Source organism: Rhinopithecus roxellana, chromosome 7 (assembly GCF_007565055.1).
Source record: "Rhinopithecus roxellana isolate Shanxi Qingling chromosome 7, ASM756505v1, whole genome shotgun sequence".
Classification (NCBI taxonomy): Eukaryota; Metazoa; Chordata; class Mammalia; order Primates; family Cercopithecidae; genus Rhinopithecus; species Rhinopithecus roxellana.
Window position 1 is genome coordinate 93,239,868 of NC_044555.1, and position 144,179 is coordinate 93,384,046.

At 46.6% G+C, this 144,179-nt stretch overlaps 2 protein-coding genes across 9 annotated transcripts in view; both read right to left on the reverse strand.

Annotated features, from left to right (window-relative positions):
* NKRF (NFKB repressing factor) overlaps positions 1-11,763 on the reverse strand; it is an 18,899-nt gene extending 7,136 nt beyond the window's left edge. Inside the window, exon 1 of the mRNA XM_010378040.2 lies at positions 10,588-11,763. Within this exon, the coding sequence (XP_010376342.2) occupies positions 10,588-10,853 (266 nt within the window). The 5' untranslated portion in view covers positions 10,854-11,763. The remainder of the gene's footprint in view (positions 1-10,587) is intronic.
* Positions 11,764-21,061: 9,298 nt separating this feature from the next.
* On the reverse strand, positions 21,062-100,990 carry SEPTIN6 (septin 6). 8 transcript variants are annotated; one of them, XM_030934757.1, is made up of 11 exons: positions 100,646-100,990; positions 82,708-82,822; positions 71,225-71,420; positions 60,391-60,577; positions 56,808-56,969; positions 47,511-47,607; positions 43,605-43,773; positions 39,627-39,759; positions 35,519-35,709; positions 31,497-31,541; positions 21,062-22,087 (listed from the first exon to the last, which is right to left on the reverse strand). In XM_030934757.1, the coding sequence occupies exons 1-10, from the start codon at positions 100,673-100,675 to the stop codon at positions 31,538-31,540; spliced, it is 1,284 nt and encodes a 427-aa protein (XP_030790617.1). In that variant the 5' UTR covers positions 100,676-100,990; the 3' UTR covers positions 21,062-22,087; positions 31,497-31,537. The 8 variants fall into 8 exon arrangements, with proteins under 8 accessions (XP_030790617.1, XP_010376346.1, XP_030790614.1 ...); XM_030934754.1 differs by having other exon boundaries at positions 21,065-24,247; XM_010378045.2 differs by having other exon boundaries at positions 21,065-25,529.
* Between the last annotated feature and the right edge of the window lie 43,189 nt (positions 100,991-144,179).

The following is a 144,179-nucleotide window of genomic DNA, read 5'->3' on the forward strand; positions in this document are numbered from 1 at the left end:
TCACCTGAGTTTGAGACCAGCCTGACCAACATGGAGAAACCCCGTCTCTACTAAAAAGACAAAATTAGTCAGGCTTGGTGGCACATGCCTGTAATCCCAGCTACTCGGGAGGCTGAGGCAGGAGAATCGCTTGAACCCAGGAGGCGAGCCAAGATCGCACCACTGCACCCCAGCCTGGGCAACAAGAATGAAACTCCGCCTCCAAAAAAAAAGAAAAAAAAAATCAGTTACCACTTGATCCAGCAATTGCAATTACACTCTTGGACATTTACTCCAGAGAAATGAGAACTTATGTTCACACAAAAACCTGCTTTATTTGTAACAGCCCAAAACTACAATCAACCCAGATGTCCTTCAACAGGTGAATAGTTAGATTCTGGTACATATACACTATGAAACACTACTTGAGACAAAAAGGAACTTTTTTTTTTTGAGACAGAGTCTCGCTCTGTCACCCATGCTGGAATGCAATGGCGTGATCTCGGCTCACCACAACCTCCGTCTCCTGGATTCAAGTGATTCTCCTGCCTCAGTCGCCCAAGTAGCTGGGACTATAAGCACGCATCACCATGCGGGGCTAATTTTTGTATTTTTAGTAAGACAAGGGTCTCATCATGTTGGCCAGGCTGGTGTCAACCTCCTGACCTCTCCACCAGCCTCAGCCTCCCAAAGTGCTGGGATTACAGGCATGAGCCACCGTGCCCGGCCATCTCTTTGTATTATTTCTTACAGTTGCATGTGAATCTATAATTATCTCAAGAAAAATTTCAGTTTAAAAAGCTGATCGGGGACTTTATCATCTTAATATCACTAAAAGTGGGACAACCAAACATGTACCCCACGATGTGATACAATAGAACATCACGGCACTATCTAGAAAGCATTATGGCTCTCCAGAGAATTAAACCTGAACCTAATCAAGTTCCTGACTCCCAGAAACATGTGAAACACCACAAGAATGGAACTATCCAACTCCAGAATGAGGGAACAGTATGTGACAGCCCAGTCTCCTCATCAAATAAATACTGTAGAATGAAAATAAAAGAGGGAGTGGCTATAGGTTAAAGGAGATGGATCAATCAAATACACTGTATAGACTTTGTATCATGAATGAATCAAACAAGCTGTAAAAAGACATTTGAGACAAATGAAGAAAATGACATGAAAGGCATTGGGTGATTTTTAAGAAATTACTGTTAATTTTGTTGAATATGAATAATGGTATGGTGACTCTATTTTTTAAAATTCTTATCTGATACAGATGTGTACTGAAGAATGTACAGGTGAAATATTGTCATGATTTTAAAAAATATACTCCAGACTAGTGCCCACAAAAAGCTAGGGCAGAATAGATGAAGGAAGAAGGGTAGTATGGCAGACTGCTGATGATTGCTGAGTGATGGGTACACGGGATTCATTAAACTCTTTTCTATTTTTGTGTGTTTGAAATTTTAAGACAAAGCTTTAAAATATGCAATAAAAAAAATGTCTCCTGGCTGAGCACAGTGGTTCATGCCTGTAATCCCAGCACATTGAGAGGTGGAGGTGGGCAGATCACTTGAAGCCAGGAATTCAAGACCACCCTGGACAACATGGCAAAACACCATCATTTCAAAAATAAAAAATAAAAAAACAAAAAACATAGCCAGGCATGGTGACCCATGCCTGGAGTCCCAGCTACTTGGGAGGCTGAGGTGGGAGGATCACTTCAGCAGGGAAGGTCAAGGCTGCAGTGAGCTGTGATAGCACCACTGCACTCCAGCCTGGGTGACAGAGTGAGACCCTGTCTCTCTCTCTCTCTGGTTTTTTTTTTTTTTTTTTTTTTTTTTTTTGAGAGGGAGCCTTGCTCTGTCTTCCAGGCTGGAGTGCAGTGACACAGTATCAGCTCACTGCAACCACCACTTCCTGGGTTCAAGCAATTCTCCTGCCTCAGCCTCCCAAGTAGCTGGGATTACAGGCATGCGCCACCACGCCTAGCTAATTTTTGTATTTTTCAGTAGAGACGGGGTTTTGCCAAGTTGGCCAGGCTGATCTTGAACTCCTGACCTCAGGTAATCCACCTGCCTCAACCTTCTCAAAGTACTAGGATTACAGCATGAGCAACTGCACCCGGCTCAGACCGACTCTTTTTAAAAAAAAAAAAAAAAAAAAAAAAAAAAAAAGGGCTCCTTATGAAGATTGGCTGCTTGATAGAATAACATTTTGCTACAGAGAAACAGAAACAGGAGCTCAAGTGAAGTGTTTGTTATCACGGTTACCTGTTCTCCCTCCCTACCTTCAGAGCCTTCCCCAGCCTAGGACCAAAAAAGAGATTTCTGGTAGCATTTGGGAAGAAAGTTCTGAAAATGAGTAACTATCACACCTTTACATGAATCGGTTCTAAACCAGAAGGAGGGTAACATTTTCCATTTTCAGCAGAACAGGTTGCACACCCATCACGTATCATTCCACCCAAAACAGAAGTCAAGGCACGGTGGCCTCCCCGACAGATTGCTGGAAGGTAGTTCAGTTGTAACCTGCACTTTCTATTGACAACTATTGCTGCTAAAGCTAGCACGAGTATTTAAATACCAAGAGTAATTTTATCTTCATTGACTCTTATCTGAACATCAGAAAGCACAGTCTAAAACACAATATGGCTGGGCAGGGTGGCTCACACCTGTAATCCCAACGCTTTGGGAGGCTGGGGTGGGCAGATCACCTGAGGTCAGGAGTTCAAGACCCGCTTGGCCAACATGGTGAAACCCCGTCTCTACTAAAAATACAAAAATTAGCCGGGCATAGTGGCAGGTGCCTGTAATCCCAGCTACTTGGGAGGCTGAGGCAGGAGAATCGCTTGAACCCGGGAGGCAGAGGTTGCAGTGAGCTGAGATGGCACCACTGCACTCCAGTCTGGACGACAAGAGCGAGACTCTGTCTCAAAAATAATAAAAATAAAATAAAATAAAATAAACACAATACATTCTACATATCACTTCCATTCAAATTGGGGAGTCCCATTTCCAAAATATGAGATAAAAACAAAAGCTGGGCGCATGTGGCTCACACCTGTAATCCCAACACTTTGGGAGGCCAAGGTAGGTGGATCACCTGAGGTCGGAAATTCGAGACCAGCCTGACCAACATAGACAAATCCTGTCTCTACTAAAAATACAAAAATTAGCCGGGTGTGATGGCGCATGCCTGTAATCCCAGCTACTTGGGAGGCTGAGACAGGAGAATCGCTTGAACCCGGGAGGCAGAGGTTGCAGTGAGCCGAGATCACGCCATTGCACTCCAGCCTGGGCAGCAAGAGTAAAACTCCATCTCAAAAAAAAAAAAAAAAAAAAACTATGAAAATGAGATGAGTCTATACATCTTAAACTACTAATCCCATGCCTGTTACCAAAAGTGGCCCTACAATCAGGCAACTTACCTTGAATTCCAGTCAATATTCTCCAGACCTTCAGTTAGAGCCTGATTCCAAGTACAGTGTACAACTGCGAATGGCATATATGTCTTACGGTGTGATGCACTTAGGGCTCACTCATTCATGCTCACTTTTCTCAGGTTTCTTCCAGCATTAGTAATTACTCTACCTACTTACTATACCCTATTCATTACATCTGCCACAAAATTCAACTTCACCCATAGGCCATAAAAATAAGTCTTTGCATAGGTTGCTGATACAGTTCTCTGTCCTTTGCTATGAAGTCATAATACTGAAGAAGCCCAGCCAGCTTGAACAATAATGAAAAAGACCATATAGTACCTAACAACACTTCACTATTCAAAGAACAATGTAAATATGAATCTGGAGTGTTTAGTAAGACCACGAGGCTTCCACAATTATTCAGAGTAGCTATCCAAAGATAAAGAAGTGGTGCCACATATTTAAAGTAAGCCAAGGCAGTAAAGCTTTTATTATTTAGTTTCTCCAGAGCCTATTTTTTAATAGTGTGTTTTAAAGTAACACATTTAACACCAGGAATTTTAGAAAATCCACCAAGAAAAGCACCTACATTCCCAACCACTGGCCGGGAGCGGTGGCTCACACCTGTAATCCTAACACTCTGGGAGACCAAGGCAAGAGGATCACTTAAGCCCAGGAGTTCGAGATCAGCCTGGGCAACATGGCAAGACCCTGTCTCTACAAAAGAAAAAAAAAAGCTGGACATGGTGGTGTACACCTGTAATCCCAACTACTCAAATCACTTGAGCCTAGGAAGTTGAGGCAGGCTACAGTGAGCTGTGATCACACCACTGCACTCCAGCCTGGGTGACAGAGTGAGAACCTAGCTCAAAAATAGTAATAATAACTCCAACTACTGATAACTTCATCAACATGTTGGGTTTTTTTTTTTAATTATTATTTTTTTTTTTGAGACTGAGTCTCACTCTATTGCCCAGGCAATGGCGCGATCTCGGCTCACTGCAGCCTCTGCCTCCTCGGTTCAAGTGATTCTCCTGTCTCAGCCTCCCAAGTAGCTGGGATTACAGGAGTGCACCGTCACACCCAGCTAATTTTTGTATTTTTAGTAGAGACTGGCTTTCACCATGTTGGCCATGCTGGTCTCAAACTCCTGACCTCATGATCTGCCTGCCTCGGCCTCCCAATTTGGTGCTGAGATTACAGGTGTGAGCCACTGCGTCCCGGCCATGTTGGGGCTTATTTTTTAATGTTTTTTTCTGTGTTTTCCATAACTCCCCATCAATATCAGGTCACCTATGTTGATTTGAAATCTAGTGGGGTTTTTTGTTAATTTACTGTACCATAAGCCTTTTCTCCACATCATTACCACATGAGTTTTAATGGCTATACAGTATTTGTATTATTGAATAAAATGTAAGATATCATTAAGGCAAGTCTAATATAGTAATTTTTTAAAGATGCACACGTACTATATTTTTAAGTCTGCTAAGTTACCCTTTAGATTATAAATGCTTAAAAAAGAAAACCAGGCCAGGCATGGTGGCTCACGCCTGTAATCCCAGCACTTTGGGAGGCCGAGGCAGGTAGATCACTTGAGGCCAGGAGTTCAAGACCAGCCTGGACAACATGGTGAAACCCTGTCTCTATTAAAAATACAAAAATTAGCCAGTCGTGGTGGCGTGCGCCTGTAGACCCAGCTACACAGGAGGCTGAGGCAGGAGAATCGCTTGAACCCGGGAGGCAGAGGTTGCAGTGAGCTGATATCACAGGCTGCACTCCAGCCTGGGTGACAGAGCAAGACTGTCTCAAAAGAAAAAGAAAGAATCCCAAAATTCTGAGGTCTATGGTTCTCAAAAGTAGCTGATATTATACCAAGCTTTTGGAAACCAGGATGTGACTCAACTATCCCATCACATCTAGCACATAAAAAGATGATTTCTAATGAACAAAAACATCTGTAAGTTTTACATCTCTGGACACAAAACAGGTGCATATATGTGCATACCTATGAATAACATAAACCACTATAATATACAATAGCATCTGAAATTTAATAAATATTCAGCAATAGATGCTTACAAACTTTTTTTTTTTTGAGACAGACTCTCGATCTGGCGCCCAAGCTGAAGTGCAGTGATGTTATCTCGGCTCATTGCAACCCCTGCCTCCCAGGTTCAAGTGATTCTCCCAACTCAGCCTCCCGAGTAGCTGGGACTACAAGCACCCATCATCACGCCCGATAGAGACAGAGTTTTACCACATTGGCCAGGCTGGTCTCAAACTCCTGACCTCACGTGATCTGCCCGCCTCAGGCTCCCAAAGTGCTGGGAGTACAGGCATGGGCCACCAGGCACAGCCTTTTTATAAAACTTTTAAAAAATATATTAAACTGTTCTACTAAGTTCAAAGAAAAAAGCTGAGATTTGAAAATTAAGCAAAGATTAAGGTTTCCAAGTATAAAATTGTTTATTCAAAACTATTCATAAGGAAAACTAATTAAAAAAAAAAAACCTATTCATAAGACTTGGGCTGGAGCCTGGCGGAATGGCTCATGCCTGTAATCCCAGCGCTTTGGAAGACCCAGGTGGGCGGATCACCTGAGGTCAGGACCAGCCTGGCCAACGTGGTGAAACCCTGTCTCTACTGAAAATACAAACAAAATTAGCTGGGTGTGGTGGTGCACGCCTGTAATCCCAGCTACTTGGAAGGTGGAGGCAGGAGAATGGCTTGAACTCAGGAGGCGGAGGCTGCACTGAGCTGAGATCACGCCATTACACTTCAGCCTGGGTGACAGAGCAAGGCTCTCTCAAAAAAAACAAAACAAAACAAAACAAAAGAAAACGCTGGCCACAGTGGCTCATGCCTGTAATCCCAGCACTTTGGGAGGCTGAGGTGGGCGATCACCTGAGGTCAGGAGTTCCAGACCAGCCTGACCAACATGGAGAAACCCTGTCTCCACTAAAAATACAAAATTAGTCAGGCGTGGTGGTGCACGCCTGTAATCCCAGCTACTAGGGAGGCTGAGGCAGAATTGCTTGAACTCAGGAGGCGGAGGTTGTGGTGAGCTGAGATTGCGCCATTGCACTCCAGCCTGGGAAACAAGCGAAATATTGTCACAAAAAAAAAAAAAAAAAAGAAAGAAAGAAAGAAAGAAAAGAGAAGAGAAAAGAAAAAGAAAAAAAGACTCGGGCCAGGCACTGTGGCTCACTCCTGTAATCCCAGCACTTTGGGAGGCCAAGGCGGGTGGATCACTTGAACTCAGGAGTTCAAGATCAGCCTGAGCCACACAGGGAAACCCCATCTCTATTAAAACAACAACAACAACAATTAATAAGACTCCTGACGTCATAAGTGAATAACATATACCCAGATTACTGATAATCTTTCAAAAGCTCCCATACCCATTTCATTAGTGATTGCTGCACTCTCCCTACTATGTGCACAGTTTTGCAACATGAGCCCAGCCAGCATCTACCTTCCAAACACAGTCTTGTATCAACCAGGAAGAGACAAATAAGGGAGCAAAGCTGGTTTCATTTTAAGGTATATTTTATCTATTAATTAATGTCTCATCAAAGGTAAATAGTAGGCCAGGATTCTCCTTCTAATCTTATTGATCAACGACTGGAAAACTAAATGCCCCAGTTAATCAAACTGCTTTATTAAATATAAAGACACTATCTACAATTTTAAGTAAAAATCACACAGTTCTTTAGGCATTCATATGTACGATTATTTAAGTGCTGCAGATGTAGTTGGTCAGAAAACTGAACTAATTTTTCACTAGCCACAAATCTTAGAAATTGCTTGCAGAAAAAACTCTTGGTTAAGTTGTTTACTTGAACAAAACAGACAAAACCGAAGTGAAACAATTCTAGCCATTTGAGCTTTCTGGTTGCCTGGACAATGAGGGAGAAAATGATTAAAAAACAGAATAGAAACATTTTTATTTTATCCTACAAAGCAGTGGTTCTGAGAGTGCTGTTCTCTGGATCAGCAACATCAGCATCACCTGGGAACTTGTCAAAAATACAAATTGTGAGGCCCCACCTCAGACTTACCCAGTCAGACACCCTGGGGCTGGGACCCAGCAATCTGTTTCAACAAGCCTAACAGGTGATTTTGATGTGTACTTAAGTTTGAAAACCCCAGTTCCAGAGTCAAGAAGATACTCAAATTTGTTCTGTGGAAATTGCCACCATCACCAAAAGGAATGAAATATGTTCTGTTTCCCTGCACATTTGAGTTCCTCCGGGCTTGGTCTTATGATGAAGGAATTTTCAAAGATTTATTTGACCTAGAAGTTTATTTCAGCCCCAAGTAAAATGGAACACAAAACATTTTGCCAGAGGGAAAAAAGAGCAAGGAAATTCCTCTTTGCTATTGGTTCACAGCCTGTTCCAAAAGTCAAGTGATAAACCTTGAGCAACAAATCAACAATTTAAGGCCAGGTGCAGTGACTCACTCCTGTAATCCCAGCACTTTGGGAAGCCAAGGCGGGCGGATCACTTGAGTCCAGGAGTTCGAGACCAGCCTGGCCAAAATGGCAAACCCCGTCTCTACCGAAATTACAAAAATGAGCCAGGTGTAGTGGTGCATGCCCGCAAATCCCAGCTACTCAGGAGACTGAGACATGAGAATAGATTGAACACAGGAGGTGGGGTTGCAGTGAGCCGAGATCATGCCACCGCGCTCTTGCCTGGGCGACAGAGCAAGACTGTCTCAAAAAAAAAAAAAAAAAAAAAGAATTAACAATTTAAGTTTAGAAAGCTATTTCACCATGTATTCTGCAGTTCACTTGAGAGAAGAGTATTCTGTCACAGAAAACAAGAACTCTGCCAACATCTACATTACATCAACAAGTATTGGAACACAAGTTTTACCCACCTGCAGATGAGAGGTAACATAAAGCCCATCTAAAGTGGAAGACTGCACTTGCACTTGGTCCCTAGCTTCCAAGATTCTTCATTGGCCCTTCCCTTTCTCCTATATGGAAACTATCAGATACAATGCAAACATTACTTTTCAGTTAAGCTATTTGATAATGTAATGGCAATTCTTGTATTAACTAAACTGACTTAGCTACAATGTAACATGGTGACTATAGCATACATAGTATCCACAGATGGACCTGTGTGCACACACAACAGCCTGCAATGGTTGAGCCTTTAACACCAACTACCATTGGCCTACTTTGTGTTTTTAATGCCCTGCTTATGTACAAGGGTGTTGTTCTTGGAATTAAATCCTGAGATATAGTGATGTGGCTTATGTCAGTTACTTGCTTTCACTCATGATCCATCCTTCCCAAATATGGCAGCTGTGATTCAGTGGAAAGAGCATCAGTCTGGGCATCAGAAGACCTGGGTCCTAGCCCCAGCTGTAAGACCTTGGACACATCACTTAACTTCTTGGCCTCCACTGATTTAGCAGTAAAAATGAGACGCCACCTGATCCCCAAGGTTGTAGGAAATGAAATAGTAAATATTTAAAATGTGTTATACATCATAAAGCTGTATACATCCATTCACTCCACACACATTTATTGAGCAGCTATTATTTAGCAGGCAATCTTCTAGGCACTGAGGATAAAGGTGTAAACAAGAAAGCAAAATCCCTATCCCTAAGGAAGCTTCCATTCTAGTGGGAAGATTTATTAACACAAAGGACGGTTACCCTCATTCAAGTTTTTGTTTTTATTTTATTTTAAGGATTCAGATTCCCAACAACCTTCTGTGATATGATGGAGACTTATGATTATAGGATAAAGGTAACTTTTGAACTCAAGAACATTGTTGGGCAAAGGTCAAGTAGATTTATCTGACTTGTTTAATAACTAAGGGTTCCTCAGTTGTAACCAGTTCCTCCTAATCATTATCTCTGGAGGCAGAAATTATTCTAACCTACAGAAGACAAAATAAATGTATGTGATGAGAGCAAAGTATATCACACTGAATGCCATGTTCAATAATTAAGGGCAGGAGTAGACAATCCTATTTTTCTGCATCTGTTACAGTCACTCCTGGAACTGAACTGGCCAAAATTGACATGATCATATTCCAGAATTTCTCATCCTTCCTGATAAAAAAAAAAAAAAAAAAAAAAAAAAAAAAAAAAAAAAAAAAAAAAAAAAACTATGATTGCAGGAATGTCGAAAGAAGTCGTCTCCCAGTCTATCAAAGGAATGACTAGTATAGGGCCAATTTAGGGGTTCTGAAGGACAGAGGTCCAAGCAGCCTGCTCAAAAAAAAAAAAAGAACTGCGTTGGAACCATACTGCAGTCTCCATTGAATGCAAAGAGCTTTCAAAGAGGCCTGTTCAAAACGTCACCAGGTTCTAGGAAAGGGGGGAAAAACAAACACACACACACACACACACCCCACCCCCACCACACACACACACACACACACACACACACACACCCCTAAAACCTCACTCAGAGCCAAATGTTAATCCTTCTGATCCCATTTAGGGTAAAAAGAGGGCAATCCATTTTTACAGTAGATATATCCATTTCTTTGTTTGAGTCCAGACACATTATGCGCAAATCTACAAGCAAGGCTGACGCTGCTGCGGCTCAGAGAGCTGATACGTACCGCCTCCCCAGGAGAAGACAGTAAGACCCTGCTAGGGGGCTGCAAGTAGAGGGGGGTGTTTTATTTAAGGGGAATGGAAAAAGAGAGTGGTCAGGAGGAGACTAGAACAGTGGGGTCCCCTCGCCCTTCCCCCACAACCCCAACTGTCGAATATATTCTCTGCGGATACTGCATGCTTGGAAGGCCCTACGCAGGTCCAAGATGCTGCTATCCATCATTTCCCACGTTCTCTAATACCGCCACCAACTACAACGACCATCTCTCAATAATCCTCTTCTAGGCGCTGCTTCAGAATCTCCATCCCTGGTCCTGGAGAGGCCGCTTCCGCGATCTCTGCGCCCTACTAGCTGTTATGTCATGCCCAGCCACCACAGTCGGCCACCCCACCCCCAGGGCAAGAGTGATCTCTCTAGTGCCCTCCAGCACCTCCAAATATCCAGCCTCCAAGCTATCCTACGCATCCCGCCCCCGTCCCTATCCCAACCACCATCATCGATCCCTCCACCGCAGTCCCTAACCCGATCCCCCATCACCGATCTCTCACCCCCGTCCCTAACCCGACACCCACACCTTACTCACCTGCAGCCCAGGAAGACGTGGTTGGTCCAGGCGGCGGAGAGGGCGAGGAGCTGGTCGAGGGCAGCCCCGGGATAGCTGTGCAGGTGCCGACAGATGAAGCTGCGCCGCAGAGCCCACTGCCAGTCACTTTCGTGGCTATAGCGCCACTGCTCCAGCACTGGCTCGGGCGGGGGCGGCGGGAGGGGCGGCAGCGGCGGCGGCGGGAGGGGGGGCAGCGGCGGCGGCGACAGGAAGTCGCCCCCCAACAGCAGACGTCCTCCAGCCATCTTCTCCGCCCCCAAGCAGGGACCCCAGGGACGAAGCCGACTACGGACCGCGAGCTAGGTAGCTAGCAAGCGGGCGGAAACGGGGGGCCGGTGGGAGGGGCCGGGTAAGGAGGGGCGCGCTGAGGGGCGAAGATCAACTCTCGGGGGGACTGGAGTGTGTGCGTGGGGGCCACCGTTAGGAGGAAAAGAGGAGCACGAGCTCGCGTCCCGACACCGGGGTGCACGTCCGCTATACTCCTCCAACTCGTGGAGGAGCAGAAGGGCTTCTGCCGCACTCACGCGCGACCTGGGGAGGCCGAGTGAGGTTCCACACCTCCACGGATCCGCAGACCCACGCACTGCGCGGAGAGCGATAAAAGACCCCAGCACGCTCTGCTCCCCTCCTCTAGGTTCTAGCCTACCTACCCGCGTGCCGTCCGGGGTTGTGAGGCCAGTGCGCTTGCGCCGCGGCTGTTCCCTAACTTCCAAATCCCGTCGCAGAATATCGCGCGACGTACTTTTTTTCCCTCCAGTGACGACTACGGGCCTTTGACGCACTACGGTGACAAGCAGAGGGCGGGGACTCTAGAAAGGGAATTTAGGAAGGTTCTCTGAGGTTCGAGAATATGGTTAGAAGGTGCCCTCAGGTAGCCGTTGTTAGCCCACGGCTCGTCTGACTCTTTTTCCTGGATTTCTAAGCGGCGCCACAGTGAAACCATGTTCCTTGTAAGGGCTTTAGGTCTGCAATGGACTTTACATTAAAACAAAACAAAACAGGCAGCTCCCCGAGGTGCCTTTTCTTCAGAGTAGCTTGAAATGCTCTGTGCATCATGCATTATTAGCTTTGTGTAGTAGCTTACTTTGAAAACGTACTAAACATGAAACACTTGCAAAGAAAATCATCCACAGCGCCACTTCTCAAGTTAGCCACTTTCAAGTCCCTACTGCATCCCAATTACGAACACAGACACTGTTTACACAGTTCTGATCACAACTGCAAGTAAGTGTATTTCATGTATACACTTAAGTGCAACAGATTACAAGATACAAAAGGGGCCCAGAGAAGAGGGGCCCGCTCAATCATTGTAGCCAAATGTATCACTCCAACCGGAGTCAGCTTCACTCAGTAACTTCAGTAGCTTCACAAAAGCAGTTAATGAGTGTTTGTCGGCGGGAATTTACACAGCACCTACTGTGTGCTCAATACAGCAAGAATACACAAAAGAAGGAAAGAAAGTGGGTTTTCTCTGTTGTCCTGGAATTGACTACAATCTTTGTGGGGAGAAACAGCCCTGCATAAAACTAAATGTTCCACCAGGAGCCGGACCATTGGATGGGGTGGCTTTGACGCACTACCATCTTTAACTCTCTAAAGTATTTCTAATTATATGACACTTTATGTGTAGGGGTGTATTAGACTGAAAGGAGCAGAAGATAACAGCACTTTACACACTTTCATAATGTATTTCCACGTCTTTCTGCATAGTGGGCATTCATGTTTATTGGGGTAACAATCAGACTGTTTTTAAAAAGTTCACAAGGTGATACATGCTGTGAAGAAAATAAAACAGGCCGGGTGCGGTGGCTCACGCCTGTAATCCCAGCACTTTGGGAGGCCAAGGCAGGAGGATTTACTTGAGGTCAGGAGTTCGAGACCAGCCTGGCCAACATGGTGAAACCCCCCCCCCCCCGTCTCCACTAAAAATACAAAAATTAGCCGGGTGTGGTGGCAGGTGCCTGTAATCCCAGCTAGTCGGGAGGCTGAGGCAGGAGAATCGCTTGAACCTGGGAGGCAGAGGGTGCAGTGAGCCAATATTGCACCACTACACTCCAGCCTGGGCAATAGAGTGAGACTCCGTTTCAAAAAAAAAAAAAAAGAAAGAAAGAGAAAGAAAAGAAAAAAGAGGGCAGTGCAAAGGCAAATGACTGGGGGAGCACTAGATGAGAGGAGTCAGGTGACCTAAATTCTCATCTCATCGTTGCCAACAACTATCTCTGCAACCTTCGGCAAGTCATTTCACCTCTGTGGCCTTGTTTTTCTCACTCATACAATCATTACTTGAATTTATTATCTCTAACCTTCCTTCGTAGTACTATATTCTTTGATTTGGTGGTTCAGAGACTAACATTACCTCAATAAACATGAATGCCCACCATAGAGAAAGACAGACATGGAAATAAAGAATTCTGAAACTGAAAAGTGCTGTTATCTTCTGCTCTTCTCAGTCCAATACACCCCTACGCATAAGGTGTCATGTAGTTAGAAATATGTCATTAGAGAGTTAAAGAGGGCACTGAGTCAAAGCCACCTCATCCGGTGGTCCTACTGCTGGTGGCACATTTAGTTTTATATAGGGCTATTTCTCCCCACCCAGCTTGTAATCAATTCCAGGACAACAGAGAAAAACCACTTTCTTTCCTTTTTATATTCTTGCTGTATTCCACTAGAATATCAGTTACATGAAAGCAGGGAACTCATCTGTCTTGCTCTTAGCACCTACACCTTGATCCTGTAGGCACTCTAGATATATTTGTTGAATTAAATACATAAATGAATGAAGCTCTTCCTTTTGTCCCAACTTAGTGAAAATCATTTCCTTGGAGCCTACATTTTAAGCTGATTTGTTATTTTATAATTAGATTAAATTCAGCCTGCTATGGTTTGAGTGTGTCCTCTTCAAAATTCAAGTGTTGAAACTTAATGGCTAATGTGATGGTATTAAAGGGTGGGGCCTTTGAGAGGTCATTAAACCATGAGAGCTCCTCCCTCAGGAATGGGATTAAGGCCCTGATGAAAGAGGCTTTACACAGTGTTTGGTCACTTGCCCTTTGCCTTCTGCCATGTGAGGATATAACACTCTTCTCCCCTTGTTGCTGGAAGATACAGCAACAAGGCACCATCTTGGAAGCAGAGAGCAGAGAGCTGCCCCCACCAGACAACTGAACCTTCTGGTGCCTTAATCTTGGATTTCCCAGGTTCTGGAACTCTGAGAAATAAATTCTTTATAAGTCTCAAGTCTCAGTATCTTGTTATAGCAGCATAAATGGACTAAGACACAGCCTAAGTTGCCAACTTTCACCAAAATCAGCACTGTAATAAACATACATCTTTCCTAGAAAACAATCTGTGAAAAGATAAATTACTTCCTCTCAGCCTGAATTAAAACTTTTCCATTATATAGAAACAAATAATTGTAATCTGACTTCTGAACTTGGATTACAAAATAAAAGGTGTTGGAACTGATGTAAGAGGCCATCTGCTCTGGAACAACCATAATAGGATTCCATTTGTAAATCCCACTAAGGAATAAGCAGTTTCATCCATGGAACACAAATTTCCAGGATTCTCCATGTCCTTCTCTCCCTGGTATCCTTCTGATTACAAAAAATCCATCAGCCAATCTATTTTAGCCCATTCCTTTCTCACAGCTACAGATGGTTTCTCAGTAAGCAGGAGTTAAAACCCCTGAGCAGAAATACATTAGTTGAAGAGAGGTGTAGGTGTAGATAATAAAGGTCACCATTACAATCCTAAACAAGCCAGAAGGCCGGGCATGGTGGCTCACGCCTGTAATCCCAGCACTTTAGGAGGCTGAGGCGGGCGGGTCACTTGAGGTCAAGAGTTTGAGACCAACCTGGCCAACATGGTGAAACCCCATCTCTACTAAAAATACAAAAATTATCCGGGCATGGTGGCATATGCCTGTAGTCCCAGCTACTCAGGAGGCTGAGGCAGGAGAATTGCTTGAACCTGGGAGGTGGAGGTTGCAGTGAGCTGAGATTGTGCCACTGCATTCCAGCCTGGGCAACAGAGCAAGACTCCATCTCAAAAAAGAAAACAAAAACAAAAATAATCCAGACATCTCCTGTAATCATCCATCCTCCTCTCCTCTATTGCAGGTGTCTGTCACTGCTTTTTTTTTTTTTTTTTTGAGGCGGAGTCTCGCTCTATTCCACGGTTGCCCAGGCTGGAGTGCAGTGGTTGGAATGCAGTGGCTGGAGTGCAGTGGTACGATCCCGACTCGCTACAACCTCCGCCTCCCGGGTTCAAGCAGTTCTCTGCCTCAGCCTCCCCGGTAGCTGGGATTACAGGCTCTCACCACCACGCCCTGCTAATTTTTGTATTTTTAGTAGAGACAGGGGTTTCACCATCTTGGCCAGGCTGGTCTTGAACTCCTGACCTCGTGATCCACTTGCCTTGGCCTCCCAAAGTGCTGGGATTACAGGTGTGAGCCACTGCGCCCAGCCCTATTACTGTTTTAAGACACATAAACCCCCGTTTTGACTGCTTTGAGCTTCCTTCCCTGCTTTTGCCTATAGGGGGAGTCAGTGCGTAATGGAAAGACAGAAACTTGAAACCTGATGCAGCACCACTCCCATAAACTATCCCAAAAATCAGATCACTAAAAGTTCTTGACCCGAGAATTCTGCACCACCATGTGCTCTTGAGGAATGTTTACTAACGGATTGAAAGCGTAACTAGGAGTTCTCATTGGCCAATTCTGAGTAATGTGAACACCAATATTATTAAAGACAGTAATGAATTATAAACCATTGAAAACTAGGGAGCCATAAGTCCACAGTGATACCAAATAGATAAATAAATGAGAGACAAGGGAGGGCCTTTGCAGGGAGGGGCTTTGCTTTCAGTCGAATACCATGTGCTGACTGGTAAATATGGAGGGAGTGCTGGAGTTGGAAAATCATCATTTTATATAGATTGGTCGAGGCAAACATTATCAATAGATGCTCAATCCAAGGATAAATTTTTGATGAGTAAGATATTTCCAGAAATTTAACAGTTTCTCTCCACAGATTGTTTATTAGTAGCAAAAAAAAAAAAAAAAAAAAAAAAAAAACAGCAATTATATCCTGGAGAAATTGGGCAACACCTTGACCCAAAATGAGAACATCCTATTTTTAAAATAGGACTTCAAAAATATCAATGTCATGAAAGACAAAGAAGGGCTATTCCAAATGAAAGGAGAGTAAAAAGACAGGGTACAATGCATAAACATAGACTAGATCCTGTACTGCAAGAAAAAAAATGGTATAAAGGATATTATTTGATAGATTAGTGTCAGAATGTGAAATTTACCAAAGTTGATAACTGTCTGTGGTTATGTAAGAAAATATTATCTGTATATATGGTGTAGATACGTATATATGGGGCACAAAAATGATAAAGCAATAGGCCAAAATGTTATCAACTGGTAAATTTGGGTCAAGAGTATGCGAGTATATGCTGCACTATTCTTTTTTTTTTTTTTTTTTTTTTTTTTTTTTTTTGAGACAATTTCACTCTTGATGCCCAGGCTGGAGTGCAATGGCGTGATCTCAGCTCACCGTAACCTCTGCCTCCCGGGTTCAAGCGATTCTCCTGCCTCAGCCTCCTGAGTAGCTGAGATTATAGGCATGCGCCACCACGCCTGGCTAATTTTGTATTTTTAGTAGAGGCAGGGTTTCTCCATGTTAGTCACGCTGATCTCGAACTCCTGACCTCAGGTGATCCTCCTGCCTCAGCCTCCTAAAGTGCTGGGATTACAGGCATGAGCTACCACGCCCAACCAGGTTGTACTATTCTTGTAACTTAATTTCAAAATGTATTGTTTGAAAAGTGGCAATAGTGGGCCAGGCGCGGTGGTTCACGCCTGAAATCCTAGCATTTTGGGAGGCCAAGGTGGGCAGATCACGAGGTCAAGAGACCAAGACCATCCTGGCCAACATGGTGAAACCTGTCTCTACTAAAAATACAAAAATTAGCTGGGTGTGTTGGTGCTTGCCTGTAGTCCTGGCTACTCGGGAAGCTGAGGCAGAAGAATCACTTGAACCTGAGAGGCGGAGGCTGCAGTGAGAGATAGTGCCACTGCACTCCATCCTGGGCAACACAGCGTGACTCCATCTCAAAAAAAAAAAAAAAAAAAAAAAAAAGTGCAATAGCTGCCGACATTGGTGAAGAATATAAATCTAGTGCAGTGGCACAATCTCGACTCACTGCAGCCTCTACCTCCTGGGTTCAAGCGATTCGCCTGCTTCAGCCTCCCAAGTAGCCGAGACTACAGGCGTGTGCCACCACACTTGGTGGATTTTTTGTGTTTTTAGCAGAGACGGGTTTTCACTGTGTTGGCCAGGCTGGTCTTGAACTTGTGACCTCAAGTGATCCGCCTGCCTCAGCTTCCCAAAGTGCTGGGACTACAGGTGTGAGCAACCACGCCCAGCCTCTAGCTACCTCTTAATCACTTATCTTGAAGTCGCACTTTACTGGGACCTCTGGAGAGCTTATAAATGATGCCCCTACTCTTATGAAGTTTAACATCTCTTGAGGAGGGAAGTCCCCCAATAAGAAGCAGAGAAGATTATGTAAATTCAACTAGGGGCCGGGCTTGGTGGCTCATGCCTATAATCTCAGCACCATGGGAAGCCAAGGTGGGCGGATCTCTTGAGCTCAGGAGTTGGAGACCAGCCTGTCAATTTGGCGAAATCTTGTCTCTACAAAAAAATATGAAACATAGCTGAGCGTGGTGGTGCGCACTTGTAGTCTTAGCTACTCAGGAGGTTGAGGTGGGAGGATAGCTTGAGCCCAGGAGGTAGTGGTGGCAGTGAGCCGTGATCATGCCACTGCATTCCAGCCTGGGCGATGGAGTGAGACAGTGTTTAAAAAAAAAAAAAAAAAAAAAGTTCAACTAAGAAGTTTGAAAATGGAGAAGAGATCAGGAATCAGGATAGGTGGATGAGATCAAGAAAGTCTTCAAAGTAGGACCTGAGCCTTGAAGGTAGGATTTAAATCAGTAGATGATATTTCAGACAGAGTCAACGAACAGTTTGTGTAACTCAGGGAGAGGTTTGTGCAGAGATGGAATAGACTGGACAGAGAACGAATATTGGGAAGTGTTGGAAAACATGGTTGAGTAGATACAAGGGGCCAGTCTGCAAGTTCCCCAAGAGCAGCATCTAACTAGATCTCATGAAAAAGATTTAATTAAGCCCGGGCGCAGTGGCTCACCCCTGTAATCCCAGCACTTTGGGAGGCCGAGGCGGGAGGATCATTTGAGGTCAGGGGTTAGAGACTAGCCTGGCCAACATGGCAAAATCCGTCTCTACTAATAATACATAATACAAAAATTAGCCGGGCGTGGTGGCGGGCCAGAGACTACAGGCCCGCGACACCAGGCTAGTTTTGGTTACGTTTCTTAATGGCTGGGAAAAAATTGCTGGGTGCCGTGGCTCACGACTGTAATCCCAGCACTTTGGGAGGCCGAGGTGGGTGAATCGCTTGAGCTCAAAAGTTCGAGACCAGCCTGGGCAACATGAGGAAACCTGTCTACAAAAGATACAAGAATTAGCGGGGCGTTGGGGCGCGCTCCTGTAGTCCCAGCTACTTGGGAGGCTGAGGCAAGAGGATTGCTTGTGCCCAGGAGCTCGAGGCTGCAATGAGCTATGACTATGCCACTGCACTCCAGCCTGGATGAAGAGTGAGACCCTGTCTCAAAAAACAAAATTAAATTAAATTAAATTAAAAAGAATAATCAGGATATGTGAAATTCAAATCATGCATCCATAAGTGAAGTTTTAGTGAGCACAGCCATGCTCAACCTCTTACATATTATCTATGGCTGCTTTTGTGCTACAGTAACACAAATAGTTGCACAGTTGAATAGTTGCAGAGATCATATGGCCTGCAAAACCTAAAACATTTATCAGCTGGCGTTTTACAGAAAAAGTTTGCAGCTGGGCGTGGTGGCTCACGCCTATAATCCCAGCTCTTTGGGGGGCCGAGGTGGAAGGATCACTTGAGCCCAGGAGTTTAAGACCAGACTGAGCAATAGCCAGACCCCAGTCTCTACTCACCCCCTCCAAAAAAAAAAATTAAAAATAATCTGGGCATGGTGGCACGAGCCTGTAGTCCCAGATACTCAGGAGGCTGAGGTGGGAGGATCGCCTGAGCTCAGGATTTCGAGGCTGCAGTAAGCTGTGATTGCACCACCACACTCCAGCCTGAGCAACACAGTGAGATCCAGTCTCAAGGAAAAAAAAAAAAAGTTTGCTCATTCCTGACCTAAAGCAATGGTTGTCCACATGGGGCAATTGTGCACAGGGAACATTTTGGCAATGCTTGGAAACATTTCTGGTTGTCACAACTGTGGAGGGTAGGGAGGGCATCCTACTGATTCTAGTTAGTAGAGGCCAGGGATGATGCTAAATAGTCTTTTTTTTTTTTTTTCGAGATGGAGTCTCGCTCTGTGGCCCACACTGGAGTACAGTGGCGTGATCTTGGCTCACTGCAACCTCCACTTCCTGGGGTCAAGCAATTCTCCTGCCTCAGCCTCCTGAGTAGCTGGAATTACAGGCACGTGCCACCACACCCAGCTAATTTTTGTATTTTTAGTAGAGACAGGGTTTCACCGTCTTGGTCAGGCTGGTCTCGAACTCCTGACCTGGTGATCCACCCACCTCAGCCTCCCAAAGTGCTGGGATTACAAGCATGAGCCACCGCGCCCAACCCTAAATATTCTTTAATGCACATGACAGCCCTCCAGATGTCTGGTCCCAAATGTCCATAGTACTGTGGTTGAGAAACTCTGGATTATAGGACTCTACTCTAAGGTGAGTACTTTTTTTTTTCTTTTTGAGACAGAGTTTTGCTCTGTTGCCCAGGTTGGAGTGCAATGGCGCGATCTCGGCTCACTGCAACCTCCGCCTTCCAGGTTCAAGCAATTCTCCTGCCCCAGCTTCCCCAGCAGCTGGGATTACAGGTACGTGCCAACAACCCCTGGCTAATTTTTGTATTTTTAGTGGAGACAGGGTTTCGCCATGTTGGCCAGGCTGGTCTCGAACTCCTGGCCTCAAGTGATCCACCCGCCTTGGCCTTCCAAAGCGCTGGGATTACAGGCGTGAGCCACCACGCCTGGCCAGGTGGGTACTTTCTAGTACAGGGAAAACTCAGTCCTTAACAAGGGAGCCCATTGACTGAACGCCCAGGTCTTTAACTTACATTAGCTCAGGTAGCCTTCACAATGACCATGGCAAGGCAATCACTCATGTCCTCCTTTTCTGGAGACGTTTTATTAATTTTTTATTTTATTTATTTATTTTTGAGACAGAGTCTCACTCTGTCGCCCAGGCTGGAGTGCAATGGCGCGATTTCAGCTCACGGCAACCTCCGCCTCCTGGGTTCAAGCGATTCTCCTGCCTCAGCCTCCAAAGTAGCTGGGATTACCGGCATGCATTCCGAAGTAGCTGGGATTACCGGCATGCACTACCACACCCAGCTAATTTTGTATTTTTAGTGGAGACGGGGGTTTCTCTAGGTCGGTCAGGCTGGTTTCGAACTCCTGACCTCAGGTGATCTGCCCATCTTGCCCACAGCTCGCAAGTCTGTAGGGCTCCAGGGCTTGTAATTTTCCATAACACCTCAGTGCCTGCCTCTGCTCAGTGACATCACAAATGTCACAGACGTATTGTCTCACTCGGTTGTCCCCTAGTGTGTGAGCTGCGCAGAGCCAGGCCTATATATGCAGAGCCAGGCCTATATACGTGGAATATACGTGGATAGTTTCTGAAGCCTCCAGGCCTCCGTAAGGAAAGGATGCGTGCCCTGATGTCCGCACCCTGGCCCTTAGGTAAACAAAGTTGAGTAAAGTTTGTTTTCCTAAGGGCCACCAGAGTTCTTCAAAGTGACGACTTTCTCTCTTGCCCACTTTAATGCTTGGGAGGATGGGAGGCTCAGCTCTCTAGTAGACCCAGGACACAAAATACTCCTTAGTATCTATAGAATGCTTTTTGAGTCATGAAGAATAGTCATATCCATGAATTTTGGGGGATGCTCACATCACAGGAGTAAATGAGAGAAGACACGTGGTGCAGAGTTCTTTTCCTGCCAGAATTAAAACTCACCTGAATCTTGTTCCGTAGGCTCTGGCACTCTACTTTCTCCATCTAATATACTAGATGATAATCAGCTCAACTTAGTTAAATCCATGCTAATAAAGAAAAAGTAGAGGACTTCCTGCCCGCCTCCAACCCAGGTGGTGGGAATTTCAGGCCCAGATGGAAGAAAGTTGGAGGGGGCGGGCACGGTGGATGGCAACCCACCTAGGAAGATTTCATAAGCTGATGGTGCCTCCCTGAGCCCTTCAAATCACCCATTCAGAAGGCAGCCACCCGCTCCTCCTCAGGCAAACCGTGGTGGGCCGCATCACCCAGTGACTTAAGATCAGACCACACAGCCATTCAGCATTTCTTTGAATTTTATTGAAAATTGACATGGACATTAGAAAGGTAGTAAGCTAAACAGTGCTGGTTCTGGGATGTTTCTCCTGGAGAATGAAAGCCCCAGAGGGGCAGTGACTGGTCACACCTTTGAGCAAAAAGAACAAAGGAGAAGAAAGGAAAAACACACACAGATTCTGAAAACATGCAAAGAGGCTCTCTCAAGAGACACTGAACAGCAGAATGGTGGTGATGGTGGTAGGGATATATGAGAATGAGCACACTCACATGGTATTTTGATGCAAGTTAAACCAGTGAATTCAAGGCAGATTTACCAACATCAAAGCTCTCCCTCCAGATCCCAGGTTGAGCAGAAACCTCTCTCAAAACCCCAACTGGTCTCAGAAGGTGGAATGGAGTAATTTTGCCCTCACTAAGCTTAAACCCCCTCCCTTCTCTCCCATCTCCACCTGAGTGTTAGATAGTGGACACATTTTTCCCCTTTGCTGGAATCTATAGAAGGTCTGTGAATGCTGAAGAAGATATAAATGTCACTTGACTTTCTCTTCCATATTCAGAAATGTTTAACAGTGGCCGTAGACAGTCAACTCATCGAACCAGAGAAATGTTTAAAAGAAAAACATAAAACGCAAACAAAACCTTGTGAACAGAACAGTACTTCCATACCCACAGCTGAAGTGTCCTGCCCCAGTCACTTACACTTGGGTGAGTGGTCCTGTAGTTGTTTCTCTGAGGTTACATTTGGTCCATTTTCCAGCTCTGATGGTTCTTTTCCTGCCTTGTTAGTTAGGACAAGACACTTCCATTTAAAATACCATGTGAGTCAGGAAGAGAGCTTCTTGCCTGGACACAGGGACACATGAACACTTGTTGGGTGGTGTGGCATATGTGTGTGTGCTTGCAGTTTGAGGGGAGAGGGAATTGGTTGATTTCTGATTTGAGACAATATGCAACCCTAACTCTTCTATAATGGCAGTCTTCTCCTTTAGACTTAGTGCAGCTGCTGAAGACAAGATTAAAAAAAGCTGGAGAGGGAGAGAGAAAGAGAAAGAAAACATGAAATTAGCCAAAGAAAGAGGACATTCAAAGTAAGACAGGGGGAGGGGAATGGGCAGTACTGAGGTAGCACAGATTATAGTTTGAGAAGACAGGTTAGAAAATGGGGGTCACTGTTGGGCCATCACCACGGGGAAATCTGCTGAGAAGGTTTTAAGAACACCACACACCAGTTTAAAGCTTCTTGTTTTAATTAAAAACAAGCACATTATTAACAGCCACATGTGAATGCCAAATGATTAAAACAAAAACAAAAACAAAAACAAGAGCCATCTACACTGCAGCTAGGGAAAGCAAACTTCTTGGCTTAGGAGAAGTGAGGGATGTGTGTGTGTGTGTGTGTGTGTGTGTGTATTTCAGAAAAGCCACTCCAGTCTGGGAAAATAAAAGCACAGACCATTGCTAATGACTGGTTTTGTTTCACCAGAAGTAAACAGAGTACTTAGGGTATTTTTTTTTAAATAGTAACAGTTGTACTAATTAAAACACCTTTTCATTGAAGAAGGAAAAAATCTTTCTGTCTACAGTGAATAAAGCCACTCAATGAAATACCCATTTTAATGGGCTTGATCAACTTTTTTGTCTTTTTTTTTTTTTCCTTTTTGTGGAGAACGGGGTCTCGCTGTATTACCCAGGCAGGTCTCGAACTCCTGGGCTCAAGCTATCCTCCTGCCTCTGCCTCCCTGAGAGCTGGGATTACAGGCGTGAGCCACCGCGCCCGGCGATCAACTTTTTAATTTATGTTCACTCATGGGTTTGATTTTTGTTTACCAAACTTCCCTGATTATAATGGTCACCTAGGGCACCTGTTACACACGGTCTCCTGGACCCCGTTCCAGCCTTGCAGCATCACTGGGTTAAGGGAGCTGGCCCGGCATGCCTTCATTTTGCCAGCCCTTACCCAATCCATCTTCAGATGTTTTTCTGTGGGAAAAAACCTCGACGGTCTTCTAATTCTAACTATTCAGTCACTCTGAACATCAAAAGACCTCGTATCCAGGAACGTATATAAACAGATTGAATCCCTTTGTGAAATGGATTGGGAGTCAGGAGGCATGAAAATTAGTCTGGCTTTCTGCCTGTTAACAGCAGTGGGACCTTGCTCAAGTCCCTTCCCTTCTCTGGGCCTTTATTTCCCCTTACGGAGTAACTAGGTTATATCGTCTTACTGACTAAAATGTCTCCCTTAATATAAAACTCCTCTTTAGTTTCTGAAGGTCTCTTCAAGGCTGTGTGGGTCTAATACTTTCGAAGTATTCACAGCTTCTCAAGCCTTAAGTAATCTGTACAGAAATGCAAATGAGGGCGCCTCCGGTTTGTAATGCAAATAATTACCGGGCGGCGAGGTAGGGGGTGGTGATTACTAGTCGGTTGTTTAAGCGTGAATTTCTGGGAAAGCAGCTCTGAAGCTGGACATAGAATCATCAAAGTTGCAAATACGAAGCCTTTCCCAAGGAGACCTGACAGGCCTAACTCAGCATCTCTCTGAGCTACTGGCTGAGTACCTGAGCAGATTTTTTTTTTGGTTGTTGGTTTGTTTCTACCTCCAAGCATATGGTCTTCAAAACAATACTCCACTGTAACTTGAATTTTCCCAAGAAACTGGCTTGTGCTTTGGCAGCATCACCTTCATACTTGCTCTGGTCACTCACCAATCAGTAGAGCACCAGACGGTACACAGCAAACCTACACTCTTGCTTTGCCAACAAGAAAAAAGGAAGTACGTGCATATGTTTGCTTTTCATTTTTTTCTTTTTGCTTCCTATTATGATCTATAATTGAAGCGAGAAATCCCCTTCCCCTTCTCAATACTTCAAAAAGGCCTGGAAATTTGGCATAACCTTGTTTCACTGTGTGCTTTGAAAGTAAGTGATCAAAAAAAGAAACTCTAAAAAAAAAAAAAAAGAAGGTGGTCATGGTCAGTGCCAGTGGGGCTGGGAGGCAGGAGCAAGTTGCGGAACTCAAAAAGAAGTGAGCTTGAAGTACATGGCAGGGTAGGGTGGGGGGCCTGGCTGCCTGGCACCCCAAAGGAAAGCTGTCAGTTAAAATAGAAACCTCGGCTTAAAAGGCTAAATGGAGTCCAGTCCAGCTGTAGCGGGGAATACTATTCAGTACACAGCCATGGATTACTGCAAAGGAAGGGCAGAGAGACGGCATGTTAGCCACAGATCATTGCCAGGTCAACTCCATCTCTCACACTGTCACTGGCCAAACACCAAAGGCCACTGTGCCTCATAACACTGACAAGGGAGGGCTCTCTACTTCACAGAGGTTCCCAAAGCCACTATCAGATGGGACCCATGATAAAAACTAGGGCTGGAATATTTTTAAACTCTCAAATCCTTACACTGGAAAGCAAGTTAAGGGCCTTCCAAGGTGTAACACCTCTTTTCTTCTCTCAAGCCGATAGTCTCATCTCTTCTTATTGAGGGATGCATGCAAAATGCATGTTAAAAATCATCATGACGTTCACCAAATGAACTACAAGACTCATCAGAGCAAAGCCCCAAACACTTGATTCTTTTGACAGCTCAGTTTTCCAGTCTACAAAGTGGGATTCATTATTCCTGCTGCTGGCCTCACCTTATTGGGACAGTATGGAGCCCTTCCGGAAATTACCCCTGAGATGCTGAAATACCTCACAAGAATTCAGTAAGGCTATCATTCAAGACTCTAGGCTGGTAATAATATGTAGGTTTATTCTCCCTTTTGCATCTGTGGGATACCCAGAGTTAGAGAGAGGGGAAACGTCTGCTATTTTCTCCAGCAGTTGTGTTTTATGGGAAGGGCTTGGTGTAAATAAATGCGTTATAGATTTTGAGCACAGCTTGAGTGCAGTTACTTCGAATGAATGAAAACTGGAAAGGGCTGGACTCAAAGGTTAGACGGAAAAGGCGCCAAAGGCTCTCCTTTTGAAACTCTCTAAGAAGTGGCTGCGGCTCCTGAGGATGAGGGTGGGGTGGGCCAGGGAAGACTAGTGACTGGGATACAGGAGACCAAGGGGGCAGCTGTGCTTATTGGTGCTTACCCAGCCATGGTGGATGCAAATACCTCAGGGAAAACTAACAGCAACCAGAACTGGAACAGGGGAGCTGCTGGGGAAGAGTAGCAGATGGGCCCCCTGACCATGTCACACCTCTGGCAAAGATGTGGGGGAAAACAGGGGGGATGGCTGGGGGTGCTGGGAGGGGGACTGGGATGCAGGATGCATCTGCCAGCCAAATGACTGTTGGCTTCTTGACCAGCGGCCAGACATCGCCCTCAGATTCTCAGGTTTCTATAAACCTTGGCAGGAAGAGAGGAGAGGGCCCGGGTTGGATTGTATGCCCCCCAGGCATGTTAAGGGGGAAGTTAGAGAAAGGGAGGCCCAGCTCTGTTGCGCAGGAAAAGGGTGTCTACAGGAAGCCCAAACTGAAAATGAAAAGAGAAGCTGAGTTAATGAATGGATAGATTAATGTACCAAAAAAAAAAAAAAAAAAAAGAAAAAAAAAGTCAGAAGAAAATTAAGTCATGAGGACTAATGGCTAAATTAGAATTTAGCTATGTTAGATGGTCTTAAGGTCTTATTGCATTGGCTCCGGGAAACATGTTTTCTCTCTCATACACTCCACACACACTCCCACATGATGGCAGCAGTGGCATTAGCCAGCAAAATAATGATCAACAACCACAAAAATACATTTTATCTCTTTTTTTTTTTTTTTTTTTGAGATGGAGTTTCAGTCTTTCACCCAGGCTGGAGTGCAGTGGCGTGATCTTGGCTCACTGCCACCTCCATCTTCCAATTTCAAGCGATTCTCCTGCCTCAGCCTCCCGAGTAGATGGGATTACAGGCACTTGCCACCATGCCCAGCTAATTTTTGTATTTTCAGTAGAGACGGGGTTTCACCATGTTGGCCAGGCTGGTCTCAAACTCCTGACCTCAAGTGATCCACCCGCCTCAGCCTCCCAAAGTGCTGGGATTACTGGTGTGAGGCACTGAGCCCGCCCTATCTCTTCTTAATGACTAGGTCCTGACTAATGTCTTCCCATCTCCCGCCCCCCAACACCACCACCTAATACCTTGTACAGGAATACCTTCTGCAAATCTCTAAGTGGCCTCAGGCCACGGGATAGAGCCCCAGGCTCTAGCCACTGCATTTCCTGTCCCATAGGGAAAGCAGAGGAGGCTGAGGTTTCACCGCAGGAGGCCCTCAGAGCTGTCCTAGTCAGCTAACTGGTACTCTGGGGCAAGACCTGTTTGCAGAGTGTATGAGGATGGTTGCTGGTTGCTGAACTCTGCTCTAGGGTCCAGACCACAGTTACCTGAAAACGTGAACTATGGAAACCCATCATTGGTTTGTGCTTAAATAATACTTTCACCTCTCTTCCATGTAAGTTTCATTCCTGTGACAAATATACGGCAAGTAGGACTGATCCCCATTATACATATGAGTAGACTGAGAAACACAGAGAAGTCAACAGACTTGCCTGTGGCCGCAAAAGAGTCACAGCTGGGCCCAGAGCTGGTGTGTGTGTGTGTGTGTGTGTGTGTGTGTGTGTGTGTGTGTGTATGTGTGTGTGTGTATGTGTGTGTGTGTATGTGTGTGTTTGTGTGTGTGTGTGTGTGTATGTGTGTGTGTGTATGTGTGTGTGTGTATGTGTGTGTTTATTTTTATTTCTTTTGGGACAGAGTCTTGCTCTGTCACCCAGGCTGGAGTGCAATGGTGCGATCTCGGTTCACTGCAACCTCCGCCTCCCAGGATCAAGCGATTCTCCTGCCTCAGCCTCCCAAGTAGCTGGGATTATAGGCACCCGCCACCATGCCCGTCTAATTTTGTATTTTTAGTAGAGACAGGGTTTCACCATGTTGGCCAGGCTGGTCTCGAACTCCTGACCTCGGGTGATCCCCCTGCCTCGGCCTTCCAAAGTGCTAGGATTACAGGCATGAGCCTCCGTGCCCGGCGCCAGAGCTGTTGTTTATTTAAGACTATCACATGCAATGTCCCTGAGAATTCCTTGGCTATGGATCTAAGCTCCTATTTATTACCCGAAGAATAAATTTATCCCATTAAATAAAGACTATTAGATATCTGTCAGGGATAGAAGTATGGGCATAAATGAGTATGTTTTACAGTCACTTCCTCAAAGGGAATATACTCCCATACATACACTTTGAACGTATACACACGCTGAGGTGAATGGTAATTTATATCAGAAATTAGGAGTTCTGCTACCAACTCACCGTGTGGTCCTTGGTAAATTCGTTAAATTCTCTGCTCCTCCATTTACTCTCTTTACTCTCTCTCTTTTTTTTTTTGAGATGGAGTCTTGCTCTGTTGCCCAGGCTGGAGTGCAATGGTGTGGTCTCAGCTCACTGCAGCCTCCACCTCCCGGGTTCAAGCGATTCTCCTGCCTCAGTCTCTAGAGTAACAGGCACCTGCCACCACGCCCAGCTAATTTTTATATTTTTAGTAGAGATGGGGTTTCACCATGTTGGCCAGGCTGGTCTCAAACTCCTGACCTCAGGTGATCTGCCCGCCTTGGCCTCCCAGAGTGCTGGGATTACAGGCGTGAGCCACCATGCCCCGCCAACTCTCTTTAAAACAAAACAAAACAAGGCCGGGCGCGGTGGCTCAAGCCTGGCCTGATCACGAGGTCAGGAGATTGAGACCATCCTGACTAACGCGGTGAAACCCCGTCTCTACTAAAAAAATACAAAAAATTAGCCGGGCGAGGTGGCGGGTGCCTGTAGTCCCAGCTACTCGGGAGGCTGAGGCAGGAGAATGGCGTAAACCCGGGAGGCGGAGCTTGCAGTGAGCTGAGATCCGGCCACTGCACTCCAGCCTGGGCGACAGAAATGGGCGACAGAGCGAGACTCCGTCTCAAATACAAAACAAAACAAAACAAAAAAAATAGAGACGGGGTTTCACCATGTTGCCCAGGCTGGTCTCCAACTCCTGGGCTCAAGTGATCCTCCCACCTCAGCCTCCCAAGAGTGAGCCACCTCACCCAGCCTCCATTTACTCATCTTGCAAACTGGGGATTATTCCTTCTCTACCTCACAGACCTATTGTAAGTACAAAATGAGATACCATACCAAAAAACCCCAAAAACCAAAAACAACAACAACAACAACAAAACCACTTTGGAAAGTAATAAAAGCTATACAAATGCTCATATCTTATTTTTATTCTTTGTCTACTTCCTAGGGAAAGAGTAACCTAAAAAACACTGCAATGGCCTATGTTCTAGGTTTCATGGGAAGGCTGATACATTTTGATGTGTGTATACTGTCCATATACTGTGCACTCCTAAGGACCAATAACGACTGAGATAGAGTATCTGCAACTATGTGGGGGGTCACAAATGAATCACTTTTACAAATGCAGAGAGCTGTAAGTACCTCCTCAAGCAATTTCAAACTGTGGAGGCACAGTAAGCCTCACTCTGCCTGCATTCTAGGTGGCCTTTGTGATCCACCCCTTGAATGAGGGCTTTGAGGAGGGGGCGGGTTGCCTTGCTGCTTTCAGATCCTGGGGGGCCAAAGCCTCCCCTGACCAAGCAGTTTGTCTGGAACTGCTCTCGTGGTCTGCCAGGGAGAAGCCTGCCAGGAAGAGCCAACCTACTTGGGGTTGGGGTTGGCTGTTCCAGCTGTTTACCAATTGCCTCTCACTTGTAAAGTGTAGCTTTAATTATAGTTTTGCCAGAATTCATTTTAGGAATGGCCACTAACAATGATTTACTTGGGGAAACCTGTATGCAATTGTGTCAAGCCATGTGCCGTGAAACCTGAATTAACTGAAATCTCATTAACTAGAATACATATTTCCTGCTCACCTCATTAAAAATGGGGGAACAAAGAACATAACACATGAACCAAGTTCCTATTACATGTCAGACACTTCGCTAGGGACTGGAACTACATACAGTGCAAGGAATGGACAGACATTCTAGGAACTGTCTTCCTAAATGGAAATCTGCTGTTTAATTCCAATCAACTAGCAGGGGCTCCAAGACTTGCTGTTAAGCCAGACAGTAAATCAAGTCATTGTTCTTTTAAGATTGTTTCCTTTGGCCCGGTTTCATGGGCCTTATGTTGCAGAAACCTCTATGGACTTCCTCTTCAGGATTTGCTTCCAAGCAGGATGTTTTGCCAGCTGCCCTGAGTCCCCAGTGCAATAGCTGCGGCAATCAGTTTGGTGACTAACAGCAGGTTCTCCATTTAAATCATAAACTACATGGGTGAGTGGGGAAAAGTCTTCTCTATATTTTATATTCCCCGATCCAAACAAACCAAATGTAAAAGGGCATTTATGAGACAACCGGGATGTTTCAAACACTGACTAGACATTTCATGTTAATGAATTATTGTTCATTTTGTAGGTGTGATAATGGTGGGGTTGTGGTTATGTTTTTTTAAAGAATCGTTATCTCTTGGAGATATATACTAAAGTATTCACAGATAAAAGGATATAGTTTTGCTTTATAATAATTCAGCAGGTCTGTGGTAATTGATGAAACAAGACTGGGCATATGTTTATGGTTGTTTGGGGGCTGGGCTCTGGGCTGAACTGTATTATTCTCTCTTATTTTGCTCATGTTTTAAAGTTTCCATGGTAAAGTTTTTAAAAAAAAAATAACCCTTAGTTGGGTGCAGTGGCTCACGCCTGTAATCTCAGCACTTTGGGAGGCCAAGGTAGGCAGATCACCTGAGGTCAGGAGTTTGAGACCAGCCTGGCCAACGTGGTAAAACCCGGTCTCTACTAAAAATACAAAAATTAGCCAGGAATGGTGGCACATGCCTATAATCCCAGCTACTTGGGAGGCTGAGGCATGAGAATTGCTTGAACCCAGGAGGCGGAGGTTGCAGGGAGCTAAGATTGTGCCACTGCACTCCAGCCTTGGCGACAGAGTGAGACTCCGTCTCAAAAAAAGAAACAAATGAAAATAACCCTAATTATGTTAAATTAAAAATGTTTGTATTTCCTTTCCATCCACTACCTGAGTCTAGTAGAGGAGATAGAAGGTCCTTAATCCCTGCTTTCAGTCTCCCTATAAACTATGTGATACTTTATAAACTTTTATTAATACAACATCTAGCACTCAGGAATCCTTACCTGCGGATCTCCTTATAAGAGGTTTTCATGAGGCCAGTACTTGTAGGATTAAATGTAAGGAATTCTCTGTAATTTCTAAGACCTCTTCATTTTCCTCCACTTTTATTATAGGTTTTTGTTTTGTTTTGTTTTTTTGAGACGGAGTTTCACTCTTGTTGCCCAGGCTGGAGTGCAATTGCGTGATCTAGGCTCACCGCAACCTCTGCCTCCCAGGTTCAAGCGATTCTCCTGCCTCAGCCTCCCGAGTAGCTGGGATTACAGGCATGCACCACCACGCCCGGCTAATTTTGTATTTTCCGTAGAGACGGTTTCTCCACGTTGGTCAGGCTGGTCTCGAACTCCCGACCTTAGGTGATCCACCCGCCTCGGCCTCCCAAAGTGCTAGGATTACAGGCATGAGCCACTGCTCTCAGCCTTATTATGGTTTTGAGGGGTACAGTCAAAGGAAATTTGAGAACTTGAACCCCTCAGATAAGAAACTGCCACCAGCGGGAAACAGAGAAGTGAGTTTCCATTGACTCTGGACATTCTCAAACCTGATGCAGGGAGATGGGAGAGGGCTGATGCTGACTGTGACATTGCAGGACAGGGCTTGTGAAACCCAAAGTTTCTCTCATCACTATGGTTTCATTAATTTTGAAAATGATGGTTATAGCTCCTTTCATTTTTGAGATGGAGTTTCACTCTTGTTGCCCAGGCTGGAGTACAATGGCGTGATCTCGGCTCACTGCAACCTCCGCCTCCCGGGTTCAAGTGATTCTCCTGTCTCGGCCTCCCAAGTAGCTGGAATTACAGGCCTGTGCCTCGACGCCCGGCTAATTTTTTTTTTTTGTATTTTTAGTAGAGATGGGGCTTTACCATGTTAGCCAGGATGGTCTCAATCTTCCGATCTCAGGTGATCTGCCCTCCTCGGCCTCCGAAAGTGCTGGGATTACGGGTCTGTGAGCCACAGTGCCCGGCCCGATTATGGCTCTTTAAGAAAAAAACTGCCCACACTGAAACCTCAAATACTGATCACAGGATCCACCTGTGTTACCCAGCTGTTCTAGCAGCAAAAGTCTGAAAACGACCCCTCATTTTAATCAGGCAGGCAGGCATTCCACATGTACACTTGAAACCACACTAGACTATTTCTGCATATTATAAGTCACGAGAGAAAACCAGCTAGACCAATGAAGCTGCTTCTTCTATGATTAGATGCTTGTGTTGGGGGTGTGGGATTGGGGGAGATATGTTCTAGAAGCCACTGCCAGTTCTATTTAGAGTTAATCAAGCTTACCAGGACCCTGGGTCTCATGCAGCATGCAGCAAACAGCAGAGTTAACTGTAAAACAGTAAGAGCTGATGAAGATGGAGTGAGCATGAGGAGAAATCAAATATTATGACTTGACACAAACAATGAAGGGTTAGAGGTCAAAGGTGATTAGGAGTAGCAGGAAGGGGAAGTGGGAAGGGTGGACTGGTAGGAACCCCTGAAACACTGATACTCTTCTTTTCTTTCTTTTTTTTTTTTTTTTAAAGTCATGGTCTCCCTCTGTTGCCCAGACTGGAGTGCAGTGGTGCAATCACGGCTCACTGCAGCCTCAACCTCCCAGGTTCAAGCAATTCTCCCACCTCAGCCTCCTGAGTAGCTGGGATGATAGGCAAGTGCCATCAGGCCCAGTTAATGTTTCGTTTTTTTTTTTTTTTTTGGTAGAGACAGGGGCCTCACTATGTTGCCCAGGCTGATCTCAAACTCCTAGACTCAAGCAATCCTTTGCGTTGGCCTCCCAAAGTATTGGGATTACAAGCGTGAGCCACCGTGGTTGGCCAATACTTTCTTAATCTCTTTAGGGGCAGCTAAAGGAAATTCTGAATATGTGACTCTTAGATCCAACTACCATCTCTCAAGAAGAAATACTACTACCACCATTTCTGCCCTCAAAACTCACTACCATGACTATGGGAGGAGGGTAGCACAGGTCTAACGGTGGCTCTTCCAGAAGTTAACCAATTGCTCATGAAATTACATAAGAAGCCAAAACCCAGGGCCACTTCTGCATCTGAAGTACGGAAGAAGACAGGTCATTCTGTCAGGCCCTTATTGCTAATATGAGGTGCCACATGCCAGCAGGGTTTTCACCCATTTCAGAATTGGAAAGGAGCACTGTCACCAGCCTCAACTATTCCTGGAGAGTAGAGAGGGGTATCTCCCTGTTGGGGTCTCCTGCCTGGGTTGGGAGAAGTCAGTCAGTAAGGGCAACAAGGGGAAAGCTTGATGTGAGAAGAACTTTTACTGAACATCTGAATAGGGAATATTTATAGTTTCAATGTAGCCTGAACAAACCAATTCCTAACTCCCACAAGCAGGCTATGAAACTGCCCCAGGTACTGAGTTAACAAATACCACAGGACTATGAAGGCAGCAGTTATAGCTGGATGACGAATTTAGATTTTTCTGATCTTAAAAATAGGAATTCATTTCTGCTGGTGCAACTAATACACCACGACAGATAAGTTAATACAGTACAGGGTGTGTCCAAAGAGACTTTTTTCTGGCTAGTTGAACTCTATCCATCAGGTAATACCAAAAAAGTTCATTCATCAGTGAATTTGACATATAGTATTAAGATTCAGTAAGAAAAATTTCTGGACTAATTGGTGAAGATGTTCTTTTTTTTTTTTCTTTCTTTTTTTAGACAAAGTCTCACTCTGTCACCCAGGCTGGAGTGCAGTGGCACGATCTTGGCTCTGCAACCTCCACCTCCCAGGCTCAAGTGATTCTCCTGCCTTAGCCTCCTCAGTAGCTGGGACTATAGGTGTGGGCCATCACGCCCAGCTAATTTTTGTATTTTTAGTAGAGACGGGGTTTCGCCATGTTGCCCAGGCTGGTCTCAGACTCCTGACCTCAGGTGATCTGCCTGCCTCAGCTTCCCAAAGTGCTGGGATTACAGGCGTGAGCCACTGTACCCGGCCAAGATGTTTAAATTACACATTTGAATAAAGAGTAATTGGATTGCAAAGCTGAGTGCCTTCAAATATAACATATTTTACTGCTAAGCAAAAGTTACCATGTTATTCCTAAGTGATAAGCCAGAGGAAAGGAAGGTGTTTCTTCCTTCTGGCAAAAATATCCCATAGTTAAGTCCAGGAACAAATGGCTGAAAACAGAAGGCAATGACCATGGACAACTTTTGGATCCTCAGTACCCTTTAGTAAAGACACTGCTCAACAGTCCACCTGGGAACACCTCAAGCCACACTGCACAAACAACTGCAGGGCACAAAGGCACCACAGGAGTTTTTCTAGATCCTGCTGAAATACTTTTCTCTGGTTCTAGGATGAGGAATTAATAACTTCAGCAAGCAGAGACTGGGGTTGGGTGAGGATTATTGACCCACATGGTATCCAGGAGTCACTGTTCTAATACCAGGGGAGATGAGAAGTCTTAAAATCATTCCACAGATTGAGGATGGGGCACATGCAGCATACACTGACATCTGAGGGCTCCCCTGTTAAGTTCTCAGCACCCCAGGCTGGGCAGAACTAAGCCAGCAGGGAGGGATCACAAAGAGGTGGGAAATCAGGGCTGGGCTGCAGCCTTCAGTGGCAGCAGTTAAATTCTGTTGGCTGCAGCAAGTAAGAACTGAGGCAGGGTGAGGGTGGGACTACGGACATGGAGAGGTGAGCAACCTCAGATATAGGGCAGGGGTGGAGAGAGAGTGCCCTGAGTTTCTGCTAAAGGCTCTCTCTTTCTTCCACTACCCTGTATCTGCACTTCTTTTTTTTTTTTTTCTTTTTGAGACAGAGTCTCAATCTGTTGCCCAGGCTAAAGTGCAGTGGTGCCATCTTAGCTCACTGCAACCTCCGCCTCCTCGGTTCAGGCAATTCTCCTGCACAGCCTCCCAAGTAGCTGGGATTACAGGTGCACGCCACCACGCCTGGCTAATTTTTTGTATTGTTAGTGGAGACAAAGTTTCATCATGTAGGCCAGGCTGGTCTCGAACTCCTGAACTCAAGTGATCCACCTGCCTTGGCCTCCCAAAGTGCTGGGATTACACCATATCTGCAGTTCTTTTTGTTCCTCTCTTTCTTTTCTTTTCTTTTTTTTTTTTTTCCAGATGGAGTCTCACTCCATTGCCCAGGCTGGAGTGCAGTGGTGTGATCTCGGCTCACTGTAACCTACACCTCCCGGGTTCAAGTGATCCTCCTGCCTCAGCCTCCTGAGTAGTTGGGACTATAGGTGTGCATCACCACACCCAGCTAATTTCTGTATTTTTATTATATTTTTTTTTAGATGGAGTCTCACTCTGTCGCCCAACCTGGAGGGCAGTGGTATGATCTCAACTCACTGCAACCTCCGCCTCCTGGGTTCAAGCGATTCTCCTGCCTCAGCCTCCTGAGTAGCTGGGATTACAAGCACGTGCCACCACGCCTGGCTAATTTTTGTATTTTTAGTAGAGACAGGGTTTCACCATGTTGTTCAGGCTGGTCTCTAACTCTTTTTTTTTATTTTTTATTTTTTGAGATGGAGTCTCGCTCTGTAGCTCAGGCTGGAGTGCAGTGGCACGATCTCGGCTCACTGCAAGCTCCACCTCCCGGGTTCATGCCATTCTCCTGCCTCAGCCTCCCAAGTAGCTGGGACTACAGGCACCCACCACCAAACCCAGCTAATTTTTTTGTATTTTTAGTAGAGACGGGGTTTCACCATGTTAACCAGGATTGTCTCGATCTCCTGACCTCGTGATCCACCCGCCTCAGCCTCCCAAAGTGCTGGGATTACAGGCATGAGCCACTGCGCCCAACCTATTATTATTTATTTTTTTTTTTTTAAGTAGAGACAGGGTCTTGCCATATAGGCCAGGCTGGTCTCGAGCTCCTGACCTCAAGTGTTCCTTCTGCCTTGGCCTCCCAAAGTGCTGGGATTACAGGCATGAGCCACCACACCCGGCCTTATTCCTCTCTTATATTGCTGCACCTCTAATTTTTTTCCTCCCTTCTGCTCTCTCACTCTCCCTTTGCTTTTCCTCTTTTCCCTTCCTCTCCCATGGACCTTGAGTTTGCAGGGCTTTCCTGAGCAAGCTGGACAGATGGGCTGGGCCTCTGGGACCAAACCCCTCCCCTACTCTCAACTCCCCAAGCTCAGGGAATCAAAAGGTCCCACAGGGACGCTGGAACCAGTTATAGGTACCTCAACCAGTCTGACAGCCCGCAGCTCACCTCTGGTCACCAGTCCTCAGCCCCTTCAGGTGCCACGTCCTGCCCCGGGAGGATGAGCAGCAGGAAAGAGAAGGCACCACCCCAGAGCAGACTGCTACTTACTTTTTCTTCTCTTTGTCTCTCTTCAGAGTCTGTGAGCCTCCAGCCTGGGAGCCCTGGGACTGGAGCAGCTCGGCTGCCGTCTTTCTTTGCTTGAAAGCATTCACTTCATCATCCAGGGATTTCTTCTTATCCTCCAGTTTCTTCTTCTCGTCCTGGTGCAGTTTCTTCAGACGGTCAAACTTCTCGTGCAGCTGGCAGGGAAGCACAGGGAGATTGGAGAGAGTCCCCTGTGAGCAGTCCCCAGCCTGGCCAAGCCCAGGTGGGTGGGGACCAGTAGGGCTGTGACCCTGCAGGACCCTGGAACCTCAGGGGGCATTTCTGTCAGGGATTGCCATGATGGCACCAAAGGCACCATGCTCTGGATCATTCTCTCCTCCTGTCATTTTTTATCTCCAAGTCTCTGCTCCTGAATATGGTAAAGGAACACTGCATTGTGTTTAGTCGGACATTTTGTTAAAAAGAGTCCCCATAGTTACCACACATGTTCAATAATAACATAAATTATAATAATATAACATTTACTGAGTGCTGGCTGGCCTCAGGCCTGTAATCCCAGCACTTTGGGAGGCCGAGGTAGGCAGATTACTTGAGGTCAGGTGTTTGACACCAGCCTGGCCAACATGGGGAAACCCTGTCTCTACTAAAAATATGAGAATTAGCCAGGCATTGTGGCATGTGCCTGTAGTCCCAGCTACTCAGCGGGCTGAGGCAGGAGAATCACCTGAACCCGGGAGGCAGAGGTTGTAGTGAGCCGAGATCACACCTTTGCACTCCAGCCTGGGCAACACAGCAAGACTCCGTCTCAAAAAAAAAAAAAAAAAAAATACCGAGAAATTATTATAGGTTAAGCATTAACTTTTATATGCCCTTTATGTATATTAATTTATTTAATTGTTACCACATTCCTATGAGGTAGGTTCTGTTATTATCTCCGTTTTATGAGGAAACAGAACATCTGAGAAGTAAGGAATTTGACTATGGTCAACCCAGTATTTAGAGCATTATATAACGGGACCTCTTATGTGTAAGGAACCCCTGTCTTTTCTTAACCCCTGCAATCAGGAAGGATCACAACGAATCACAGAGAAAACTTCAGTAATGGGAAAGTCAGTCAATGGAAATACTTGGCTTTGGGCGTGGAAGGAAATAAAAAGGATTTTATGACATGGAATGAGTACAGACACCTCAGCCTTAACTAAAGGGAGGCTTCAATAGTCCTGAATAGAACCAGAAACCCAAAGAACAAGAAGAATATTCTGGGCCAGGCACAGTGGCTCATGCCTGTAGTACCAGCACTTTGGGAGTGCTGTAATCCCAGTAGTCAGCTCAATCCCAGCCAAGGTGGGTGGCACAAAGTCAGGAGTTCTAGACCAGCCTGCCCAACATGATGAAACCTCGTCTCTACTAAAAGTACAAAAATCAGCTGGGCGTGGTGACGCGTGCCTATAATCCCAGCTACTTGGGAGGCTGAGGCAGGAGAATCGCTTGAACCTGGGAGGCGGAGCTTACAGTGAGCCAAGATCGCACCACTGTACTCCAGCCTGGGCAACAGAGCGAGACTCTGTCTCGGGAAAAAAAAAAAAAAGGAATATTCTGGTATGCCATTGTGGTAAGTGGATCAAAGAACAAGAGGCACAGATAGTCACAAACTAAAATGCAATAAACTACCCTGAATAGTAAGAGCAGAGCAAGCCGAATTTCACTTTCTTTCATGGATTCGGGAAAGAGTTTAGGATTCTGTAGCACTTGCAGCATACCATGAAGAAGGTTGGTTCTCCGGGTCCTGGGGGTATTTGACACTGTCACTTAGGTAGATGAGTGATAGACTTGCTGTATAAACCAGCTCTTTTCTTTTTTCTTTCTTTCTTTTTCTTTTTGAGACAGAGTATCGCTCTGTCGCCCAGGCTGGAGTGCAGTGGCACGATCTCAGCTCACTGCAACCTCCGCCTCCCAGGTTCAAGTGATTCTCCTGCCTCAGCCTCCCGAGTAGCTGGGAGTATAGGCACGTGCTACCACTCCTGGCTAATTTTTTTGTTTTGTTTTGTTTTGTTTTGAGGCGGAGTCTCACTGTGTCGCCCGGGCTGGAGTGCAGTGGCCGGATCTCAGCTCACTGCAAGCTCCGCCTCCCGGATTTACGCCATTCTCCTGCCTCAGCCTCCCGAGTAGCTGGGACTACAGGCGCCCGCCACCTCGCCCGGCTACTTTTTGTATTTTCAGTAGAGACGGGGTTTCACCGTGTTAGCCAGGATGGTCTCGATCTCCTGACCTCGTGATCCGCCCGTCTCGGCCTCCCAAAGTGCTGGGATTACAGGCTTGAGCCACCGCGCCCGGCCTAATTTTTTTGTATTTTTAATAGAGACAGGGTTTCACTGAGTTAGTCAGGATGGTCTAGATCTCCTGACCTCGTGATCCGCCAGCCTTGGCCTCCCAAAGTGCTGGGATTACAGGCGTGAGCCACCGCGACTGGCCTAAAGCAGCTCTTACTTAGTCACTAGGGCTGCCTATCAGTTGCCTTAACCTGGCTTTTGTTTGTTGTACTTTTATTAATTTGTCTTTCAGATCCCCTCACTTCTCCTAGAAGTGATGGGTGACGTTTTTCTTTTTCTTTTTTTTTATTGAGACAGAGTCTCACTCTGTCATGGAGGCTGGGGTGCAGTGGCCTCAATCTCTTGGCTCAAGCATTCCTCCCACCTCAGCTTCCTGGGTAGCTGGGACTACAGGCACATGCCACCATTCCTGATTATCTTTTGTATTTGTACTTTTATTATTATTATTATTATTATTATTATTATTATTATTTTTTGAGATGGAGTCTCGCTCTGTCACCCAGGCTGGAGTCCAGTGGCACAATCTCGGCTCACTGCAACCTCCACCTCCTGGGTTCAAGCAATTCTTCTGCCTCAGCCTCCCAAGTAGCTGGGACTACAGGTGCATACCACCACGCCTGGCTAATTTTTTGTATTTTTAGTAGAGACGGGGTTTCACCATATTAACCTCGCTGGCCTCGAACTCCTGAACTCGTGATCCGCCCACCTCGGCCTCCCAAAGTGCTGGGATTACAGGTGTGAGCAACTGCGCCTGGCCAATTTTTTGTATTTTTAATAGAGACGGGGTCTCAGTATGTTGCCCAGGCTGGTCTTGAACTCCTGGGCTCAAGCAATCCACTCGCTTTAGCCTCCCAAAGTGCTGGAATTACAGACCTGAGCCAAGGCAACTGTCTGACTTTTTTTTTTTTTTTTTTTTTTTTTTTTTTTTTTTTTTTTCAGTGAAACTGAAAAAAAAAAAAACGATACCCTTGTCACGGGCTTTGGTGAGAACCCTTGAGAGTGCAACAGGTTAAATGTGGAAGAGATTTGTGAAGTAATTAAGTGTTTCCTTTCTTTTTTTTCCTTTTGAGATAGAGTCTTGCTCTGTCACCCAGGCTGGAGTGCAGTGGCACGATCTCAGCTTACTGTAACCTCTGCCTCCCAGATTCAAGTGATTCTCCTGCCTCATCCTCCCAAGTAGCTGGGACTATAGGCATGTGCTACCACACTCCACTAATTGTTGTACTTTCAGTAGAGACAGGGTTTCACCATGTTGGTCAGGCTGGTCTCGAACTCCTGACTTCAGGTGATCCAACCACCTCGGCCTTCCAAAGTGTTGGGATTACAGGCGTGAGCCACAGTGCCCAGCCTGATGTTTGGATTTCTGTTCCTGTGTTAGTTTGCTGAGGATAATGGCTCCCAGCTCCATTCACATCCCTGTAAAGAACATCCTCTCATTCCTTTTCATGGCTCTATAGTATTCCATGGTGTATATGTACCACATTTTCTTTACCCAGTCTATCATTGATGGGCATTTGGGTTGAGTCCATGTCTTTCCTATTGTGAATAGTATTGCAGTGAACATATGTGTGCATGTATCTTTATAATAAAATGATCTATAGGATTGCTGGGTCGAATGGTATTTCTGATTCTAGGTCTTTGAGGAATCACCACACTGTCTTCCACAATGGTTGAAGTAATCTACATTCACACCAACAGTGTAAAAGCATTCCTATTTTTCCACAGCCTGACCAGCAGCTGTTGTTTCTTGACGTTTTAATAATCACCAGGCTCACATTTACCTCTTTCTCTGCCTCTTTGAGCTCTGCTTCTTTCTCTTTGACTCTCTGGACGAACATCTGTCTCATCTCCTCTTCTTTTTTCTGGAGTTCCCCTAGGAACTCGTTTCTTTTGGCCTCATACGTCTCCTGTAAACTGCGAACATGGTCAGGTTAATTCTTCTTCCTTTGGAATGGCTCCTATTTGATAAAACTGGCCCCAGAGATCCTCACTGGGTTCCTCTGTCCTCCCTTCCCCAGTTGTGAGCCAGGTACAAAAATAGAACCACAAAGCTGTGGGCACCTGGCTTGGCCCATGACAGCATGCCCACAGGGCTTCTGAAGAGGGATGGAGCAACCCTAGTGAACTGGAGAGACTTAGTATATCTGATTCTATACTCTTGTTCTACGGATGAGAAAACTGAGGCCCAGAGAGGTGAGGTGTCTTGCTCAAGGCTCCATGGCTACTTAGAGGGAGACCTTTGTCCAGAAGCTGAGTCTCCTGTCTCTTCATCTGGGTTTTCCCACTGCACAATGCTGCCAGGCCCTAGCTCTGAAACCGACCACGTGAATGAACTATTTCAACAAATGCTTGAGGAGACTCCATATGTGCTAGACTCAGTACTAATTGACATGATGCTAGTCACTCAGCCTCTACAGCCAACAGCCATCATACTTGCCATCAAGGAACTCATGGTCTAGTGGGAGATGCCCCTGGCCTAAGCTTATTTTTAAAGAAATAGGAGATGATAGGCTGGGTGCGGTGGCTCACACCTGTAATTCCAGCACTCTGGGAGGCCAAGGTGGGTGGATCACCTGAGGTCAGGAGTTCGAGACCAGCCTGGCCAACATGGTGAAACCCCATCTCTACCAAAAAATATAAAAAATTAGCCAGGTGTCGTGGTGGGCACTTGTAATCCCAGCTACTTTGGAGGCTGAGGCAGGAGAATCGCTTGAACCTGCCAGGCGAAGGTTGAAGTGAGCCAAGATCGCGCCACTGCACTCCAGCCTGTGTGACAGAGTGAGACTCCATCTCAAAAAAAAAAAAGGCAATAGCCTGGTGAAGAAGAGGTGGAACTGTGATCCAAAGAGGGCAGCATGTAAGAAAGCTCGTGGCCGGGCGCGGTGGCTCAAGCCTGTAATCCCAGCACTTTGGGAGGCCGAGACGGGCGGATCATGAGGTCAGGAGATCAAGACCATCCTGGCTAATACGGTGAAACCCCGTCTCTACTAAAAAATACAAAAAACTAGCCGGGCGACGAGGCGGGCGCCTGTAGTCCCAGCTACTCGGGAGGCTGAGACAGGAGAATGGCGTGAACCCGGGAGGCGGAGCTTGCAGTGAGCTGAGAGCCGGCCACTGCACTCCAGCCTGGGCGGCAGAGCAAGACTCCGTCTCAAAAAAAAAAAAAAAAAAAAAAAAAAAGAAAGCTCGTGTGGAGAGAGAATGACATTCTTAGGGAGCCAGGTGTGGTTCAACATGGCCAGAGAGCACCATGGCAATGCTGGAGTAGAGGCAGACGAAGTTCCTGAGCCTGGTGGAAGAGAACAGGCTTTGAATGACATATTTAAAAATTGGACATGTATGCACTGCATAGTTTTAAAGCAGGAAGTAGTACTAGATCCAATTTGAAAATCAGAAGGACCACTCTGGCTGTGTTGTGAGAAGGATAGACTTTCCATCAATCCAAGTAAGAAGTGACAGGATCTTGGCTGGGCACGGTGGCTCATGCATGTAATCCCAGCACTTTGGGAGGCCAAGGCGGGTGGATCACTTGAGGTCAGGAGTTCAAGACCAGCCTGGCCAATATGGTGAAACCCCATCTCTAATAAAAATACAAAAATTAGCCGGGCGAGGTGGTGGGTGCCTGTAATCCCAGCTACTCAGGAGGCTGAGGCAGGAGAATCACTTGAACCCCGGAGGCCAAGGTTGCAGTGAGCCAAGATTGTGCCATTGCACTCCAGCCTGGGCGAGAGAGCAAGACTCTGTCTCAAAAATAAAATAAAATAAAAGAAGAAGTGATAGGATCTGAATGTTAAGGGCTGGGAGGGAATGGAGGGAGCGGTAAGAAAAGCAGAACTCCCAGGACTTGGGAGGAGCCAAAGGTAATTCTGATCATCCTTGGGCAACCAGGTGGATGGTGGTATCATGAATGGCAACAGGGAATGTTGGAGACGCATGCTTAAGAGGGAAGAAGATGAATTTGTACAGAGCTTGATTTTCGGGGAGGTCCTCTATGGGATGTCTGAGTGGAAATGTCTAGGATGCAGTTGGATTAATGAGTTTAGACTTCAGAAGTAAGACTAGCTTGGGAGCCATCTACTTCTAGGTGGTAATTAGGGCTGTGAGAGTAGAAAGAACCAGCTACAAAGAGAACAGAAAGTGAAAGAAGCAGAGGCCCTAGGAAAGAATCCCGGGGGGTGTATATCAACATTTAAAGGAGTAAGGTGAAGAAAATGAGCCTGCAAAGGAAGCTGAGAAGAAATAGTAGGAGAGATAGGAATAGAATCAGCCAGGACATTGCTGGAAAAGCCAAAGGCAGAGAGCATTTCAAGGAGGCAGTGAGGAATGGCATAAAGTGCTGCGTTGATATCAAATAAGATGGAACCCAAAGGCAACATTGAACTTGGCCACAAGTCTGCGATTCCTGGCCTTGGAGAGAGGCATTTGAGTGGTTATGCTGGGGGCAGAAGCCAGAATGCAGTGAGTTGAGGAATGAATGAGAGATGGGGAAGAGGAAACAGCAAATATAGAACAACTCTTTCTTTTTCTCATCCTGTCAAGGACTTCTTGACAGGGCAGAGGCTGGTAAGAAAGAGCAGGGTTAAGGGAAAGTTTCTTCAGCACAAGAATGCTTACATGCAGCACGGGAAGGAGCTGGCAGAGAAGGAGTGAAGAAGGCGAAGACACAGGAAACAGAGGTATTCAGGATGGAGGGAAGGAGGAGGGAAGGAGACAAAATGACCAGGTGGAGGCACACCTACTCCTCTACAAATGCAGATGAAAGCTGCAGGCGGGGAAGAGAGCCAGGGAGCTCCCACCAGAAAGAGACAAGCAGGGCTTCCCCCAGCCCCACGTGCTCCAGTGGCCCTGGCCCCACCTGTCAGTATAGGGCATGAGCCTATCCTTCCTGAAGCAAGTATCCCCAAGGGACTGGTTAGGCTCTGACTCCAGGCAGCTTTAGGCTGTGAACAGGTAGTGTAAGATCTCAGAGGCTCTTTGAAAGCCTTTTTAACCGGTAGACATCTCCCTCACTTGCTTATTAATGTCTGACCACCATAAAGGGCACCATGTGGTAATTTCAACTGTGGAGCTTATTTCACACATCACGCATATAGATCAGACACTTCTACTTGGTGCATCACTCCTCTCTGCATAATAACCTGCTTTCAAAAACATTCCCCTTCTCTAAAAGCATTCTGATTTAAGAAATATGCCAATGATGATCAACATCCTGCGGTCAAAACAGAACTTGCACTTGAATGCAGACACTAAGAACAGCAATTGAAGAGCCTGCAGTTCATCGATGCATGGCAAGGGATCGCTACCTGGTCCTATCTGGGTTTCAAAATGGGGAAATGGGTAAAGAACCTGTCTGAGCACCAGGAGCCTGATGAAGAAAGAGGGGCAGAGGACAGTTACCAACTGCCACCCTGTGGAACAGGGCCCCAGCTTGGGAATCCACTCCAGCACAGCTGCTTGGAGCTGTCACGGATGCGTGCATGTATGTGTGGTGATCAGCCTTGCTGGTCCCCTGGGCCTCCTCCCTTCCCTTGCCCGTCAAAGCAAGGCAGCAGTACTTCCCAAGCCTGCGCCCCACAGCTCTCCTGGCAGGTGTGCAGTGGCGAAGGGTGAACAGGCAAGCAGAACTGGCAAGTGAGTCGCCCCTGCTCCTCGAGGTCTTAGCACCTGTGTCTCGCCTCCCCTGTGAATTATCCAGGGGAAGGCTTCCACACCACCTGGGTGGGCTGAGCTGAGCTGGGCTGGGCTGGCAGGAGTGGTACCTGAAGGGTTTGCTGTCAGGGTCGGTGTCCTTGAAGCCCATCTCCTCCAGCTTACAGCGGCGATACAGCTCATAGTGCCGGGTGTGGGTCTGCTCCCGCAGATCCTCCATGTTGACCCGAATCAGCATCTCCCGCAGCTTCACAAAGTCGCAGTGGGCCTCGTTTTCAACTGCATAGCAGGGTTTGGGGTATTGAAAGTATGTTGAAAGGAAGGCCAGCAGAAGCAGAAATGGATGAAACAAGAGGCAAAATGTCTAACAGTGACATTGCCTTGCAATCTGTGTATTTAGATCCTGCAAATTTACTTCCTCTCTTTTTTACTGAAAATGTAAATGAAAGGTTACAAAAATGCCAGTAATGAAAAACGGTGATACCATAAAAATACTTGTTAAGACAGTCAGTAGCACCACAATCTAAATTCAGCAGTCAGACCTTCAAAAGAATGTTTGGTCTGCACCACTTGTAGGACAACAGCACATATGCATCTATCCATCCATCCATCCATCCATCCATCCATCCATCCATCCATCTATCCATCCATCCATCCATCCATCCACCCATTCATCCATCCATCCATCCATCCATCCAATCAATATTTGTGGAATCTCTGTTCCCACTATTGTGTGAGGCACTGGGAATTCAGAAACGAAGTCATGGAATCTTGCTGTCAGGAGCTTACAGTTTAGAGGAAGAATAGATGCAAATAGACAAATACAATTCAGTGCAAAACTACAAAAACAGAGGGATAGCCAAGTGGCAATAAAGCTCAGAAGAGGGGGGCCTAAGAGCTCCTGGGAAAGTGAAGACTTCACCGAAGAGAAAATCCCTAAGATGACTCTGGAAGGAAGAATAGTAATTTATCAGCCAGAGAACGGAATGGTGTTTGCAAGGTGTCAATGAGGTTAGGCAAGGTTATGTAGCTAGTAAGTTGCAGAGTTAGGGCTCAAACCCAGGCAATGTAGGGGAGGTGACAAAGTCTCCAAATAATAAGGGGAAAGAACTAGGATACTGATAGATGACAGTGACAAAGAGGGGTGTGGACCACAGGCATGGCCCACCTGGATGGTAGAAGCTTCCAAGGAGGTGGTTTCTTTAAAGGGTAGATAATGGCCTGAGAGTAGCAATGGAGACTAGGAGCAAGGGGACCCCACTTTCTGGCCTGTGTGAACAAGTCCCCTCTTCAAAAGAGTGCAAGCAAAGGTCTGCAATTTTGGGCAGTGTTCAAGAACGACAGATGTGGACCAAGTCATAGCAAAATCGATTTCTGGCTAGACCAGGTCACAAGCAGTACTTTGTCAAGGTGGCTACAGGTATGGTTTCACTGTGTCGGATGGTGGTATTTGGCCTGAACAAGTAGGAAAAATGGTGTCTGAAGTGATGAGCAGGCAGTCACCCCAGATTCTGTCTTGCAGGGTCTGGAAGAGGGTAGTGGGGGCAGAGAGGGGTCTGGAATAAGTGGGTCAGCCATAGTTGAAGCAGACTGCCTTGTGGTCATCAGTCTTTCCAAAGCCTGAATCAGCTCACATAATCCCTCTGCTTAAGACCCACTGAATTAGGAAAAGCCCCCTGCTGTCATAGAACATAGGCTAACATTAAAGATGACATCAGTAAGACAACTTCTCAGGACTATGCTATATGCAACTTCTCAGGACTATGCTATATGCCATCTCCTCCCCCGTCTCTGGACAGTGATCTCTGATAGTGAGTCAGAAGGAGTGCCTCCAAGGCCCCTGCAGGCTACCTAAGCAATATGTAACTTCTTCCTCATTCAAGCAGAACAGTCAACTTAGACTTACAAGAAAAACTTTCAAAGCCCCCTTTATTGTTTAGGTTCAGGGTAGTCCACGTCAGATGAAGTAAGTCATTGGAACCATGTCTACTGGCTTCTCCTCATCTCACTTCAGGTTCCTGTTTCTCAGACCACAAGTCCATTCCCAGGGTGGGACTGTGGGTCCAGAAACTATTTGCAAACGTTCCTAGTGGAGCAACCCCAGCTTTGAACAGCAGAGAAGACCAGAACTTAGCACAGCTCTGGTAACCAGTCTTGTCCTACCTATAGAAAATCCAGCTATTGTCAGTGCGTCTGCAGGGTGTCCTAAAACATGCCAGCCTTCGTATGTGATGTGGACAACTCGCCACCCACTTTCAGGTGTGGTAGGGATGAGGTTACAGAGAACCAGCCACTCTTTCACACGATGCCCCTATCAGCCACGGCCCGGTTTCTAGCTGTAGACTCTGAGGACCAGAGACCTCTTCTACCCACAGCACTGTCCTTGGCCTTGTCTTATGCACTGAACTGACTAGCCCTGAGGGTAAGTTAACATATGTCAGGCAGATCCCAGAAGGAACTTTCCTGAGTGTAATACAGTATGTCTGACTGCTTTTCAATTGTGAAATAATCATACATTCAAAAGAGAGCATGAAATAGGTATGTGCAATTTAAAGAATTTTTGAAAAATTGACACCAGGCCGGGCGCGGTGGCTCAAGCCTGTAATCCCAGCACTTTGGGAGGCCGAGACGGGCGGATCACGAGGTCAGGAGATCGAGACCATCCTGGCTAACACGGTGAAACCCCGTCTCTACTAAAAAATACAAAAAAACTAGCCGGGCGAGGTGGCGGGCGCCTGTAGTCCCAGCTACTCGGGAGGCTGAGGCAGGAGAATAGCGTGAACCCGGGAGGCGGAGCTTGCAGTGAGCTGAGATCCGGCCACTGCACTCCAGCCTGGGCGACAGAGCAAGACTCCGTCTCAAAAAAAAAAAAAAAGAAAAAAGAAAAATTGACACCAATATCTCCACAACTCAGGTTAAACATTACCAGTATCTTGGAAGCCCCTGAGTGCCCTTTCCCAATCTCATCCCCCTTTATCCCCCAACTCCCCTGGCAGAAACTTAACCCCTCTCCTGACTTTGGAGAGTATCATTCCTTTGTTTTCTTTATAGTTTTACCTCTCATGTATGCATGCCTAAAAATATATATCTTGTTTAGTTTTGCCTCCTTTTGGAATTCATACAAAGGGAATCCAATGGTATGGTTTTTTTTTTGAATCTCGCTCTGTCGCCCAGGCTGGAGTGCAGTGGTGAAATCTCAGCTCACTGCAATCTCTACCTCCTGGGTTCAAGCGATTCTCTTGCCTCAGCCTCCTGAGTAGCTGGGACTACAGGCACACACCACCATGCCTGACTTTTTTTGTGTGTGTATTTTTAGTAGAGACAGGGTTTCACCATGTTGGCCAGGTTGGTCTCGAACTCCTGACTTCAGGTGATCTATCTGCTTCGGCCTCCCAGAGTGCTAGGATTACAGGAGTGAGCCACTGCGCCCAGTCCCAATATGTAGTTTTTTAAAATCCCTTACCCCCTTCCCACCCTCCCATTATCCAGTCTTTTTTTTTTTTTTTTTGTACTTTTAGTACAGATGGGGTTTCACCATGTTGACCAGGATGGTCTCGATCTCCTGACCTCGTGATCCGCCTGCCCCGGCCCCCCAAAATGCTGGGATTACAGGCGTGAGCCACCATGTCCGGCCTATCCAGTCTATTTTAATGAATATCTGGACTGTTTGTAATTATTTGTCATTACAAACAACACTACTGTGAACATTCTTGTGCATTTCCTGGTGCACTTGGGCAAGAACACAGGCTTTCTCGCATACTCCTTCCTACCTTGCAAGTCTTTGTGTTTAGGAATACTTTTCCCATTAGAGACAGAGGGAGCTTGCTCCCATCAGAGCGTCCCAGTATGGAGCCAGAGTTAGCTTGCTAGTGACCCCTATGGCTCTTTGGGACCCATGCCAAATGAGCAGAGACTTGGGACAGTTTAGAAACTTGTCATATAGTGGCTGGGGACAAACAAAGAGGCAGACAAAAGGGGCTTCCTGCATGGAGCCCCTCTCCCAGAGACTCACTCACCCTGCACAGTGCCCCAAGGATACTGCCGCGCCCTCATCATCTTGTTGCCTATCTTCAGTTCTTCTGTGCTGCCGATGACAGCAAACGGCAGGTGGGCCTGAAACCAAAGGCAAACAAAAGCTGAGAACTGCAGAGGAAAAGCACTGAGTGTTACACAACCCAACTGCTGTTGGTCTCTGGGGCCCCAGACCCTCACCCTGCAATGTCCCTCACTGTCATCATCACCAACAAGCATTTATTAAGTTCCCAAACTATGTGAGGATAAGAGGCCTAGTCCAAGCTTCTGCCGTTCAGAAATTCACAATAGAGGGTAACAATGACATGGCTGAATGCATAGGGAACAAAGAGAGAAAATAAGCAGAATAATAAGCAGACACACAGATTACCAAGCTATTCGCTATTCATAGTTACTGCTGAGGGGAAGAGCCTTTGGAAGACGGGGAAGTGGAATGAGGGGGGTTCTGTGTGGATAGAGAGGATAAAGGAGTACCGAAGGGTCTCGGATCACTGGCCCTTCTCCCTCCCTGGCGTGCAAGAGCCCCAAGACTAGGTCCGTACTGAGACCACACAGCCGACTGAGCTGTATTGTCCTTGTTTTCACCCTTCCCTAGAGAAAGAGCTCACACTGAACTCATGAGCCCAGAAGGCAAGTCACTAAGGATTTACTCACATGACCGTGCTGGGTTCTGCTGTAGGTGCTATAAGGCAGACAGAAGCAGCAGAAGACATGCTCCCTCGCCCTCTAGGAGCTTACAGTCTTGTTGAGGGAGCCCAAATTACATAACTCAAGTCCTATAAGATAGTATGTGATCAAGGGCTCAAGTGTATGGTCTGGTGCCCTGTACATAGCAGGTGCTTAATAACTACTTCCTGAATGGCTGTGGTAAGGCTAGGGAAAGAGGAAAGAAAGGCAAAGGACAAATAGGTTTATGAGCTTGGTGCTCACAGGGGGAATGAGGAGCTTGGCCTGGCTTTATGGGTCAGAGAAGAGAGAGCTGCCCCGACTTGGTAGTGTGGGGCCTGGGAAACACTCACAGAGCCCCAATCCACAAGGACCTGGCCAGCCTGTAAGTGCTGAGTCACCACAGCCAAATGGAACTACAGAATCAATGTTTACCAACCAGGTGAGCCCAGGTGGGGCTTTGCCCAAAAGGGCTTTACACCAACAGGTAAAGAGCCTATGGGGAAAGTTTCTTAGCCTGCTTGCAGAAACAGGCCATGATCTCAGATATTTTGACCCATTTGCCCACTCATCCTAGCTCCTGTGATATATGCTAGGCATTAAGAACAATGTAATGGCAAAAAAGCACACAGCCTGGCCCCGGAGACTGCACAGTGTGCCCAGGGAGAAAGCCATCCCGACAACGATCAGACAGCAAGATGAGGGTTGTGCCAGAAGTGGAGGTTGCAGTGAGCCGAGATCACACCACTGCACCCCAGCCTGTGTGACAGCAAGACCCTGCCTCAAAAAAAAAAAAAAAAAAAAAAAAAAAAATCAAGGTTGTAAACAGAGGCTAAAGGGCTGGAGTAACACAGAAGAGGGAGCAATTAACTTCGTGGGAAGTCAAATAAGTCGTTTCAGAGTAGGTAGCGGCAATCATACTAACAGCGTTAGCATTAGCAATAATTTGTTAAGCCCTATGCACTGGGTATAGCTGCTTTACATGGTATTGTCACACTGAATCTCTACAACACTATATGGTAAGTTGCCTTATTATTCTCCTCTTTAGATGGGGAAACTGAGGTCCGGAAGGGCTAAGGGACTTGCCAGCAGGCACACAATAGTAAGGAACAGAATGAAGTATGGAATCCTGGTCTCTCTGACTTCAAAGCCCACCCCTTGCTGGTCTGCTACTTCCATTTAGGGGGTTCAAGCAGTAGGTGAGGTGCGTACTCTAAACCCTGGGGGGAACTAGTTCAAGACCAGATTATCAGAGGCAATTCAATTCAGGGAAACCCACAGCAAATCTGTTGCTTGTTTGTTTAATCCACAGGCTGATCTCACAGCCAATCCTTCCTCTCCATTCTCCTCTAGCTCTGGACCCCAAAAATGTCCTTCAGAGCAGAAGAACACAGAATTTCATCAGGAGCTCAGCTCCACGACCTCCACCAATCCCTTAAATTGCTTGGCTGCCAGCTGAAGCTGCTCTTCTTTCACCCTCTCGCCTCTCAGCTGCTATCAGACGATCGTCTCAGCCACTCTCCAACCCCTCCCCACTCCACTGACTGTCCCTTAAATCTGGACACGGGAAAGAGGAGGTTATGGATATGGAAGGTGGGTGTGGGGTGGAGGTGAGAAATGTTTCATCAATTCTGGGAGGGGAATGACCAGAAGAGTAACTGGGTAAGTGACACACAGGGCATTTGGGAAGCAATGAATTCGTGAAAATGCTGCCCAAGGGCCTAAGCATCTCCAGTCTTTGCCAGGAGGGTTGATCTGGGCACAATTCATTCCCACTCAGGGACCTAAGACATATGGGGAGCCTCGAATCCACCCCTAAACACTTTCTGGGAAAACATTTCCCCTGCAGAGACCCCACAGCTTCAGCCACATGACACAGAAGAGCCAAGGGGCGGCGAATGCAGAGAGCTAGACTGAGGGAGGAGGTGATAAAGAAAAACCACGTTGTAGCATTCCCTCATCCTGGGCTCTCAGCTGTAATGATGGAGGAGGAAGGCATGCGAAGTGGGAGGTGCTGCTCCGAGCTCAAAAAAAAAAAAAACAAAAAAACGAGAAGAAAACAAAGGCATACAAAAATGTCAGTATTCCCTCGGGCCTGTTCCATTTTTACCATCAAGAGACACTGTCAGAATGATAGGGTGACTTGCTTCCCCCTCTTTCTCAAACTGCTGTCATTTTATTCTTCTAACTCAAAAATATAGCCCCAGCCCTCCCACGGCACGCTCCTTTGCAGCTGGCCTCAGTCTGCTTTGATAAGCATATGCAAGGTAGGCATTTCCCAGCGCTCTCCTTTCGTTTGACTTTCACAGCATCCTTCTATGGCAATGATTAAAAGATCCATTCATGAGTTGGGGGAACTGGGATACAGGGAGGTTAAACAAGTTGCCTAAGTCCCTAACCCGCATGCCCAGATCCTCTGAAGCAGCAGCAAGGCCACCGAACTTTGGCTGCCAACCTCTCCCAGCCACCTAGGGTGGCCCGCACTCTGCCTCCTGGCTACATGGCATCCGCTAGAAGGAAGCAAACCATGACAAGCAGGAAATCATGGGGACCAGGCTCTGGCCCTCTGTTCCACTGCTTTTGAGAGACAGATGGCTTTGACAACCAGAATGGAGTTGAGCGGAGCAGAGAGCAGATACCCACCCTCCCCCCGCACCACCACCGACCATACTCCTAGGTCCTACCAGTGGGATCCAAATCTGAGGCTGGGCTTTCTGCTATTTTTCCCAGGTCTCTGTAGGAAACTGACAGACAGGGGTGACATTTTCTATGTGTGGACCCAGGGAGGAGACTCTGTTAGATGCAGGGCAGTGTTGCTGCTGAAACACAAACAACCCTCTCAGGGGAGTCTGTGTAAATCCCTCACTCAGACTTCCAATGAGGCGCCCTCGGATGTCAGATTTCCCAGTGTCAGAAAACTCCAACAAGAGATAGTCTCAAGCCTCTCTTGGGAGTCCATTCCTAGATTCACTATCTGTCTTAGTGCATTTTGTCTTGCTACAATAAACTACTTGAGACTGAGTAATTTATCAACAATAGAAATTTATTCCTCATAGTTCTGGAGGCTGGGAGGTCCAAGATCAAGGCACCAGCATCTGGTCTGGTGAGGACCTTCTTGCCGCATCCTCACACAGCAGAAGGACAAGCTAGCCCAACACTGCATGATGTCTCTTTAAAAAGGGTCTTCGGCCGGGCGTGGTGGCTCACGCCTGTAATTCCAGCACTTTGGGAGGCCGAAGCAGGTGGATCATGAGGTCAGGAGTTCAAGACCAGCCTGGCCAAGGTGGTGAAACCCCCCATCTCTACTAAAAATACAAAAATTAGCTGGGCGTGGTGGTGGGCGCCTGTAATCCCAGCTACTCGGGAGGCTGAAGCAGAGAATTGCTTGAACCTGGGAGGCAGAGGTTGTGGTGAGCCAAGATCACACCACTGCACTGCAGCCTGGCCGACAGAGGAAGACATCTCAAAAAAAAAAAAGGGGGCCTTCATCCCATTAACAAGGGAGGAGCTCCTCATGGCCCAATCACTTTTTTTTTTTTTTTAAAGACGGAGTTTCACTCTTGTTGCCCAGGCTGGAGTGCTGGACTGCAATGGCACAATCTCAGCTCACTGCTGCAACCTCCGCCTCCCAGGTTCAAGCAATTCCCCTGCCTCAGCCTTCCGAGTAGCTGGGATTACAGGCGCCTGCCACCACGCCCAGCTAATTTTTGTATTTTCAGTAGTGACAGAATCTCGCCGTGTTGGCCAAGCTGTTCTTGAACTTGGGTGATCCACGTGCCTCAGCCTCCTAAAGTGCTGGGATTACAGGCATGAGCCACCACACCTGGCCAGGCCCAATCACTTCTTAAGGGCCCTTTTTTGGTTGTTTTTTTTTTTTTGTTTTTTTTTTTTTTGAGACAGAGTCTCACTCAGTTGCCAGGCTGGAATGCAGTGGTGTGATCTCGGCTCACTGCAACCTCCACCTCCCGGATTCAAGTGATCCACCTGCCTCAGCCTCTCGAGTAGCTGGGACTACAGGCGTGTGGCACCATGCCCAGCTAATTTCTTTTTTTCTTTTTTTTTGCAATGGAGTTTCACTCTTGTTGCCCAGGCTGGAGTGCAATTGCGTGATCTTGGCTCACCACAACCTCCATCTCCTGGGTTCAAGCGATTCTCCTGCCTCAGCCTCCTGAGTAGCTGGGATTACAGGCATGCACCACCATGCCCAGCTAATTTTGCATTTTTAGTAGAGATGGGGTTTCTCCATGTTGGTTAGGCTGGTCCCAAACTCCCGACCTCAGGTGATCCGCCTGCCTTGGCCTCCCGAGTAGCTGGGATCACAGGCATGAGCCACCGTGCCTGGCAATTTTTTGTATTTTTAGTAGAGACGGGGTTTCACCATGTTGGCCAGGATGGTCTCGATCTCTTGACCTCTTGATTTGCCCACCTTGGCCTCCCAAAGTGCTGGGATCACAGGTGTGAGCCACTGCGCCCAGCCCCCACCTCTTAATACTATCACACTGGCCACATCTGAATTTTGGAGGGGACACAATCAAACCATAGCACCACCTTTACTGACTTGTGTCTAACTGAAATTCTTCTTGGTACATTGTAAAGTACTTAATAATCCAATTGGCATGAGTTACTTTATTCTTATTTCACCACATCCATTATACTTGGGAGGCTAGGTGACTGTCTTCCTTAGCCCAGTGAAATAGACAATGTCAGAACTCTTTGTTCCTCATCTAATGATAATATTCTGATTGGGCTCGCTTCCCTCCCAGGGTGGACAGTGTTTCCCAGTTATGTTAGTCCCCATTTTAGGCTCCTGCTGGTGACTGAACAAGACCATTGGCTGGTTTGCTCTCAAGTCAACCCCTGGTGATTCCTGCAAAAGTACATGGAAACAATGGAAATACCACTGCTGTCTCAGAGGAAGGGATGGACTTGTGCCTGTGGGTCTCCCTGTGACCCTACTGCTCAGCCATGTGCTCTCACTGGACCCAAATGTCAATTGCCTTTGTGGGAACCAAACCCCAGACCTCACAAATGGACAACTAATGGAGCTTAGTCAAATAAGTAACTGGGCCTTTTTGCTGGTCCTGGCCATGGTTTGAGCCATTCAAAGAACATCATTAAATTTAAAACAACATAGCAATTTTCAGTATTAAAGTCTACAACCTTGAGAGATATCAGAGTATGAGTTGAAAATAGCATGCAACAAGACCTCGCTCTCCCTTCCCTTCTCCCTCAATCTAAAATAAGGTTTTCTGGAGTCACCCATAATCCAAGGTGGTGGCTGGGACCTCATTACTCTCATTTCCTGCCATAAAAATCCCTCATGGTGACAGACAGGACATTGTACAGTCTTCTCCACTCAGGCAACAGCCTTCTTCCACTTCTTCCAATCCAGCTCCTATGACAATTGGCTGGGATGGCTGAGGCTGTGGGGTCGGAGTCAAATCCAAAATGAAAGACCAGCACCCATTCCTCCTACCACCCAAGCCCAGGTCCTGAGGATGCAGTTTCATACACCACGGCTTGTGTGAAGACTCTGGGGACTTTCGACATAGTTGTTCGGTGGCAGGCAGGCTAAGCAATTGTCTGTGTATATTTGATAGCACCCTCTTTCCCATCACAGCACATGTAACACAAAGCACTCACATGCAAGCTCCTCTCACAGGCATGCCAATTCCAGGCACACTAGATGTGAGGCCACTCCTCTCTTTCCCACTCAAAAAAAACTACAGTGGATTAGCCGAGCATGGTGGTGCATGCCTGCAGTCCCAGCTACTCAGGAGGCTGAGGCAGGAGGATTACTTAAACCCAGGAGGTGGAGGCTACAGTGAGCTGAGATTGATTACATCACTGCACTCCAGCCTGGGCGACAGAGCGAGAGCCTGTCTCAAAAAAAAAAAAGAAAAAGAAAAAGAAAAAGAAAAGAAAAAAGCACAGTGGGATGCAAGGGAGTAAGTGGTGAGTGATTTATAATAGGGATAATCCTGAATCCACTGGAATTCCCTCCCTCCCTCCCTCTTTCTCCTTCCTTCCTTCCTTCCACTGGAATTCCCTCCCTCCCTCCCTCTTCCCTCCCCTCCTTCCTTCCTTTTTGTTTCTTTCTTTCTATTTAGTTTTTTTTTTTTTTCCTTTTTTCTTTTCTTTCCTTTCTCTCTCTTTCTGGATTATTTTTTTCTTGGTGAGACACGGTGTTGCTCTGTCACCCATCCTGGAGTAGTGCAGTGGCACGATCAGGGTTCACCGCAGCCTCAACTTCCCGGGCTCAAGTAATCCTCCCGCTTTAGGCCACCCACCGACCAAGTAGCTGAGACTACAGGTGTATGCCACACCACTAGTTAATTTTTTTTTTTTTTTTTGAGATGGAGTTTTGCTCTTGTTGCCCAGGCTGGAGTGCAAAGACGCCGCAATCTCGGCTCACTGCAACCTCTGCCTCCCTAGGTTCAAGCGATTCTCCTGCCTCAGCCTTCCAAGTAGTTGGGATTACAGGCATGCGCCACCACACCCAGCTAATTCTGTCTTTTTAGTAGAGACGGGGTTTCTCCATGTTGGTCAGGCTGGTCTCAAACTCTTGACCTCAGGTGATCCACCCACCTCGGCCTCCCAAAGTGCTGGAATTACAGGCGTGAGCCACCACGCCTGGCCACCAGTTAATTTTTTTTAAATTTCAGTAGAGATGAGGTCTTGCTATGTTCAGCCTCGAATTTTGTTTTTCAAAGTGAAACACAATTATGAGTAATAAAGGACCCAGAATCCCTTCTCAGCCATAACAGCATGCTTGACAACTGCTGTTGCCTAGCTTGGGGGTTTCCAGCCTTGAGGTTGAGCCTACCCTAGGCTCAGCAGGAGGCCAGAGCTGAGCTGAGAACAGAGCCCAGGATGACTGTCACTCCTAATCCACGAGGTACCAAGATGTGGTTCTGTGTGACATCTTGAGATGGCTGACAACTCTCAGTCCCTATTTATTCTTAGCAAAGCAAATCACAAGCCTGAAAGCTGCTTGGTGACTTAGGGCATCAGTGTTCGGAAGGTCTCTATGGGGACTGATGTCCTGAGGTGACTAGACGCTTCCAGACATCAGTGCCGGTGGCACCCAGACAACACTTCTCGCGAGGCTCCTGTTTTTCTGCAGACTAGGCTGTCTCTTCATAAGAGCCTAGTTTCCATCAAAATGCCCTGACTTCTCAAGAGGACAAGCACTAATCTTTTTTAATTTTTCCATGCCCATGGCCGGTCAGAGAAGACCTATCTCCACCTATCACGCTCCAGAGAACCTTACCCTTGAGCCAGATTTGTCTAAGATGGTGATGGTGATAACAAACACATCTCGGGTGTACTGATGGACAGGAAGTCAGGCGAGACAATGACTTGCTGCCCTGCTATGCTAATTTGTTGGCCAATTCATAGGAGGTGGCAGCTGATGTTGTAATGATAACTCAGAGGGCAGTGGCAGCAGGAAAGTTTTCTAAAAATGGCTTTTATTACAAGGTTTTCCTGAGTTTGGCTATACCCAGGCATTATGTCATTAGGAAAAACTGATGCCACTCAATAGAGAAAAAGAAATCTGTTCCCAAAGCAGACGCTTTCTGAAAGCTATTAGCTGTCTCCTTGAAATCACAACATTGAAGATTTCACAGCAACAGCAACACATTGTAAGGAAGCATTAGGAGATAGATGTTTGCCTCTCTGCCTTCTTTATTAGTCATTCCTCTAGTAGGGAAAAGTGGGGGAGGAGAGGAAGGATGGCAAGGTTTCTTTTTTTTTTTTTTAATTCATTCACACTTAATAAAGCAAAACATAACCCTGATTTTTTTTTTTTCCAGATGAGTCTCGCTCTGTTGCCCAGGCTGGAGTGCAATGACGTAATCTTGGCTCACTGCAAGCTCTGCCTCAGCCTCCAGAGTAGCTGGGATTACAGGCGCACACCACCACGCCTGGATAATTTTTGCATTTTTTAGTAGAGACGGGGTTTCGCCATGTTGGTCAGGTTGGTCTCAAACTCCTGACCTCAGGTGATCCACCCCCCTCAGCCTCCCAAAGTGCTGGGATTACAGGCCTGAGCCACCGTGCCCAGCCAACCCTGATATTTAAAAATAACATCTCTCGGTTGCAGTGAGCCGAGATTGTGCCACTGTACTCCAGCTTGGGCAATGGAATGAGATCCTGTCTCAAAAAAAAAAAAAAAAAAAGTAAAAGAAAAAAAAAAGAGTTAACTACACTAAGATGGATGGTGAAGATGTTTTGCTGCTCTTTGGTAAAATAATAATAATAAAGGGGTCAGCACGGTGGCTCACACTTGTAATCCCAGTACTTTGGGAGGCTGAGGCAGGAGGATTGCTTGAGCCCAGGGGTTCAAGACCAGCCTGAGCAGCATAGCAAGACCCCGTCTCTACAAAACATTAAAACATTAGCCAGGTGTGTTGAGTGCACCTGTAATCCCAGCTACTTGGGAGGCTGAGGCAGGAGGATCCCTTGAGCCCAGGAGTTCAAGGCTGCAATGAGTTATGATCACACCACTGCACTCCAGCCTGGGCAACAGAGCAAGACCCTGTCTCTAAAACAAATTAAAATAATGATAATCATCATAAAAAGCAAATGGTCAGGAAATTGCTCCCACTCACGTTCATGGTTCCATTGATCTCTGCTACTGACTCATCATCTGTAGGAAACTGATAGATCTGGACTCCATTGCTGACAAGCTCGCTGGTGATTTTGATTTTGAACTTCGTTAGCTCACTCTTCGAAATGGCATCTGCTTTGGCAATGATGGGGATGATGTTCACCTAGGGAGAGGAGGGCAAAGTGGGGTCATTGTTGGTAACCTGCAACTGATAGCAGCATCACCTAAGACTTCCACCAGCTGCCAGAGGGAGCCACTCAGCCCAGTGGTCAAGGACTGGTCGCTTCTATAGCCAAATGACAATACAATAAACGACAAGTACTAACTGTGCTAGGCACTGAACTAAGTGCTTTACATGAATTAGCACAATTAATCCTGACAATAACCCTTCTTTCCAGGAGGTATTATTACTATTTTGCCAATGAGAAATTAAGGCATAGGGAGGTTAAGTAACTTGTCCAAGGCCATGGAGCAGGTAAGTAGCAGAATTGGGATTCGAATCCAAACAGCCTTATTCCTAAGTCCATAGTCTTAAGCATGAGCTGTCTACCAGTTCAGATCCAAATCGATGAGCTGTATGATATCTTGGTATCAAGGTTACTGCTTGGGAGATATGAAGCAGAAAGGTGATAGCTGGGAATCTGTGGCTGACAGGGGAGAGGTGGCCTCTTCTTGCTATCAGTAAATTGTTCCAACCCATCGAGTCCGGGCTAGCCCCAGCCGGGTGTGATATGGACCCACATGAGAGATGGCAGGGAAAGGAGGCAGGACAGTGCTCAGCGAGGATGTACACCTGGCTCTCTTTCTGGCAAGAGACACTGAATAACCAACTCGGTTAGGTGAGGAAGAACCTCTAGTTACAATTTGATCTGAGACTTACGCAAAAAGAATTATACTGCCTGAGTCTCATGATCAATTTCTGAGTAAGAAAAGCAGTATAAATGCCCAATTTCAGGCATCAGGAGAAAGGCCTAATGCCAACCAAAAGTTCAGTCCCCCTGAACCCTAATCCTTGAAATTGCTCCAAGAAGGGACAAGGCTTTTACTGTCAGAAGGTAAAGAAACTTGAAATGCACGTGCGTTTGTGAGACAGAGCACACTAAGGTCCAGTTGACATGGAGAGCATAATCATTCCTGCCAGGAGACTTCAACAGGGGGGTGGGGGAGTGGGGGGCATAGGTGGCACTCAGGCCCCGGGCTCTGAAAGGGGAGTCTGGGAGCACCAGACGTGAAAGAGAAATCCTGCCTCCTTTGCACTTTGGCTTAGGAGTGCCTCTGAAGGCTGATATCACACAGGTGCTGGGTCAAAGAAAGACTGAACCTTGGAGGCACCTCCCTTGAAGTCTTTCGCGGGCAGAGGGGTCAAAGCCCTTGCCAAGATGAAACAGCAGGCAGAGCCTATTCTCCTTGGCACTTTCGCCAAGTCCCCATTGACACACTATAAACATATATCAGGCCGGGAGCAGTGGCTCATGCCTATAATCCCAGCACTTTGGGAGGCTGAGGGGTGGATCACCTGAGGTCGGGAGTTTGAGACCAGCCTGGCCAACATGGTGAAATCCTGTCTCTACTAAAAATAAAAAGTATCCAGGTGTGGTAGCACATGCCTATAATCCCAGCTATTCTGGAGGCTGAGGCAGGAGAATTGCTTGAACCCAGGAGGTGGAGGTTGCGGTGAGCCAAGATCGTGCCATTGCACTCCAGCCTGGACAACAAGAGTGAAATTCCATCTCAAAAAAAATAAATTAATTAATTAAAAATATATATATATACACACACACATATATATCAAAGGTTTAACTCAGCCCATCCACCAGGCCTGCAGTCATGTGGCTCACCAATGCCCCTATACAGGACATGCAGGGCATGGCCACATTTCAAGAGCAGCCTTTTATTCATGGGCCATGAGCTCATTGCTGCAAAAAATGAAAAACCGCTCCTATTCTGATGAGAGCTGAAATTCAGTTTTAGAGTGGATGTGCTACTAAATGGCTGCATGTAAATTCGATTATTATTTTTCAGTATATAGTCTTGCTCTGTTGCCCAGGCTGGAGTGCAGTGGCATGATTTTGGCTCACTGCAACCTCCACTTCCAGGTTCAAGCGATTCTCCTGCCTGAGCCTCCCCAGTAGCTGGGATTACAGGTGTGCAACACCATGCCCAGCTAATTTTTGTATTTTTAGTAGAAACGGGGTTTCGCCATGTTGGCTTGGCCAGGCTGGTCTCGAACTCCTGACCTCAGATGATCCGCCCACCTTGGCCTACCAAAGTGCTGGGATTACAGGCATGAGCCACCAAGCCCAGCCTAAATTCAGTTTTTGTAAAATAAAAGACCATGGAGTCAGAGCTAGGTCCAAATCCCAGACCCATTTCAAGTTGTCTGAGGTTGAGCAAGTGACTTGACTTTCTGCCCCTCCATTTCATCATGAGTGAAATGGGAATAATAATAGTACTCACCGCTGGATTATTGGAAGGAAAACATAAAATAATGCATATAAAGTACTCATCACAGCATCTGGCACACATTAAATGGTAGGTGAAAATGTAATTAGGCTTTTTGAAGAATCCCGTGATCAATTCTTTTGTACAGCAAATAATCCTCTAACATGAAGAATCATTGTGTAATTTATACATGGTATAGAATTTGCATTTTAAAGTTTTTTTTTTTTTTTTTTTTTTGAGACAGGGTCTTGCTCTGTCACCCAGGCTGGAGTGCAATGGCCCAATCTTGGCTCACTACAAGCTCCACCTCCCAGGTTCATGCCATTCTCCTGCCTCAGCCTCCCAAGTAGCTGGGACTACAGGCGCCCACCACCACGCCTGGCCTTTTTTTGTATTTTTAGTAGAGACGGGGTTTCATTGTGTTAGCCAGGATGGTCTCGATCTCCTGACCTCGTGATCCACCCACCTCGGCCTCCCACAGTGCTGGGATTACAGGCGTGAGCCACCACGCCCAGCCAAGTTTTTCTTAAAGCAAGACAATGCCTGATTCCCACAGCCATCTTTCTTGGGCATAGAAGCATTATAACATGGGGTCACAGATCTGAGTGTCACAGAATCTGCACTCTACCAGTAGCTAGCAATATGACAATGAGAAAGTCACTTAACCTCTCAGAGCTTCAGTTTTCTCTTCTGTAAAATGAGGCTAACAATAATGTGTACTTCATGGGGTGGGCATATAATGAGGGTTTTAATGTTAACTGCAATCATAAAAGTAATTATTGATAGTAAGAATGATAACTTTCAAAGTCAAGTTTGCATGTTTGATTCTAGCCAGTTAACATTGGGACAAAGAAAAAACAGCTTTCCATTGCCAAAGCCTTTGCCCTTAGACCCAGGGAGCCGTCCTTCTAGTCTCCAAGACGGATCAGGGCAGAAAGACAGCTCAGGGCAAGCCCATCCCTAGTGCTGGGAAAACAGATCACAAAGCGTATGACGCTGGTGCTGGATCCATAACACCATCTTTATGGAGGGACAGGGAATGAGGGAGAGGATGAGGATGCCACAAATCTCTCCCGGAATCTACTTTGCACAAGAGATCAGTAAGAGTGAGCCCCCAGCGCCCCTGCCCCTGCCTCCTATACCTTACTGTCCAGCTTCTTCATAGTCACTAGGTCCAGAGACTTCAGGGAATGACCCGTGGGGGCAATGAAATACAAGCAGACATGGATTCGGGAGTCATGGTAGGTGTGCAGCACTCTTCGGATCTTCAGCTCTTCCTGCAGGTAGGCCTCAAATTGTGCGTCGATGAATTCCACGATGGGCTTGTAGCTAAAAGGGACAGAGGTGGACCCCATCAAAAACTTGGATTTTGACCCTGTCCCTTTTGGAAGTTTCAAATGCCCTCTATAATCCTGACTCTCTCCCATCCAGCTGCATTTCTCCATCTCCCTTCAGTGGGCCTCCAATCTTGTCAGCGTGGCCACCTTCTTGGTCCCTACGTGAGCCAAATATATGCCCATCTGTGCACCTTCACTAGAATGCCCCTTTCTCTCTCCTCATCCCAATTCTGCCCTCCCAGACCTCAGGGCTCAGCTTAATGCCCTCCTCCTTCCTACGGCCTTCCCCACTTATGCCAGAAATCCCTTCTGCGAGTCAGGGGCATAACAAGAAACGGCATTCAATTACTTATTGTTGCTTCACAAAGATTCTCTCAAATAGATTGTGTCTTCCTAAAGGGCAGGGCCTGTGAAGGGCACTTCTCTGTCCCTCAGGGGGACCCAACAGAGCATGGAGCTCACTGGCCGTATCTGTAGAGGGGCTGATTTTCCTCCAAGCTGGGCTCGTGTCTTTGCTTCCTTTATGTTGCCCTACAGTGCCTAGATGAGAGCTGGGTACACAGTGGGTAACAAGACCTCTCTTTGGCCCACGGCTGGGCAATCTTGTGAGAACATTCAGGGCTTTTGCTCATTCTTGCTAGGTTTAGTGGAGCTCCCCACTTGGCTCCCCCAAGGTCAAGATATTTTTCTGATTCTCATTTCTGCCAAGGTGGTGACTTTAAAATCTAAGTATTCAGGCCAGGCACGGTGGATCATGGCTGTAATCCCAGCACTTTGGGAGGCTGAGGCGGGCATATCTCCTGAGCTCAGGAGTTCAAGACCAGCTTGGGCAACATGGCAAAACCTCGTCTCTACTAAAAATACAAAAATTAGCCAGGTGTGGTGGCTCATGCCTGTAATCCCAGCTACTCAGGAGGCTGAGGCAGGAGAATCGCTTGAACCCGGGAAGCAGGGGTTGCGGTGAGCGGAGATCACGCCACTGCACTCCAGCCTGGGCAACAGAGTGAGACCCCATCTCCAAAAACAAACAAACAGACAAAAAAATTAAGTATTCAGGCAAAATCTGGTAAAGCTACTCCCCCCTGCACACCCTGCACACGTGGACACAGGCCTGCCAGCTCACTGAGTCTCCACACACGGCTCCTCTAGGTGGCCCCCAAGTCTTGCCAAGGCTTCTTAAACAACAGTCAGCCCTCTATGTCTCTCTGTCCTGGGCCTCCCTGGGAAACTTCCCTCTCTCTCTGTCCCAGTCCCCTCCCACGTCATCCCCGTCACCCCTACAGCCTCTTTCTGCTCTAACTAGGTCAGCTTAGCTCAGCTCTGCCTCTTGTTCTCATCTCCCCTGTCTGTCTGCTGCCTCTCTGGCTGAGGGGCTGCCTCCCTTCAGGCTAGAAGAGGCTTGTCATGTGGGCCCAGGGCAGGGAGTTTTCAGATACCGCTGCCAGAACAGAACATGATGATCAAAGGAGCAGCTGGGTCCAGCAATGCCTCCCACCTGCAGCAACTCCCAGGCTGAGCCTTTTTGAAAGATCCCCCTAGTAGAGAAGGGGAAAATAGCCTTTTAAAAAAGAATCACAGGATCCTAGATTCTGAGAGCTGCAGCCAGAGCTGAGATCCAGGTTCAGGCTATCTCTGGAGCCCCAGAGAAAAATCTTTTTTTTTAGATGGAGTTTCGCTCTGTAGCCCAGGCAGGACTGCGGTGGCGCGATCTCCACTCACTGCAACCTCCACCTCCTGAGCCCCAGAGAAAACTCTAAAAACGTAGTCCTTTCTTTATTCCTTTGATCCCTCTGAGCCACTGTTCTGAAGGGTAATCGCATCAAAGAATGTCTTGGTTGCAAAGATCCTTAGAAGGTTCCTGATGAATTTGGAGTGAGGGTGGGGGATGTATCCCCTAGGCTTATCTAATTAATTTTTGGATGTTTTGCTGATTTGAAATAGTTGATGATGGCACTGCTTCATTTTTTTTTCTCAATTACATTACTTTTTTTTTTACTTCATTTTTTGCTTTGCAGAAGGAATCAAAGGAGGAAAGAAAATAAAGCTAAAAAGCTAAAAAAAAAAGTACATTTTTTAGCTCCCCCCGCCCCACCCCAGAATCTGTAGTGAATCTGTGCCTGTCTTACTGCAATTGCCTCTGGCTCTCGGAAGCTCCCAAAATGTACATGGATCAGACCAGCCAAACCAGCCAATCAGTCACCAGGATTTGGTGTAGACGAATCCTAAATGGGTGATTTCTCTTCGTCTTATTCATCTCTGTATCCTCCACGTCTAGCCTGCTGTCTGGAACATAGTAAAGTTTCCCCTGCTGCTCTGCGTTCCCTCCACCCCCGGCCCCAGTGACTCATCTTCCCACGGTGGCCACCTCTCTCCCACACTCTGTTGTGCTGCTCACTGGACTCCAGTGGGTGGTAAACTAAATCCTTTATTCTTATAGGCTACCTCCTCCCAAACTGCTTCCTTCCTCTAAGTGACACCTGACTATCCTTCAGAGATGCTGCTTTTCTCATGTCCTTCTCAACCGGAAATTTCTTCATCTCCACACCAAAGTCTCATGGATGGGCAGAGAGAGCAGCTTTCTTCTAGCTCTTGATTCCCTTGCTCACTGTGATCTCCTCATCTCCTCCATCTTCGACCAAAACCAGCTCCAACAGACTCCATCCCTCCCCATCACTACTGATAATCTTTGACATTTCAAGAGAGCCGTTCTTAACACGGGGTTCATGGACCTCCTAGGTTCTGTGAATAGAATTCAGAGGATCTGTGAACTTGGATAGGAAAAAAATACATCTTTTTCACTAATCTCTAACTGAAGTTTAGCAGTTTCTTCAGCTACAGACATAGGTAACAATCTATAGTAATGTTAGCAGTACCTGTGATTTCATAACCAATAGAAATCACTGATATCATTATTTCCCATTCCAGTTGTTGCAAATAGCTCAAAATGGCATTTATACTCATTACATCCAAATTCTGATAATTATTAAGCCTGCATATAGATATTATTACTTCCAGAATTGATAGAGAAGCACATAGATTACTAAGTCACAATTTTTAAATATTTTAATAACTGTATTTTTAGTATACTTGGTATATTTTCGGCATTTAAAAACATTATTTTGAGAATGAGCCCATAGGCCTCACTAGATTGCTAACGGGGCCAACGGCACAAAATAACCCCTGGTCTAGACAATAATTCTTATTCATTTTGGATAATGATATGTACTATGAAGATACTCCAATAGGATAATGGGATATACATGTGATTGAGGGTTCAACTACTTTAAATACAGTGATCAGGGAAGGCTTCTCTAAGGGTGTGACATTTGAGCTGCAAGGATGAAGATGAGAGAGCCATGGAGAGATCTGGGCGAAGAGCATTCCAGGCAGAGGGAACAGCAAATGTGAGGATGGTCCTGAGGCAGAAACCAGTCTGACAGGTTTGAGCAATGGGAAAAAGGCCAGGGAGGTGGGACTTGGTGAACCCAGCCTGAGTAAATTATTCACAGTAGCCCAAAGGTGAAAACAACCCAAATGTCCATCAACTGATGACCGGATAAAGAAAATGTGGAGGCCCGGCGCTATGGCTCATGCCTGTAATCCCAGCACTTTGGGAGGCCAAGGCGGGCGGATCACGAGGTCAGGAGTTCCAAACCAGCCTGACCAACAGGGTGAAACCCCGTCTCTACTGAAAATACAATCATTAGGCGGGCATGGTGGCACGCGCCTGTAATCCCAGTTACTCAAGAGGCTGAGGCAGGAGAACTGCTTGAACCTAGGAGGCAGAGGTTGCAGTGAGCCGTGATTGAGCCACTGCACTCCAGCCTGGGTAACAGAGCGAGACTCCATCTCAAAAAATAAATAAATAAATAAAATAAAATAAAGAAAATGTGGAGGCCAGGTGTGGTGGCTCACACCCGTAATCCCAGCAGTTTGGGAGGCCAAGGCAGGCGGATTACCTGAGGTCAGGAGTTTAAGACCAGCCCTGCCAACATGGTGAAACCCCGTCTCTACTAAAAATACAAAAATTAGCCAGGCATGGTGGTGGGTGCCTGTAGTCCCAGCTATTTGCGAGGCTGAGGCAGGAGACTTGCTTGAACATGGGAGGTGGAGGTTGCAGTGAGCCAAGATTGCACCACTGCACTCCAGCCTGGCCACAGAGCGAGATTCCGTCTCAAAAAAAAAAAAAAAAAAAAAAAAAAGACTGTGCCTTATTTCTTAGTATCTCTGACACCTCACACTGTACTTGTCACATAGTAGACATTTAAGTTTATAAAGTGGGTAATTAGCCAGGCGTGGTGGTGGGCGCCTGTAGTCCCAGCTACTTGGGAGGCTGAGGCAGGAGAATGGCATGAACCCAGGAGGCGGAGCTTGCAGTGAGCCGAGATTGCGCCACTGCACTCCAGCCTGGGTGACAGAGCGAGACTCCATCTCAAAAAATAAAAATAAAATTAAAAAGTTTATAAAGTGGACTAGGTTTCCACAGCAACTTGGTTCTCAGTCTTGTGAATTCTCTCAAATCTGCCCCTCCTCTCTATCTTCAAAGCTTCTTCTCTTCCTATTCAAGCCCTCATCATCTCTCCCATCCTCAAGAGTTGCCCCTGACCTCCTTGTCCCCCTTTAGACATGGCCTTGTGTATTTCTCCTGGCTCAGACAAGTTTTCTTTTTTATCTCTTTTTTAGAGATGAGGCCTCACTCTGTTGCCCATGTGGGGGAACAATGGCATGATCATAGCTCACTGTGACCTTGAACTCGTGGGCTCAAGTGATTCTCCTGCCTCAGCTTTCTGAGTATCTGGGACTACAGGCGCACACCACCACACCTGGCTAATTTTTTATTTTTTTGTAGAGACAGGGTTTCTTTATGTTACCCCAGGCTTGTCCTGAACTTTTGGGCTCAAGTGATCCTCCTACCTTGGCCCACAAAGTGTTGGGATTACAGGTAAAAGCCACCACGCTTGACCTAAATTTATTCATGCAATAACACCTATTCTCAGCTGGGCTCGATGGCTCACGTCTGTAATCCCAGCACTTTGGGAGGCCGAGGCGTGCGGATCATGAGGTCAGGAGATTGAGACCATCCTGGCTAACGCGGTGAAACTCCCTCTCTACTAAAAATACAAAAAAAAAAAAAAAATGAGCTGGGCGGGGTGGCAGGCGCCTGTAGTCCCAGCTACTCAGGAGGCTGAGGCAGGAGAATGGCGTGAACCTGGGAGGCCCAGCTTGCAGTGAGGCGAGATCACGCCACTGCACTCCAGCCTGGGGGACAGTGCAAGACTCCCGCTCAAAAATAAATAAATAAATAAAATAAAATAAAATAAAATAAAATAAAAGAATACTAATTCTTCCTTTCTCACAGATAACCTCTATTTTCAGTTTGCTGATTACCTTTCCAGACCTTTTACTATGCATCTACACACATAAATAGAGAGACATGTTTGTGGTTTTATTGGAGGGAGTGGGGCAGATTTACACACATGGCATCATGATCATTCTGCAACTTCTTTTTTTCACTTAACAACATATCCTGGAGATCTAGCCATATGAGTATATATCGATCTACCTCATTCTATTAAACTGCTAAACACAATTCCACGGTATGGTAATTCCACAGTTTATTTAATTGCTCTGTTGGTAGAAATTTAGACTGTTTAAGTTGTTTTTCATTCCATAACCAAAGCTGCAGTGAACATGCTTTCTGTATGCTTCTCAGGAGCATGCGCAGCTGGTTCTCTAGGCTGCATACTTAAAGGTGGAACTGCTGGGTCATAAATTATTCACATCTAAAATTTTAATAGATACTGCCAAGTTTGCCCTCCAAAAAGTCTATATCAATTTTCAGTCCCATCAACATGAATGAAATTACCTCGTGTTAGTGGTATTATACCATCTTTTTGTTTTTGCAGATCTGATGGATAAAAAATATTTCATTGTTTCATTTTGCATTTCTCTAATTACTGGGGAAGTTGAATGACTATCATTTCCTATGTTGATTGTACATTAGTGTTTCCCCTTCTGTAAACTATCTGTTTATTTCTTATTGAATTGTAGAAGCTCTTTTTCCATTTTAGAAGAATCCTTTGTCTATTATTTAGGCTGCAAATATCTTCTCCCCATCTGTAGCTTGTTTTTACTTTTGTTTATGGTATCTTTCAATATAAAAGGGTGTTTTATTTTAATGAATTTAAATCCATTAGTCTTTTCTTCTATGACTTTTGAATTTTGTGTCATGATTGGAAAAGCCTTCTCTACCCCCAAAGTTATAAAAATATTCTCTGATGTTTTCTCCTTGTATTTTTAGAAATCTGTTTTTAGTCCAATGGGAATCTATTTTTGTGAATGGTGTTTGTGTGAGAGGGTCTCGTTTTATTTTTTTCCTAAATAGATGGCCTATTTTCCCAGCATCATCTCTTGAATAGTCCATTCTTCCCCTGCTGACTTACATATGCTAAATTTCTATATGAGCAGGAATCTGGTCTTAGACTGACTTTTCTGTTCCATTGCTCTTTCAGCTATTCTGATGCCTTTACATCCTTACTTCCCATTCACTCAGCAATCACAGTAATCTGGCTTCTACCCACAGTTCTCCTCGAACTATTATTCTGAAATGTATTACTGACCTTCATATCACCAAACCTAATGAATATTTTTTAGTTCCGGTCTTCCTGGATACCACGTATCATTCCCTCCCATATGCTACATGATTTAGCTGTCCCTTGATTCTTTGATCAATAAAAATCATGATCATAATATCTTCAGTTTATGAGGCAGTAACTGTGCCAGGTGTTTGAGCATTTCATATTCCACACACGTCAAATGTGCTTCACCACAACTCTCTAAGGTAGGTGTTATTATTATTATTACCATCATCATCATCATCCCCATTTTACAGATGAGAAAACTGAGGCATAGAAAATGTAAGTACCTTGTTCAAGATCCCTGGGCTAAAAAGACAGCAAGACGAAATTTGAAGCCAGGTCTGAGACCAAAGCCTAGGTTCCTAAACACTCCCCTCTCCAGCCTGTCCTTCTAAGTCTCTCCCTTAAATCCCCTTTTCTCCAGCCTCCTTTTTTATTTTTATTTTTCGAGATGGAGTCTCACTCTGTCGTCTAGGCTGGAGAGACACGGAATGATCTCAGTTCACTGCAACCTCCGCCTTCCGGGTTCAAGCAATTCTTGTGCCTCAGCCTCCCGAGTAGCTGGGATTACAGGCACACACCACCATGCCTGGCTAATTTTTTGTATTTCTAGTAGAGATGGGGGTTTCACCATGTTGGCCAGGCTGGTCTTGAACTCCTGGCCTCAAGTGATCCACCCACCTCGGCCTTCCAAAGTGCTGGAATTACAGGCTTAAGCCACTGTGCCCTGCCTCCAGCATCATTTAAATTGTAGCTTTCCGCAGCATCCGGGCTTAGTCATTCCTCTTCCCAGTTTATGCATGTGCCCTTGTAAAGCGGGATATTCTCATGCCCTGTTTCAATGCAGTTTCACTGACATAGCTATGCTAACATGGCCCTAACGGCATGAAGAAAACATTGCTTTTTATTATACATCCCTGGAGCTTACTCCACCCCTGCTCCTCAGTGCAATTTCAAAGAGGCTTTTCATTTCTACTTATTTGATTTATTATAAGTATGTATCACATTTACAATCAGGAAGAAACAATAGGGATATCTTAAAAAAATAACGGAAGGAGACTTGGCCTCTGAGGGGCAGTATCTGTTCAGTCCTCCCAAGCCATTATTATCAAGGCATTGTCCAATGTTAGATATGTTGAATGTATGTAACTGAAAGAATTGTAAGAAATGTAGTTGAAGTTTCTGAGCCACCTGCAGCTGAGATTAAGCACTCATATTGTGGCCCAAATATCCTTTCTCCAAAGTTTAATTTATTCTCAACCAAATAAGATTAGCACAATAAGCACGCCTATAAAAAGCAGAGGTGGCTGGGCACAGTGGCTCATGCCTGTAATCCCAGCAATTTAGGAGGCTGAGGCTGGGGAGGGGATCACTTGCGGTCAGGAGTTCGAGACCAGCCTGGCCAACATGGTGAAACCCGGTCTCTACTAAAAATACAGAAAAATTAGCAGGGTGTGGTGGTGTGCAACTGAGTCCAGCTACTCTCGGGAGGCTGAGGCAGGAGAATCACTTGAACCCCGGAGGCGGAGACTGTAGTGAGCTGAGATTGTGCCACTGCACTCCAGCCTGGGTGACACAGTGCGACTCCAGCTCAAAAAAAAAAAAAAAAAAAAAACAGAGATGTCTTTTTTTTTCTAGATTTTCAAATGCAAAACAGAACTCAGTTCCATTATTAAGAAGCTACATATATTTATTCATTATAAGGAAGTGAGTGTGGCTGTTGTAGTAGCTTTAAGGGGGAAATAAAAGAATTTGACAGGCCGGGCACGGTGGCTCAAGCCTGTAATCCCAGCACTTTGGGAGGCCGAGACGGGCCGATCACGAGGTCAGGAGATCGAGACCATCCTGGCTAACATGGTGAAACCCCGTCTCTACTAAAAAAATACAAAAAAACTAGCCGGGCGAGGTGGCGGGCGCCTGTAGTCCCAGCTACTAGGGAGGCTGAGGCAGGAGAATGGCGTAAACCCAGGAGGCGGAGCTTGCAGTGAGCTGAGATCCGGCCACTGCACTCCAGCCTGGGTGACAGAGCGAGACTCCGTCTCAAAAAAAAAAAAAGAATTTGACATAAAGTTCATCTAAGAAGCAAGAGAATCCTGAAAAGATGAGAAGACCCTCTGCTTTAAATGATGAATGGCCCTTTCTGAGATGAGCACATGTGATAACCATGTGACTTCCGGTTAAATGCAGATGGTACCTGACCCACCCCTTATCACGTCCCCATCTCTGAGCCTCACCTAGTCTTCACTCACACACATTCTCAACCCCCCACATCTTTTTGTTTTGTTTTGAGACAGAGTCTTGCTCCGCCGCCCAGCCTGGAGTACAGTGGTGCGATCTCAGTTCACTGCAACCTCTGCTTCCCGGGTTCAAGTGATTCTCCTGCCTCAGCCACCCGAGTAGCTGGAATTACAGGCACCCGCCACCACACCCAGCTGATTTTTTTATTTTTAGTAGAGATGGGGTTTCATGATGTTGGCCAGGCTGGTCTCGCACTCCTGACTTCAAGGGATCTGCCCGCCTCAGCCCCCCAAAGTGCTGGGATTACAGGTGCAAGCCACCTTGCCTGGCACCCCAACATCTTTCCTGGACCCCTCCTACCTGTCTGCTTATTGCTGTTCAGTCCCTTTTCAGGATGTCTTTTCCTCCATCTATTGACTTAACATCCTGAGGTTTTTGTCTTTAGTCCAGTGTTCTTCTTACTTTACTCTGATCTCTGGGCGATTTTACATGTGTCCATGGTTGGAACATATCACCTCTACCTTGATAACCCAATCTGTATTTCTAGCCTCTTCTGATCTCCATCTCTGTGTTCAACTGCCTACTGCTGAAGGTCATTGCATATCTCAGTATTTCCCAGACAGATCAAACTTGACATGTCCAAAATAGAGCTGATTATTTTGAACCCTGGTTATGGAACGCCATCACCAATGCCCACTCTACAAAGCCAGAAATTTGGGCCTCATTCTAGATTTTTCTTTTGACTTCACAACCTCACACCAAGTCTCTACCAAGTCATGTTGATATTTACCTACTCAGTATTCAGCAGATCTGTCTCCTCTTCCCTATCTCAGCACCTATTTTACCTCTTGCCTCGATCATAAAATCTTCTGTGATCTAGCACCTGCTTACCTCTTCAGCCTCATCTCCCCCTATTTTTTCCCCAAGCTTACTCCAAATGCTAGCCCAGGGGCACAACCAGGTTTTTCCAGCCCTTATGCTTATGCAATTTGAAAGACTCTCTGAGGAAAATACGTTGTGATTGAACATTAGTTACAGAGCTTTGGAAGGGGCCTGTGCAATCTTCATTAGCTTCACAGTGACTCTGCCTCTGTCTAGCCAAAGAGAGCAAGCTGCACTTCCCTAGAAAGTACCAGAATCCTGCACACCACTTTGCCTTTATACAGGCAGTTAATTCTGCCTGAGATGCCCCTCTCTCCCTTCCCTTGTCTGTCTGGCAAAACAGTTCGTCCTTCAAGAGTCAGCTCTGGAGGCACATCCTTTGTGAAGGCTTCCCTGACCTCCCTACGTAGAAATGACTGTTCTCGCCTTTGTGTTCTCGTCGTAACTTGTCGTTTATCTCTTTGTACCCTGTCCTTTACAGAACATCTTATACTCTATGGAAATTATTTGCTTAAAACCGGTTTTGCCTGTGAGTGCCTCAAGGGCAGAGACTAAGCCATTCCTTTTTAGATGGTCAGAACTCCACAGTACCTGGCGCAAGGTAGGGGCTCAATAAAAGTTTGCTGCATGGAATTGAGACCTGACCCATGTATATTAGAAAGACACCCTTCTTCTGGCAAAGTGAGTGGAGTGGAACAGTTGCTGTAGACAGGGACACTGGACGGGACCGATGCTTGGGAGGTACCTGCTGCTGCCCACACCATTCTGGGAGGACAGGCTCCGGCCCGGTAACTGTACTGTCTTCAAGGCCCACATGGTGAGTTCCTCTGTGCGGCCCTCTACCAACCTCTCCACCTTTCTCACCCCACCGCCTTCCTTACCTGTCCTCTTTGTTGATCTGGTCCCCAAAGCCAACTGTGCTAACGATTGTGAGCTTTAGCCTCACGTTGCTCTCTTGGAGGTCATAGGTATTAGACTGAAGCTGGACGCCCGGCTGTGTGTGGGTGGCTGGCTCCCCTTCGAACTTGGTGTTGAACAGGGTGTCCATGAGGGTGGACTTGCCCAAACCCGTCTCTCCTGAAAAGCAAAAGGATAAATTATGGTCTGTTCACATAGTAACTATTCAGCCCTTACACCTCATGTTTCAGATACACATTTGTTGACATGGGAAAATGAATATGATAAAACATAAAGCAAAAAGCAGATAGAAGCAGATGAACTGTATGATCTCAGTTAAACGAAAAAGACTAAAAGGAACTATACAGATGGATCAGTAGTAGTTATCTCAGATAGTAGAATTGAGGTGGTTTTCATTTTATTCTTCCAATTTTTTTATGTCATTTGGAAATTTTACCTTGTGTATACACTGCTTTTTTTCTTTTTTTTTGAGATGGAGTCTTGCTCTGTCACCCAGGCTAGAGCGCAATGGCGCGATCTCGGCTCACTGCAACCTCTACCTCCCGGGTTCAAGTGATTCTCCTGCCTCAGCCTCCTGAGTAGCTGGGATTACAGGCCCCCACCACAGTGACTGGCTAATTTTTGTGTTTTTAGTAGAGATGGGGTTTCACCATCTTGGCCAGGCTAGTCTCAAGCTCCTGACCTTGTGATCCACCCGCCTCGGCCTCCCAAAGTGCTGGGATTACAAGCGTTAGCCACCGCACCTGGCCGAGTATACGTTGCTTTTATAGTCAGAAAAAGAAATTGTTATAGGCAGTGATGGAGAGGTATAGCTATGCCTAGAAAAAAAAAGACTGGAAGGAAATACAATATACTCATCAATGGCTATCTCTGAGTGGTGACCTTATGTGTGGTTTTCATCCCTTTCTTTATGCTTTTCTGTATTTCCCAAGTTTTCTAAATGGACTATGCATAGTTTTTGTCATAAAAATTAAAGGAGTATTTTAAATTTTTTTTTAAAAGAACAGCGGTGGCCAGGCATGGTGGCTCACGCCTGTAATCCCACCACTTTGGAAGCCTGAAGCAGGCAGATCACTTGAGGTTAGGAGTTCAAGACCAGCCTGGCCAACATTGTGAAACGCTGTCTCTACCAAAAAAATATATTATACATACACAATTTAGCCAGGCATGGTGGCAAACCGCCTGTAAGCCCAGCTACTGAAAGGCTGAGGCAGGAGAATTACTTGAACCAGGGGAGGCGGAGATTGCAGTGAGCTGAGATCATGCCATTGCACTCCAGTCTGGGCAAAAGAGTGAGACTCCATCTCAAAAAAAAAAAAAAAAAAAATTAAACAGTGGTCCCTTGTCAAACAAGTATCCTCTCATTCCAGTCCCCGCCTCTCCTCCCTGCCAAGCCTAAACAGCCTTCTGGGGATGCCCCAGATGTGCCTCCCAGTGGTGAAAACTGTGCAGGCTCCTGGCTTATCCTCCCATCCTGGTTGAATGGTTGAACTTTCGGTGAGACCATTTTTAACTAAGGGGTGGGGTGGGGAGACTTAGCAGGCCACAAAAATTCTTCTTCTTTTTTTCTTTTTCTTTTTTCTTTTTTTTTTTTTTGATACAGTGTCTCGCTCTGTCGCTCAGGCTGAGTGCAGTGGCACAATCTCAGCTCACTGCAGTCTCTGTCTCCCGGGTTTAAGTGATTCTCCTGCCTCAGCCTCCCAAGTAGCTGGGATTACAGGCGCCGGCCGCCATGCCTGGCTAATGTTTGTATTTTTAGTCGAGATGAGGTTTCACCATGCTGGCTCGGCTGGTCTCAAGCTCCTGACCTCTGGTGACCCACCTGCCTCAGCCTCCCAAAGTGCTGGGATTACAGGCATGAGCCACCGCGCCTGGCCCTTATCCTTAAATTTTAAACAAACTAGCCATTTATTTGTTTAACTACTAGGCTGCGAGATACTAATAAATCAAACCATTGGAATTTTTAAAGTCTTGAACTTCACACTGGGGAAACAAGTAGGGGAAGGGCTGTGGCAGACTGGTGAGGGTTTTGGGAGCTTATTCCTGGGAGATCAAGGGACAGCAAGCCACTGTCAGGAGCCAACGAGACTTCAGGGAATGGGACATCACAAGAAGTCAGGAGTTGGTGACAAGGGAGCTAAACAGGAATCTGATATGAGGCCACAAACTGGGCTGGGCACTAAAACTGCTTATAATCTCTATAGATCCCAACTGTATTTGACCCCTGAGCCCACCCCAAGTGACTCAGGAATACCAGGAATTAAAGAGTCAGTAGAGAGGCGGGCACTACGAAGAGAGGATATCATTAATTACTCTGGCCTGCCCTTTGAAGACAAAGACTACCCTCCCATTTATTCTGCTATCATCATCCCTGTTTTTCCCTCTCCTCTCCCCAGCCCAGGGGGGATGTGAGCCTCGACTTCTCCTCACAGTCGGGACTGGGTTTGCATTGGGCAAATTGTGGCCTGCCAAATCCCACCTTGGGACCAAAAGCACACATCTGCAGGGTGGTTCAGGGCTAGGGTTAGAGCTACATGATGTAGAACTGAAAATGCTCCATCTTCCCTCCCCCTCTGGGTGTGTCTAGCCTGCTTCTTTTTTTTTTTTCTTTTCTTTTTTTTGAGATGGAGTCTTGCTCTGTCACCCAGGCTGGAGTGCAGTGGCGTGATCTCGCATCACTGCAAGCTCCGCCTCCCGGGTTCACGCCATTCTCCTGCCTCAGCCTCCCGAGTAGCTGGGACTACAGGCACCCGCCACCACGCCCAGCTAATTTTTTGTATTTTTAGTAGAGACGGGGTTTCACCATGTTAGCCAGGATGGTCTTGATCTCCTGACCTTGTGATCTGCCCGCCTCGGCCTCCCAAAGCGTTGGGATTACAGGCGTGAGCCACTGCGCCTGGCCTAGCCTGCTTCTTTTATCCCAAATAATGAGCTATGAATGCAGGAGGTGCCTTTTAAAATATCTGTGTATGATGAGAGTTTTCTGTGTGTAGACAAAGAGAAGGGAGAGAGAGAGAAGAGATAAGAGACAGGAGGGAGACAGGGAGAGGAAGGGAGAACAAGGAGAACATTCAATTCAGTCTGGCTACCCGGCCCCCCAGCCCAATTTCATAGCCAGGTCTGACTAACTTGGTAAATTGCCAGAGTGTGGGGAAATGGTTCCTCACACAGATCATGTTTCAAACCAGGGTCTGCTATATCCATTAGCAGCAAAGACTCTTGAAGAAGAGGCCCCCTTTTTCCTCCCCTAAAGAAACAGGAAGTATTTGGGTCCCAAGAAGAATTTTATGAGGTGGGGCCTTTGCCATGGGAGGTGGCAGACTTGGCCAAGCAGTGGAATGTATCACACCCCACCTCATCCAAATTTGAAGGGCACCTTAACTGCAAATGGGGCCAGCACCTTAGAGGTGGGAACACAGTATGGCTCTCACATCCTAACTCACCTCCCCTCTCAAGGGCACTGAGGTTTGAGCTACAGTTTAGCTCATCTTCCTGTGTGCCTGATGAATTTTCCATGTACATCCTTACCCCCAACTCCCTCCCATGGAACAGAAGGGAGCTCATGGAACAGAACCATCCTTACCACCGACTCCCAAACCCTTCTGTTCCATGAGCTCCCTGCTGAATGCCCTGTAGCTCCTAGGGAGGGGGGGGTCCTGTTTCCCCAGCACCCAGAGTGGGTACCCTGACTCCCCGATCCTAAGAATTCTCAGACAGCAGGAGATGGGGCACCTTCCAGTACCCCCGGGAGTGCCTAACCCAAGGTTCACACAGAAGGCCTCAGGGGCAGCACTGCAGCGTGAGGGACCCACCCTGTTTGCACAGCTGGAGGAATGGGGGCCGGGCAGGGCAGGACAGGAAGCTGGGAGGAACAGCAGGAGAAATGGCCACCCAAATGCCTGCTGGCACAAAAGGGCTGTGGAAATTAGATGCCAAATAACGAACGTCTGGAAGAAAAGAACACCCAGGTGTCTAGGGAATTGAGATACATGCAATCGTAGAGAGGGCAGAAAATCAAGCGAGCTCGTCCTATGGCTATCGAGAGCTCCTGTTCCAGTTTTCCATCAGTGTGGAGCCTGGGGGTCGGGGAGGCTTTCTCTCAATGACTGGCACAGACCCAGCCTGAGCCGAGGATGCTGTCCCTCCCACAGCTGCCCTGGGCCCAGTACTGAGTGTGAGTGTGTTGTGAGGGGGAGGCACACATGACCTAACTGGGATGGGGTCAGCAGATTCCACGCCCCTGCAGGAAGGTGGGGACTTGGCAATTAGATTCCAGCAGGAAACCTGAGGAGTCCCGAGGGGTCAATTTCTCACTCCTCTTCTCCCAGCCCTCCCAGAGCTCCTCCAAGTGGATAGTAAGGTTTTTAATGCATGCTCCACCAGCCAAGAGGCTTTCATCTCACTTTGCTTAATGTAGGTAGTATTCTAGAAACAACAGTTTTAAAAACATTTTTAAACATATATGAGTACTATGAAATATGTTTTTTTCAAACTATACTCTTGCGGGGCATGGTGGCTCAGGCCTGTAATCCCAGCACTTTGGGAAGTCGAGGCGGGTAGATCACCTGAGGTCAGGAGTTGGAGACCAGCCTGGCCAACATGGTGAAACCCCGTCTCTACTAAAAACACAAAAATTAGCCGGGCATGGTGGCAGGCTCCTGTAATCCCAGCTACTCGGGAGGCTGAGGGTGGAGAATCGTTAGAACCCGGGAGGCAGAGGTTGCAGTGAGCCGAGATCTCACCACTACACCCCAGTCTGGGTGACAGAGCGAGACCCCGTCTAAGAAAGCAAAGGAAAGACAGAGAGAGAGAGCGAGAGAGAGAGAGAGACAGAGAGCAAGAGAGAGAAAAAGAAAAGACTTCTAGCCAGGTTATTGCTAAATTACTGTGTGACATGAACTGAGCTCTTTCCCCTCTCTGGGTCCCAGTCTCTTTTTCTATAAAATGAGAGGGTTGGTAATAACAGCTATTGTTTACAGTCACTGCTGTAAGTTTTTTACATGTATTTTCTTATTGATTCCTCACAGCAAGCCTATGAGGTAGATGTTACTATTTGTCCTCAATTTTTAGATGGGTTAACCAAGCCACTTACTAGCTGTGTAAATTTGCACCAGTTCCTCAGCATCTCTGCACCTTACTTTCCTCATCTATAAAATGTGGAGGGGCCGGGCACGGTGGCTTATGCCTGTAATCCCAGCACTTTGGGAGGTTGAAGCAGGAGGATCAGTTGAGGCCAGAGTTCGAGACCAGCCTGACCAACATAGACCCTGTCTCTGTTTTACTTTTTATTTCCATAGGTTTTTGGGGGACAGGTGGTGTTTGGTTACATGAGTAAGTTATTTAGTGGTGATGTGTGAGATTTTGATGCACCCATCTCCTGACCAGTATACACTGAACCCAATTTGTAGTCTTTTATTCTTTACCCCCTTCCCACCCTTTCCCCCTGAGTCCCCAAAGTCCATTGTGTTATTCTTATGCCTTTGCATCCTCATAGCTTAGCTCCCACTTACGAGAACATACAATGTTTGGTTTTCCATTCCTGAGTTACTTCACTTAGAATAATAGATCTATTTTAGAAACTAGTAATAATAAAATGTGGAGGAAGTAACTAGTCCAAGGTCACAAACTAGTAAGTGGCAGAGCCAGCATTTGAATCCAGGCAGGCTGATGCTGGAGTCCATGCTTTTAACCAATGTGCTCTAGCGAGACACATAGGTGTGATATGTTTGTTCACTCAGTCATTCAACGAGTATTTATGAAGCCTCTAATAGGAGCCAGGCACAGTTACAGGAGCTGCAGATACAGCAATGAACAAGACAGCCACAATCCCTGTTCTTGTGGACCTAAAGTCTCTTCCAGTTCTGAATGTTGAACCCAGAGAAATGTCTCTGAGTTTAACAGGGAGGTGCCCAAAAGGAAACACTCCAGGAACTCCGGTTGGCTAAGGAAGCCTATGGAAAGGGACAAGGTCATGCCTGGTTCTGTGACCTTGTCCCTTCTCCTTCCTGATTTTGCAGAGGCCTCGCATGCAGTGGTGTGCTGGAGCCAGCTTGTCCGCTTCCTGCATCTCTTTCCAAGCCCACATGCAGTGATGTCATGTTGGTAGCTTAACAGCAGCCATGGCAGGAGTAATAACACCAAGGAAATGAGCAGATGCTTCAAACCACAACAGTTTTTCTCCTGAGATGGGCTGTGACGTTGACCAGCACACCACTGCTGGCGGCCTGTTTTAGACGATTGAGCAGCTGGCCTTTCCCAGAGATGAAGGTATAAAACAATTGATCCTTGGCCTTGATAGAATGCTAGCTGCCCTTTCCCTTCTCCTGCAGCAAGCCTCAATCCTGCTTCTCTTGTGTGACTGTTTTTTTCCATGTTCAACAGAGCCCAATTGAGCCTGGAATCCTGAGCAGCTTCAAAGTAAATATTATCATTATGACCCTTTGTGCTCCTCACAGCCATGACTGCTACTGGAGCATCTGGATGGATGAGTCTCTCTGGGGCTTGTTCCCAGGAGTGCAAAGTAACGGGTCCCAGAATATTTGTACTGTTGGCTCTGGTGGTTCCTCTGAGGCATTCTGTACTGTATCTAGAATCAAGGGATCCTTGAAATTTCCAAAGCTAAGGGACTAGTATATGTGTTTTTATGGGGAGAAAGAGGAACCTCACCTCTATGGTAATTACGGTCAACCCTAGAGAATATATTGGAGAGGAATCATAATATGCTCACACTCATGTGCCTAGTCCTCTAAGAAGAATAATAGGCCAGGTGCAGTGGCTTATGCCTATAATCCCAGCACTTTGGGAGGTCAAGGTGGGTGAATCACTTGAGGTCAAGAGTTCGAGACCAGCCTGGCCAACATGGTGAGACCCTGTCTCTACTAAAAATACAAAATAAAATAGCTGGGAATGGTGGTGCACACCTGTGATCCCAAGTACTATGGAGGCTGAGGCATGAGAATCACTTGAACCTGGGAGATGCAGGTTGCAGTGAGCAGAGATAGTGCCACTCCACTCCAGCCTGGGTGACAGAGTGAGACTCTGTCTCAAAAAAAAAAAAAGAATAATAATTGTAGGTGCCGTTTATTGGTATCCTTACTATAAATTAGGTTCTGGATTATTAAAAATTCTCGACTGGGTGCAGTGGCTCATGCCTATAATCCCAGCATTTTGGGAGGCCGAGGCAGGCAGATCACTTGAGGTTGGGAGTTTGAGACCAGCCTGATCAACATGGAGAAACCCCGTCTCTACTACAAATACAAAATTAAACAATAGTGTGAAAAAAAATCCTAGGTCTCTGTTAATAATTGAAGCTAGTGCTACCATAATTTTACACCAAAAATGCCCTATCAAGAAAAAGAAACGTCTGGGTACAGTGGCTCATGCCTGTAATTCCAGGACTTTGGGAGAGGCCAAGCAGGGAGGATTGCTTGAGCCCAGGAGTTCAAGATCAGCCTGGGCAACATAGTGAGATCTTGTTTCTACACAATAATTTTCATTTAAAAAAAATTAGCCAGGCATGGTGGCATGTGCCTGTAGTCCCAGCTACTCAGGAGGCTGAGGTGGGAGGATTGCTTGAGCCTGGGAGGTTGAGGCTGCAGTGAGCTGTGATCACGCCACAGCACTCCAGCCTGGGCAACAGAGTAAGACTGTGTCTCAAAAGAAAAGAAAAGAAAATACTTTGGGGAAATATATTCTATGCCCAAACAGCATCTTTTTATAACAGTCATTAAGGGAGTAAATGTACACAGGCAGTAGGCATGAACTATGGTCACAAAAAGCTCTGCAAGATAAAAGATCACCTTCAGCAGCTATGGACCCTTTGCCTAGTCAGCAACTGGATCCAGCCTCATGGCTGGGCTGACACTGCAGCTTCAGAGCTACTCTAAGCTACTCATAACCTTGGCCCAAATTGTGGGTTCTCTGAGCAAGGACAGGGTGGTGAGCACAGCAAGAGGGCAGGATGCATGCATTGCAGGGTTTTTTGGAGCAGGGATGAAATTAACCCAGTCGGAGCTGGCCTATCCAGTGGTTGCACCTGCGGGTCTAACACAGGAGCTACAGAGGCAGCCATTTCCTGAAACTTGACAAGTGGGGAGCAAAAGAGAGTCTGTGACTCCTTGAGGATGAGAGCATCTCCTTCCTACTCCTCCCCTCTTGGAGGGTTTGTGCTGGGCACTTGAGCAATTTCATCCCAGCAGGTGCAAGTGGAAGCAGTTGTAGCTGTACAATGTCTAGGTGGAAACTAGAGGATGGGGGATTACTATTTCTCCCACCCACTTTGCCTTGAGCTTGGCTGCCTCTGGGCCCTAGGGGAGCCTGTGCTCCACATATCAAATTACCCTACACTTCCACCCTCAGAGATCCATTTCAATTCACATGGCCTCCTTCCTAAAGCCTTACTAGCTCACCCAATCGCACTGGTTGCAAGGTTGCTTAGAGTGGGTCTGTCATTTCTCTTCTCATCTCAACTTCAGTACAGGTCATATGGAGTTCTGGGAAGAATGCCAAGGGACTCTGATATGTTTGTGCTGAAATATTGTGGTAATCAAATATTAGGTGAAATAAGTTGGCCATCAGCCAAAGATTGGAGCTCTTGTTAGTTAAACAGAGATTTGGCAGTGCTAACATTGGATGTGATAGTCTTTGCACTTGATGTCGACTACTATGACTTCTAGTTATTTTACATTTTTCTCCAAATAGCACCTAATGATAACCATTAGTTAGAAGAATTAACAGCCTAGATCTGGACTCTAAGGCCCTCGATGTGTAATTCTGTGAAGCACATATTTTCTTTCTTTCTTTTTTAATGTACTGCTTTGTTCGCTAATGCCTCCAGGTATATTTCTCTCCCTATGAACAAGGACATGCATAGTAGAAGTCACATCTTAAAAATTTTTAAGTTTGAGTATAAATCTGTTGATTGAAACTGAAGCACATTATTTTCAGCTGATAGGTTCCAAAGTTGATGTGGGCCAGGCACGGTGGCTCATGCCTATAATCCCAGCACTTTGGTAGGCCGAGGCAAGTGGATCGCTTGAGCTTAGGAGTTCGAGACCAGCCTGGGCAACACAGTGAGACCTCACCTCATCTCTACAAAAAAATGAGCCTGGTCACATGCCTGTAATCCTAGCTACTTTGGAGGTTGAGGTGGGAGGAATGCTTGAGCCTGGGAGGTTGAGGCTGCAGTGAGCCTCTGCACTACAGCCTGGGTGACACAAGGACACTTTGTCTCAAACAACAACAACAACAAAACCAAAGTTGGTGTGTGGGAGTGAGCCATTTAGCTAGGGAGTGAGCCTAGCTTGTGGGAACAACTGCCCATCATCTGTTGTTCTCCACTTGTCCTTGAATGTGTAGCAACTCTCTTACAAAAAGTGACCTGAAAAAGAATGCTGGGGATAGAGGAAAAAAAAAAAGATAAAGAGCCCAAGAAAATGAATGACCTTAGTGAGAAAACAGAATTTCTAGGCCGGGCGCGGTGGCTCATGCCTGTAATCCCAGAAGTTTGGGAGGCCAAGGCAGGCGGATCACTTGAGGTTAGGAATTTGAGACCATCCTGGCCAACATGGTGAAACTCAGTCTCCACTAAAAGTACAGAAATTAGCTGGGCGTAGTGGCATGCACCTGTATTCCCAGCTACTCAGGAGGCTGAGGCAGGAGAATCACTTGAACCCGGGAGGTGGAGGTTGCAGTGAGTTGATATCGCGCCACTGCGCTCCAGTCCGGGTGACAGTGCAAGACTCTGTCTCAAAAAAAAAAAAAAAGAAAAGAAAGAAAAAACAGAATTATGAATACATTAAAGAGTAAAATAACCAATTTAGTAGTAGTTCAGATCTACTACATGAACAAGTTCCCCATACACTCCATACAAAAATAAAAGGCAATTAGCAAAAGTGTTTGAGTGTTTCAGCCAGTACAAAAACCGACTTTATTCTGGTATTTATCTAATCATTAAGGTTCAGAAGGTCACTGAAAATATGCAGGTATGCTTTCCCATGCTACAGGGTGAAAATTATATGCTATGATCATGTTTGCAAATTTGGGATATTTAAGATCTAAGAAAAAATTTTTTTTTTTTTTTTTTTTTTTAAGACAGAGTCTCGCTCTGTTGCCCAGGATGGAGGGCAGTGACGTGATCTCGGCTCACTGCAAGCTCCGCCTCCCGGGTTCACGCCATTCTCCCACCTCAGCCTCCCAAGTAGTTGGGACTACAGGCACCCGCCACCACGTCTGGCTAATTTTTTTTTTTTTGTATTTTTAGTAGAGACGGGGTTTCACCATGTTAGCCAGGATGGTCTCGATCTCCTGACCTCGTGATCCTCCTGCCTCGGCCTCCCAAAGTGCTGGGATTACAGGCATGAGCCACCGCGCCCAGCCAAAGATATTCTTAAAGAAGGAACTGTTATCCCTCCTATTTGTCTGATTGGTGCTCAGTGGTTTCCAAAGTGCTTCATGTGCTCAAGAGATGTTGCTGGCAGCAGTTAAGAGAAGCAGGGGGAGGAACAAGGGGTCAACCAGGCCTGAGTCCTCATTATGGTGCCACTTCTTCTGTGTTGCCTCAGTTAAGTCCCTTATCCTCCCCAAGACTGTGTCTCCACCTGTTTCATGAGGATACAAATGCTACTTGCTCTGCTCACTTTGCAGAGTCCTGGTAATGTCCAAAGAGCTAATGTGAGAAAGTGAAAAGTATAATGAATGGTTCCTGTGACATTCACTCATTCATTCATTTCACAGATATTACCGCACTCTACTTGTGCTGTGATTAGCAGATAGAGGGGGCTAGGACCAGTTCCCATTGTTGAGATTAAATGTGTAGGTAGAAGCCAGGCACAGTGGCTCACACCTGTAATCATAGCACTTTGGGAGGCCAAGATGGGTGGATTACTTGAGCTCAGGAGTTCAAGACCAGCCTGGGCAACATAGTGAGACCCCTCTCAAAAAAAAAAAGTCTAGGTAGAGAGATAGGTAAAGGGAATAAAAGAATGTTCCATACAGCTGTGTGGTGCCTGCACTTGAGCTCAAACTAAACCAAGCACAGCAAAACTACAGAGGAAACAGACCCAATCCACTGCCCACAGCTGGTGGGCAGGCGTTTTTCCTCAGCTATCCCCTCCCTCCCAATTCTGCCCTGGCTCCTGTCTTCTGTAGTCAAAATGAACTCAACAGCCGTACTGAGTCAGCCAGCTCCCTTACAGAATTTCCACTGGGTCTCACATAGCTCAGTTCCCCCCAAGATATGGCCCTATACTCTGGTCTGGCCAGGGGAAAAAAGTAATTACAGCCATCTGCTTACAAAAAACAGGCAGAGAGATAAAAGAAGACGAGAGAGACACTCTCGCAACTAAATCAGAATGACACACTATTTAACCTAATTACCTGCAAAGCCGTATCCAGCCATTAAGGATCCATATTCTGTAATAGAATTTCCTGCTATGGAAATACTCACCCACGCACAGGATGTTGAAGCAGAAGCCCTGGCTGACGGACTTATTCACCAGCTGGTCAGGCAAGCTGTCAAACCCCACATGTCCAGCCAGGGGGACAGTTCGGCAACCTTCACCCTAATTTGGAAGGAGTGGGGAAGAAAATGAAAATGTGCTTAAAAGCAGTCTGGGTCTCACTTCTCCATCCAAATGTTCGCCGTGCAAGGAAGTCACACCCGTCCAGGTCCAGTGTGTCATCTCTTCCCTCAGCTACTCCCTGCTCCAAAGCAAAATGGCCCGTCAGCTTGGAAATCACAGATTCTTGGAGACAGGCATCCTCTAGGCTCAATAGTGAATGTCGCCACAGCTCCAGAGAAAATTACAGAGGAGCTTATTAGGGGCAGGAGAGTGGAGTTAGGGGAGGAGAATGCTGGCACCGGAGGTTCACAGACTCGGGTTAAATCTCCACCCAGTCATTTACAAGCTGAGTAACTTGCTGAGACTGTTCCTTCCACATCTGCCATCTGAGATAATATGGCATATCTTAGAGGTGACTGGGAGCCTCAGAAGCGCTAATACATGTAACGAGCTTAGTACATGCAGAAGTGTTCAGTAAGTATTACGAAAAGGGTTTAAAAAGCAATTATTGGGCCGGGTGCGGTGGCTCACACCTGTAATCCCAGCACTTTGGGAGGCCGTGGCGGGTGGATCACTTGAGGTCAGGAGTCCGACACCAGCCTGGCCAACATGGCGAAACCCTGTCTCTACCAAAAAAACAAAAAGTAGCCGGGCATGGTGGCGGGTGCCTGTAATCCCAGCTACTTGGGAGGCTGAGGCAGGAGAATTGCTTGAACCCTGGAGGTGGAGGTTGCAGTGAGCTGAGATCATGCCACTGCACTCCAGCCTGGGCAACAAAAGCGAAACTCTGTCTCAAAAATAAAATAAAATAAAATAAATTATTGACTGGCAAAATGTCTTACACCTGTAATCCCAACACTTTGGGAGGCCAAGGTGGGCGGATCACTTGAGGCAAAGAATTTGAGACCAGCCTGGGCAACACAGTGAGACAACGTCTCTACAAAAAAATCAAAAATTAGCTGGGCATGGTGGCATGTGCCTGTGTAGTCCCAGCTACTTGGGAGGCTGAGGTGGGAGGACTGCTTGTGTCCAGGAGGTAGAGGCTGCAGTGTGCTATGATGGCACCACTGCACTCCTGCCCAGGCGACAGAGCAAGATCCTGTCTTTAAAAAAAAAAAAAAAAAAGCAATTGTTCCTCTCTCTAGGACACTTTGAGGATCTACAAAGGCAGCGTAGTGTAGAGGTTAAGAGCAGAGGCTTTGAAATCTGGCAGGTGTGAGTTACAGCCTCATCTCCGCCACCTCCTGGCTGTGTCACCCTCAGACAAGTTATGTAAACTTCTCAAGTTTTCCCCATCCATAAAATTGGAAACTATTGAGTAGGAGTGTGAGGATTATACAGGATCACGCTCCTCAAGCCCTTAGCATAGTGCCTAGCATGTGGTGAGCATTCAATCAGCAGTAGCTGCTGTTGTTATTCACTGTGGGGTTATCGTTATACCCCCAGCCTAAAGGGTACTGCATGGAACACTGTGGCTCCCTATGGCTACAAGAAGCTGCCTCCGTGCTTCCTTTGGGTCCCTTGACTCCCTAAGGGTCAGCCAAGCCACTCCCAGCCCTGGAAAGCAGAGGGCCTTTGCTTTGCCTGCAAGACCCAAAGCTGCTTATAGTTAATGATTTTACAAAATAGGAGGAGCCTCAAACTGGGACAGGATTCCAAGGAGCCAGGGGGAAGCATAAAAGGGGCCTGCGTGGACTCAAGAAATGTGCCAACTACCAACCAACGGCCACAGGGGAGGGGAGGGGACAGGAGAGAAGGGAAGCTGGAGACAGTCAAGTTGACAAGAAGTGAGTACTATGTAAGGAGTCAGTTTCTGTTGGGTGGGGCTGCACCAAGCTTTCCATAACTAGAAAGATGCCAAGAGCAATCCAAGAAGGGCATGGTTAGTGCCAGGAGGCCCAGCCCAGCATCCCAGGCTGCACTAAGCAGACAGCTCTTCTGCTGGGCTGGACCAGTTTTTAGACTAGGTCCATAATAAGAGCACATTTTCACACTGTAAGGGGTGGGCTGTGAGGGTGGAGGAGCCTCTCAGCAGCCAACTTTGTCAGAACTGGCTCCCAGATAGCCCCTTCACACAGCTTTAGCTCTCACTCCCATCAGTGTCATTGGATCCTCTGAGGGCAAGCAACAGGGCTAGTGCCCGTGAATGCCATGTGGCAAGTTCATTACCCTCACACGTCTCACCCCACACACTCCCAGTGGAGAACTCTTAACAGACAGCCCATACCCCATCATTCAGTGAGAGTCGGCATATTTTCTGCCCCAGGGGGCCCCCTGAAGACAGCTGAGGCTGGGTGCAGTGGTTCACACCTGCAATCACAGCACTTTGGGAGGCCGAAGTGGGTGGATCTCTTGAGCCCAGGAGTTTGAGACCAGACTGAGCAACATGGCAAAACCCCACCTCAACAACAAGAAAAATACAAAAATGAGCCCCGCATGGTGGCGTGAGCCTGTGGTCTCAGCTACTCAGCAGGCTGAAGTGGGAGGATCACCTGAGCCCAGGAGGTCGAGGCTGCAGTCAGCCATGATCTCGCCATTGCACTCCAGCCTGGGTAACAGAGCAAGACCCTATCTTGGCCGGCACGGTGGCTCACGCCTGTAATCCCACCACTTTGGGAGGCCGAGGCGGGCGGATCACGAGGTCAGGAGATGGAGACCATCCTGGCTAACATGGTGAAACTCTGTCTCTACTAAAAATACAAAAAATTAGCCGGGAGTGGTGGTGGGCGCCTGTAGTCCCAGCTACTCGGGAGGCTGAGGCAGGAGAATGGAGGCGGAGCTTGCAGTGAGCGGAGATCGCGCCACTGCACTCCAGCCTGGGCGACAGATCGAGACTCTGTCTCAAAAAAAAAAAAAAAAAAAAAAAGCTGAGCCTCATGAGTGGTTCACATCACTCAAGGCTTTGTTCTACATTCACCCCTTTCTGCTTCTCCTTCCCATTTCCCCTTCTCTTTATTAAAGCAAACAAAGTAAGATGCAAGATTCCCACTGCTAGTTCTTGGTCCCCAATGCTGCAGGGGAGTCAGGGACATGAGAACTAACACGCTTTCTTAAGGGAGCCTCCGATGTAGCAGGCATCGGAAATTGAGGTGGACTCAGAGTTGAGGTTTCCTGAGCCAATTGTTATCATCCCTGGCTGCCTCTTCCGGCCTCCAACAAATTCAGCACCATGATGCTTCAAGTGCTCCAAAGCCAAAAGCAGAGGAAATGAATTTTCAAACTGAAGACAGTGGAAGGTAGTGGAAAGAGCTTCACACCTTATTCCTAAAGATTTACTCCATTGCCAACAACTTACCAAACACCTCCCATGTCCCGCCATTATCTCCCACCTAGCACAGTGCTGTAAAGAGCCCTAAAAAGCAGAAGAAAGAATTTTCTTTTCTCTTTTTTTTTTTTTTTGAGGAGTCTCTCCCTGTCGCCCAGGCTGGAGTGCAGTGGCGCGATCTCGGCTCACTGCAAGCCCCGCCTCCTGGGTTCAAGCGATTCTCCTGCCTCAGCCTCCCAAGTAGCTGGGTGCCCACCACCACACCTGGCTAATTTTTTGTATATTTTAGTAGAGACAGGGTTTCGCCATGTTGGCCAGGCTGGTCTTGAACTACTGACCTCAGGTGATCAACCCACCTTGGCCTACCAAAGCGCTGGGATTACAGGCGGGAGCCACCATGCCTGACCCAAAAGAAAGAATTTTCTAAGCCCTAAGAAGCAGAAGTATGGACTTCATTTCCTAAGCAATGGGATTTGGAGGATTTTGAGTGATTTGAGCAGGGAGGGCCATGATACAGGGAGTGTTTTTAAAAGATCACTCCAGCTGCAGGGTGTTTGCTTGATTGGACAGAGACTAGGAGCAGGAAGACATAGGAGGAGATAACTCCAATAATGTTGAGCCAGCAGAGTGACATCTAGGCATTGCGACAATAAATGCTTGTTGGTGTGAACGGACCTGATTTGGGGCTCAAAGAGAAGGAACAAATTTGAGAGATGTCTTAAAGAAGGGATGAGCCTCTGCCGGGCGCGGTGGCTCACGCCTGTAATCCCAGCACTTTGGGAGGCTGAGGAGGGCGGATCACGAGGTCAGGAGTTCAAAACCAGCCTGGCCAAAATGGTGAAACCCCGTCTCTACTAAAAATACAAAAATTAGCCGGGTGTGGTGGCGGGAGCCTGTAATCCCAGCCACTCAGGAGGCTGAGGCAGGAAAATCCTCGAACCCAGGAGGCAGAGTTTGCAGTGAGCCGAGATTGCACCACTGCACTCCAGCCAGCCTAAGGGACAGAGAGAGACTCTGTCTCAAAAATAAATTAATTAATCAATTAAAAAAGAAAGAATGAACCTCAAGGAGTGATTGGGCAGAGGGAGCAATCGCAAAGGTCTAAGCCCGGGAGCTCAGACTGACAGCACTATGGAGAGACACAGAAAAGCCAGCAAAAGACGCTTGTTTAGTGGGGATGACAAGGGGTCTGGTTTCAAATTAGCTGTTACTAAAAAAAATTACATTTATCAGATTTTTTATTTTGTGGAAATAATCGATGTTCTCTGTAGAAATTTTAGAACCTACAGATAATAATAAAGGAGAAAAATCAAAATCAACCATAATATCACTCTCCAGATATAAACACTGTTAATTTTATTTATTTATTTTTTCGAGATGGAGTTTCACTCTTGTTGTCCAGGCTGGAGTGCAGTGGCACAATCTTGGCCCACGGGTTCAAGTGATTCTCCTGCCTCAGCCTCCAGAGTAGCTGGGACTACAGGCGTGCACCAGCACGCCCAGCTCATTTTTGTATTTTTAGTAGATATGGGGTTTCACCGTTTTGGCCAGGCTGGTCTTGAACTCCTGACTTCAAGTGATCTGGTCGCCTCGGCCTTCCAAAGTGCTGGGATTACAAGAGTGAGCCACCATTGTCCAGCCACTGGTGACTTTTAGAATCCTTATTTCTTTTGTATCTGTTACCCAGGGTCCAATACACCTAAATTAACTGAGGGGTTTGGGAAAGAAAGGACATGGAACCTGGTCAGTGTGTTTTTCTTGCTAACTGGGATTTAAGCAGTAAACTTTTCGTCTCAATCCCTGTAGCTAAGAAAGCTTCAAAAATGTATTTGTGGCCGGGCGCGATGGCTCATGCCTGTAATCCCAGCACTTTGGGGGGCCGAGGCGGGTGGATCATGAGGTCAGGAGTTCAAGACCACCCTGGCCAACATGGTGAAACCCCATCTCTACTAAAAATACAAAAATTGGCTGGGCATGGTGGCAGATGCCTGTAGTCCCAGCTATTCGGGAGGCTGAGGCAGGAGAATGGCGTGAACCCAGGAGGCAGAGCTTGCAGTGAGCCGGGATCATGCCACTGCACTCCAGGCTGGGCGACAGAGTGAGACTGTCTCCAAAAAAAAAAAAAAAAAAATGTATTTGTATAGTTCCTACTTTAGGAAATCCTGTCTGGCAAACACTATGCACCCGCGCTTTGATGAATCTTATAAGATGTCAAGGTCATCATTATGAATATCGGTCCGCATTGTTCAGAGTTTAATACGCAAAGGTAGAAAGGACACGACATGGAACTGAATGTACACTGACCCCAGCACAGCCCCTGGAAGTTTCTCCCCTCCTCTCTCTTACTAAATCTCTGATATCTTATCTCTTTCCTCTTTCTCCTTAAGGTGGCCTGATTAACTGAGGGCCTGATTACTTTGACTGCAGTAAATTGAATGCTCCTTGACTACAGTGTGCCCAAGAGGAGATGGAACCGGCAAGTTGGCCCAGCATGTCTGACACTAAATCTCAAATTTTCATCTGTAGTAGCAGGTGGTGCCATATTACCATACTGAAGGCCTGAACTGAGATGCTGGAGTGGCCTAAGTCACCATTTTAAATTGCACTTCTCTCTTAACCCTGCAACCTCCTCTCAGAATCTGTACGAAGATCTATTACAAGGAAATTTATTATAGCACAGTTTATAATGCTGAAAAACTAAAAACAAACAAACAAACAAAAGCCAACCTAAATGTCCAACAATAGGAAAATATTTAACCAAATTATGGTACATGCATATTCTGGAATATTCTACATCCATTAAGAAGAATGTGGTAGTTCTGTATGTACTGATGTGAATATCTCCAAGACATATTATAAAACAGAAAACAGAAGTTATAGGGAGATTGTAATAAAATAGAAGAAAACGGAAGCTATTACATGACTGTAATCCCAGCATTTTGGGAGGTCGAGGCAGGTGGCTCACTTGAGCCCAGGAGTTCGAGACCAGCCTGGGCAACACAGCAGAATCCCGTCTCTACAAAAAATACAAAACTTAGCCAGGTGTGTTAGCACACACCTGTAGTCCCAGCTACCCAGGAGGCTGATGTGGGAGGCCTGCTTGAGCCCAGTAGGTCGAGGATATAGTACGCCAAGATTGTGCAACTGCACTCCAGCCTGGGCAACAGAGTGAGACTCTGTCTCAAAAAAAAAAAAAAAAAGAGGCCGGGCGCGGTGGCTCAAGCCTGTAATCCCAGCACTTTGGGAGGCCGAGACGGGCGGATCACGAGGTCAGGAGATCGAGACCATCCTGGCTAACACGGTGAAACCCCGTCTCTACTAAAAATACAAAAAAAACTAGCCGGGCGAGGTGGCGGGCGCCTGTAGTCCCAGCTACTTGGGAGGCTGAGGCAGGAGAATGGCATAAACCCGGGAGGCAGAGCTTGTAGTGAGCTGAGATCTGGCCACTGCACTCCAGTCCGGGCAACAGAGCAAGACTCCGCCTCAAAAAAAAAAAAAAAAAAAAGAAAAAAGAAAAGAAAAGAAAATAGAAATTGTAAACCATAAGCACAATATGAGCCCATATATACCCCAGAAGCCCTGTATATGTGTATTTGCATGTAAATGTATGTGGATACATAGAAAGAGGACTGAAAATACAGCCACCAAACCCACAATCGTGGCTACCTCAGGGGAGGGGGATGGAAATAGGGGCTCAGTCAAGGGAGTAGTCAGTATGCTTCCCTGTTGTTTGACTCTTTTATAGCACGAATGTATTCACACGTTACCCATGTAATTTTTAAACATTTTTAATATAAGAAAGAAGAGTTCTCACTCAACTTTGCAGCAGGGGTAATTAGGATGCAGAGTCTGAGAGGAGCTAAAAGGAAGGCCAAATGAAAGAGTGCTCCTGAGAACTGGGAGAGCGCCCCACTCCCCTCCCCAATTACATTTCCTGTTTTCTCCTCATCTGCAGTCACCTGTGGTTTTGAAATACGTTATACCACGTTTCATATCACAGGCAGAAACACTGCTCTCTTTCTCTTCCGCCTCCTCTCCTGAGGACACACCAATTTTGTCTTTTAATTGAATATTCGTAAGGTTCATATTATCAAGAACAAGTTGCGGCGGTTCCAGCTGCGCATCTTTCTCTCATGGCTGTTACTGAAAATAAAGAGTCCCTTAAGCACCCAAGTAGGTCACCTCTGTCCCCCACTCCCCTCGGCCCCTCTTCCAACCTCTGTGATAGTAAGCAAGCCGTATTTGAGGCCCCTGGGAACTGAGGGTGCATCTGTGTCAATGGAGAATTTCCTGCCTCTGTTTCAAACCAGGGTGGCTAAGTTAGTAGCTGTCATTCTAAAGAATGACAGCAAAAAGTTTGAAACTCATTGCTGATGACTAGGCTGTCCCTAAACTTTCTCCTCTGGCCATTCCCATCCAAATGCTAGGAAAGTGGCCAGGTGCAGTGGCTCATGCCTCTAATCCCAGCACTTTGGGAGGCCAAGGCGGGCAGATTACTTGAGGCCAGGAGTTCGAAACCAGCCTGGCCAGCATTGGGAAAACCCGTCTCTACTAAAAATACAAAAATTAGCCAGGCTTGTTGGCTCATGCCTGTAGTCCCAGCCAGTTGGGAGGCTGAGGCAGGAGAATCGCTTGAGCCCGCGAGGTGGAGGTTGCAATGAGCTGAGATCGCACTACTGCACTCCAGTCTGGGCAACAGAGGAAGACTGTCTCAAAACAAACAAACAAACAAACAACCAAAAAAATGCTAGGAAAGGAAAGAAACACTGAAATTGGACTCTCTTCAGTCACCTACTGGTGGGCCCAAGCTCTCACACCTTCCCTTTCTCCATTTCCACTCCCAGCCCCGAACACTGATCTCTGAAAGACCCTGCAAATCTCCAAAGCTATGAAATCCGTTTCATCACTTCAGTGATACATGATGGAATATTAAGCAGCCGAGAAAAATGTTTTCTAATATTTAATGACAAAAGGAAATGCTCACCAAAGGCAAACAACAGGGAAACCAACCTGTATGCACAGGGTCATCCCAATGATAGGGAAAAAGTACGCATTTTTTAAAAGATTAGAAGAACACATGCCAAAATAATGTCAGTGATTTCTTTTGGGTAGAGAGATTGTAGGTGATGTTGCTTTTCTGGGTTTTCCAAATGTCCTACAATAGGCATATTTTACTTTTATAAACAGGGAAAATGTTATTTTTTTAAAAAAGATTCTATGATGATACTTTCCTGGGTAGGAAAGTGGCCTCAGATATTTTAGAAAAATCTTGAACTACAACCAAAAGTTGCTTGACAATTTGGGTCATCAGAGCATTTAGCTTTCAGGCAGTTTTATTGTATATAAAACATTTATTTTACCAGCAATACAATAAAACCCTCTTAGTCTCCTTATTATAACTGCCTTTTTATTTATTTATTTTTTTTTTTTTTTGAGACAGTGTCTCACTCTGTCACCCAGGCTGGAGTGCAGTGGCACGATCACTGCAACCTCCCCCTCCTGGGTTCAAGCAATTCTCCTGCCTCAGCCTCCTGAGTAGCTGGGATTACAGGTGTGTGCCACCACATCCAGCTAATTTTTGTATTTTTGGTAGAGACGGGGTATCACCATGTTGGCCAGGCTGGTCTCCAACTCCTGACTTCAGATGATCCACCCGCCTCAGCCTCCCAAAGTCCTGGGATTATAGGCGTGAGCCACTGTGCCCAGTCCCCTTATTATAACTTATTATTATATATAATATATACATAACTGATAGTCATACAGTATAATTTCTTATTATAATGATTCATGTGAACCAGAAGTCAAATAATATATCCTGAAACATGTAGCAAACAGTCTTGATGAAACAATCAGGTAGCTGATAGCTTCCTCTGCTGCCTCCAATGCTGCCAAGGATGCCACTGTATTATCAGTCATAAGAACCATATGGTCATAAGAACCATAAAAGCACTGATAAGTTCCCAGAGGTTTTTTTTTTTTTTTCCTGAGATGGAGTCTCACTCTGTCTCCCAGGCTGGAGTGCAGTGGCACGATCTCCGTCTCCAGGGTTCGACTGATTCTCCTACCTCAGCCTCCCGAGTAGCTGGGATTACAAGCACCCGCCACCACAGCCAGCTAATTTTGGTATTTTTAGTAAAGACAGGGTTTCGCCATGTTGGCCAGGCTGGTCTCGAACTCCTGACCTCAGGTGATCCGCCCACCTCAGCCTCCTAAAGTACTGAGATTACAGGTGTGAACCACAGCGCACGGCCAAGTTCCCATAGGTTTTAAAAACAATTCTCAAATGCATCCAACACATCAAATATCAGAATGTCCCTCATGCGAATTAAGCCAGGCTAAGAGGAAACTGAGTAGTAGCAATGCCCTATCATGGGAAAGAGAAATGTCAGGGCTGTTCTAAGGAGAAATAAGGCCTGCAAAAGCTGGCAGCACCCCCAAGGGGCCTCAGAAATGCCCTTCAGTTGGGGAGCAGTTGTGCTGAAGAAGTACAAGACAGACTATCCTTACCAGACAGAGGAGGAGGCCCATTTTTGGCAAATCCAATAGATGAAACTGATTTTAATACACAAGATAAATTCCAGAGTGGCTTTTCATTCTATAAAAGGATTCACAGCAGGATTCCATTAAATAGCCGGCTCTCCTACTGCATTGAAAGCAGGATTCAATAGACAAACAGTCAGCTGTCATGTACCTTTATAGGAAGACAATAGCTATCTACACCTACATGGACAGGCAATATCTGAAGGGTTGTTTCTGTTCCACTTACTGAGAGCCTGCTGAGCTAAAAGCATAGACCGACCTTCCCTACAACTCTCTCCCCACCCAGCTCAAGGGGTCAAAGCAGGGAAGGGGTGGGGTTCAATTCTGCCACCTCATTCGGAAGCAGACGCAGGCAAGGACCTAAAAGAAATGAGGCTGGAGAAAAAGGAAACATAAGCACCATACGATGTTAGAGCTGGAAACGCCCTTAAAGATCACCTAATCCAGCCCTTTCGTTTCACAAAAGGGGAAACAGAGACTCACACAGAGGAAGTGACTTGGCTCACGTCACAGACTGATTTAGTGACAGAATAGTGCTAGGATCCAGGCCCCTGTCGAGCCGACGGCCACTCTCAAATGGAAAAGCTGACTCAAGTGGCACATGTGTTTCTTTATGCTGGTAAAATTCCGGGACATTGAGCTTCTGGCTTGATGCTGGTCAGGGGCAGAAGGGTTAAGGAACCGAACCTGGAAACCCGTGAGCTCCCCAAGGTGGTTCTGGCCCACAGAAGGCAACTGAAGCAGTCAATGCGGTGCAAGGCATTCATTGTGTGTTCCTGCTCTCTACTCACTTCCCCACTTTTCCCTCCCATTTCCCTCTCGTTTGACTGCGGCCTAAGCCTCAGCCTGGCCAGCTGCCCAGTTCTGTTTAAGAACCCCAAGGCTAACACAAGCCTAAGTCTAGGTCAAATATCCCCACCTCAGGCCAGGGGTGACCCTTGCTCAGGGTGAGTGAAACTTTCCCACAAAAGCCAGCCAGATTCTCTGGAAGCCAGGCAGTTGAAACAGAGTTTTCTAGGTGTTCTGGCTATTGTTACCTCCAATCTGCTAAAAAAGAAAAGGTTTACCCACAGGCCTCTGGGTGAATGCCCAACTGCCCTCTGGGGAGCCTGAATTTGCCTCTGCCTCCATCTGGTCTTGTTTAATGGGGATCTGAAAAAACCCAGTTCCTGCCTCCGCGCCAGTGTTCAGAGCTGGGGGCCTCCAATGTGAAAGGAAACCGAACACGACCTCACACCTCATCAGGGCCAGGAAAACAGAGTTCTGCCCCTGTTACCCCAGGGCCTTCATTCCGGGTCAGAGAGGGCCACGGCAGGGGAAACCTGAGCCCTGAGGCCTGTCGCTGAGAAGACCTGCAGATCTTTTCCCTGGTCACCTTTAAGTGAGTGGAACGGATGACCCAACTCCAGGGCCAGTTGACAGCCCGCTGCATAATTCAACAGATGGCTGCCTCTAATGAGAAGACACTGAAGAAGAGGATAACATTATTTCTCACCCTCCTGAGCATGTGGCCTCCTTCCTCTGTGCAGGCAGCAGAGAAACCCACGGTTTCAAATCCCAAGAGCAGAAGCCTCCTCCTGCCAAACCGAGGAGGAAGGGTCTGTGTTTCTAATTTATTCTGCGCCCCCCCCCCCCCCAGTTGTTACTTAAAATAATCCATCATTACATGGCTGGTGGCTCCAAGATTTTTATTTAAAGCAATATGGAGAAGAAAAAAAAAAGAAAGAAAAAAGAAAACCCACACAACCCGTGACTGTGCTATATTGGATTTAAGCTGAGAATCTTTTTAATATCAGAGAGTCTCCGAATCACCCTAGTATACTCTTCCCTGGGTCCTATGGGGGTGCTGAGGGAGTGTAGTGAAAGAGGGGGAAGAGAGGCCATGGCAGGATTTTGATTTCTTAGAAACATCATGAAAAGACCAGTGTTTTTAAACAAGGAATCTGTGTCATCTGGTGGATGTTTAATTGTATCACCCACTGACCAGCAATAGCACTTCAGACTAAGTAACTTGGTCTCCCTACACGCATTAAATAAAGAGAACAGTAATACTTGTCCAGGAAGCCATTGGGGAAAATGAAATCATACAGATGGAAGCATTTTGAGATAGCTGAAAGAAACATGTTACATCTATCCATGGCTTTCCTTCTTTCTTCTTTTTCCTTCTTTCTTTCTTTCATCTGTCTTTTTTTTTTTTCTTTCTTTCTTTCTTTTTTGAGATGGAGTCTTGCTGTGTCGCCCAGGCTGGAGTGCAATGGCGCAATCTCGGCTCACTGCAACCTCCGCCTCCCAAGTTCACGCCATTCTCCTGCCTCAGCCTCCCGAGTAGCTGGGACTACAGGTGCCCGCCACCATGCCCGGCTAATTTTTTGATTTTTAGTAGAGACGGGGTTTCACCGTGTTAGCCAGGATGGTCTCCATATCCTGACCTCGTGATCTGCCCGCCTCGGCCTCCCAAAGTGCTGGGATTACAGGCGTGAGCCACCGCACCCGGCCTCACCTGTCTTGAATAGTTTTAATGTACATGCAACTAAAAGCCCTTCTCAATTGTTTATGCTAATGTTAAACCATGGCTCTGATCATCCAAAAACCCAGGCAAGTCCAGAAATCAGCCCTACTTAGTTTGGGAATACCTTTTTCCAGAGTGCTTATCTTCCTAATTAGTTTTGCTCAGGCTAATGCAATGGGTTTGCTCCCTTATAGCACACAAAGGCAGGGGCCATGCTTGGTAACAAAGCCAGCAATTAACAGAAAATTTACAGCAGAGACTCCACAAAGTAAATGCTATGCACACGACTGCAGATCAAAATCACATTAGATGATACAGACAAATCACTCTGCTGTAATGTAGTTTTGTATTAAGAACACCACTAACACTCACATTTCCAGGATTTAGGATGTGAAGAGGAAACAGGGCTTATTCCTGCCTTTCATCTGGAAGCTCTGAGAGGACAGAGTTCCTGTGTGCCTTGGCCACCACTATATCCCCAGCACCTGGCACAGGGCCTGGCCGATTAGTGCCCAGTGAATATGTGCTGAAGGAACGAATGAAAATAAAAGTGGGTGAATTGGCAAATGAAATGTTCCCAACCCAGTAGCAGATGTGAGATCTCACCCACCTTCACACCTACCCATTTCCTATTTGAAGCCCTCAGGAAGCCCTTCCTGTCATCCTCTGCCTCCATTCACTGCTGAGTTAGGTTCCCTTAGTAATGAAATCTCGTGGCAGGCAATCACTCTCCTGTGTAGCACTTATCACAAAGATAATTAGATAGTGATTTGTGTCTGCCTCCACCAGTTCCTTGAAAGAAGGGACCATGCGCATTTGGGGGGCATTGTCATTCTGTCCACTTTTTATTTTGAAGAATCCCAGGCTGGGTGCTGTGGCTCACACCTGTAATCCCAGGACTTTGAGAGGCCAAGGCGGGCAGATCACAAAGTCAGGAGTTTGAGACCAGCCTGGCCAACATGGTGAAACCCTATCTCTACTAAAAAAACAAAAATTAGCCGGGCATGGTGGTGCACACCTGTAATCCCAGTGACTCAGAAGGCTGGGGCAAGATAATTGCTTGAACCCCAGAGGCGGAGGTTGCCGTGAGCTGAGATCGCGCCACTGCATTCCAGCCTGGGCGACAGAGCAAGACTCCGTCTCAGGAAAAAAAAAAAAAAGAAAAGAAAAAAGAGACATCCCAAACACACAGAAAAGTTAGAAAATAATGTAATGACTGTTCAAAAAACCCTCAAATTTAGAATCAACATTTTAAAATATTTGGGGCCATGTCAACTTTCTTCCGTGTTGTATCACCAATAGAGCTAGGTAATAGGGTTTTGTTTTCTGTGTTTGAGGTACGATACTATCTTTAGTGGGTGGTGTTAGGAACGCCTGAAGCAGAGACCTCAAAGGGAATCAAAGGGTAACTGCCACGTGATGATAGCAAAACCAGAGTGCAGCAGCAATCTTTTCGCCACCTGAAGACAGTTGCTCTGAGACAGTTGACCCAGACCAACCCCAGCTAACTTTGTAGGGCAAAGTTAGCCCCTGCAAGTTCATTTGGGAGAACGACCACTACCTAGATTGCCACTGGAGAAAGCTCCATTGCTCACATTGTGGGACTAGTTCAAGCCAGAATCATCCAGATGCTCTTTGTATGGACCAGCATTTACAGTCTGGATCCCAGATTGCAACACTGAAAGGAACAGCTTATTAAAAGAGCCAGCACACGCAGCTTTTGGGGCCTGCCCTGTGCCTTGGTTACCTTGGACAAGTCATGGAACTTCTCGAAGTATATATCAATAGCAGCCCAAGCCACCTCATAGGCAGGAGGTGAGGTGGCGCATCCCAAAGATCTATAGTTCTTTAATTATTTCACATTGTCCACAATTTGTCACTCTAACTAGACTATAAGCTTAAAAGCCACGAACGTTTTGTTTTGTTTTGTTTTTGTTTTTTGATACGGAGTCTCGCTCTGTCGCCCAGGCTGGAGTGTAGTGGCGTGATCTTGGCTCACTGCAAGCACCGTCTCCCAGGTTCACCCCCTCAGCCTCCGGAGTAGCTGGGACTACAGATGCCCGCCACCATGCCCGGCTAATTTTTTTGTATTTTTAGTAGAGATGGGGCTTAACCATATTAGCCAGGCTGGTCTCAATCTCCTGACCTCGTGATCCGCCCCCCTCGGCCTCTTTTTTTTCTTTTTTGAGACGGAGTCTTGCTCTTTTGCCCCGGCTGGAGTGCAGTGGTGCAATCTCGGCTCACTGCAACCTCTGCCTCCAGGGTTCAAGCGATTCTCCTGCTTCAGCCTCCTGAGCAGCTAGGATTATAGGCACGCGCCACTACAGCCAGCTAATCTTCGTATTTTTAGTAGATACGGGGTTTCACCATGTTGGTCAGGCTGGTCTCGAACTCCTGACCTCATGACCCGCCCACCTCAGCCTCCCAAAGTGCTGGGATTACAGGTGTGAGCCACCGAGCCCAGTCCGATCACGAACGTTTTTTAAAGCCTACTACCTTTTTTTGTCCAGTTGACAAGGGCTAACCATAGTGCTGGCCACATATCATTCAATCAAATAAACATGGACATAGTGGAGAAATGATGTTGTCACACCAAACCCTTTGTGGTGTTCATTCAAATGGGATGGACTTGTATTATGTGCACCAGAATTGAACTTCCAAAGTTGGCTGCATGCAATATAAGCCCTACCCAACAAGTCTTACCCAACAAGGCTTGTTTTAGTCACTAAGGATGTTTACCCACAGTGACTCTCAACTGACTCTAGAAAGAACACAACCACTGCTTACACACACATACACACACACACTAGGGCACTTACTCGCATGGTACCACGTCTCAGAGCTCATTAAAAAGAATTCCTGGCCGGGAGCGGTGGCTCACACCTGTAATCCCAACACTTTGAGAGGCTGAGGTGGGGGATCACAAGGTCAGGAGTTCGAGACAAGCCTAGCCAACATGGTGAAACCCCGTCTCTACTAAAAATACAAAAACTAGCCAGGCGTGGTGGCAGGCACCTGTAATCCCAGCTACTCGGGAGGCTGAGGCAGGAGAATCACTTGAACCCGGGAGGCTGAGGTTGGCAGTGAGCAGAGGTCGTGCCACTGTACTCCAGCCTGGGCAACAGAGCAAGACTCCATCTCAAAAAAAAAAAAAAAAAGAATCCTAAGCTAGCCACACTTAGGTTTATTCTCTAGTCTTCTGTTCCCAAACCCTGAATACATGTTCCTTGGAGGAAACAAGCAGCAATCAGATGTCCAAGGTCTCCTGAGTTAATTCCGTCTTCCCTGGTGAATTACAACTTCTTGCAGACACAAAGGAGAACAGAGAGACAAATGACACATAAACAGGAGCTTCACTGGCTGGGGGAGGGGGGCATGGAGAGTGACGTCAGTTTTCCCAGAAACCCATTTATCACGATAACAAGGTCTCGAGTGCTTAGGCTGCTCTTTCAGCTTCAGAATCTGGCGTACAATTATGTTCTTCATCATACAGTATGGCAAGGCCAGCCAGAGCAAACTGGAGCCATGCAAAGCAAACCAAGTGGTCCTAAACCACCCCCTCACCCCCATTTGCAGAACAAAGGGCATCTCTGGGTTGCCTGAGTTGTGCCTGAGGTGAACCACACACAGTCTTCTGGAATGTTCCCCTTTGCAACATCTGCCCTGAAATCCTAATCCAGGCAAGAGAAACTGGTGAGAATATGGAGGACAGGTCGATGCAAGTTCATTAGCTGACATGAAAAATCATTAGCCTCATTTTTGGATGGAGCAAGTGTAATCCCAGAGATTAATTCCTCTACTTCAGCTATACCATCTCTGAAATGCAGGTAACCAGAAGCAGAAAAGCCACAGCAGAAAAGAGGAAGCCCTCAAAACACTAAAGCAATAAACAATGAGAGTGCCAATCTTGGGGGAAGAAAATTCTCTCAAATTCCATCATCACAGAGAATGTCTCCTGTCTACTCCTGGTCCTTCCACATCATGACTGCATAAAGTGCACTGTGCTAGGGTGTGCAGGGGGTGGAGGAGGTTCCGAAGAAATGATCCTGCCTTTCCAAACAGGGGCAAAAGAGAGGAAATACATTAATACATATTCTGTAGAGAAAATACTATCAGATTCTGGCTTCAGATTTTGAAAAATCAATTTCAATTACACCAAATACCTAGAGGCTGTTGTTTTTTTTTTTTTTTTTTTTGTACTGTAATTGCCTTGCATGAACTATTTTCCTAAACAAGTAAGCTACAAGGTTGAAAAACATTTTTATGTGGTTCAGAGATTTTCGTCAAGTAGCATTTGGTGTCATGGGATTTGACCTACCTCTGTCTCCCACTCCTTCCTCACCTCGGGGTGCTGGTGGGCTTCTTAAAGTCCCAGATACCCATGGATGAATAGACAAGCTAGGGTGTCCCCCACAAATGGAATTCATCGCCCTTTGCAACCAAACTTCTGGTCTAAAAAACAAACATGGAGCCTCAGGTCACTTCAACATGGTTTCTCTACACATCCCAGGCTGGAAAACTTCACTTCTTTAAATGAAGATTTTTTTTTTTCCCTGAGTCGGTCGCCAACAAAAAAAGAGACGGCACCGCTTTTGCGAGTCTCACACTTATTTTCCTGAGTCTCCATAGAAAGAAGCCAGCTCCACAGGTTTTGGCACACAAGCCCAGTTACACTGAACAGGCACCCGAGACAGATCCTCAGAGGCCCGCTCCAGAACATGCCAAAATACGCAGCCAGCCACCTACAGGCCAACCAACTGCACCCCACACTGACGCACAAATGAGACCCAGAGGCACACAGCACAAGCAGACAGAGAGGCGTTCGGACACACACCACAGAGGTGAGCACACTCAGAGAAACAGGCAGACTTCTTTGGGTCACAGACAGAACCCCGGCGACGCCGCCGCCCGCCCGGGAAGACACGAGCGCGCGCGCGTGCACACATACGCGCACACCGATACACATACAGACGCAGTCACATATGTAATGCATATAGAGAAACCTTATCCCAGCCAGTCACCTCCCCGCCCCCCTCGCCACTCACAGCCTTCTGCCCCAGGCTAACCCCAGCCCCGCGCCTCTTTGCCTGTGCCGTCCCAGGTCACAACGGGCAGCCGTGCGCAGGGGCGCGGCAAGGCCAGGGTGCCAGGGACCTGGAGGGCTCGGCGGCTCCTACGGCCATTCATTCGGCAACGCCCCAGCCGTGGGGCCGCAGCTGCAGCGAGGGAGGCGGCGGCGCTCACTGCGGCTCTTGGGCAATGCAAGTTCAGCCGCCGGCCCGCAGGCTTTGCCAGCCCCACTGCCGCCCCCCGACCCCTGCGCGCCACCACCGTTTTCCGGGACTGGTTGGGGGACTGAGCTGCTGACCCCGGGAGCAGAAGTCCCACCGTGCCCTCGGCTCCTGGATGCTGCCCACTGCCCTCCTCGCGATGTGGGGGCGGCGGCCAGGTCTCCTTGACCCTCCCCAGGCCCTCGGCCCTGGCCCTGGCACCCACGCTCTGCACTTACCACCTGGCGAGCTATATCGGTCGCTGCCATCGCTCCTGCGTCCGCCAGGGCTGCCACGGGTGCCGCCGCAACGGGAGCTACTGCACAGGAAACAGAGGAGCTCCTCCGACAAAGAGAAAGTGTTACACTTCGGGCGCGACCAAGTCCGGTGGGGGGAGGTGCAAGGGAGGGGCCCCCTCGCCGCTGCTCCAACCCCAACCTCCCATCTACCGCCCACCCCTTGAAAGTAGGGTATGGAGAGGGGGCGGATTTAACGCGCCGCTTCCCACTTCGGCCAGCCCAGTTCCAGTTCTTCCTGCAACCCCAGCCGCAGGCTTCTGCGAAGGGGGGCGGGGGCTCCCCTCTGTGACCACGTCCTCTGCCCCCCCCCCCGCCACTTGGCTCCGTGGTACGTCCCGACCTCTGCTGAATTGTCACACCCCCCTGCTCTCCTTTACATCCCTAAGTCCCCAGACCCCGGAGGCTGGAAGGGAGCCCCCGCCCCTCCCCCCTCCCATGCTCTGCTCAGCGGCCGAGCTCTGCAGTTCTCCTCCCGGCCCCCGGAACCCCTCTTCCTTTCCACCGAGATCCCAGGGTGCTTAGATGGGTGCGCCTTGGCCACTGGAGTCTCGATGCCCCACTGTCGTGTCTCCCTCCCTCCATGGCCCGGGAGCGCAACTGAGGCCGAGGTGCAGGGGAGGCCTGCGGCACCTGCCGCTCCACAGTAGAGCTTAGCAAGGGGGCCGGTGGGGGGAGCCGCACTGCAGTCCCGCAACTGAGCTGAGCTGTGGCATGTGGGGTCTGAGGCTAGAGGTTTTGAGACGCTGCTTCTGCCCAGGGCTTTCCAAGCCTTGGGTGCTGTGGGCTGTAATTTCGTGGAGCCAAGCTCACCACCTTTGGGTACGTAGTACAGACGGAACCCACGCCTCCTCTCTCCGACCCAGCCCTAGACGCTCAGCAAGACCAGAGACTCAGACCACCCAACCCTTCTAGTACCAGAGGAGGGGCTGGGGATGAAGGTTCCCAGCTCTACGGAGCGAGATGGAGGGGCGGGTGACGGGGAGCGGCCTCCAGTCACTCTGTCCCGCCCCCTGATTTCTCCTTGACCCTCATTCAGCTCGGGACAAGGCGGCCAATAGGGTGCAGAGGAGAGAACTTCCGAAGGCAGGAGTGTGCCCGCCCGCCCTCCTTATCCCCCTGGCCCACCTCCGCGGGTCCTCTCTCGTGGGCACCTCTCCACTTCTCCGGCTCTGGCGCCCTCTCCTCTCTCCTGGGACTGGCCTCTTGCTAACTCCCTGTCACTGGAGCACGCTGGCAGATTTGGCATGCCCGAGGCCCCAGCGGGAGGGACAGTACATTCCACTCCTCAAAAGGGCAGGTTCCCTGCTGTGGGAGAGAGACCTGGGCCCGCCAGAGGGACCCCAGATGGGGGAGGGGATGACAAGCCTATGGAGGAAACCCGGGCCCAAGAGGGGGCCCCAGTGGAGCATGGGAGGTGACCCCGTAAAGGCCCAAGGCTGGCGCAGCTGAGGGGGAGGCAGGAGAAAGGAAAAAAGAAAAGTAGGAACCAGGGAGAGAGAGGAAGACCCAGAGGCCCTGGTCTCGGAGAAGTCAGGGAAGACAAGAAAATGGAGTGGCCAAAGAAGAGCATGCCTGGCACTTGGTTCCACCTGCTGGATGGAGCTTCTCACACGCTCTCGGGAAGCCCTTTATGTATGTACCCTGTGCGCCTGGAGAACAAGGACTCAGCAAACGCATCCCAGGGCCGAGTGTAGGGCCTCGCAGCCAGGAGGCTCTCCGTTAAGCTGAGGGCAGAGAATTCGGAAGCGTGCGTGGGGGGCGGAGATAAGGAAGTAGAGACACAGTGAGGGAATAGCAGTAAGGACAGTCATGAAGAGCCAAGTATTCAGGGAGCGCCACTGTGCGCCTTCATTGTGCTGGAGACCCAGGAGCGGCCTAAAGAAAAGATCCTGGCACAATCAGGGTTCAGTGCAGGGGAGCTCCGTGAGACAGAAGGCGTAGGCCACGGGGCGGATGGCGGTGGCAAGGAAGAGGGGCAGCTGGAGTCTTTCAGACCCTCTAGAGCTTTGGGGCAGGGCCTGAGCCCTGGATTGGATTGGCAGTGACACGTGGGACCAGGGCTATATCTGAGGAACTACGGTGAGGCTTGGGCCCCAACCGGATGGGGGCGGGGAGTCAGAGGTGACTGGCGGCTTCCAGGCTGGGTGTCTGGGACAGGGCTCTTCCCTGGCAAAAGCTAGGGCGAGGTGGACTGAAAGGGCCCGAGGTCACTAGCCCCGATCTGGACTTGGGGTTTGGGTGATGGTAGGACAAAAGGGGAGAATTTGGAAGCCAGAGCAGAAAGCTGCTGCCGGAGCGGGAGGGGACTGGCGGGCTGCGGGGCTCCCCAGGAATCCCCCACGCGCTGCCCCGCCCGCCTTAGCACTCCTCACGGATTGAAGCTCCGAATTTACCGGCCCAGCGCTGGGGGGCACCTGAGCACGGAATCCTTGGTGTCTCATCCATATGCCCCATTCGGCCCTCCGGTTCCTGGAGACTACCAGAACCTCACTGCGGCCTCCTCTTCCAAAACGCTGAACCTCGAAGACCTGAACCAAGTGCTTAATTCAAGTCTTCTGGGACCCTTTGTTTCCTCCAATACCTGTCCCCTGTGACGACAAGCCCCTCCTGGGGCCTGGGCCTCCAGCCTCCTTCCATGGGGTGTGGGTCAGTGTGTGTGTTGGTCTTGATGTGTGAGTAGATGTGTCGGTGTGTTCGTGTGTATTGTCAGTGTGTGCTAGCTGTATGTCTGTACATCTGTGTGTCAATGTGTGTGTTGGCATGGGTTTACTTGTGTTTGTATTTGTGGTTGTGTCTGCCGGTGTGTGTCCATGTGTGCATGTTGGTGTGTTTTGCGGTGTTTCAGTGTGTGTTTTGGCGTGTGTTGGTGTGTCAGTGTATTTCAATGCATGGTGAGTGTATGTGTGTCAATGTGTAGAGCGGTGTTAGCTCACTAGCTTTACATACCTTATCTCAGTGCAGTGGGCCAACGACTGAGATGTGTGAATCAGAGCACTCATTTCAATAAAGAGATTTGGAAACTCTCTGGGATCATGCCTTTCTTTCTTTTTTTTTTTTTTTTTGAGATGGAGTCTTGCTCTTGTCGCCCAGGCTGCAGTGCAGTGGCGCGATCTCTACTCACTGCAACCTCCACCTCCCGGGTTCAAGCAATTCTCTGCTGCAGCTGGGACTGCAGGCACCCACCACCACGCCCGGCTATTTTTTTTTTTTTTTTTTTTTCAGTAGCGATAGGGTTTCACCATCTTGGCCAGGCTGGTCTTGAACTTCTGATCTCGTGATCCACCCGCCTCGGCCTCGCAAAGTGCTGGGATTACAGGCGTGAGCCACTGTGCCAGGCCTGAGATCATGCCCTTCGGTCTTTGTCCTGAGCCACCTTCTCAGGAACAGGGGAGATGGAAGGGCTGAGGAGGCAAGAGGGCTCATGAGTGGTCAGTTTGTGGGTTTTCTTCCTTGAATGTCTGTCCTCATTGATGAGTGAGGCCAAAAGATTCCCCTTTATGAACAGTCACTTGGGACTCCCTGGTGCTGCTGTGAATATGTATGTGCTCATGTTTGATGTGTCCTTGTGGGGTCCCTTGGGCCCAGCATGGTGTCTGGCAGGTGTTCAATCAATGTTTGTTGAGTAAAGGAATGAACAGAAGCATGTAAATGAGGTGGCTTCAGTATTTCCATGTCCTTAAAGAAGCTGAAACAGAGACTTCCCAGGGGTGAGCAGGTGACTGTCATTAGCATGCCAATGTTTGTGGAGCCAGACTCTACGACCTGGGAGCACAAATGGCTACCCCTACTAGGTAAGAGTGGGCTCTAATTGGAGCCCAGCTTTCCACAGGTCACTGACTGCTGGAGTGGGGGGTGCTAATACTGGATAGAGGAGCAGCAAGCAACTCAGGGGCAGGGTGGGAGAAGAGGGCACTGAAATGGAGCTAAGAGATCAGGAAAGGGCTTTGTCCTGAAACTGTGGCTTTGTGATAGGAGAACGAGAACGATCGTAGAGTCAGCCTCAAGTGGAGAAGCCCTGAGAACTATCTGAAAAATAAGATCAGAAAGTTGGAGGATCGGCCGGGTGCGGTGGCTCACGCCTGTAATCCCAGCACTTTGGGAGGCCAAGACGGGCGGATCATGAGGTCAGCAGATCGAGACCATCCTGGCTAACACGGTGAAACCCCGTCTCTACTAAAAAATACAAAAAAACTAGCCAGGCGAGGTGGCAGGCGCCTGTAGTCCTAGCTACTCGGGAGGCTGAGGCAGGAGAATGGCGTAAACCTGGGAGACGGAGCTTGCAGTGAGCTGAGATCTGGCCACTGCACTCCAGCCTGGGTGACAGAGCAAGACTCTGTCTCAAAAAAAAAAAAAAAAAGAAAGTTGGAGGAGGGGCCGGGCGCGGTGGCTCACGCCTGTAATCCCAGCTTTCTGGGAGGCTGAGGCAGGTGGATCACCTGAGGTCAGGAGTTCAAGACCAGCCTAGCCAACATGGTGAAACCCCCATCTCTACTAAAAATACAAAAATTAGCTGGGTGTGGTGGCGCATGCTTGTAGTCCCACCTACTTGAGGCAGGAGAATTGCTTGAACCTGGGAGGTGAGGGGTGCAGTGAGCCAAGATTGTGCCACTGAACTCTAGCCTGGGTGACAGTGTGAGACTCCGTCTCAAAAAAAAAAAAAAAAAAGAAAGCTGGAGGAGGAAGACAAGGTGAAGCAGAGGGAAACTGATACGGGATTCACCAAATCCAGACAGTGCCAATTGAATCAGAAACTCTGTGAAGGGGCTGAGTCAAAATGAACTGAGGATCCCATTCATCAATTCAGCATTATCACCTGCTGCCCCTGGTTTTGCGTTAGTTTCTTTCCAGTGGTTCTTAAAATGTGGCCTTTGCAGCATCAGCAGCATATGGGAAGTTATAAAAAATGCAAATTATCGGGCCCCACCCTAGACCTACTGAATCAGAACTTCTAAGATGGGACCCAGGAATTTGTGTTTTAACAAGTGCTCCAGGGGATTCTGATTCATGCTGAAGTTTGAAGACCTCTGGTTTATCTTGAAAATCTAGCCCTGATGGGATAGGATACAGGACTGGTAAGGTTTGGTAGGATATTGAAGGAAAAGTTTGAAACCTGGACCATTGCCAATAATTGTAGATCCTGTTGGATTTCTATGGTGGGAGCAGTGAGGGTATGGGAAAGGGGATAACAAAAAAGTAATAGAAGGAAACCCAGCAGGAGCTAGCTCACTAGAAGAGTTAGAAAGATAAACTTTGCCTCCGGATATGGTTAGGCTTTGTGTCCCCACCCAAATCTCATCTTGAATTGTAATCCCCATAATCCCTTTGTGTCAAGGGAGAGACCAGGTGGAGATAATTGAATCATGAGATGGTTTCCCCCATGTGTTATCGCGATAGTGAGTGAGTTCTTATGAGATCTGATGGTTTTTGTTTTTGTTTTTGTTTTTGAGATGGAGTCTCACCCTGTCACCCAGGGTAGAGTGCAGTGGCACAATCTTGGCTCACTGCAACCTCCACCTCCCAGGTTCAAGCGATTCTCATGTTTCAGCCTCTCGAGTAGCTGGGATTACAGACGAGAGTCATCACGCCCAGCTAATTTTTGTGTTTTTAGTAGAAAGAGTGTTTCACCATGTTGATCAGGGTGGTCTCGAACTCCTGACCTCAAGTGATCCACCCGCCTCAGCTTCCCAAAGTGCTGGGATTATAGGTATAAGCCACTGTGCCCAGCCAGACCTCATGGTTTTATAAGGGACTCTTCCCCCTTTGCCTGGCCCTTCTCCTTCCTGATGCCTTGTAAAGAATGTGCCTTGCTTCCCATTGGCTTTTCACCATGATTGTAAGTTTCCTGAGGCTTTCCCAGCCATGCTGAACTGCATTAAACCTCTTTCCTTTATAAATTACTCAGTCTCAGGCAGTTCTTTATAGCAGTATGAAAATGACTAATACACATCCTTTGCAATTTTCATTCATTCCACAAATATTCACTGAATCTCAACTGCCAATCGCTAAGTGCCAGAGGACTCAAGAAAGAATGGGTGACAAGAACTCCTACCTTCACCTTAAGGCACTCCCAGGACAGTTGCCAGATAGCTCTACAAACACCCAGTAATGTGATAAGTGATATAATTGGTCAGGAGCAACAACCTGAGGAGGAAGAGACCCAGAGAGGTGAGGGAAGGTATTTCAAAGAAGAGCCATTTGGATTGAATCTTGAAGAATGAGTGGTGGTTTATCTGTCAGTCAAGGGGGGACAGCAGAGAGAATAGAACAAGTAAAACCAGAAAGAAAGGGCAGAGAGCATTTCAGGAATTTTAAGTCTTGGCCAGAGGGAGTGGTAGGAGGAGGGGACAGTGGCTATAAATGAGACTGGAAGATAAGATGGGGCCAGATCTGGAAGGGTCAGGCTGGTCACACCAAGTTGCTACACTTTTTGCTCCAGAATAGGGGTTCTCAAGCTCTGCTCTCCAGACAACGCCTGGAACTACGCCCAATGTAAATGGGATGCCCACAGTGGAAAAAAAAAAATCAGTTAATGGGTAGAAATTTCTCTATTTTAACTTTTTTTAACCATAAATTTTTCTAAATCTTTGACAGATGCTCCTACTTATCTGCTAGCAAGTAACAAAGCGAATGGACAAGTTGCCAACGAATATAAAACAGACAAATGCAGTACTAATCATGCTTAATTCAACAGTTTATTTTTTCATGGACATCTGTACTTGTGGCTATGATTTTATATTGCACACACATAATGTGGACATATATTCAGCTAGCAGAAGTGTTCTTTTGAAAAACATTTTATTTCATATGGCATGATTTAATATATCAATTATTTCATGACATTCTGGAAAGAGCACCACCACATCCAGATGCTGTGCCACCTGAACCAGCTGGAGAAACTATCCCTTAGATAGTGAGGAGTCGCCGAAGAGTTTTGAGCAGGGGAGTGACTTGAACATATTTGCAATTTTTTTGTTGTTGTTGTTTTTTGAGATGGAGTCTCACTCTCTCACCCAGACTGGAGTGCAGTTGCACAATCTCTACTCACTGCAACTTCCGCCTCCTGGGTTCAATCTATTCTCCTGCCTCAGCCTCCCAAGTAGCTGGGACTACAGGCTTGTGCCACCATATCCAGCTAATTTTTGTATTTTTAGTAGAGACGGGGTTTCACCAAGTTGGTTAGGCTGGTCTCGAACTCCTGACCTCAGGTGATCCACCCACGTTGGCCTCCCAAAGTGCTGGGATTACAGGTGTGAGCCACCGTGCCAGGCCCATATTTGCAATTTTGAAAGGTCACTCTGGCTCCAGCTTGGGAAAAAGATTGGAGCAGAAGGTGATTAAAGCAGTTAGGGGCCAGGTGCAAAGTGGTTCATGCCTATAATCCCAGCACTTTGGAAGGCTGACGCAGGAGGATCACTTGAGCTCAGACGTTCAAGGCTGCAGTGAGCTATGATTGCACCACTGCACTGCCTGGGTAACAGAGTGAGACCCCATCTCTAAAAAAGAAAAACACGCAAGACTTGGGAGTGAGGATACTGCCGTAGCAGTTCAAGCAAGAAATGCTGGTGACAGCAACATGAGAGTGGAGTGGCATGGAAGGAATAGACTCAGCATTAAAAGGGGTCACCCATTAAAGGTCTTGTGTGCCATTCTAAGGATGCTGAAGTTTCAATGTGTAGGGAATAAAAGAGCCATTGAATCCCTGTTTCTTAATGGGTGGTACCCAACCAGCTGCATCAGAATCACCTATACTGTTCCTAACAGATGCAGGGGCCTAGAGCCCGCCTCAGATCTGCTGAATCAGAATCTCTGTATGGGAGAAAGAATGTGGATTTCTACCAAGCACTCCAGGCAGCTCTGAGGCACATCAAAGTTGGAGAACTACTGCGTGAATGGTTCTTGAGCAGTGGAATGACAGAGTGAGATCTATGTTTATGCAGATCACTTGAGTCACCACATGAAGAACTGATTGAATGAGGGTAAGACTAGAGGCAGGAGGCCGGGCACGGTGGCTCACACCTGTAATCCCAGCACTTTGGGAGGCCGAGGCAGGTGGAACATCAGGTCAGGAGATTGAGACCATCCTGGCTAACCCGTCTCTACTAAAAATACAAAAAATTAGCCGGGCATGGTGGCACGCGCCTGTAATCCCAGCTACTTGGGAAGCTGAGGCAGAAGAATCGCTTGAACCCGGGAGGCAGAGGTTGCAGTGAGCCGAGATCGCACCATTGCCCTCTAGCCTGGGTGACAAAGCAAGAGTCCGTCTAAAAAAAATTAAAAAAGGAGCCCGGGAGCGGTGGCTCACGCCTGTAATCCCAGCACTTTGGGAGGCCGAGACGGGTGGATTATGAGGTTACGAGGTCAAGAGATCAAGACCATTCTGGCCAACATGGTGAAACCCTGTCTCTACTAAAAGTACAAAAATTAGCTGGGCATGGTGGCACTCACCTGTAGTCCCAGCTACTCAGGAGGCTGAGGCAGGAGAATTGCTTGAACCCAGGAGGCGGAGGTTGCAGTGAGCCAAGATTGCGCCACTACACTCCAGCCTGGCGACAGAGTAAGACTCTGTCTCAAAAAAAAAGAAAGAAAGAAAGAAAGAAAGAATAAAAAAGAAAGAAAGAAAAAGATGGTAATGACACCTTGGTGAGATACTGACTTCACCATCACCACCATTAGTCATTGATCAAGATGAGGTATCCATTTTATATCAAGCTCTCAATACTTTGCATTTATATACTGATTTCTCCTTGTACCCATACACTGTGTACACACAGATACATGTGCATACCCATGCACACACACACACACACACACACACACACAGCCATCTCATTCCGAAACAGATTTTATGGGTACATCAGGATCAAAACAGAGAATTCAAATATGCTATTTCTAGTGGGTTGATATAATTGCTATGATTCAGCTTTGTATTACACTGGAGTCTCCAGAGAAACAGAATATATGTATATTAATTTTATATACTTATTATATTAACATATATGATATTTATTATAAAGAATTGGCCCACACGATTATGGAGTCTGAGAAGCCCTACGATTTACCATCTGCAACCTGGAGGCCAGTAAAGCCAGGGGCACAAAATTCCAGTTCAAATCCAAAGGCCTGAGAACCAGGGGATCTGATGGTGTAAATGCCAGTCCAAGAGTCCAAGGAGGCCAGGCATGGTGGCTCATGCCTGTAATCCCAGCACTTTGGGAGGCCGAGACGGGTGGATCACATGAGGCCAGGAGTTCGAGACCAGCCTGGCCAACATGGTGAAACCCCATCTCTACTAAAAATAAAAAATTAGCCGGGCGAGATGGCAGGTCCCTGTAATCCCAGCTTCTCAGGAGGCTAAGGGAGGAGAATCACTTGAACCCAGGAGGCGGAGGTTGCAGTGAGCTGAGATCATGCCACTGTACTCCAGCCTGGGCCACAGAGTGAGATTCTGTCTTTAAAGAAAAAAAAAAAAAAAAGAGTCCATGAACAGGAGAAGAGAAATGCCTCAGCTCAACAGTCAGGGAGAGAAAGGCAACTCAATCTTCCACTGCATTTTTTTTAAGAGATGGGATCTTACTCTGTCCCCAAGGCTGGAGTGCAGTGGCACAATCATGGCTCACTGACTGCAGTCTCAAAATCCTGAGCTCATGAGCTCGAGAACTCCTTCTGCCTCAGGCTCCCAAGTAACTGGAACTACAGGCACTTGCCACGACGCCCAGCTAATTTTTTTATTTTTAGTAGTGACAGGGTCTCGCTTTGTTGTGCAGGCTGATCTTGAACCCCTGGTCTGAAACAATCCTCCTGCCTCAGCCTCCCAAAGCACTGGGATTATAGGCATAAGTCACTAGGCCCAGCTTCATCTGTTTTTTCCTTCTATTCAGGCCCTCAACAGATTAGATGATGCCCACATTGGGGAAGGCCATCTGCTTTACTCAATCTACCAGTTCAAATGCTAATCTCTTTCAGAAACATGTTCACAGACACATCCTATTTCTGGGAATCCCTTGGCCCAGTCAAGTTGACATATAAAATTAGCCATCACAAGCTTTAAATATGGTTTTTAGCTTTCTGGAAGGCATAGCAAAAGGAAAAATACTAGCTTGCATAGTTTTATGTATTTCCTATATACAAAGATCATCATGTGATTCATTAATCCCACAAATTATTTATTGAGTACCTACCGTGTGTCAAGTCTTAGACTAAGTGCTGGAGATTAACAGTGAGCAAAAGCAAACTTGGTCCCTGACTTCATGGAGCTTACAGTCTAATAGGGAAGACAGATAACAAACAATATCACACACATAAATGCAAAAATAAAACTGCAATAAGAGCACCTAGGAGATACTCATGGTGCCCTGAGAGCCTATAATGGTGGTGGAGTGGGATGGGGACAGATTTGACTTAGTCTAGCAGTCTGGTGTGTCCATCTACAACGCTTCATGGAGGAAGTGATGTTTTAATTCAGATCAGAAGATTAAAAGGGAATGAGCAAGGTAAAGGGAGGATGGGAGTAGGAAGAGCATTCCAGGCAAAGGAAGAGCAAGTATGAAGACCCTATGCAAGAAACAGACGCTGGGAGTGGTGATGCACACCTGTAATCCTAGCACTTTGGGAGGCTAAGGCAGGAGGGTTGCTTGGGGCCAGGAGTTCGAGACCAGCCTGAGCAACATAGTGAAACCTCATCTCTACCAAAAAAAAAAAAAAAAAAAAAAAGATTAAAAAACTAGCCAGGCATAGTGCACATACCTATAGTCCCAGTTACTTGGGAGGCTGAAGTGGGAGGACTGCTTGAGTCTGGAGGTGGAGGCTGCAGTGAACTGTGATTGCACCATTGCACTCTGGCCTGGGCAACAGAGTGAAACCCCATCTCAAAAAAAAAAATAGAGAGAGAGAGAAAAAGAAAGAAAGAAAGAAAGAGAAAGAAAGAAAGAAAGAAGAAAGAAAGAAAGAAAGAAAGAAAGAAAGAAAGAAAGAAAGAAAGAAAGAAAGAAAGAAAGAAAGAAAGAAAGAAAGAAAGAAAGAAAGAGAAAGAAAGAAGAAAGAAACAAAAAGAAAGCTGATATGGCTGCAGTGCACAGGGACCAGAGCGGGATGAAATGAGACTGGAGAGGTGAGCATAGAGCAAGACCACACAGGGCCCTAGACCAACAGAAGGGGGATATTTTTATCCGACAATATAAAAAGCAAACGGGAAGCAATAGGAAGCCACTGAGAGTCTTAAGACAGGACTGTGACATAATCAGATCCATGTTCTGAAAAGTTCCCTTGTCTTCAGTGTGGACAGTGTATTGAAGGCAGAAAGAGTGGAGGCAGGAAGGTCAGTTAGGAGGCTATTGCAGTGGTCCAGCTGAGAGATCATGTGGGCTTGTACTAGGGTGTTGGAAGTGGAGATGGAGAGAAGAGAACTTCTTTGGGAGATAATTAGGAGGGAAAGACAACCCAGACTCGGTGATGGGAGGTGGAGGATGAGGAAGACAGAGATGCCAAGGACAACTCTGAGGTTTCTGGCTTATGTGGTGGTACATTTTGTTGAGATGGGAGCACTGGAGAACCTCTGATTTGGGGAGGAAGGAGAAAGTCTTTGGCACCAGTTTGGGACATGTTGAGTTTGAGAAGGTTTTGAGACATGGAAGGGGAAGATGTCAAGTCGGCAATTGCAGCTCAGAGGAGAGATAAAAGTATAGGAGTCATTGGTTTGCAGGTGGTATTTAAACCTATGGAAATAGAGGAAATGACCTAGAGGACTCAAGACTAATCCCTGGAAAACCTCAACATTAAGAGATGGAAAATAGGAGGAAGAACCTGAAAAGGAGAAGCCAGAGAGGTTGGAGGAAAATGAGGAAAATGCAGACCACCACGTGCCACTGAAACCCAAGGACAAGAGGATTTCAAGAAGGTAATGGTCAACAGAATGGGTGCACTGGCTCATGCCTGTGATCCCAGCACTTTGGGAGGCCAAGACAGGAGGATCACTTGAGCCCAGGAGTTTGAAACCAGCCTGGGCAACATAGAAAGACCCCATCTCTTTAAACAAAAAAAAAAAAAGAAGCTGAATACTGCCAACTGCCAAGAGGTCAAGGGAGATAAGGGAAAACTGTCCATAGAATTTAGGGTTCATGGAGCTCATTGAGCTAATCAAGAGCTGTTTTGGGAGTGTGACAGTGGCAAAAAAAAAAATGGCTTGGCCGGGCGCGGTGGCTCAAGCCTGTAATCCCAGCACTTTGGGAGGCCAAGACGGGCGGATTACGAGGTCAGGAGATCGAGACCATCCTGGCTAACACGGTGAAACCCCGTCTCTACTAAAAATACAAAAAATACTAGCCGGGCGAGGTGGCGGGCGCCTGTAGTCCCAGCTACTCCTGAGGCTGAGGCAGGAGAATGGCGTAAACCCGGGAGGCGGAGCTTGCAGTGAGCTGAGATCCGGCCACTGTACTCCTGCCTGGGTGACAGAGCAAGACTCCGTCTCAAAAAAAAAAAAAAAAAAAAAGGCTTAAGTATGCTGAAGAATGATTAGGAAATGAGCAAATGGATTCAGCAAGCACTATATAGCCACTTTGAAAAAACAAAATGGCTGTAAAGGAAAACAGAGATGGCACGGCAGCTGGAGAAGGATGTAGAGGTCAGAGTTTCTTTAAAGATGGCAGGCGGGGCGCAGTGGCTCACACCCGTAATCCCAGCACGTTGAGAGGCTAAGGCAGGCAGATCACTTGAGGTCAGAAGTTTGAGACCAGCCTGGCCAACCTGGTGAAATCCCATTTCTACTAAAACCACAAAAAGTAGCCGGGCGTGTTGGTGGGCACCTATAATCCCAGCTACTTGGTAGGCTGAGGCAGGAGAATTGCTTGAAACCGGGAGGCAGAGGTTGCAGTGATCCGAGATCGCGCCACAGCACTCCAGCCTGAGTGACAGAGTGAGACTCTGTTTCAAAAAATAAACAATAATAATAATAAAAGAAAGATGGCAGAGAAGACACGAGAATGTTAAATGTAGTTGGAAAGGATTCCGGTGAAAAGTAGTGATTGAATACACAGAATAGTGTGCTGGTAAATGTTTAGTAACTGGCTTTCCAAGAAAAAAACAAACAACAACCCTGTTGTGCATCATTTGCTGATTTCCATGGTGTAAATACTCTCACTATGACTGATTTCAAGCTATCGATGTGACGTTTCAAGCCCCACAAGCAGGCTCTAGCACACCACTGACAAGAGAAATAATTGAAATTTGTAGTTATAGCCAATTGTATCTTCTCTTTTATAAATGTCCTGTACATGTCCTTAACCCACTTTTATATTGAAACATTTATCTTTCTCTTGGGAATTCACATGAGGTCTTTATATACATATGAATATTAATCCTTTTTCATTTATTTATGGTGGACTTTTGTATAAGAGATTTAAGGCCGGGCGCGGTGGCTCAAGCCTGTAATCCCAGCACTTTGGGAGGCCGAGGCGGGCGGATCACGAGGTCAGGAGATCGAGACCATCCTGGCTAACACGGTGAAACCCCGTCTCTACTAAAAAATACAAAAAACTAGCCGGGCGAGATGGCGGGCGCCTGTAGTCCCAGCTACTGGGAGGCTGAGGCAGGAGAATGGCGGTAACCCCGGGAGGCGGAGCTTGCAGTGAGCTGAGATCCGGCCACTGCACTCCAGCCTGGGCGACAGAGCGAGACTCCGTCTCAAAAAAAAAAAAAAAAAAAAAAAAAAAAAAAAAAAAAAAAAAAAAAAAAAAAAAAAAGAGATTTAAAATATTTATGCAGTCAAATCTGTCAATATTTCCCTTTATGATATTTGCCCTTAGTGTTCTGCATTTTACTGTAAATTACTAAATTGTCACTCTGCTTTGATTATTGTGAATTTGGCTAGCATGAATTATCTTTTGGAAGTTGAGGTGTTTTAAATTGCAAAGATGAGGAATAAACTGTAGATCTTAGTATATTCACCAAGGTATTAGCATCCTGTGTGGTCTCTCGGTGGCCAGGTAACACTCCTAATTTCATCTTTTTTTTTTTTTTTTTTCTTGAGATGGAATCTCACTCTATCTCCCAGGCTGGAGTGCAATGGCACGATCTCAGCTCAGTGCAACCTCTGCCTCCCAGGTTCAAGCGATTCTCCTGCCTCAGCCTCCTGAGTAGCTGGGATTACAGGCATGTGCCACCATACCCGGCTAATTTTTGTAGTTTTAGTAGAGACAGGGTTTCACCATGTTGGCCAGGCTGGTCTCAAACTCCTGACCTTGTGATCCACCTGCCTCGGCTTCACAAAGTGCTGGGATTACAGGCGTGAGCCACTGTGCCTGGCCAATTTCTTCTTTTCAACTAAGTATTTAAAATATCATAATAGGACAGAAAATACTTGCAAAGGGCCTGCTCCCTTCTTTTTTCTTTTCTTTTCTTTTGCTTTCTTTTCTTTTGGAGACAGGCTGGAGTGCAGTGGTTCAATCATGGCTCGCTGCAGCCTCAACCTCCTGGGCTCAGCTGATCCTCCCGCCTCAGCCTCCCAAGTAGCTGGGACCACAGGCACATACCACCATGCCTGGCTAAGTTTTTTTGTTTATTTTTTGTAAAGACAGTCTCTCTATGTTGCCCAGGCTGGTCTCGAACTCCTGGCCTCAAGTGATCCACCCACATCCACCTCTCAAAGTGCTGGGGATTACAAGTGTGAGACACTGCACCCAGCTCCCTTTTTTTTTTTTTTTTTTTTTTTTTTGTAGACAGGGTCTTGCTCTGTCACCCAGGCTGTAGTGCAGTGGAGCAATGATCACAGCTCACTGTAGCCTTGACCTCCTGGGTTCAAATGATCCTCCCATCTCAGCCTCTCTAGTATCTGAGACTACAGGCTCACACCACTATGCCCAGCTAGTTTTTTGTATAGACAGGGGTCTCCCTATGTTGCCCAGGCTGGTGTCTAACTCCTGGCCTCAAGCAGTCCTCTCATCTTGGCCTCCCAAAGTGCTGGGATTTCAGGCGTGAGCCACCACTCCCTGCCCTTCTTTTTAAATTTCTACTCCAGTGATTGGAATGTGTGTTTCAATCACCTGGACAGATATTTTCCCTGCCATGGCAAATACACATTCAGGGACTTTTAGGAAGCTGGTGACAAGGTTTCATCATTACCTGCCAAGAGAGACCTCAAAAGATAATCAGTCATGGTATTTTACTCCTGTTAGAAGTAATCAAGATAAAATCGTAACCCTTGACTTTGGCATATATTTTCTGTAACTCAATTGGTCAATATTAAATAACTTTATAAAGTAGATTCAGTCACCTGAGGGCATATTGACTTGCAGCTAATTCAACGAAGCAGACTCATGGAGAAGTCATGTTACTTAAAATCAGACATTCCATAGTGTCAGCCTTCAGCTGAGAGACGAAGTCAAGGATACACTCAGGGTTTAAAGGGGTGAGTAGACTGGTGGAATACATTCATTCATTCATTTATTCAATAGAGATTTATAGAACATTTTGTGTGTGCTGAAACCTGTACATGACATTGGGAAACAGTGGTGAACAAGTGCATTATGGAATTTACAGTCTGGGTGGGAGTCAGGGATGAAAAGGCACATAGGTTATTATAATAGAGTGGTGAAGAAAAGAATGAGGTCCTCAGGATGGGTACCTAATTGAGACTCAGGTAATTAAGGAAGACTTTACAGATGTATTGATACCTAAGTTGATGCCTGAATGGCAGTAGGAGGTGGCTGGGTAAAATAGGCAAAGGAAATTATCAAATTATTAGAATGAGGTCTAAGAATAAAACGCTGGTAACCAGAAATGGATTGGGAAATGCCAGATGGTCAACAAAAGCACAGGGGTGGATTCCAATAGTGTGAATCTATTATTTTGAACTGGAGTCAAAACTGAGGGTGAGTAAGGATGTGTATGTGGGGGAGGAAGGGGTAGGTTTCAAAACTAAGAATCTTTAGTTCTTTCTGTGGAGACATGGGACATGGGGGTTTTGAAGACATCTCTAAAGCAAGGCAGAAATTTGTTGGCTTAAGTGTAGATGGGATCTTGTCAGAAAGGATAAAACACCCTTCATCTAAGCTCGCTTTTTGTTTTTGTTTTTTTTTTTTTGTTTGAGACAAAATCTCGCTCTGTCACCCAGGCTGCAGTGCAATGGTGTGATCTCGGCTCACTGCAACCTCTGTCTCCCGGGTTCAAGCGATTCTCCTGCCTCAGCCTCCTGAGTAGCTGGGATTACAGGCGGGCACCACCACGCCTGGCTAATTTTTGTATTTTTAGTAGAGACAGGATTTCACCATGTTGGTCACACTGGTCTTGAACTCCTGACCTCGTGATCCACCAGCCTCAGCCTCTACAGGCATGAGCCACCATGCTCAGCCTAAGCTTGCTTTTGAATGATATGCACCACCCCAACTTCTCAAAGTGGTCCTTCATGTGGCCTTTGCAGTGCTGCAATAGTGTTGAGGTTTTTCTATGACCATGGAAAGTGACTGATTAATGCTCTGCTCTGTATTATGGAATGTAGGTACTCAATGGAGCATTTTTTTTTTGGACATGTTGGCAAAGGGCCAAAACTGTTTCCTGAGAAAGATCTGGGCTTCACTGCAAGTAGCTTCATGGCCCACCTCCATGAGAGGTCCTACGACCTCCCATTCAGGCAAGACCAGAGGTCAAGCTTCTCAACATTTGAAATAGAACATCAACAAAGTACCCCTGCTATTGGTTTCCAAAATATATGCATTAGCCCTCAATAAACATTTTTAATTTAGAGATAAAATGCTAGCTCTCTAAGCCCTTGTCAGAGATTACAGGTTTAAATAACCTACCACGGAGTTCTGATCACAAACCTAGCCCTGAGACCTGAAATTTTAGAGAAGTTTGTTTAAGGCAATGTTTCTCCATTATAGGTTACATAATAAAAGGTGTAGATATGTACGGGCCACATAAATCAATAATAATGGTGAAATATAGCTTGTTGTTTATTTAACAATATGTATTGTGGGGACAGTAATACAAAAGCATCCCCCAAAATTTTATCAATTGTATTCACTCAAAAATCCTTATTTATAGGCCTACTGTTGGTCATTGGTCAAGTCTGACTGATCCAATAATAAGAATAGAACATTGGTATTTAACAAAATAAACTGGAACAGCGGGAGCTATTCAGCCTGGGCTTGTCTCATGCTGGCTCTGGAGGCAGATTCCTGATGGAAGCTTCGTTCTGGAAGTTGTCAGGAGAATGCACTTTCAGCTGCATCACGAAGACCCTAATCTCGTCTAGAGTTTGGCCATCTACCCTGAGCAATTGGGATAATGTTCACCTGCAAAACCTGGGGGATGGTGGCCGGGCGTGGTGGCTCACACCTGTAATCCCAACACTTTGGGAGGCCTAGGCGGGCGCGGATCATGAGGTCAGGAGATAGAGACCATCCTGGCTGACACAGTGAAACCCCGTCTCTACTAAAAATACAAAAACTTAGCCGGGCGTGGCGGCGGGTGCCTGTAGTCCCAGCTACTCGGGAGGCTGAGGCAGGAGAATCACTTGAACCCGGAAGGAGGAGCTTGCAGCAAGCGGAGATCGAGCCACTGCACTCCAGCCTGGGCGACAGAGCGAGAGTCCATCTCAAAAAAGAAAAAAACAAAACAAAACAAAACAAAACAAAAAAAACCCTGGGGGATGGTGTACTTTTTGGTTGCTCCAGTTCACTGAGCTGAATGTTGACACACACTAGTAGTTGGTTTGATAATTTAGTTGCAGGCAGGGTATAAATAAAGGGCCAGGTGCAGTGGCTCACACCTGTAATCCCAGCACTTTGGGAGGCCGAGGCGGGCAGATCACAAGACCAAGTACAAAAATTAGCTGGGCATGGTGGCACACACCTGTGATCCCAGCTACTCAGGACGCTGAAGCAGGAGAATTGCTTGAACCCGGGAGGCGGAGGTTGCAGTGAGCTGAGATTGCACCACTGCACTCCAGTCTGGGCGACAGAGCAAGACTCCCTCTGAAAACAAACAAACAAACAAACGAAGATCTGTACTTCCAAGTCAATCATAAAAATGTCTTTAAAATTATATTCTTTTGTTTATGAAAATAAAACATTGTTTATACTCATCAAAACCTATGAATGAGGTGAATTTAGTGGTATGTGGATTATAACTCAATAAGCTGTTATATAAAAAGAAAAAAAAAGGTCTGGGTGCGATGGCTCACGCCTGTAATCCTAGCATTTTGGGAGGCTGAGGAGGGCATATCACGAGGTCAGGAGTTCAACACCAGCCTGGCCAACATAGTGAAACCCCGTCTCTACTAAAAATACAAAAATTAGCTGGGTGTGGCGGTACACGCCTGTAATCCCAGCTACTCGGGAGACTGAGGCAGGAGAATTGCTTGAACCTGGCAGGCAGAGGTTGCAGTGAGCTGAACCCATGCCATTGCACTCTAGCCAGGGCAACAGAGCAAGACCTCATCTCAAAAAAAAAAGAAAGAAAGAGAGAAAGAAAGAAAGAAGGAAGGAAGGAAGGAAGGAAGGAAGGAAGGAAGGAAGGAAGGAAGGAAGAAGGAAGGAAGGAAGGAAGGAGAGAGAGAGAGAGAGAGAGAGAGAGAGAGAGAAAGAAAGAAAGAAAGAAAGAAAGAAAGAAAGAAAGAAAGAAAGAAAGAAAGAAGAAGGAAGGAGGGAAGGAAGGAAGGAAGGAAGAAAGGAAGAAAGAAAAAGGAAAAAACCTATCAGTCTCTTCTGACCATCCTATCACTGTGCCTTAAACTCACGTGGGCCCTCTGCACCATACCAAGGCTGCTACAGGAAACGCAAGGCAATCAACCATGCTTGGCATCTACCAAGCCTGGCCCAAGCCTGAGGATTGGCTCTGACCTCCTGTTATTGCTTTGGTCTTTTCAGCTTGCAGGTTCTTGGCTCTGCATATTTAGCCTAAGGTGAGAGAGGCTCCTTCCTCACGTTCTGGGCTCTCGGGGCCCTGTGGTTGAAACTCTCTTCTGCACCCCTCCTCCTGCATCCAGGGAAAAGAATCCTTATGCAGTTGTGACTTATTTCCTACCAAATATAGTGCAGCATTCTTCAAAATCTATGAGTGCATTGAACTCAAGACAGCCTGGCAACGGAAAATGAGAGGTTTCCAGTCATCATCTGCCCAATCCACATGTCCAGCTGGGGGTCTGCATTTCCATGAACAAATCAACAGAGCTTTTATTTGTCTTTTGCAGTTTCAAGTTCAATGTGTTCAGATGTCTTGTCACATCCGTAAGAAAATACAATCTTGTGAATCACGGAAGGTCTAACAAATTAGATTTGATGGCTCCTTTATTGCAAAAAGTCCTTGATTGGAGGTGACAGCTCGGTAAATCTACATACTTGTGATCAGTCTCTTCTAAATAGCTCGTAAACTGGTCATGGTTAAAGGCATGAACACAGAGAAAATTAATAATTTTCACTGCTTTCTCCATCAACAGTATGTGATAAACTGGACTTGCAAAGTCCGTGAGATGAAGCATGAGGCAATGACAGCGGGGCCCACCAAATTTCTCTTGGCTTGAATATATTGTTAAATTCTCGTTTGCCTACCAATTCCCCTCTTTGCTCAGCCCTACGATGGGTGCTGGGGAAATAGAGATGACCCAGATCTGTTCATTCCCTCAGGTAGCTCTCAGTCTGGTAGAGGAGACAAATACATTTTATTTTTCTTTCTTTTTTCTTTTTGAGATGAAGTCTCACTCTGTTGCCAGGCTGGAGTGCAGTGACCTGATCTCGGCTCACTGCAACCTCAGCCTCCCGGGTTCAAGTAATTCCCCTGTCTCAACTCCCGAGTTGCTGGGACTACAGGCGTGCACCACCACGTCCAGCTAATTTTTTGTATTTTAGTAGAGACGAGGTTTCAGCATGTTGGCCAGGATGGTCTCGATCTCCTGACTTCATGATCCACCCGCCTTGGCCTCCCAAAGTGCTGGGATTACAGGCATGAGCCACTGCACCTGGCCAACAGATACCTTTTTTTTTTTTTTCTTTCTTTCTTTCTTTTATTTATTTATTTTTTTTGAGACAGAGTCTCCTGCTGTCGCCCAGGCTGAAGTGCGATGGCACGATCTCGACTCATTGCAACCTCCCCTCCCAGGTTCAAGCAATTCTTCTTGCCTCAGCCTCCCAAGTAGCTGGGATTACAGGTGCTCGCCACCACGCCCGGCTAATTTTTTTGTATTTTTAGTAGAGATGGGGTTTCACCAGGTTGGCCAGGCTGGTCTCAAACTTCTGACCTTGTGATCCGCCCATCTCAACAGATACACTTTCTTTTCTTTTCTTTTTTTGAGATGGAGTCTCGCTCTTTCACCCAGGCCGGACAGATCTGCGGTGATGCTATCTTGGCTCACTGCAACCTCTGCCTCCCTGGTACAAGCAATTCTCTGCCTCAGCCTCCCGAGTAGCTGGGATTACAGGCGCCCACCACCACACCCAGCTAATTTTTGTATTTTTAGTAGAGACGAGGTTTCACCATTTTGGCCAGGCTGATCTTGAACTCCTGACCTCGTGATCCACCCACCTCAGCCTCCCAAAGTGCTGGGATTACAGGCGTGAGCAACTGCACCCATCCAACAGATACATTTTCAATTCCTTTTTTTTTTAAGGCAGGGCTTCATTCTCTCACCCAGTCTGGAGTGTAGTTGCACAATCACAGCTGACTGCAGCCTGGACCTCCCAGGCTTAAGCGATCCTCCTGCTTCAGGCTCCAGAGTAGCTGGGACCACAGGGGCATGCTACCATTCCTAGCTATTTTTTTTTTTTTTTTTTTTGGTAGAGATAGGGGTCTCAGTATGTTGCCCATGCTGGTCTTGAACTCCTGGCTTCAAGTGATCCTCCTACCTCAACCTCCCAAAGTGCTGGGATTACAGGTGTGAGCCACCGTGCCCTACTCCAGTTCCTTTTAAGGGGAGAAGCGCTATGCAGTAAGCTCAGGGTACTGAAAGACCACAGAACAGCAAGTTAACCAGATGTGGGTTTGGAAAGACTTCCTAGGCCTTGAAGGATGAGTAAGAGTTAGCTGGGGAAGGGGGAGTCAAGATTAGATACAGTCTAGGCAAAAGGAATAGCATGTACAAAGATAAGAAGGAAGAAAGAACATGGTATGTTCAAGGAACTCTAAGATATTGTGTGACTGGAAGTTAGAGTTTAAAGATACTGGAAATTGCCAGTAGCCATACCCTTGCCTTGGGTGCCATATTGAGGAGCTTTCTCCATACTGTGGTGAATATGAATCCAAAATATTCAAACAGATGATAAACACAGTCAGATATGAATGTTAAAAGGATATCTGTGTGTACCTAACAGAAAAGCCCCAAGGGTTAGAATGAATAGGAAAAAGACATTTGAAAAGAAATATAAGATTTGAACAGCATTATAAACTAACTAGGCCTAAAGACATCTATAGAACACTCTATCCAACAGTAACAGAATGCATATTCTTCTCAAGTGCCCATGGATCATTCTATAGGATAGGCCACATGCCAGGCCATAAAAGAAGCCTTAATAAATTTAAAAGTATTGAAATCATACAAAGTATGTTCTCCAACCACAATGGAGTGAAATTAGAGATAAGTTAGGCAAAATTTTGGGAATTTTGCAAATATGTAGAAATTAGACATGGAGGCCGGGCACGGTGGCTCAAGCCTGTAATCCCAGCACTTTGGGAGGCCGAGACGGGCGGATCACGAGGTCAGGAGATCGAGACCATCCTGGCTAACACAGTGAAACCCCGTCTCTACTAAAAAATACAAAAAACTAGCCGGGCGACGTGGTGGGCGCCTGTAGTCCCAGCTACTCGGGAGGCTGAGGCAGGAGAATGGCGTAAACCCAGGAGGCGGAGCTTGCAGTGAGCTGAGATCCGGCCACCGCACTCCAGCCTGGGCGGCAGAGCGAGACTCCGTCTCAAAAAACAAAAAAAAAAGAAATTAGACATGGAGTTGGCTATCCTGTAGGAAAAAAAAAAGAAATTGAACATACTCACACATAACCAATGAGTCAAAGAAGAAATCATGAGATAACTTAGAAAACGCTTTGAGATGAATGAAAATTATGACATCATATACCAAAATATGCCAATATACTAATATACCCCAGTTTATGGGATGAAACTAGGCTGGGTGCAGTGGCTCATGCCTGTAATCTCAGCAATCTGGGAAGCTGAGGCAGAAGGATTGCTTGAGCCCAGGAGTTTGAGACTAGCCTGGGCAGCATAGTAAGACCCTGTCTTTAAAAAAATATATTTTTAAGTAAATAAAAATAAAATAGAAACTAAAGCAGTGCTTAGAAGGAAACATATAACTGTAGACACCTAAAAAAAAAAAAGAAGAAGAAAATTAAACCCAAAGCCGTCAAAGCAAGGATTAACAAACATTAGAGCAAAAATTAATGAAGTGTGGAACAGAAAAACAATAGAGAAAATCAATGAAACTAAAAGTTGGTTCTTTGAAAAAATAAATCAACAGAATTGATGAACATTTACCTAAACGGACTAAGAAAAAAGAGAAAGCACTCAAATTACTAAAATCAAAAATGAAAGAAGGGAAATAAGGACTGACTTTACAGAAATAAAAAGGATTATAAGAGAATACAATGAAAAACTGCATATCAACAAATTAGATAATTTGGATGAAATGGAAAAATTCTTAGAAAGGTACAAACTACAGGAATTGACTCAAGAAGAAATAGGAACTCTGAAGAGACATGTAACAAATAGTTTGTGCCAGTAGTCAATAACTTCCAACTAAGAAAAGCCCAGGACTAGATGGTATCACTGGTGAATTATACCAACACTTAAAGATGAATTAACACCAATCCTTCTCAAATTCTTCCAAGAAATAGAAGAGGATATAACACTTCCAAACTCATTCTGTGAGACGAGCATTACCCTAATACCAAAGCCAAAGATACTACAAGGAAAGAAAAGTACAGCCCAATATTCCTTATGCATATTGATGCAAAAATCTTCAACAAAATACCAGCAGCTGAATTCAACGGCATATTAAAAGGATTACACACCATGACCAAGTGATTTATTCCTGGAATGCAAGGATGATTCAACACATGAAAATCAATCAATTTAATGCATCACGTTAACAAAGTATTTGATAATAAAACCAGATGAAGATATAAAAAAGAAAACCGGCCGGGTGCAATGGCTCGTGCCTGTAATCCCAGCACTTTGGGAGGCAGAGGTGGGAGAACTGTTTCAACCTGAAAGTTCGTGACCGGCCTGGGCAATATAGCAAGACCTCGTCTCTACAAAAAGAAAAAGAAAAAGGAAAAGAAAATCATATCTCATATGAACATAAGCGTAAAAATCCTCAACAAAATACTAGCAAACTGAATCTGGCAGTATATAAAAAGATTATTCTCCATTACAAAGTGGAATTTATCCCAGGGATGCAAGGTTGGCTTAACATCTGAAAAATCAATAATGCGATACACTATATCAATAGAATAAAAAACAAAGAGCAAAACAATCATTTCAACAGATGCAGAAAAAAGCATTTGACAAAATTCAACACATTCTCATGATAAAACAAATAAATAAACTTAGACGGAAACATCCTCATCCTGACAAGGAGTGTCTATGAAAAAATCCACAGCTAACATCATACTTACTAGTGAAAAACTGGCTGGGCGTGGTGGCTCATGCCTGTAATCCCAGCACTTTGGGAGGCTGAGGTAGGTGGATCATGAGGTCAAGAGAGCAAGACCGTTCTGGCTAGCACAGTGAAACCCCGTCTCTACTAAAAAATGCAAAAAAAAAAAAAAAAAAATTTAGCCGGGTGTGGTGGCGGGCGCCTGTAGTCCCAGCTACTCAGGAGGCTGAGGCAGGAGAATCACTTGTACACAGGAGGCAGAGGTTGCAGTGAGCCGAGATCACACCACTGCACTCCAGCCTGGACGACAGAGCAAGACTCCGTCTCAAAAAAAGAAAAAAAAAAAAAAAAGTGAAAAACTGAATGCTTTTCTCTTAAGATCAGGAAAAAGGCAAAGATGTCCACTCCCAACACTTCTCTTCAATATTGTACTGGAAGTTCTAGCCAGGGCAAGTAAGCAATGAAATGAGAAATAAAACACACACAGATTGGAAAAGAAAAAGCAAAACTATATTTGCAGATGACATAATTTCATACACAGAAAATCCTAAGGAATTTACTAAAAACTGTTAGAACTAATAAAAGAGGCTGGGCACGGTGGCCCACGACTCAGCACTTTGCAAGGCCGAGGCGGGTGGATCACTTGAAGTCAGGAGTTCGAGACCAGCCTGGCCAACGTGGTAAAACCCTGTCTCTACTGAAAATGCAAAACTTAGCTGGGCATGGTGGCACAAACCTGTAATACCAGCTACTCGGGAGGCTGAGGCAGGAGAATTGTTTGAATCCAGGAGGCAAAGGTTGCAGTGAGCCAAGATTGTACCACTGCAATCTGGCCTGAGCAACAGAGCAAGACACTGTCTAAAATAATAATAGTAATAATAAAAGAACAATATATTTAGCAATAAACTTAACAAAAGGAGTGCAAGATTTATACACTAAAAACAAAACATTGTTGAAAGAAGCACAGGAAAGACATTCTGTGTTCATGAATTGGAAGACTAATACTGTTAAAATGACAATAATCTCCAAACTAATCTAGAGATTCAATGCAATCTCTATCAAAATCCAAGGAACCTTTTATTTCCAGGAATTGACAAGCTGATCCTAAAATTAATATGGAAATTCAAATGACCCAGAATAGTCTCGAAAAACAAAGTTGGAGGACTCACATTTCCCCATTTCAAAACTTACTACAAAGCTACAGTAATCAAGACAGTGTGGTCCTAGCATAAGGATAGACATAGATCGATGGAATAGATTTAACTGTCCAGAAATAAACCTTGTAGTTTACAGTCAACTGATTTTCAACAAGACTGTTGTCTTACTCCATTCAGGCTGTTATTACAAAATGCCATAAACTGGGTAGCTTATAAACAACAAAAAGTTATTTCTCACAGTTCTAAAGGCTAGGAAGTCCACAGTGAAGGTGCTGGTAGATTTGCCAGAACCCACTTTCTGGTTCACAAATGGCGCTTTCTCACTATGTTCTCATGTGGAAGGGTCTAGCTACCTTTCTGGGGTCTCTTTTATAAGAGCACTAAACTTTCAAATGTCTTACCTCCTAATACTATCACTTTGTTAGGATTTCAACATATGGCTTGGGGAAGAAGGAGAAATGAATATTCAGACCATAGCAAGTATCAAGACAATTCAATGGGGAAAAAATAGTCTTTTCAACAAATTATGCTGGGACAACTAGATATTCACATGCAAAAGAAGGAAGCTGGACCCCTACTACATACCATTAAAAAAAAAAAAAATGAAAATCGCCAGGCATAGTGGGTGACTCATGCCTGTAATCCCAGTGCTTTGGGAGGCCAAGGTGGAAGGATTGCTTAGGCCCAGGAGTTCAAGACCAGCCTGCACAACATAGCTAGACCCCATCTCTACAAAAAATGATAATAAAAAGTAGCCAGGTGTGGTGGCACACACTTGTAGTCTTAGTCTTAGCTACTTGGGAGGGTGAGGTGGGAGGATTGCTTAAGCCCAGGAGTTAGAGGCTGCAGTGAGCTTTGATCACGCCACTACACTCTAGCCTGGGCAACAGAGTGAGATAACTCATCCCCCCACCTCCAAAATAAAAATAAAAATTTCAATGGACAGGCTTGAAGGTTCATGCCTATAATCCCAGAACTTTGGGAGGCCAAGGCAGGAGGATTGCTTGAGCTTAGGAGTTCAAGACCAGCCTAGGCAACATAGTGAGACCTTGTCTCTACAAAAAATTGTACAAATTAGCCAGGTGTGGTGGTGCACACCTGTAGTCCCAGCTACTTGGGAGGGTGAGGTGAGAGGATCACTTGAGCCCAGGAGGTTGAGGCTGCTGTAAGCCATGACTGCACCACTGCACTGACTCTGACAGAGTGAGACCTTGTCTCTTAAAAAAATAAATAAATAAAATAAAATGAATCAAAGATCTTAATGTAAGAACTAAAATTTGAAAACTCTTAGAAGTAAACAAGAGTAAACCTTCATGACCATGTATTAAGCAATGAATTATTAGATGTGACACCAAAGGCACCAGCAAGAAAAGAAAAAACAGACAAATTGGACTTCATTAGAATTTTTGTTCCTTACAGGATACCAGCAATAAAGTGAGAAGGCATCCCATAGAGTTGGGGAGAAATATTTACAAATCATTTATCTAATAAGAGACTTATAAATGAAAATATATGAAAAACTCTTACAACTCAAAAATAAAAAGCAAAATGACTCAATTTCTAAAACGGGCAAAAGATCTGAATAGACATTTCTCCAAGGAAGATAGGCAAGTGGCCAATAAGCTTATGAAAAGATGCTCAGTACCATTGGGCCCTCAGGGAAATGCAAATCAAAACGACAGTGAGATACCACTTTATACCCACTAGAATGGCTGTAATAAAAAAAAGAAATATAATAACAAGAGTTGGCAAGAATGTAGAGGCATTAGAACATTCGTCCACAGCTGCTGGTAATGTAAAATGGTGCAACCATTTAGGAAACTAGTTTGGCAGTTACCCAAATATTAAAAATAGTTACCATATGACCCAGCAATTCCACCCCTCTCAAACTAGGTACCAACCCAAGAGAAATGAAAGTATATATCCACAGAAAACCTTGTACGTGAATGCTCACAGCAGCACTAATCATAATAGTCAAAGAGTGGAAATACCCAAATATCCATCAATGGATAAATGAATAAATAAAATGTAGTATATCCATACAAGGGAATATTATTCTGCAATATAAAGGAATGAAGGGCTGGGCACAGTGGCTCATGCCTGTAATCTTAGCACTTTGGGAGGCTGAGGCAGGTGGATCACCTGAGGCCAGGAGTTCGAGACCAGCCTAGCCAACATGTTGACTCCCCATCTCTACTAAAAATACAAAAATTAGCCGGGCGTGGTGGCACGCATCTGTAATCCCAGCTACTCAGAAGGCTGAGACAAGAGAATCTCTTGAACCCAGGAAGCAGAGGTTGCAGTGAGCTGAGATTGTGCCACTGCCCTCCAGCCTGGGCGACAGAGCAAGACTCTGTCTTATAAAATAAATAAATAAATATAAAGGAATGAAGTTCTGATACATGCTACAACATGGATTAACCTTGAAAACATGATGCTAAGTGAAGGAAGCCTGTCACAAAAAAACACATATCGTATGATTCTAATTTTATGAAATGTTCAGAATAGAGAAATCTATAGAGACGGAAAGTAGATTTAGTATTGGCCTAGGGCTGGAAGAATTAGGAAGGAAATGAAAAGTGACCACTAATGGGTATGGAGTTTCTTTCTGAGGCAGTGAAAATGTTCTAAAATTAGATAGGTGTGATAGTTGCACATACCTGTGAAATACTAACAGCCATTGAATTGAACACTTTAAAAATGTCAATTGTGGCCCAGCGCAGTGGCTCACACCTGTAATCCCAGCATTTTGGGAGGCTGAGGTGGGAGGATCACCTGATGTCAGGAGTTTGAGACCCGCCTGACCAACATGGAAAAACCCCGTCTCTACTAAAAATACAAAATTAGCTGGGCATGGTGGCGCATGCCTGTAATTCCAGCTACTTGGGAGGCTGAGGCAGGAGAATCGCTTAAACCCGGGAGGTGGAGGTTGCAGTGAGCCGAGATTGTGCCATTGCACTCCAGCCTGGGCAACAAGAGTGATACTCTGTCTCAAAAAAAAATTAAAGTCAATTGAAAGATATATGAATTATATGACAATAAAACTGTTTTATAAATAAATCTTTGTGGTGGCTGGTATGGAAAAGAAACTGGAGGAGGTGAAACTGGAGGTCACAGAAGTGACTGGTGCATGGTCCAAGCAGGAGAAGATGAAGCCTGAATTGGAACAGGGTTTGTGGACTGGATCCAAGAGAGATTCAGGATAGAGGTAGGCCAACACTTGATGTCAATTCATTTTTGGCTTGATTCCTGGTTCCATAGTGTCTTGATCCATTTTGTGTTGCTATCAAGAAATATCTGGCTGGGCGCAGTGACTCACGTCTATAATCCCAGCACTTTGGGAGGCCAGGCATTCAAGACCAACTTGACCAAAATGGTGAAACGCCATCTGTACTAAAAACATTAGAACAAATTAGCTAGGCATGGTGGCATAAACTTGTAATCCCAGCTAAACAGGAGGCTGAGTCAGGAGAATCGCTTGAACCCCGGAGGCAGAGGTTGCAGTGGGCCGAGATCTTGCCACTGCACTCCAGCCTGGGCAACAGAGCAAGACTCTGTCTCAAAAAAGAAAAAAGAAAAAGAAAAAGAAAAAAAAAAACACCTGAGCCTGGGTAATTTATAAAGAAAAGAGATTTATTTGCCGGGTATGGTGGCTCACACCTGTAATCCCAGCACTTTGGGAGGTCGAGGCAGGTGGATCACAAGGTCAGGAGATTGAGACCATCCTGGCTAACACGGTCAAACCCCGTCTCTGCGAAAAATACAAAAAATTAGCTGGGCATGGTGGCGGGCACTTGTAGTTCCAGCTACTCAGGAGGCTGAGGCAGGAGAATGGCGTGAACCTGGGAGGCAGAGTTTGCAGTGAGCTGAGATCTCGCCACTGCACTCCAGCCTGGGCGACAGAGCAAGACTCTGTCTCCAAAGCAAAAAAAAAAGAAAAAGAAAAGAGGTTTATTTAGCTTATGGCTCTGCAGGCTGGGAAGTATGAGAAGCATGGTATCAGCATCTGCTGGGTTTCTGGTGAGGGCCTTGTGCTAGGTCAAAACATGGCAGAGAAGGTCAAAGGGGAAACAGACATGTGGGGAAAGAGAGAACCTGAGGGGCATCCTGGCTTTATAACAAGCCACTCGTGTGGGAACTAATCCTGTTTTGCCAGAGTGAGAACTCACTGTCCCGAAAATGGCACCAAGCCATTCTTGAGCAATCCGCCCCCATGACTCAAACACTTCCCGTGAGGCTCCACCTCCCAACACCACCACTTTGGGAATCAAATTTCAATGTGCGTTTTGGTGGGAACAAACAAACCATAAAAAGCACAGCACGTAGTGGCTGTCCTGATACTATCAGAGTCTGTATCCATGCACTGCTCTCCATCTCCACAACTATTGCACTAGTCCAAGCCATTGTCATCACTCATGTCAACCACTGCCCTTTTGGATGATCTGCCTGCATCGACTCGTGTTCCCTGCCAATCTATTCTCTACACTGGAGCCACAGTGGCTTTCCGTACTGTAAGTCTGATCATGTCCTTTCCATGCTTTAAACTCTGATGATTTCCCTTTGCTCCTAGAATAAAGACCAAAATTCTTGACCCACTTAACCATCCCTGTATGTCCTGGCCCCTGCCTACCTCTGTTACCTCTCCCTTACTCTCTGTGCTCTAAGTACACTGCACTGCTTTCAAATGCCTCAGCTACCACAGGATCTTTGCACATGCTGTCCTCTCTATGGAATGCTTCCATCTCTGTTTCACTTGTTGACTCCAACTCTTCTTTCAGTCATCACCTCAATCATCACTTCTTCCTGGAAGCCTTCCCTGATGGCTCAAGTTCCCCTAGTGTTTTTTGTTTTTGTTTTTGTTTTTGTTTTGATACAGAGTCTCGCTGTGTCGCACAGGCTGGAGTACAGTGACACAATCTCAGCTCACTGCAGTCTCCGCTTCCTGGGTTCAAGCGATTCTCCTGCCTCAGCCTCTCAAGTAGCTGGGATTACAGGTGCCCACCATCACGCCCAGCTAATTTTTGTGTTTTTACTAGAGATGGAGTTTCATCATGTTGGCCAGGTTGGTCTCGAATTCCTGACCTCAGGTGATCCACCCGCCTCAGCCTCCCAAAGTGCTGGGATTACAGGCATGAGCCACCGCACCCGACGGCCCCTATTTTATGCTCTCAGAGCTCTTTCTACTTTTCCTTCATGGCCCTTATCACAGTTGCAGTTTCACCTTTTTTATCATATCGTTTGATTATTGTCTGTCTCTCTCCTTAGGTCGTAAGCCCCATAAAAGCAATATCTGTGGCCATTTTTGTTCAATGTTGTATCTCTGATGCCTAAGACACCATTTGGCACGTAGCAGATCTTGAATTATATTTGTTAAGAAAATGAATTAACCTCAGCAACGATTTTAAATTCTAATTAAAGCAACAATGATCTATCCTATTGTGCTCACTGATTGGCAAAGATTAAAAAGATTGAAAATACCTAGCATGGGCAAGTGTTGAAGAAAATGGGCACTCCCGCCGGGCGCGGTGGCTCAAGCCTGTAATCCCAGCACTTTGGGAGGCCGAGACGGGTGGATCACGAGGTCAGGAGATCGAGACCATCCTGGCTAACACCGTGAAACCCCGTCTCTACTAAAAAATACAAAAAACTAGCCGGGCGAGGTGGCGGGCACCTATAGTCCCAGCTACTCGGGAGGCTGAGGCAGGAGAATGGCGTAAACCCGGGAGGCAGAGCTTGCAGTGAGCTGAGATCCGGCCACTGCACTCCAGCCTGGGCGATAGAGCAAGACTCCGTCTCAAAAAAAAAAAAAAAAAGAAAATGGGCACTCCCATACGCCGGGTGGTGGGTGTGTTGGACCTTCATATGTTCACACTGTTTGACCCTGCAATTCTACCTGTGAGACTTTATTCCAAGAAAATGATCACTCATGCATAATGATTGCACAGGAAGATGTTTAGTGAAGCACCATTTGCAATAAGAGAAAGTTGGAAACAACCTAAATCTTCAACAATAGGATATGACCTGGCGCAGTGGCTCGCACTTGTAATCCCAGCGGTTTGGGAGGCTGAGGTAGGAGGATCCCATGAGGCCAGGAGTTTGAGACCAGCCTGACCAACACAGCGGGACTCCATCTCTACAAAATAATTTTTTTTTTTTTTTTTTAGATGGAATCTCTTCTGTCTCCTCCCAGGCTGGAGTGCAGTGGCGCAATCTCGGCTCACTGTAATCTCTGCCTCCCAAGTTCAAGGGATTCTCTTGCCTCAGCCTCCAGAGTAGCTGGGGCTACAGGCATGTGCCACCATGTCCGGGTAAGTTTTATATTTTTAGCAGAGAAAAGGTTTCACCACAGTGGCCAGGCTGCTCTCGAACTCCTGACCTTGTGATCCGCCTGTCTTGGCCTTCCAAAGTGCTGAGATTACAGGCGTGAGCCACTGTGCCTGGCCAAAATAATTTTTTTTATTTTTTATTTTTTGTGGAGATGAGGCCTCACTATGTTGCCCAGGCTGGTCTCAAACTCTCTTGAGCTCAACTGATCCTCATGCCTCAGCCTTCCAAAGTGCTGGGATTACAGGTGTGAGCCACTGTGCCTGGCCTACACTTTTTTTTTTTGTTTTTTTTTTTTTTTTTAAATTAGCTAGGGCTGAGCTCGGTGGCTCACGACTGTAATCCCAGCACTTTGGGAGGCCGAGAAGAGTGGATCATCTAAAGCCAGAAGTTCGAGATCAGCCTGGCCAACATGGTGAAACCCTGTCTCTACTAAAACTAAAAAAATTAGCCGGACATGCTGGTGGGTGCTTGTAATCTCAGCTACTCAGGAGGCTGAGGCAGGAGAATCACTTGAATTCGGGAGGCGGAGGTTGCAGTGAGCCGAGATGACGCCACTGCACTTTAGCCTGGGAAACAGACTGAAATACTGTGTCAAAAAAAAAAAATTAGCTGGGCATGGTGGCATGTGCCTGTAGTCGTAGCTCCTCGGGAGGCTGAAGCAGGAGGATCGCTTGAGCCCAGGAGTTCAAGTCTGCAGTGAGAGCCATGATGGTGCCACTGCACTCCAGCCTGAATGGCAGAACAAGACCTTGTCTCAAAAAATAAATAAATAAATAAATAAATAAATAAATAATTAGGATATTAGTTGTATTAGGCCATTCTTGTGTTGCTATAAAGAAATACCTGAAACTGGGTAATTTATATATATTTTTAAAAAGAGGTCTTACTGGCTCACAATTCTGCAGGCTGTACAGGAAGTGTGGCACTGGCATCTGTTAGGCTTTTGGGAAAGCTTCAGGGAGCTTTTTAACTCATGGAAGAAGGCAAAGTGGGAGCAGGTGTCTCACATAGCGGGAGCAGGAGTGAGGAAAGAGAAAGGGCAGGGGGAGGTGCCATACTTTACAACAACCAGATCTTGTGAGAACTCACTGTCGTGAGGACAGCACCAAGCCATGAAGGATCCACCCCATAACACAAACACCCCACCAGGCCCCACCTCCAACACTGGGGATTACAATTCAACATAAGATTTGGGTGGGGACAAATTTCCAAACTACATCATTAATTAAATAAATCAGGGCAGGGCACGGTGGCACACGCCTGTAATCCCAGCACTTCGGGAGGCTGAGGCAGGCGAATCATGAGATCTGGAGTTCGAGACCATCCTGGCCAACGTGGTGAAACCCTGTCTCTACTAAAAATACAAAACATGAGCTGGACGTGGTGGCACATGCCTGTAGTCCCAGCTACTAGGGAGGCTGAGGCAGGGGAATCACTTGAAACTTGGAGGCGGAGGTTGTTGCAGTGAGCCGAGATCACGCCACTGCACTCCAGCCTGGTGACAGAGCAGGGACTCCATCTCAATCAATCAATCAATCAATCAATCATGGTGCATTCATACAATAGAATACTGTGTGGCCTTTAAAAATGATAATGTAAATTGTATTTATTGATGTGATTAGATGTTCATGATAGAATCTTTAGTAAAAATAGGCAGTTACTAAAAAGTATGATGGGGCCAGGTACAGTGGCTCACACCAGTAATCCCAGCATTTTCGGAGGCCGAGGCAGGCAGATCACCTGAGGTCAAGAGTTCAAAACCAGCCTGGCCAACATGCTGAAACCCCGTCTCTACTAAAAATACAAAAATTAGCCAGGTATGATGGTGGGCACCTGTAATCTCAGTTACTCAGGAGGCTGAGGCAGGAGAATCGCTTGAACCCAGGAAGGGGAGGTTGCAGTGAGCCAAGATCGCACCACTACACTCCAGCCTGGCAACAGTGAGACTCCATTTCAAAAACAAAACAAACAAACAAAAATTTTTTTTAAGTATGGTGGTAAGATACTAGGTCTTCTATTTTAATAGTATGTAATACTGATATATAAATGCATTTAAAAACTGCAAGAATAAATACAAAGCTATTTACTAGGAGTTGTTTTGGAGGCCCTTAATATTTCACTCTACGTGATTCTATATAGTGTTAAAATTTTTGCCAGGCCATGGTGATACACACCTGAAATCCCAGCTGCTTGGGAAGCTAATGTGGGAGGATTGCTTGAGCCCAGGAGTTCGAAACCAGTCTGGGCAACAATAGCAAGACCCACCCCCTCTTCATTAAAATATTTTTAAAAGTATTTTACGAAAATGTACTCATGAGCTGGGCGCAGTGGCTCATGCCTGTAATCCCAGCACTTTGGGAGGCTGAGGCAGGCGGATCACTTGAGGCCAGGAGTTGAAGACCTGCCTGGCCAACATGGTAAGACTTTGCGTCTACTAAAAATACAAAAGAAATTAGCCAAGAGTGGTGGTACGTGCCTGTAGTTCCAGCTACTCTGGGTCTGCGGCAGGAGAATCGCTTGAACCCAGGAAGCAGAGGTTGCAGTTACCTGAGATCACACCACTGCATGCCAACCTGGGTGATAGCAAGATCCTGTCTCAGAAAAAAAAAAAAAAAAAAAAAAACTAATATGAAGCTCTTAACAGTAGTTGTGGCCGGGCGCGGTGGCTCAAGCCTGTAATCCCAGCACTTTGGGAGGCCGAGACGGGCGGATCACAAGGTCAGGAGATCGAGACCACCCTGGCTAATTCGGTGAAACCCCGTCTCTACTAAAGAATACAAAAAACTAGCCGGGCGACGAGGCGGGCGCCTGTAGTCCCAGCTACTTGGGAGGCGGAGGCAGGAGAATGGCGTAAACCCGGGAGGCGGAGCTTGCAGTGAGCTGAGATCCGGCCACCGCACTCCAGCCTGGGCGGCAGAGCCAGACTCCGTCTCAAAAAAAAAAAAAAAAAAAAAAACAGTAGTTGTTCTGGTGGATTGAAGGATTATGGATGATCTTTATGCTCCCTCTTTGCCTGTCTATATTTTCTATAATTAGCATATATTACTTTTGTAATAAGAGAATGTAATCAAGTATATTTCATTTTGAGAAAATATTACAGTGAGAAATAATGGCCAGGAGAGAAGGACTACTCATGCTGGCTAGCCAGCCCATTATCTCTTGGTAAAGCACATCCACGTGGGAGGCCACATTTTAATCAAGAAGTTGCTTAGTGACCATTGAACCAGAGCAAAGTGCCTAGCTGGATGGCTGTAATGTCGAGAGACAGCAAGCAATGATAGCCTGATGTATCATCTCCACTGCAGTGCTAAACTGCCTGCCCTGAATGCAGACTTTAAAACACCCCCACACACCTAGAGCCCCAAGAACCCACCCTAAGATTGTTTGATCGCATTGCTCTGGACCTTCCTCTCTTGTGTATGATTTACATTCGCCTGACTGTGTCTCTGACTGACAATAAACTCTCAGCTTCATAGCCCAGCTTTGCATCCATTTGTGGTCTGGTGTCTGACTCTCTGTTTTAGCACTTGCCCTTGGTCTCCTTGAGGCTTAATTTGCAGCTTCTCTCTAATGAATTTCAGTCTGGACTTGCTCCTTGACTCATCCTGCTAAGCTCCTCTAGTTGCAGGAGCCCGGGTAGGAGCCCTGCCTCTCCTTGTTCCACTGCTGGGCAAGGGTAGGACGTGGGGATTCAGACTTAGACACCTGACAAAGCTAACTTCAGACAATTCAGTAAGCTGAGTGAGGCTCTTGGACTCAATTGCACTGGTAGGCTGTGGCAACTCTTTACTTTTTCTCTTGAATTCCTGTTTCTGTGTCTGATGTTAACCATCCTCCTTCAGACAGACACATTTTTTCTTTAGCTTATAACTTTCAGATAACTTACAATCAATTTTTTTATTTTATTATTATTTTTTTTGAGATAGAGTCTTGCTCTGTCGTCCAGGCTAGAGTGCAGTAGTGTGATCTTGGCTCACTACAACCTCTGCCTCCTGAGTTCAAGCAATTCTCCTGCCTCAGCCTCCCAAGTAAGCTGGGACTACAGGCGCATGCCACCATGCCCAGCTAATTTTTGTATTTTTAGTAGAGACAAGGTTTCACCATATTGGCCAGGCTAGTCTCGAACTCCTGACCTTGTGATTCACCCACCTCGGCCTCCCAAAGTGCTGGGATTACAGGCGTGAGCCACCATGCCTGGCCTTACAATCAATTTCTTATTCTTGGCTGGGCACAGTGGCCCACATCTGTAATCCCAGCACTTTGGGAAGCCGAGGAGAGCAGATCACCTGAGGTCAGGAGTTTGAGACCAGCCTGGTTAACATGGCAAAAATCCGTCTCTACTAAAAATACAAAAATTAGCTGGGCATGGTGGCACTCACCTGTAATCCCAGCTACCTGGGAGGCTGAGACACGAGAATCGAGAATCGCTTGAACCGGGAGGCGGAGATTACAGTGAGCCAAGAAGAAAGTGCAGTTATAATGGGGAAGAGGGAGAAACCAGTGGCTGAAGAGGGGCGTAGTAGGGTTGAGGTGGGGGAGTGTTGGTTTTGTTTTTCAACAGCCTGGAACAGGTTTTGAGGCAAGCTAGTTTGGAAGCAGCCTAGGTTGGTGGAAAGGGCTTTTTTCCTCAGCTTGACCGTGACAAGCTTTTCCTCAGCTTGATCTCATCTCTGCCAGGTGGCAGGGCAGCGAGAGCCCTGGCTCAGGAGCCAGACTGCCTCCGCTCTTAGCCCAGTCCCACACTCCACAGTGTGACTTTAGCCCAGTTCTTTGTGCCTCAGTCTTCTTTTCTTTCAAATGAGCATAATAAGGGTACCTACTCCATAGGATTGTCGACCTAAAAATAAGCAGCTTGGGCAAAATTAATGTAAGTAGAGAATTTATGTGGGCCAAGCTTAAAGATTGCAACCTGAGAGCAGAAAGTCAAGTTGCCCTGAATGTACACTTCAATTAGTAGCAGTTACAGGTGGCGTTTTGAAAGCAAAAGTGGGGGACAGGGAGTGGACTGACACGAAGTTGTTTGTCAGGAACTCTCACTGGTTTACAGAAATAACATTGTTAAGTTATAGACTGTGGGCTGTAGTGTCTGGTATGGCATTATTGAGTTAACTTATAGCTATTTGTGCAATAGCAAGCAATTTCAAGAGATGAATGCACAGTTCAAAGTGGGGAGTAGGGCCTGATTTCAGTCTCATTTTAATGTCTCTCCTGGCCTGACTTGCATTCCTCAGATAAAAGTTCTTTTCTCAGGATCATTGTAGGAAGGGAGATAGCTCCCAGCCTGGGCAACATGGTGAAACGCTGTCTCTACAAAAAATACTAGGCCGGGCGCAGTGGCTCATGCTTGTAATCACAGCACTTTGGAAGGCTGAGGTGGGCGGATCACAAGGTCAGGAGATCAAGACCATCCTGGCGAACATGGTGAAACCCCGTCTCTACTAAAAATACAAAAAATTAGCCGGGCGTGGTGGCAGGCCCCTGTAATCCCAGCTACGCAGGAGGCTGAGGCAGGAGAATGGCATGAACCCGGGAGGCAGAGCTTGCAGTGAGCTGAGATAGCGCCACTGCACTCCAGCCTGGGTGACAGAGCAAGACTCCATCTCAAAAACAAACAAACAACTAAAAAATGAGCCAGACATAGTGGCAAGTGTCTGTGGTCCCAGCTACTCAGGAGGCTGAGGTGGGAGGATTACTTGAGCCCAGGAGGCAGAGATTGCAGTGATCTGAGATCGCACCCCTGCATGCCAGCCTGGCGACAGAGGGAGACCCTGTCTCAAAAAAAAAAAGAGACAGCTCATGCAAAGTACTTAGAACTGCGACTGCCTGGCATGGCACATAGTAGTACCTGTGAACCCCTATTGTTGTTGCTAGCTATGTGGCCTTGGGCATGTCATTTAACCTCTCACTTTGTCATTCAACCTCTCATTTAACTTCTCATCATTCATCACTTGATTAAGGATTCAAAGTGCCTTTGCCCATACTAGGTATTCAGCAACATTCAGTTCCCTTGGTTCTTTATATGGTAATAATAGTATTTTACATATGAACACTTACTACACTCCAGGCATCTCATCTATTACCTTCATTATCCTAGTTAATTATCAAGACAACCATATGAGGAAGTGACTTTGGGAAGCAGGTATCCCTAGTTTACAGATGAGGAAACCAGGGTCAAATAGATTGTGACTGGCCCAAAGGCATATACGAAATGGCTGCACTGAGATTTTATAATCCTATTTCTTTTTCAAATACTGACACTGGAGCGGGCAATGACCAGTTGTTACAAAATCCAGTGGCTAATCCTTTATTGCTACATGGTTTAAAACTGATTTTTGCTGCTAACTGATGATGACTTTGTAGCCTTCCTCCGAGTGGGAACACTTTGCTGCCCCCTTGTGACTCACCAAGTTTCTGCCTCCAGGTTCCACGTTATTTGAAAAATAAATAAATAAATAAAAGGCCGGGTGCTGTGACTCAGGCCTGTAATCCCAGCACCTTGGGAGGCAGAGGCGGGCAGATTATGAGGTCAGGAGTTCGAGACCAGCCTGGCCAACATAGTGAAACCCTGTCTCTAATAAAAATACAAAAATTAGCCAGGCGTGGTGACACGCACCTGTAGTCCCAGCTACTTGAAAGGCTGAGGCAGGAGAATCGCTTGAACCCGGGAGGTGGAGGTTGCAGTGAGTTGAGATTGCTCCACTTGCACTCCAGTCCTGGTGACAGAGCGAGACTGTCTCAAAAAAAAATTGTTTTTTTAAATTAACTATCTTTTCTGGTACAATAATTTCCCTCCAGAAAAGGTGTTGAGGCGTTGCCTGGGAGAGGCAAGGGAAACAGATGATTGGAGTTGAATTTGGTGGTTGTTGTTGTTGTTGTTTTTAATACAGAGGAGAAAATATAGGTGTCTCTCTCTCTCTTTTTTTTTTTTTTGGAGACAGAGTTTTGCTCTTGTTGCCCAGGCTAGAGTGCAATGGCGCAATCTTGGCTCACTGCAACCTCCGCCTCCCGGGTTCAAGCAATTCTTCTGCCTCAGCCTCCTGAGTAGCTGGGATTACAGGCATGTACCACCACACCCAGCTAATTTTGTATTTTCAGTAGAGAGGGGCTTTCTCCATGTTGGTCAGGCTGGTCTCAAACTCCTGACCTCAGGTGATCCACTCGCCTTGGCCTCCAAAAGTGCTGGGATTACAGGCATGAGCCACTGGGCCCGGCCTAAATATAGGTGTCTCTTACAGCAACTAGGGGCTTCACAAAGGTGGCAACAGTGGGCTCTGGTCTTGAGGGATGACTAAAAGTTTTCCAGGCAGGCTAGGACGGGGAAGGGCATTCTGAGCACAGGGAACAGCATGGGCAAAAGCATGGAAATGTGATGGAGCATCATGGAATTTTAAGCGAGGAGAGCAACATGCTTAGATTCATTCATTCTCTGATTCAACACGTATGTGTCACATACTGTGCTGGGTGGTGACGATGACAGTAGTGAAAAACACCAAGTCCCTAAAATCATGGAGCTTACTTTCTAGTTGGGGAGGTAGATGTGAAGCAAATGCAAGTACGAGATGCCTCTGGATAAAAACAAAGCAGGGGATGGGAACAGAGAGGGACCAGAGGGTGTTATTTTCAACAGGGTGGTCAGGGAGGTCTTCCCTGAGCAGGTGACATTGGAGCAGGACTGAATGAAGTGGGGGAGCCTGCTTCATGAGTGAATGAGGAAAGATCACACAAGGCAGAGGGAACTACAGGTGCAGAGGCCCTGAGGTGGGAGAGTGTTTGTTGCGATCAAAGAGCCAGAGTGGGGTGGTGGAGGACTGGAGCATCCTCGGTGCAGGTCGGGGTGGGGATGAAGTTGGTAGGCATGGAGGAGGTGAGGTAGCAGAAGACTCAGTCATGTTTTCATGGAGGACCTTGTGGGCCATGGCAAGGAGTGGGGATCTCATTCTAAGAAGGGCAGAAAGCATTTGCTGAGATTGTGTTGAAATGTGAGAGGAAAGAGAGGAATTTAGATGGCTGGCAGATTTTCACCCAAGCAACTAGGAAGACTTCACTATGGATGGGCTAAGTTTGAGAAGCTTGTTAGAGCTCCAAGGGGAGCTGTCAGCAGGCTGCTGGACAGCAGCTGGATCTGTGTGTCTGGAACTCAGAGGAGGGATCAGAGCAGCAAGTGTCTGTGCAGAGGGGTCATTGAAAGACCTGGATGAGATGAGATTCTCAAGGGAGCGAGTACATAGAGATAAGTGGACGAGGTCCGAGATCCGTGGCTCTCCAGTCTCCAGACTCTAGAGGATGGAGCCAGCAGGACCAGCAGAAGGAAGGCACTGAGGAATGACTGACTGGCTAGGGAGCTCAAAGGAAAACCAGGAGAGCTGGGTGTCCCAGAAGCCAAGGGAGGCAGGAGTTGCAAGGAGGATGGGGTGATCGATGATGTCCAATGCTGCTGAGAGGGTCCAGTAAGGTGAGGACTCAGACCCAACTGCTGGATTTGACATCAGAAAGGGAGGGCATGGATGACCTCGGTACACTCTAGCTTCATGGGCATGTGACCTGTGTAGTGGGACAGGGCCCCACTCTCAGCAGGGTCCTGCAACTGGTCTAATGCCCTTCTGAGACCCTGTTGATTTTTTTTTTTTTTTTGAAATGGAGTCTCACTCTGTCGCCCAGGCTGGAGTGCAGTGGCGCCATCTCAGCTCACCGCAACCTCCGCCTCCCGAGTTCAAGCGATTCTCCTGCCTCAGCCTCCCGAGTAGCTGGGATTACAGGCATGTGCCACCAGATCTGGGTAATTTTTGTATTTTTAGTAAAGACAGAGTTTCACCATCTTGGCCAGACTGATCTTGAACTCTTGACCTCGTGATCCACCTGCCTCGGCCTCCCAAAGTGCTGGGATTACAAGCGTGAGCCACCGCACCCGGCCCTGTTGAAATTATTTTTTTTTTGAGATGGAGTCTTGCTCTTTCACCTAGGCTGGAGTGCAGTGGCACTGTCTCGGCTCACTGCAAGCTCCATCTCCTGGGTTCACGCCATTCTCCTGCCTCAGCCTCCCAAGTAGCTGGGACTACAGGGGCCCGCCACCACGCCCGGCTAATTTTTTGTATTTTTAGTAGAGACGAGGTTTCACCATGTTAGCCAGGCTGGACTCGATCTACTGACTTCGTGATCCACCTGCCTTGTCCTCCCAAAGTGCTGGGATTACAGGCGTGAGCCACCATGCCCGGCCTGAAATTCTTAATAGCTTTCTGCAGTGAGCTGAATATGGAACCTCTCTCAAAACGTATATCCATCCAGAATGTGACCTTATTTGGAAAAGGGGTCTTTGCAGATGCAATTAAGGAAAAATCTTATGACGAGCTTGTATTGGATTAGGGTGAGCCCTAAATCCAATGACAAGTGTCCTAATAAGTGAAGAGAAGGGGAAAAGACACAGAGAGGTGACATAAAGACATAGGTAGAGGCCAGGTGCGGTGGCTCACGCCTGTAATCCCAACACTTTGGGAGACTGAGGTGGGTGGATCATCTGAGGTCAGGAGTTTGAGACCAGCCTGGCTAACATGGTGAAACTCCATCTCTACTAAAAATACAAAAACTTAGCTAGGCGTGGTGGCAGGCGCCTGTAGTCCCAGCTACTTGGGAGGCTGAGGCAGGAGAATGGAATGAACCCGGGAGGCAGAGCTTGCAGTGAGCCCAGATTGCGCCACTGCACTATATAGCCTGGGCAACAGAGCCAGACTCCATCTCAAAAACAAACAACAGCAACAACAACAAAAATTAGCTGGGTGTGGTGGCACACACCTGTAATCACAGCTGCTGGGCTGAGACAGGAGAATCACTTGAACCCTGGAGGTGAAGGTTGCAGTGAACTGAGATCGCGCCACTGCACTCCAGCCTGAGGGACAGAGTGAGACTTTGTCTCAAATCAAAAAAAAAAAAAAAAAAAAAAAAAAAAAAAAAAGCAGAGATTGGAGTGATGCATCTACAAGCCACGGAGCACGAAGGATTGCCTGCAGCCATCAGAAGCTTGAAAGGAGGCACAGTGGCTCATGCCTGTAATCCCAGCACTTTGGGAGGCCAAGGCGGGTGGATCATTTGAGGTCATGAGTTCGAGGCCAGCCTAGCCGATATGGTGAAACCCTATCTTTACTAAAAATACAAAAATTAGCAGGGTATAATGGCACATGCCTGTAATCCCAGCTACTCAGGACGCTGTGGAAGGAGAATCGTTAGAACCTGGGAGGCGGAGGTTGCAGTGAGCCGAGACCGTGCCATTGCACTCCAGCCTGGGTGAGAGAGCGAGATTCTGTCTCAAACAACAAAAAAAAAAAAAAGCCGGGTGCAGTGGCTTACTCCTATAATCCCAGCACTTTGGGAGGCCGAGGCGGGCAGATCATGAGGTCAGGAGATCAAGACCATCCTGGCTAACATGGTGAAACCCTGTCTCTACTAAAAATACAAAAAAAATTAGTCAGGTGTGGTGGCGCCTGTAGTCCCAGCTACTCGGGAGGCTGAGGCAGGAGAATGCCGTGAATCTGGGAGGCGGAGCTTGTAGTGAGCCAAGATCACGCCACTGCACTCCAGCCTGGGTGACAGAGCGAGACTCCGTTTCAAAAAAAAAAAGTGTTCACATCCAAGATCTCATTTGATCCTCACAAAAGGCCTATGAGGTAATAAAGTAATTCCTTCCATGTCCATTTTTCAGATGACAAAATGGAGGTTCGGAGAGGTTAAGTAATCACTTGAGGTCACACAGCCAGTGACCAGCAGACCTAGAACTCCAGTCACAATAAGGTCTTTCCCCCTCTTCATGGCTGCCCATTTTAGCCAGCTTTTTTTTTTTTTTTAGATGGGAGTCTCACTCTGTAGCCCAGGCAGGAGGGCAGTGGCATAACCTCAGTTCACCGCAACCTCTGCCTCCTGGGTTCAAGAGATTCTCGTGCCTCAGCCTCCTTAGTAGCTGGGATTACAGGCACACACCATCACACCCAGCTAATTTTTGTATTTTTAGTAGAGACGGGATTTCGCTATGTTGGCCAGGCTGGAACTTTTGGCCTCAAGTGATCTGCCCACCTCGGCCTCCAAAAGTGCTGGGATTACAGGCGTGAGCCATCTCACCCAGCCTTTAGCCAGCTTTTGACATACAACGAGTGGGGGTAGCAAATTCTTGTGCATGTCTGCTTACGAATGTGGAACCCAGTGTTTCTATGGGGGGTGGTGGTGGGGAGGTGGCTGCTCCTCTAGCAACAGTGATCCAGGCCAGCCCTTGGCAGGACTCCCTCCCCAGAGTCGGCTGCAGAGCCAGCCAGCTGGCAACCGGCCAGTCTCATAGAGCGAACCCACTTGGAGCCGAGAGCCCCACAGAGGACACAGCAGGGGCATGAGGTCCAACAAGCTCAGGCTGTGTGCTTCTGCCCCAGAGAAGACAACGGCGCTGGGACAGGCAGCAGCCACAGCTTCCCGAGAAGCACTGGAATCCTAGGAGCGGCTGCTGGGCAGGGGCAGACAAGGCAGATAGATGGAAGAGTGCCCAGGCTGCATTGGGGTGGCAGTTTGAGGTGTTGTTGAAGGAGGAAAGTGACAAGCTGGGCTGAGTGACAGGCATGGATGAGAGGGCAGACCAGGCTCTGGAGAAAACAGCACATGAACCCATCTTTAGTGACAGTGAACTGGGCAGAGAAATATCACTTTCAGGCCTGGAAATGGCCAGGGAGGCATAATAGTGACTCCTGCAGGGGGCTTCTCCTCAACCAGGAGCTGGGAATCCAGGGCAAGGTGGCCAGACTTGTGCCATCTCAACTACTTGAGAACAAATAGACTTGGCACTCAGTGTTTAGCCATCAAAGTCAAGACCAGGAGCCCCAAAGTCCCATCCCCCAAGGAGCTGAGGAGCCCAGATTTTAGAAAGGGGGCCATAGGATGGGCAGGGCCAGCAGCTGCCTGGCAGGACATCTGCAACAGCCCACGGGCAGCAACCAAGAGGAGTGTGGAGGCTACGCAGCCCCATTTGCTGGAGGGGAGGGCTGCAGACTGCTCATCTGGGAGAGGGACAGATGAACCCAGAGCCAGCCAAGGAGGTCACAGCCCAGTCGGATCGCAAAACAAAACAAAGCAAACCCAGCTCTCATTAACTGAAGCTTGGCACATGCTGGGCATTGTGTGATGTGTTGTCTTTGGAAGAGCTGCCTTAATTCGTAGGATAGCTAAAGTGTAATTATTATGTAATTACACCTTATTATGTAATTATTAGACAGAACCCACTTGGAGCTGAGAGCCCTGCACAGGGCACAGCAGGGGTGTGAGGTCCAGCAAGTTCAGGCTATGTGTGCTTCTGGCCTAGAGAAGACGACAGCACTGGGAGAGACAGCAGCCACAGCTTCTCTAGAAGCACTTTAATCCTAGGAGTGGCTGCTGG

Coding starts and splice junctions, on each gene's coding strand:
- SEPTIN6 (XM_010378041.2), bottom strand. CDS start 100,675: ATGGCAGCGACCGATATAGCTCGCCAGGTG. Junction 71,421..82,707: donor CTTCAACATCCTGTGCGTGG/GTGAGTATTTCC, acceptor TTTGCTTTTCAG/GAGAGACGGGTTTGGGCAAG. Junction 43,774..47,510: donor TCCTTGGGGCACTGTGCAGG/GTGAGTGAGTCT, acceptor CCTGCTATGCAG/TTGAAAACGAGGCCCACTGC.